Source organism: Narcine bancroftii, chromosome 11 (genome assembly GCF_036971445.1).
Source record: "Narcine bancroftii isolate sNarBan1 chromosome 11, sNarBan1.hap1, whole genome shotgun sequence".
Taxonomy (NCBI): Eukaryota; Metazoa; Chordata; class Chondrichthyes; order Torpediniformes; family Narcinidae; genus Narcine; species Narcine bancroftii.
The window spans coordinates 70,286,957-70,403,079 of NC_091479.1; the positions used below are offsets into that span (position 1 = coordinate 70,286,957).

Below are 116,123 nucleotides of genomic sequence, written 5' to 3' on the forward strand. Positions count from 1 at the left end.
TGGTGTGTCTCTGAGATCAGTGCTGGATCACTTGTTTGTCCTAGCAAAATCTTCGCTAGGATTCTACTAAATAGAATAATAACTAGTGTCGCCAAGAATATTCTCCCAGAATCACAGTGCGGCTTTCGCGCAAACAGAGGAACTACTGACATGGTCTTTGCCCTCAGACAGCTCCAAGAAAAATGCAGAGAACAAAACAAAGGACTCTACATCACCTTTGTTGAACTCACCAAAGCCTTCGACACCGTGAGCAGGAAAGGGCTTTGGCAAATACTAGAGCGCATCGGATGTCCCCCAAAGTTCCTCAACATGATTATCCAACTGCACGAAAACCAACAAGGTCGGGTCAGATACAGCAATGAGCTCTCTGAACCCTTCTCCATTAACAATGGCGTGAAGCAAGGCTGTGTTCTGGCACCAACCCTCTTTTCAATCTTCTTCAGCATGATGCTGAACCAAGCCATGAAAGACCCCAACAATGAAGACGCTGTTTACATCCGGTACCGCACGGATGGCAGTCTCTTCAATCTGAGGCGCCTGCAAGCTCACACCAAGACACAAGAGAAACTTGTCCGTGAACTACTCTTTGCAGACGATGCCGCTTTAGTTGCCCATTCAGAGCCAGCTCTTCAGCGCTTGACGTCCTGCTTTGCGGAAACTGCCAAAATGTTTGGCCTGGAAGTCAGCCTGAAGAAAACTGAGGTCCTCCATCAGCCAGCTCCCCACCATGATTACCAGCCCCCCCACATCTCCATCGGGCACACAAAACTCAAAACGGTCAACCAGTTTACCTATCTCGGCTGCACCATTTCATCAGATGCAAGGATCGACAATGAGATAGACAACAGACTCGCCAAGGCAAATAGCGCCTTTGGAAGACTACACAAAAGAGTCTGGAAAAACAACCAACTGAAAAACCTCACAAAGATAAGCGTATACAGAGCCGTTGTCATACCCACAGTCCTGTTTGGCTCCGAATCATGGGTCCTCTACCGGCACCACCTACGGCTCCTAGAACGCTTCCACCAGCGTTGTCTCTGCTCCATCCTCAACATCCATTGGAGCGCTTACATCCCTAACGTCGAAGTACTCGAGATGGCAGAGGTCGACAGCATCGAGTCCACGCTGCTGAAGATCCAGCTGCGCTGGATGGGTCACGTCTCCAGAATGGAGGACCATCGCCTTCCCAAGATCGTGTTATATGGCAAGCTCTCCACTGGCCACCGTGACAGAGGTGCACCAAAGAAAAGGTACAAGGACTGCCTAAAGAAATCTCTTGGTGCCTGCCACATTGACCACCGCCAGTGGGCTGATATCGCCTCAAACCGTGCATCTTGGCGCCTCACAGTTTGGCGGGCAGCAACCTCCTTCGAAGAAGACCGCAGAGCCTACCTCACTGACAAAAGGCAAAGGAGGAAAAACCCAACACCCAACCCCAACCAACCAATTTTCCCCTGCAACCGCTGCAATCGTGTCTGCCTGTCCCGCATCGGACTTGTCAGCCACAAACGAGCCTGCAGCTGACGTGGACTTTTTACCCCCTCCATAAATCTTCGTCCGCGAAGCCAAGCCAAAGAAGAAAAGCATTTTTCGTCTCCAGCGCATGACGTCCTGTTTTGCGGAAACTGCCAAAATATTTGGCCTAGAAGTCAGCCTGAAGAAAACTGAGGTCCTCCATCAGCCAGCTCCCCACCATGACCACAAGCCCCCCCACATCTCCATCGGGCACACTGAACTCAAAACGGTCAACCACTTTACCTACCTCGGCTGCACCATTTCATCTGATGCAAGAATCGACAAAGAGATAGACAACAGACTCGCCAAGGCTAATAGCGCCTTTGGAAGACTGCACAAAAGAATCTGGAAAACAACAACCTGAAAAAACACACAAAGATCAGCGTGCACAGAGCCGTTGTCATACCCACGCTCCTGTTCGGCTCCGAATCATGGGTCCTCTACCGGCATCACCTACGGCTCCTAGAATGCTTCCATCAGAGTTGTTTCTGGTCCATCCTCAACATTCATTGGAATGACTTAATCACCAACATCTAAGTACTCGAGCTGGCAGAGTCCGCAAGCATCGTATCCATGCTGCTGAAGACCCAACTGCACTGGGTGGGTCATGTCTCCAGAATGGAGAATCATCGCCTTCCCAAGATCGTGTTCTATGGCGAGCTCTCCACTGGCCACCGAGACAGAGGTGCACCAAAGAAGAGGTACAAGGACTGCTTAAAGAAATCTCTCGGTGCCTGCCACATTGACCACGGCCAGTGGGGTGGTATCGCCTCCAACCGTGCATCTTGGTGTCTCACAGTTCGGCGGGCAGCAAGCTCCTTTGAAGAAGACCGCAGAGCCCACCTCACTGACAAAAGACAAAGGAGGAAAAACCCAACACCCAACCCCAACCCACCAATTTTCCCTGGCAACCGCTGCAACTGTGCCTGCCTGTCCTGCATTGGACTTGTCAGTCACCAACGAGCCTGCAGCAGACTTGGATGTACCCCTCCATAAATCTTCGTCTGCGAAGCCAAGCCAAAGAAAAAGAAAAGAAAAGCATTTTTCATTGAGGTTGGATGAGACCAGAACATTAAAGGTCAAAGATAAAATGCTTAAGGGGAACTTCACTCAGGATAATGAGAGCGTGGAATGAGCTGCCAGCGAAACTGGTTAATGTGGGTTCAATTTCAACATTTGAGAGAAATTTGGACACTGATGTGGATGTGGTCCAGGTACAGGTTGATGAAAAGGTGGAAAAATAGTCTGGCATGGAATGGAGGGCCAGTTTCTGTGCTGTAGTGTTCTATGGTTCTGGTTTTAACACAGACAAATGGGCACTTCTAAAATTTATTTTACACTGACAACATCCTGTGAAACTTTTATTCTCAGAAGTGAGCACTTTTGGATGTAGATGTAAGAAAACAAAAGTCAACAGATGACTGAGTTTCTGAGCTCGTATAAAAGGGCAATCAGCAGGCAAATTCTCAGTACTTATAAAATGGACTGAACAATGCATACAAATGTTCACTGTTCTTAACGTTCTCAGAACAAATAATTCCCATTGTTACCACATTCCATTATTTGTTTTAAAAAAACATTGGCTCATTTATAATGAACAAACTCAACATGGTGACCATGGCAAAGATATAATGGGCTGTTTAAAAAAAAACCAGGGTAAACAATTCAGTCCAGTGTGAAAGATGTTTGCATTTGATGTCATCTCAAGGGAAGGCATGTGATAGTCTGTCGACATCAAATTTTAATGTATTGAGATTCCAAGATTTAAAAATTTTTTCATGGTGTATGCAAAGTGCTGTTTGGAGCATGGAGCAATATGTAATGTGGGAAAGCTGAAGAGCTACAAGGAATCCTATTTCAAGCTCTAAATTGCTGAGATTGAGTGTGGCTGCTTTGACTGAGGGCAGTAAAAACCAACAATTGCTGAATTTGGAGCATGTGCAAATTGTCCAGCAGTGACTCAAAAACCATTTCCTTCTATAAATAAAGCAATAACATTTTTTTACTTTCAAGTTCAGTGTTTTTAACCTGCAATTCTTAGATTTAAATTAGTAAGAATATAGAACCTTTTTATGATGCTTCAAACCTGTGCATTGTAACTGGAATAATTGTGATTTAGGGTGTGGCCATGCTAGGGACCTAGGCAGGCGTAGGTTGGAAGGGCTCCCTGTGAAGCTTGATTAAAAGTCATCAAAATGTTTTTGTGCCAAAAACAAAGGACATAAATGATGACTAAGAAGAACATGACCCTAGAAAAATAAAACTGAAGAAGTTCAAAAGTTGCCGAGATTGTCGACAGAAAGTCCACGAGGGAGTGGTGAAGAAGGTGCAGCCACGACGTCGGGACAAACCCAAAGAAAGTCGGGGATTGACACAGGATTTCCAAAAAGTGATAGGAATTATGGAAGTTGAGTGAACGATTCTCCCAGGTGGAAAATGTACTAAAAGAGGTGGCAGGAAAAGTAACAGCGATGGCAATTGAAGACCTGACTTCTCTGGTGGACCAGGTTGAAAACTACTTGATAACGACTCCAGAACAATTAAAAAAACCCTGGAGGTAAATGCAAAGAAGTGGAAATCAGATGAACAACTAATTGCTGTTGACAAAATCAACCAAATGGTAAACTTCAGCAGAAGAAATAATGTCAGAAATGTTGGGCTGAGAGAAGGGACCAAGGGGAAGGACCTGGTGAATTTCTTTGAAGAATGGATCCCACGTGTTAGGAGTGGGAAGATTTAAGGAAAAATTACTCATGAAGAGAGGCCATCGGCCCCTCAGCACCAGGAGAGTGGGTGGCTAAAGACCATGTTAAGATTTTTGAGTTACTGGGATCAGGAGGCAACATTGAGAGCAGCAATGGAGTCCGCCAGGGAAAATGGTGGCCCAGTCGAGAAAGGAGGAGGAATGGCGCTATTCTTTTAGGACCCAAGTGCTAGTTTAGTAAAACAAAAGAATTTGTCTATGTGAAAAGATGATTTAAAAACATGGAATATAAAAATACAATGCTGTACCCAGAGATGATCAGAATTGATGTAGCAGTGGGACCCCCGAAGATTCTATAAAGCAGTAAAGGAAGTAAAAAGATTTCTATAATATAAAGGAGACCAAAAATAGATGTCAGAAAGTAGAACAAGAACAAAGATAAAGTGAACTATAAATATTATAAATCGGATAAAAAGTAAAATGATAATTATATTTTTGAACAGTGGGAAGGTTTGGAATGGGACATATGTGCAGAATCCTGGACTCATGAATATTTATGGTCCAAATTTTGGTGATGAAATGTCGTCTTAAAAATTTACAAAATTTGAAAAAACTTAACTGCCTCCCACTGCTTGGAAAGATAGAGGAGGATGTACATAAATGGAAAGATTTGCCTATTACCTTAATTGGAAAGGTTAATTGTGTAAAAAATGAAAGAGATGCCAAGACTACAATACCTCTTTCAATCATTGCTGATTTCTTTGTCTAATAAATTTTAAAAAGATACTTAATTATCATATAAGACAACTTCTTTGGAATAATTAAGTACCTAGGATATCTGAAAAATTGAGTCCAAGTTCCGTTCTGATCGACTAGTTGTAGCTCAAATGGATGCAAGTTGGAAGTATATTATGACATGTCGAAGTCTTAAATCAAGACATTTTCAATTCCAAATTGAGTATCTTGGCTTTTTGCCAAATCTATTAGCATTGGAATGGGTTTTTCCTCTTGCTCGCCATCTTCTTTAATGTGCTTACCGAATGGCAACTGAGAGAAGTTCACTATCATATACATGCATCTGTTGTTTCTTTTGGTCGTATGTATGGATGTGTTGCATAGGTCATAAGTCGGGGGAGGCTGTACTTTATATAGCAAAAATAAAGATACATGACCAATGTTTCTGGCTTGGGCCCTTCAAGAATAAAATGGTGGGGGGAAGGGTGGGGGAAGAGCACAGGCAACTGGTAATAGGTGCATAAGGAAGGGAGGGCACGAGAAAATGGAAAGGGGTGGATAGCTGTGAATGGAAAGGGAAGGAAATGAAGAGCTGGAGGAAAGAAAACAAGAGAGGGAGAACAGGGAATCACTTGCACCCACACCTCCTCCCTCACCACCATTTGGGGCCCCAAACAGTCCTTCCAAGTAAAGTAAAGCAAGATCGTGAATCTGAGGAAGTATTCTGCATTTGGTGCTCCTGTTGTGGCTTCTCTACATTGGAGACTGGGAGATCACTGAGCACCTTTATTCTGTCGACATCAATGACGGGGATCTCCCAGCAGCCAAGCATTTTCATTCTGCGCCCCACACTCACGCTGACATGCCTGTCCTTGGCTTGCACACTACCAAACCTAGACCATCTGTAAATTGGAGGAGCAATACTTAATATTCTGCCTGCACACTCTCCAACTGGATGTCATTAATATCGACCACTTTTTTCTGTTGGACCACTCCCCATCCTCCCTATCCCTATGTTTCTTCCAGTTCTCCACTCCCTGCTCCATTAACAGAGCTATCTCCCCTTCCCCTATTTTCTCGTGTGCCCTCCTCCATTATCCACATTACCTGTGAGCCTGTGTTCCTCCCCTGCCTGCCCCATCCCCACCACCATTTTATCCAAATGTCTTGCTACATTTTGCAGATACCTTGATGAAGGCCCAAAGCCTGAAATGTTGGTTATGTATCTTTGCTGTATAAAGTACTGTACGCTGTTTGATCTGCGGAGTTTCTTCAGCATTCTGTTTTTACTAAGCTGTAATTTTGCTGCTTAGAAAATCCCCCAAGGCTCTGTCATTTGTGATGTCATCGGGCATGAACCATATTGGCAAAACAAAGCAATTCTTGGGTCTTGGGGGGGGGGGGGGAAGCCAAGATGAACGGATCACTCAGCACTTCTGGCTGAAAATAATTACAAAAGTCTCAGCCCAGTCTTTAGCACTCAGCTGCTGGGTTCTACCCTCACTGCAGCACAAAAACAGACCCTTCAGCCCATCTAATCTGTACCAAACTTATTTTGAATAATCCCAATGACCTGCACCTAAAAACCACAGCCCTCCACACTCCCCACCAATCCTGTCCAAATTTTTCTTAAATGTCAACATTGAACCTGCATTCAGCTGGAAGCTCATTCCACACTCTCACCACTCTCTGCATGAAGAAATTTCCCCCTTAACCCTTTTGCCCTTAACCCATGTCCTCTAGTTCTTGTCTCACATAACTTCAGTGGAAAAAAACCTGCTTGTACCCCTCATAATCTTAAATTTATTTATTAAATCTTCCATTCTACGCTCCAGAGAATAAAGTATTGGCCTGTTCAACCTTTCCTTTTAACTCAGCACCTTTAAGTCCTGACACCATCCTAGTAAATCTCTGCACTCTTTCAATTTTATTGATATCTTTCCTGCAGTTAGGTGACCAAAACTGCACGCAACACTCCACATTTGGTCTTATCAATGTCTTGTATAGTTCTTGAAGCTTCTATCTCCAACATTTACTGCTGATCCCTGAGATTTATATTTCACAATTCTTTGACTGTTTAGCACAGGTGTCATCCAGTATTTTGCACCATTACTGGATTGAGATCTTACCTTTTGGCATATCTGCTGCAGCTCTGAGCATTCCACTGGCACTCATTGAATCAGGGTTGATCCCTTGATGTGGTTATGATAGTAAAGTGAGGGGAGAGCTGGGCCATGAGATTACAGATTGTGGTGAATATTTCTCTTACTGCAGATGGTCCATAGTGCCTGGCCTTGAACAGCCAGGTTGTGGTGAATATTTCTCTTACTGCAGATGGTCCATAGTACCTGGCCTTAAACAGCCAGATTGTCTATCCACTTTGCACAATTTGAAGTGCCAAACCACAAAATGGAGGGTAAAATTAATGTGAAAAGTATCAGCAAAGCTGTGTTTAGATTTTTTATGGGTTTCTTGGTGAGTTCTGTATATTACAAATCCAGTGACTTGCATATACCTGTTAGTTTTTGGAGAAAGAATGGGACTAAAGTCAGTTTGGACTGTAAATCCAATATTGAAAATATTTAACATGGCATTGCAACAATTTCAAATGGAACCAATCAATAAATTAATTGAATAATCATAATTTTAAAGTAATTTATATTTTTCTGTTATCTTAAAGCATGAGAAGTGTGTAAAGTTGAATTTAAATGTTTACAGATATTACATGCAATACACTCCGATAAACACAAATAGGTAATTCAAAGCAAAGCTTATTCATTGCTATCTCAATCATTTGGGACCCCAGCCAGTCCTTCCAAGTGGAGCACCACTAGGGGACCTCTAATGCATCAAGTTCTCTCGTTGTGGCCCCCTTATATCAGTGAGACTGGGAAATCATTTCATTGAGCACCAGAACTCTTTATGCTGCAATAAAAAGGGAACCTCCGAGTGGTCAGCCATTTCATTTCCATGCCCCATTCCCACACTGATGTGCACTGCCAAACCGAGGCCACCTATAAATCTGGACTCCCCTCAGCCATATGGGATTAACATCAAATTCTCCAGTTTCTGTTTCTCTTTCTCTCTTTCCCTATTCCTCTAGCTACCCACCCCCTTGCTCTCCATTCAGAGAGCTACCCACTCCCCTGATCACCTCAGCTTTTTTCTCTTCTACAGTCCCATCCATATCCACCTATGACTTTTTGCCTGTTGTCTGTGCTCCTCCTAACCCCCACTCCTCAAACCTTTTTATTCAGACATGTGCCTGCTTTTTACTCATACCTTGATGAAGGGCTCAGGCCTGAAACGTTGTTTTAATACCTTTGCTTCCTATGGGCGCTGTGTGACCTGCTGAGTTTCTCCATCTCAACTGTATTCTGAATAATCGACCTCTTCTTGGGACATTGAGCTCTGGTTCTGGACACACCTACATCCCACTTTCAATCAGGACAAGCTCCAGGGTCAGCACCAGGGGAGGGGGCATCTGCAGGCATTTCCCCCCACAAATGAGGTAACCTCCTGCCCCCCCACCCTCCATCACTAGCATGCATCAAGCGTCACTAGCATCTAGCGTTACTAGCAAGCAGTGCGCTTGCTACTTTGAAGAGGCATCGACAACGTTACAGAGGAGGTTCAGGTAGGCACCCCCACTGAGTTTTCGACTGTCAGATTATGTCCCCGTTGTTGCCCTAATGCCTCCTGCTAAGAGTGGTTGTGGAGTCGACCATGCTATATATACTTCATGATAACTGGAGTGTTGTGTATCTGTTTTTCATCAACACTTTTGGCATGAAAGAGCTGGCAGTGCAGTTCTGATTTTACCATTTGCCCAGAGAATGATAACTCATCATGTTTGCATCAGCCTGAGAAAATACAAGGCTCCATCAATTGAGTTACTCATTCAAAAAGTGATGCTCTGGCTGGGTGACCAATTTTTATCCATCTTCTTAATGTGGAAAACTGTCTTTCAAAAACTGGGAAGGAGAGCTGTGACAGCATCCACCCACGTCTCCATTAAGTGAAATTATGGTAAGATGCAGCACTGTATGATAAACCTTCCATCTAATATCACAACATTAAAAACAATAAAGACTCTCCCACTCGCAACACAAATTTGAGTTTGTCTTGTTTGCCCAAGTACATTGACAAAGTTTGTTTTGCGTGCAATCCAGCGAGTCAACTCATACATAATACAGCAATTAAAAACACAATACAGAGTTCAGTCAGAGCAAAGGCAAATAAATTTTGCAAGTGTGAGGTTGGTTCAGTAGTCTGAAACTCCTTGAATCTGTTGGTGCATGATTTTATACTCATGAATCCTCTTTCTGATAGAAAGAGGGAGAAGAGTGTGGCTGGGGTGGGAGGAGTCTTACTGTTACTGCTTTAATAACAAGTAAAATATACTAATACGTACAATTAAGCAACTATGGGCCTTCAGAAGGAAACACCCTCTTGCTCTGCTGTCAGCATTGCCCATATATAGATTTTGTTGTGCTTTTGAGGCAATCTTTTAGCATGTTCTATTTACCTTTCAGCGGTATATCATACAAAGTTGTACAGTCAGTCAAAATCCACCCAGAAAACAAAATAGCCATCGCAGAAATGCTGAGACATTGAGGTTTCAGCATCCAACTGTGTTCAACATCAGTCAGCTGTGATAGATTGGGAAACTACATTAAAGCAAATAATGAGAGAAAACTCAGTTGGTCAGGTTAGCAAGTGTGTAAAGAGCAACAGTTGATGTTAACGGTTATCATTTCCTTTTGTCACCCACAATGTCAATGGCATTGAAGTGTGAATTATCCCAAGATGCTAAATAACAAAGCTTTGTTTATCCTTGATTGTTCTGGCAAGTCAAGACCCAGTGATTATAATTTGAGCATCTCTATTTGTATGCCTAGTCTCCATCTGGAATATAATAGGTGCCAGGAATTGGCAGGGATATTCACGATTCAAGATTTTTAAAATCATGTAACATAGACAGTGCAATATTACACGTAATTTGCTTTTGTCTGCCTGAAGTGCCTCTTACAGTCAGGGGAAAAGAAGCAAAAGAGAGTTCCCTCAGTCATCGAGTGTCCATGGATTCACCTCCAGCGCTCCTGCAGCCACGCACAGTCCAGTCCAAACCATCAGCATCTGAACCTGTGACATGATCAGGAAACCTTCAGCACCCTTGGCATCCTCTCACATCCCAGTTCTTCTTTAGCCAGTCTCCAGCAGTCCGCAGCCTGGTGTGAATCCCTCGACCGCAGTCACCAGGAGCCCAGAGCCAGCTTGGGTTCCTCGCCTTGACACCAAAGACCATCGCCTGTATTTTTCTTCACCACAGAACCTCTCCCGTGTTTCATCTCTGCTTCTTCTCAGATAGAAGGTGGTCTTCTCTGTGTTCTGCTTCCCTGGATTCTGCCACTCCTGATGTCTGCTGCCGATCAGGGGCTCTGCCATCTTGGGCACAGACCCTATGTTCACAGGCTTTATAAATAAAACCATCATCGGCTCCACTTGCAGGCTGTTTAAAGACTGGGCGGTTGGAGCCTGTGGGCGCGATGTATCTCCACTCCCTGCTCTTTGTGGGTCTGTACAAGCAGCAGCGCTGCTGTTAAATATCGTTCCATTTCCTTTCTTTCTGCCAGTTCTCTTTCTTCCTTCTGGATAGCCCAGGGTCATGCCTGTTTCAGTAACCCATAAATAGGGGTATACTTTTGGATTAAGATACAGATTTAAAATCCAATCTTAAACAAACAGCATTAAAAATATAGTTGCAGACTGTTCCTGAAACAAGTCATTCTTCAGCTTTAAATTTAGTGAGATCTGAAGCAGAATGTTTGGCATAACCTACAATCCATAGCTGTACCAATTATGCTGTTCAGTCTTCAACTGTATCGAACTTGGTGTGCCTAGATCAATCACTGCTTTTGGTAGAAGGGCAGAAGAAAACTAACCAGAGAATATCAATGTGATTTAATCATTTTAGTACTTAGAGAATCATGGGTCATCTACCGGCATCACCTACGGCTCCTAGAACGCTTCCATCAGCGCTGTCTCCGCTCCATCCTCAACATTCATTGGAATGGCTTCATCACCAACATCAAAGTACTCGAGCTGGCAGAGTCTGCAAGCATCGAATCCACGCTGCTGAAGACCAAACTGCACTGGGTAGGTCATGTCTCCAGAATGGAGGACCATCGCCTTCCCAAGATCGTGTTATATGGCGAGCTCTCCACTGGCCACCGAGACAGAGGTGCACCAAAGAAGAGGTACAAGGACTGCTTAAAGAAATCTCTTGGTGCCTGCCACATTGACCACCGCCAGTGGGCTGATAACGCCTCAAACCGTGCATCTTGGCGCCTCACAGTTTGGTGGGCTGCAACCTCCTTTGAAGAAGACCGCAGAGCCCACCTCACTGACAAAAGGCAAAGGAGGAAAAACCCAACACCCAACCCCAACCAACCAATTTTCCCTTGCAACCGCTGCAACCGTGCCTGCCTGTCCCGCATCGGACCTGTCAGTCACCAACGAGCAAGCCAAAGAAGAAGAAAGAAGAAACTTTAATTTGCATGCAAACTGCCCATGTTCGCTGAAACTTGTGTTGGTGACAGCATGTGTATTGACCAAAAACAAAAAAGATTTTTGAGTGATATTGATTGGTAAAAGAAAAAGGAAGATAAATAGAGAATATTTTTGGGATGTGAGTAGGGAAATGGCAATTCTGGATTGGATATTGTATAATAAACCAGCGTTGATAAGGGAGCCAAGGTAAGGGAACCCTTAGGGGGCAGTGATCATAATATGATTGAATTTTCCCTGCAGTTCGAGAGGGAGAAAGTAAAATTAGAGGTGTCAGTCTACCAGTGGAATAAGGGAGACCATGGAGGGATCAGAGAGAAACTGGCAAAAGTTCATTGGAAAGGCACACGAGCAGGGAGGGTGGCAATGGCTGGAGTTACTGCAAAAAATAAGGAAGGTGTGGGACAGATATATTCTGAAAAGAAAAATATATTTGTATGAAAGAAAAATGACACGACTGTCATAGCCAAAATGAAAGCAAAAGAAACTGCATACAAGGAAGCAAAAATTAGTGGGGAGATAGAGGACTGGGAAGATTTTAAAGGCATACAGAAGGAAAAAATGATCTTTGAAAGGAAGCTAGCAAAAGCTTTTTTGTATATTAAGAGTAAAAAAAAAGAGGACAGATAGAAAATTGTAATGGGAGATGAGATGGCAGAGGAACAGAGAGTACTTTGCATCACTGGAAAACTACTGGACTTTCAAGGGTGTCAAGGAAGAGAGATGAGTGCAGTCACAATCACCATAGAGAAGGTGTTTGGGAATGGGAAACTGAAAGGTCTAAAGTCTCCTGGACCAGATGGAATGCACCCTCAGATTCTGAAAGAAGTTGCTATTGAGATTGTGGAGTCACTAATAATGATCTTCCAGGAATCATTCGATTCTGGCATGGTTCTGCAAAGATCAGTCTGCTATTAAAAAGGGATGGAGGCAGCAGAAAGGAAATTTTAGACCAGTTAGCTTAACGTCAGTTGTTTGGAAGTTGTGGGAGTCGATTGTTAAGGATGAGGTTACGGAGTACCTGGAGGTACTTGACAAGATAGGCCAAAGCCAGCATGGTTTCCAGAAGAGAAAATCTTGCCTGTTAAATATACTGCAATTTTGTGAGGAAACCATAAAACAAAGGACACGCAGTGAATGCTGTATATTTGGACTTTCAAAAGGCCTTTGACAAGGTGCCGTACATGAGGCTAATTAACAAGATGAGAGCCCATGGAATTACAGGAAAGGGGTACATGGGTAGAGCACCTGCTGATTGGCAGGAAATAGAGAGTGGAGATAAAGGGATGTCATTCTGGTTGGCTATGGGTTACCAGTAGTGTACCGTAGGGATCAGTATTGGGGTAACTTCTTTTCATATTGTATGTTAATGATTTGGAATGCAGAATAAATCACTTTGTGGCTAAGTTTGCAGATGATACAAGGATAGGTGGAGGGGCAGGTAGTGACGAGGCTGCAGAGAGACTTCGATAGATTAGGAGAATGTATTTCATTTGCTATTTCTTTCACCAATGTTGTAAAGTGAATGACCATGCACTTTGGTAAAGGAATAAAAAGACAGGCTATTATTTAGATGAGGAAGAAAATTCAAAGTTCAGAGGTGCAAAGGGACTTGGGAGTCCTCGTGCAGAATACCCTAAGGTTAACCTCCAGGGTGAGTCGGTGAAGAAGGTGAATGCAATATTGACATTAATTTCTAGAGATAGAAGATCTGGGATGTGATGTTGAGGCTTTACAAGGCTCTGGTGAGGGTTCACTTGGAGTACGGGGTACAGTTTTGGGCTCCTTTTTTTAATAAATTGTGTTGGCATTGGAGAAGGTTCAAAGAAGATTCAAAGGGTTGGTTCTGAAAATGAAAGGATTAGCATATGAGGAACGTTTGACGTCTCTTGTACACTACACCTTGGAATTCAGAAGAATGAGGGGGGATCTCATTGGAAGCATTTAAAATGTTGAAAGGCCCGGACAGAATAGATATTGCAAAGTTATTTCCCATGGTGGGGTTGTCAAGGACAAGGTGGGACAACTTCAGGTTTGAAGGGTGCCCATTTAAAACAGACATACAGAGGCATTTATTTAGGCAGAGAGTGGTGAACCTCTAGGAATTGCTACCATGGGTAGCTGTGGAGGAATGGTCATTGGTGTTTTTAAGGCAGAAATGATAGGTATCTGAATAGTCAGGGCATTAAAGGTAATTGGGAGAAGGCCAGGAAGAGCTGAGTGGGAGAATAAACCAGCTCATGATAGAATGGCAGACCAGTCTAAACAGGCCGAATGGCCTACTTCTGCTTCTACATCTTATGGTCTTAGTGTATGTCCACAGGTTTTGTGGCTCATTACTGGAAATGCTAAGTGGTGATTCACATTAATTTTGAGTGCAGTCAGATCAACAATCTGACACTTTTTTTGTTTTGGGATGATTACAACTGTTGAAACTTTCATGGTTTTAACCACAAAGGAAGGCTAGAAATGTACGACCTGCTGAAGGAATGGTCGTGAGCAGAGAGTTACAATCATGCAGCAGAAAACAAAAAAAGTTATTCAGCTCAAGATGCCACTGCTGAGAATCATTCCCTCACACAATAGTGTCCCAGTGCTGCTCAAGGATGCCAAGTCTTTCAAGCTGAATAAAACACTTCAATGTTGGTATTTTCAACAGAGCCAATATTTTGCACAGTTAAAATATTCATAGTAGTCACGTTATTGCATGACTTAAACACCTCCTTGATTGACAGTGCCACACAATTTTGATTCTGTTGAATAATGTACTCCAGTGATCTGTATTGGGAAGTCTATTTCTCCCACTGCTAAGGGAAGGGGAGTGGAAGAGTAAAGGAGGGACACAGAGGGAATGTTGCCTTTGGAATGCTAAGTGCTTCACATTGATGCAATTATAAAGAAGGCTTGCCGGCAGCTATACTTTAAGAGGTGTCTGAGGAGGTGTGGTATGTCCCTGAAGACTCTTGAAAACTTCCACAGGTGTACTGCAGAGAGCATTCTGGCTGGTTGCATCACTGCCTGGTAGGGAGGTGCCAACTCTCAGGACAGGAATAAACTCCAGAGGGTTATTAACTCGGCCTGCGACATCACAGGCACTAGACGTCACTCCATTGAGGACATGTACCTGAGGTGGTGTATTAAAAAAGCAACCTCTATCCTCAAAGACCCCCACCAGGTCATGCCCTCTTCACTCTGCCACCAACAGGGAAAAGGTACAGGAGCCTTAAGATGAGCACTCAATGGCACACGGTCAGCTTCTTCCCTGCTCCCATCAGATCCCTGAATAATCAATGAACCAAAGACACTGCCTTACTTTTCATGCACTTGTATTGTTATTTTATTTTTCATATAGTAATATCGTAAGATGGCTACAATATGAATGTTTGCTCCTAATGGTGCCGCAAAACACTTAATTTCATGACTTGTTCCTGACAATAAATTCTGATTCTGAGTGGATAGAGAAGGATGTATGTGGTGGTGATCACCGACTCACCCTGGAGGTTAACCTTAGGGTATTCTGCACGAGGACTCCCAAGTCCCTTTGCACCTCTGAACTTTGAATTTTCTTCCTCATCTAAATAATAGCCTGTCTTTTTATTCCTTTACCAAAGTGCATGGTCATTCACTTTACAACATTGGTGAAAGAAATAGCAAATGAAATACATTCTCCTAATCTATCGAAGTCTCTCTGCAGCCTCCGTTTCCTCGTCACTACCTGCCCCTCCACCTATCCTTGTATCATCTGCAAACTTAGCCACAAAGTGATTTATTCTGCATTCCAAATCATTAACATACAATATGAAAAGAAGTTACCCCAATACTGATCCCTACAGATCTGTTGAATAATAATGCTGGTGGGTTGGAAGGTAAGGGTCAAGGCAAAGCTCTAGCCCATGTTATATCACCTTCATTAACTAGATGCAACTAGATATGTTGCTATTTGTGCAGCGGACCAAGATATCCTTCATCCCCTGGGTCTGTAGAACTGTTTCCTGCAGGTCAGTTCCACCAAGTAAACCAGTGAGAGGGGGAATTATTAATTCCCATTTATGCCATTGAATTCTCTCTGTGGGATTATGTGCATCCTACACTTTCTTTAACATGCAGCCTCTCATTACAGAACCGTGGTTAAAAGCAAACGTCTGTACTACCTGAAGCTCCTGCACCCCCGAGTGGTCTTTCCTGTAATGACAACTTATTTTTAAAAGTTTCAGTTTCAAAAGCATCTTTCGAACAGTATATGTAATATATTTTGGACAGATCGAGGAATAATGGAAAGTCCTAATACCAAAATTTTATGGGGTATGAACAATTTCAAAATAAAGACTGTATCCCAATCTATCATCTTATAATCCATGACATTTATTTGAATCACAATAACCACATGATATTTGTCTGCTATGAATACACTCCACTGTTTTATCTCTTTGAAAACAAGTATGCGAATATGCTACTCAGTTGTCTGCAGTCATTACAGGTTCAGCCTGATGACTGATTTCCCTAGTTTGACCTCCTCCAAGGAAGTCTCTGCAACTTTAATAAAACAGTTGTCTTTATTTAAAAGGAAAGAAGGGAAGTTGTTTCTTCTTTTCTTTGGCTTGGCTTCGCGGACGAAGATTTATGGAGGGGGTAAAAAAGTCCACGTCAGCTGCAGGCTCGTTTGTGGCTGACAAGTCCGATGCGGGACAGGCAGACACGATTGCAGCGGTTGCAGTGGAAAATTGGTTGGTTGGGGTTGGGTGTTAGGTTTTTCCTCCTTTGCCTTTTGTCAGTGAGGTGGGCTCTGCGGTCTTCTTCAAAGGAGGTTGCTGCCCGCCAAACTGTGAGGCGCCAAGATGCACGGTTTGAGGCGTTATCAGCCCACTGGCGGTGGTCAATGTGGCAGGCACCAAGAGATTTCTTTAGGCAGTCCTTGTACCTTTTCTTTGGTGCACCTCTGTCACGGTGGCCAGTGGAGAGCTCGCCATATAACACGATCTTGGGAAGGCGATGGTCCTCCATTCTGGAGACGTGACCCATCCAGCGCAGCTGGATCTTCAGCAGCGTGGACTCGATGCTGTCGACCTCTGCCATCTCGAGTACTTCGACGTTAGGGATGTAAGCGCTCCAATGGATGTTGAGGATGGAGCGGAGACAACGCTGGTGGAAGCGTTCTAGGAGCCGTAGGTGGTGCCGGTAGAGGACCCATGATTCGGAGCCGAACAGGAGTGTGGGTATGACAACGGCTCTGTATACGCTAATCTTTGTGAGGTTTTTCAGTTGGTTGTTTTTCCAGACTCTTTTGTGTAGTCTTCCAAAGGCGCTATTTGCCTTGGCGAGTCTGTTGTCTATCTCATTGTCGATCCTTGCATCTGATGAAATGGTGCAGCCGAGATAGGTAAACTGGTTAACCGTTTTGAGTTTTGTGTGCCGGATGGAGATGTGGGGGGGCTGGTAGTCATGGTGGGGAGCTGGCTGATGGAGGACCTCAGTTTTCTTCAGGCTGACTTCCAGGCCAAACATTTTGGCAGTTTCCGCAAAACAGGACGTCAAGCGCTGAAGAGCTGGCTCTGAATGGGCAACTAAAGCGGCATCGTCTGCAAAGAGTAGTTCACGGACAAGTTTCTCTTGTGTCTTGGTGTGAGCTTGCAGGCGCCTCAGATTGAAGAGACTGCCATCCGTGCGGTACCGGATGTAAACAGAGTACCAGAGTACCAGAGTAAAGGACATGCGTTTATTGAAAGGAGAATTTAAACTTGAAAAACAAAATATCCATGAAATAACCTTTTCAAATGAATTCATACCTGTTGGCCTTCACTGAATCATCAAAAGTGATGATGTATTTTAATTATAAAATGGAGAACATTGAATTCTGTGGTCACTAAACCATGTTTGTTGGCTCTTGGACTGTACAGAAGATTGAGGAGCAGGGGTGCATTGCTGCTGGAGCTCACTGGAGCACATTCCAGCACCTTATGGGGCTGCTACGGGGCTCCTCCAGCACCTCACCATTCCAAGCGGGGGCGGGGGGGAGCAGCTGCACTCCCCTCTCTCCCCCCCACCCCCCCAGCTGAGAGCTATTCTGGATGTACAAGGTACCGACCTGTTACTTCCATGACAGAATGTCTTTGTTCCTCGCACTACTGTTTGCTCTCAATTATACAACACCAAATACACATGGCAGCCACCAAGGCCAGGTCTCACACGATCTCCTTGTTGCCGCTTTTGGTGAGCTGCAGCAGCTAAAAAATTAGCACTGCCCCCCTGATGATGGGGAGGGAACCTCATAGAAGGCATTTTGAATGCTGAATTCCCTGGACTGAGTAGATGTGGCAAAGATGTTTCCCATGATAGGGGAGCCTAAGACAAGAGGGCACAACTTTAGGATAAAAAGCCCTAGAGGGATTAGCCTGTCCTCCACAGCAAAGAGAAAAACAGGGAGGGCTTAAATCAATTTATTTAGTCAGAGGGTTGTGAGTCTGTGGAACCTGTTACCTCAGGTGGCTGTGGAATTTAGGTCATTGGGTGTATTTAAGGCAGAGATTGACAGGTATTTGATTAGTCAGGGCATCAAGGGTTACGGGAAGAAATACAGGGAGTGGGGCTGAGTGGGTGAATGGCAGAGCAGACTCGATGGGCCAGTGAGCCTACTTCTGCTCCTATATCCTGTGATCTTGTAAAGACAGAAAGTGAGAGAATGAAGAAGACGGAGAGAGAATGAAGAAGAAAGACGAACTGCTCCATTTCTGTTGCTCATTCTTGAGAAGTTGGTGCAATGGTTTCTAGACTGGCAAGAATCTGAAACATTGTTGACTGAATTGCAGAATGGAGTGTCGTTTTCTAAATGGCGACCTTTCAAGATGTGATCAACTTGGTCTATAGTGGTCAGTGCTTGTGATGTGGCCTCCTGTCTATTTGCGACGCCAAGTGTAGACCAGATGACCATTTGGCAGGGCACCTGTGCTCTGTCCACAACAGGTATCTTGAGCTTATGGCTGCAACTTCCCTCATCTTCCCACTTCCACACTGCCATCTGCAATGCCATGGTGCGGCTAAATCCAAACCAGAAGAATAGCACCTCATATGGCACTTGAGCAATCCACAGCCCAATGATATAAAAATTGGATTTTCTAATTTCAGAAAACCCTCTCTCTGTGTTATGGAGTTATAGAATCACACAGATTGGAAACCAGCCCTTTGGCCCACTTCAGTCATCCCGATCCTGGCCCATTTGCTTGCATTTGGGTCATGTCCCTGTGAACCTATCCTATTCATGTATCTCTGCAAGCTTCTTTTAAATGTTGTAATTGTACCTGCCTCTCCCACCTCCTGTCTGGTACCTTGTACCACTTAAATTTTATTTTAATTTTTTTAAAGTTTATTTACAGCACGGTAGAAGCTGATTCTGGCCATTAAAACCAGTGCTGCCCAATTAATCTACCAGCCCCATATGTTTTAGGAGCACCTGGGGAAAACGTACAAATTCCTTACAGACAGCAGTAGTTTTGAGCCCATCTTGCAGGCGCTATAATATCACGCTAACCATGCCATCCTCAGTGTGGAAAAGATGCCCCTTGATCCCTCTTAAATCTTTGCCTTCTCACCTTAGACCTAGGCCCTGTAGTTGATGACGCTCCTAACCTGGGTAAAACACCGAGACCATCCACATTATCGAAGCCCTCATGATTTTCTAAACTACGAGGCCAATAATCCTTTCCTGCTCTTACCAGTCTAGGGACTCCCTCTCCATGTTCACCTTCAACCCCATCCGATGGTAATAACCCACCAAGTGCCCAATTTTACTCTAATCTGCCCCAACCCATATACCACCTCCCCCTCCCCCCAATCCAACCTCCAGATTCTACTCCTGCCTCCACACCGGAGATGGCAAATTAACCCACCAGCCAGGATATATGAAGAAGCCAGATAACCCAGGGGGTCTCCTTTGGATCACACACATTGGAGCTCGGGTTTGAATTTGAGTCATTGGAGATGCCGGACTCCTCTCTATGCATCACACAGTGCTGCCTCAGTACCAGCATGCTCATTCAGAACTTTTACCTAATAATGTGAAAACTCTTTGTAAGCTGATTGTTTTTTTCAGTCATAACTCCATTATAGCAACAGCATAATTACCAGGATTCTCAGCACATGGTTAAAATCTCTCAGCAAATCCTTTGATACCGACAGCCCTCTGATTTGTTAATATCTTGTTTTTTAAATATTGGAGTTTCACTTTCTTTCCATTTTGACCTGACTCTTTTCTCAGGTTCATTTTTCTATATTCCTATAATTTTGTCCTGGCACTATATGGCACTTTGCAATGAGATATGTGACATTGAGTGAAACACCAAAGTCTGCAGACGCTGTGATTGTCGTCAAATCACAGAAATGCTGAAGGAACTCCATGCAATTTCCATGGGAGATAAAGATCTGAGCCCTTTAGGATAGACCCGAGAGGTTGGTAATATATCCTTACCTCCTATGGACATTAGAAGACTTGCTGAGTTCACCAGCATTTCTATATACAGTACAACTCTGATTATCTGAAATCAGATTCTCCAAAATCCTCATTTATCCAAAATTTTTTTGGAGCTGAACTGACCTCATAGATTGAAAAAAAATTCACTCGACATGAAATTAGACGACGATTATCCTCGTTACTTGTAACTCCCTCCCCTTCCTCTTTCAATTTCTTCTTTACCTTCCCCTATTGACTTTTCTCTCCAACTCTCCCTCTCAAACTGCGTTCCTCGGTCTCTCAGCTGCAAGCGGCTGGAAGAATCCCTTGTTCTGGCATCATCAAGGAGAGTGGCCTCCCGAGCAGGAGCGAGACCTCAGATTCTGATGTTCTCTCCCCTTCCCTTCCTCCTCTCCCTGGTGTGCGTGTGTGGTAGGCTTAGGGGAAGATTCGGAGTCTGGGCTCAGGTGTCAGGAGGCTCCGGTAACTGGGGAGTCGGGAGCCCACGAACTCATCAGTAAGTGTTCCATCAGCCCAGGGAACCTCCCCAGGGATCAGCGGGGATTGGCGGTGGCGGTTGGGATATGTCGAGGATCGGTGACGGCCAGCATTTTCTTTGTTAAGAATTAAACATTATTTTAATGCTTTAAAAATCTTCCCTTGTTGTTTGTTGTTGTTTAAACCTTGATGTAACTGATTTTCTGTTGCTACTGGTCGGTTTTTAAAAAATGACTAGTTCTCCAAAAAAAAACATTTCTCTGACATAGGCCCGATCCTGACCATTTTGGAGTTGTACTGTATGTGACACTCCCTATTTACTGACTTAAAAATTTCTGACAAACTTCCGATTTGCATAATCTTCGGAATACGTTGATTAGACATGGACAATAAGTAAATTGCAACATATTGGTTTAATATTTGTTCTTTGGATTCATATTCCTTGCTTGTTTTTTTCATACAAGATTGCCACTTAAAAATAGCTTTGTACATGTTTTGAATTGAATTTCCTGGTGAAGACTCACCTATTGTTAAATTTGACTAACACTTCCTGCCTTATTTCCATGCATATAATTGCATGATACAAAACTGGTTTTAAAAGCAAGACTCACAAATTCCCCACTTGTAAAATTTGGAAGGTAATTCCTCTACTTATATCCATTCTAAGCTAAATGAAACAAAAACTGAAAATGCTGGAGGCTGTCCTCATGGGGAGAGAAATGGATTCATCATCTAAATGTTGCAAGTTTAATTTATCTCAATTTTTAACCATTCATTGGTTAAATATTTTCTTCATTATGGTGAGAATTCTTCTTTCATCACCAGTGAAATACCAGTCCTTTTGTGATTTCTGAGCTCATCTGTATGCTTCGTTCTTAATAATGGTCCAAACTGCTGATTTTGGTAAACCTTAGGTTTGGACCATGTCTCTTCCTCTTTTATTTTTGTTTTTCAGCCTCTTAAAGGCTTCTTTGACATTCTTTGACATAATTCTGGTTGTCATGGAAACTACAGAGTCCAAAGGTGATCAAAAGCTCTTTTATACTTTCACCAATGAAACAATTAAAAATACCTGAGTACACACAAACATCTGTGAAGCCAAATATCCCAAACATGATGAGGCCCTAAAATGGGAAGTATGTATAAAAAGCACTGTCATTTCTACCTGGTCAAACCAAAGTCTATACAAGTAACCTTGAATAAACTCTGGAGTGTGCACTTTAATTACATTTGAATTGTTTTTCTTTTAAACTTTATTTAAGATTTTATAACATGAATAACATATAGGATTACATTAAAAAAAATTAAGAATAAAATAATAAAATTACAATACAGTATCAGTCATCTAAATAAACTATACCCTCCCCAATAATTATTACACATTAATAACCCAACTCAAATTAGTACATTTGATTTGTTTGATTACAAATTTAAAACTGGAGCACAAGAGTGAATAACGGAAAACAGTGTCTTTGTCCCAAACACTATGTACTGCATAGATTCTCACGGTGGGGCGTGGGAATATTTTGGTGGGGCATGGGCCTTAAGAATGTTTTAGTGGGGCGTAGGAATACTTTGGGAAATAATTAAAAAGTTGGTTTGAAAAACTCATTATGTTGTGAAAATTGTGACTTGGAAACGCTGTCCGTGCATCACAATTTGTGGTAACTTACAAGTAAAATCACTTTGTTCTTTTTATTTTCATAACATGTGTTTTTGCTTTTCCAATGTTGTTTCTCCTTTGCTTCTCTTATTTTAACTGTTGTTATCCTTGTTTAACATTAAAATTATGTTTTTTTCTGACCGGTCTTATTATCATCCATTCCAAATTATCAAATTGGCGACGAGGATTCCAAATTATTTCAACAATCATGTCTCCGACAATACCCCTTTACTTTTTCAGTTCAGTAGTGAGTGAGACCTGTATCTGTATGTATCTTTGTGCACTAGTATACTGATGGAGGGGAGGGGGTCTGCCTCAGGCACCAGCCTGAGGGGGACTCCAAAATTGGGGAAAAAATAGCGATCCCAGAAAGTAAAGTATGAGGCTAGCGCAGTTTTGATCCACTCTCTGCAAGAAAAATTGTCAGAAACAGCACGAGTGTTTTTTCATGTTTTTTAAGGGTCAGTATTGCCAAGAAAGTTTTCCTGTTCTACACGAGATGCTGCATTCTGTGATCAAGTGTATGAATGCTATCAAAGCTAATGCCAAATGTGAACGTCTGTTTAAGCAGTTTTGTGTTGATAAAATTGCAGAACATGTGAGATTATTGCATCACATTGAGGTAAGGTGGTTGTCAAAGGGAAACTGCTTCAAAAGGTTTACGGAACTGTTTGATCTTCTCAGCGAGTTTTTGAAGGACAAACCTGAAAAGAAGCTCTTGCTAATAACAGATAGAAAAGCTTATGTGAGTTACGACGGACATTTTTGAACAAGTAACTCCAAGTAGCAAATATGATGCTCGTTGATGCAAAAACAGATATTTGGATTTATGACACTTCTAGAATTATGCCAAAGGAATATTTCTGCAAGAAATTTCAGTCAATTCTATTGGTTGAATAAGTGTGAGGTAATTAATGCTGCTATAAATGTCATTGTTAACCATTTGAAAATGTTGGTTACCAACTTCAGCGATGGATTTTGTGATTGAAAGACAATGGTCATTGCTGGTGGACTTATCTGAAGTTCCAGTGTAATACCAAGAGGTGTTATCAGAGTTGCAACTTGATGAATCTGTGAAAACTCTGTTCAAAGTGAAAGGAACCATTGTGTGGCTGTCTAACGAGATCAGAAAGAAATACCCAAACTTGACTACTTCAGCAAGGGAACTATTGATACATTTTCCATTGTCTTGTTTAGTAGAATGTGGCTTCAGTGCAGCTTGTGATTGGCTACAAGCTAAGAGAAACAGACAGGAAATTACAAAACGTGGAGATTTAAGGTTGAAACTAACAAAATTAGTCCCTCAAATTAAAAAAAAAATCTACAACCAGCGCCGTCAGGGGCTGATGCTGAAGTGACAACAATTGGTGAATGTGTGTTTGAGATGGTTGACATATTGAAGTAGTAGTTGAATATGAAATATGTGTTCCAGTGTATTCCTGACCTTAAATGCATTGAAATATACCTGCAGTAAATGATTTAATTAAAACTTCTTTTCAATATATAACTTATTTCTGCTAATGGGTGGGGCGTACATTTTTTGGAAAAATTAAAGTGATGCCTAAGCAAAAATAGTTGAGAACCACTGATGTACCGTATATTAAGGTCTGATTTATATTGTACAATTTGTTTGCAATATATTAAGGTTACTGAATTATAGCATAGTCACAGAAAGTTTATTTCTATTCCTAGAAATGCAGTCAGCTCCAGGGACATCCATTTTCATGCTGAGTAAGGTTTTCATAAATCAGAGATCCTCATGTGACAAGGTTCAGGTAGCATCGGGTAGATTCTTAGGAGGGGCCACAAGAGCACAGTGAAGAATGTTTGTCAGTGAGCTGGTTCATGTTAGGACAGGTGTCTACAACCTTAGTTTAAAGGGCCAGTAAAAGTGGGAGGTCAAGAAATCCATTAATCAGGAGATAATCATTCAACAAAATAGACAATTACTTTAAAAAGTACAGCTTTTAAATGTTCTCCATTTCAGTGTTGTTGTTGTTGCCTTGGCATTGAATACACAAGATATTTCATTCATGTGCTTTTCAGGGCTCATTGAAGAGTCAGATGAATTATGCAGATTTCATCAAAGCAGTGATTCACAAGATTAAGGCAGAATAATTTCTAGAGGCCATGGCTATTAATGAGTCTTCAGGGTTTTTTAGTCTCAATTTCAGTATCCTTATTTATGTTTTTAGTTTTTATGGATACAAATAGGTGCAGGAATAGGCCAATAAACCCTTGCACCATTCAATTCTATTTTCCAGCCTAATTCTTGTCACAATGTCAGCCCTGCATACTCTGCACCCACATCTCTCAGGAATACCAAATTCCAAAAATTCGTAGCCATCAAAGAAAAATTCCTCCCCATTTCAATTTTCAACATTAAACGGTATCTGGATGAGCACTCGAATGCCAGGATCTAGATGGCTACAGACCAAGGACTGGTAAATGGGATTAAGACTCCATGACGCCATGACTCTACGTTAAAAGGTTGATTCTTTATGCTGAAACTCAATTACAGTCTCGTTTATACAATACCCACTGGAGAAAGCACTTTCACAGAATCTTTTCTTGTCAAACCTCTCAAAACCTTTGTGCTTCAATGAATAGAATCATGTCTCAAGACCACTGCCATCTACACACTGAAGCAACTCCCACAGCTCCAAATCCTCTAACAAAACTAAATAATTTCTAAGTCCGTAGATGTCTGCAGTGGATGGGAGGTCAGAGCCTGTGATGGACCTGGTTACGCCTTCTGTGTTCATGTGCACTCAAATGGTGAAACCTAGGCTATGATACAACCAGTCAGTGTACTTTCCACTGTGCACCCGTAGAAGTGTGATAGAGTATCTTTCATGCCAAATCTCCTCTGACTTCTTAGAATGCATAAGTGACATATGAGAATTTGATCTAGAAACAAGAATGGCACAAGTGTACATGGGAGTCCGAAAATCTAGTGATAAATTGTCAAATGATCCAGAAAAACAAGTGTAACAAGAAATGCAAAATATAATTCAAGACTTGCAAAAATAATTCAAGACTTGGAATCGTTGCTATATATGTACATGGGGCATATTTTAATTGTCAAATGATCCAGAAAAGCAAGTGTAACAAGAAATGGATGTTGTTCATTACCTACAGTGGGTTTCAGTTGAAGAGTTGCAACATTGAAATTTAGCCTGATGCTGTTTGACCCGCTGAGTTCCTCCAGCAGATTATGTTTCGCATGAGATTTGTCTGACTTGCTCTTAAACATTAGTTGCCTGATCCTCTCAATTTCTAACTTCTGAAATATTTCTAACATTATTTCTGCTAAAAAAAACAAAGCTTGCTGAAGCCACAGATACAAGTTGAATAGAAAAGGAGAATTTTGCGTCCTTGACAAAGCTGTGACACCTTTCATTCTCATGATGTGACTACAATTTAGTTCCACAAGGCAAAGATAACTGTGAAAACAAATTTTTTCAAAAGGTTTGCTTCCTGTGTTACGAGCCCAGAGGACCCCAAAACCCAGCAACAATAGAAATTCACCAAGACAAATGGTTACTTAAACAAAAGTTGCTTTAAGCATGAAAATAGGATCATACTTTAATTATCACTATTAACTTAACTAACCTAACCTAACTCCTTTCTAATCCTAAGCGCATGTGTATGTTAATGTGTGTGTAAATTTAGAAAATGTCTTTGATTCACAGTCCAATCTCACTTCTCATTCCTCCAAGTTCCCTGGTTGCAGGCAATTCTTAGACTGTGCACAGAATTTAACATTTATGAAGTTCACCAGGCTTTGTTGCTTGAAAGGTAAATGGTTACTGCTCAGGAAGGTTCTTGTCTGTTTTCTGAGAGAGATTTGTTGTTCGCTTGACACCCACAACTAATTCCTTTTAATAAGTCACTTCAGTGTCTTGCCAAAGAAACTTGCCCCATCAGGGTTTTCCAGATGATAACCTCTTTCTTTTAAGGTCACTACAGAGTTCCTTTTTGTTTCTCTTATTTCAAGTGAAATATTAGGCAGCCAGTCCTCTCCTCTTGCATGAACCACAGGGGCTTTGACCAGGCTGAACTAAACTGCAGAACTGATCTCTCTCTCTCTTTCTCTCTGCTTGCAAAAAAAAAACACATGACCCTCTTAGAACAGAAAGCAGCAGTCCAAGACAGCCTGCGACTCTGAACCTACTCCTCCGAGTTCTTTCATCTGTTGCTTTTCAAAGCAACAATCCATTAGTGAAGTCCCTTGGGCACTCCCCAAAGTTTTTTCAAAGGTTTTTGGAGCTGCCCTGTCTTGCTCGTATGTGACCTACACTAAAAAATCTGCCCCAATTTATCTCCCAAAATTATATCTATAATCTGTCACACCTGAAAAAAAGATTGGGGATTATAATAAACAAATTCAAAATGAACACAAAAATAATTTCAGATTTGCTGCACCATGTAGGAAATTGGATAAATGAACTTTGATTGAATTTAGCAAGTTTAATCACATATTGATGCTAACACATTGCATTAGTTCAACTGACCTAAAAGTGTTTTGCCAGTGATTTTCATTTGTACTCAGCATCTGATGCCTTTTGTGTCAGTGCCCAGCATTAATGGATTCCAGTTGCCCTGATACTGCTTTTCCATGGTCACAATGTCCTGTTAAAAAATTTCATCATGTTTGTCACTGACGGCACCAAGATCAGCAGGGAAGAAGTCCAAGTGCAAATGCAGAAAATGAATTTTCATTGAATTTGTATGCTTGAAGTAGACTTAAAATGTCACTGGAATTCTAAAAAATAGGTTATATCTAACAAACGGTACATGATAGGAACATTTTAAGATGATTTTCATGATCAGCAGCTTAAAATCCATAAAATACACCCAAAAGAGTTGAGGAAGAAAAATCTTCATTGTCTAGTGAAGTAAGCAATTTATTTGCAAAATAATGGTATTTTTTTAATGTAGTTTCAGCACAATCTGAATATTAGCCAAAGAATTTTATGTTTGAGATGGTGCTGATATTTGCGGTGCAACTTTGGTCAGTTTCCCAAGTTTAGTCGGAGTTTTTGAAGAAACTGGTTCCTTTGGAACATTCAACTCCATGGCCCTTCTTCAAGTTGCCGTGAGGTGTAAAAGTCGTCTTGTTAATTTTGATGACATTGGGCTTACGCTTTTCATCTCCAGCATTCTCATAACTTTCCACAGGCAACTTTGTATCCTTCCAACGCCTGGCTCCAGAGTTTGTGTTATATTGATAAACATTGCCTGTGACTGGAACAGTAAGGAAAACAATTCAACAGGGGAAAATTTCTCAGAGGCCATGAGTTGGCATTTTTTGTGGGTGAAATATCAAATAGGCTTTCAAGTCGTTGTGAGTTGATCAGATGTGAGGATATTGCCCTCTGCAGGAGGTGGTGTGCCACCTTGAATTCAGTGTGGCCATTCAGAGGAAAGAAACTCTGTTAATGAGGGTGCCAAACACATCATTTTAATTAAATTTAATTTAGACATAAAGCATGGTAACAGGCCCTTCTGCTTCATGAGCCCATGCCACCCAAATACCCCAATTGGCCTACAACACCCCATATATTTTGAAGGGTGGGAGGAAACCAGAGCACCCAGAAGAAGCCCATGCAGACATGGGGAGAATGTACAAACTCCTTACAGACAGCACTGGATGTGAACCCGAGTCACCGGCGCTGAAATTGCATTCCTTCAACCACCACGCTAACCGCACTGCCCTTTTAACTTGAAACAATTAGTGATTTGAGGGCACCAGGATTAGCTTAATATTTTAAAAGGTGATTAAAGTGCTCTCTTAATTACGAGCAGCATAATGGTGCTTCATAGTCCTGATCTCGAAGGTGTTGGTGTGGGTTTGTATGTTCTTCTTATCACTGTGGTTTTCTTCCAGTGCCCTTCCACATCCTAAAAATGTTCCAGTGAGTTCAATGGTTGCTGGAAAATTACCTTCATTTGCAACAGTCAATTCGCTTGCCCGCACATACTTATGTTGGAAAATGCAGGAAATAATCAAAGAGCGTCATGTGGATGTGATTGAGAACAAGTTGCTGGAAAGTTGGGGGAGGGGGGTGGGTGGAAGGAAATAAAGTGAATGGGACTGATTTGTCATCTCTGCTGGGTTGCCCACGGGCCCAATGTCCTCTGTCTCCATCATAATAATGTTCGAACATCAGAGAATGCTTCAAATAACTCAAAGGTAAATGCTCATTTATTGCTAAAAGAGGGTGGAGTTTCTGTTTGAGGAATTTACCTGTTTCGATATTAAGTTTCTAAATTTGAATGTTATGGTTTCAAGATCAAATACCTGTTTAGAGCTATCAAATGAGGAAACACCGCAAACAAGAATGTTAAGTAGGGTGGTCATTCCAAAAGGAGGACATGGTCATAGGCTACCTTATCTATACAGTGTGTTTGCTTTTGTTGTGTTTGTAATACTGTTTAAGTTTAATTAATCAAATGTTGATCTTGATGAAAGTTAAGAGTTGGGTGGAATCGTATTTGGAGCTGCCCTTAAAGAGCTTCACCGATGGTTCTGTGTTTATATTTTGAATATTATTAGAAGCGTGTGAGGATTATTGGGCATGCAAGGGAAACAGTAAGGAATTGTCCCATATGTGACCATGTTGTTAGAAGGTATGTTGGGGAGTTGTCCAGCATGGACAATGGGCCAAATGGCCTTCTTTCATGTCATAAAGAAGTATGGATGTGCCTCAGAATAAAGAATCACTCAACTAAACAAAGGTCAAACTAAATAGTTCAAACATTCATCCATGAGAGCAGGAAATTTCAAAATAATTTACAAGATAACTGCAGCTGGATTTATTAAACATATCTTCAAGCCAAATGTTCAGAAATAAAGTGGTTATATTTTGCATTATAAAATACCAGGTATAAAATAAATAATTCCAAGTAAAAACCCTGGCAAATTAAGTGAACAAGATTCTTATCACATCTTTGTAGATTAGGTTAATAGGCATAATTCAGCCATGAAACTAGGAGTGAAATTAGAAGTTGGAGAGGGTATATGGTCCCATGTGAACACTGTGTACATCAGCCTCTTTCTCCCATGAACCGTAGTTCCCTGAAACTCCAAGAATTGATCCGTTGCCTTGAAAAGAAATGAGGCTGAGTTTTCCAAGGGAGTGTGGGTCAAAGGAAATTAAATCCAAGCTGAACTTTCATGTGGAGAATAGAATGAGGAAGAAAATTAAGAGGAAAGGGAAGGCTCAGTCAGAAGGAAAGCTTCATTGAGAAAAATACCAATGGCAAGGTGCCGGAAGATGATAAAAACCGCAAGTATTATGAAAACAAAGAACCTGCAGGAAAATGTAGGTTCTAGCACAAAAAATACAGGAAGCTGCCAGCAGAGTTGCACTTGAAAGGTGACTACATACATTTTTCACCCTGGAGGAGATATTAAAATTATTTATTTACCTGGATCAACAGCTTCTCCATTAAAGATTGCGTTGCATTTGATCACTTCCTGAAATGCAGAATATTCAGAAGTTTCACATTGTGGACCCTTGTATTGCCATCAGTAGTTGAGCGGCAATAGGAATTTTGCAGAAGAGGTCAAGGGCAAATTCTTTATTTATATTCAAAATATGGGAAATTATATTTTGCAGAGAAGTATTTGTGGTCAGACTTTTAAAATGTTTAGAGCAAGGACTACAGGTGATGTTCAAATGTATATAGATACATCTCCTGATCCATTTCCTTTATTTGCACGGAATTAATTTACGCTGAATCTTGGCTAAATTTCCAATAAAATATCAAAGGAGTTTTCACCTGTTGGAGAAGTTGATGTTAAACCCATTTCTACTCTCCAGTGAACAAACATAAAAGGACTTTGGACAATAATCAAGGAAGAGGAAGGTACACCCTCTGTAACTTGTATATTATTTATTAGCTAACAAACATAATTAAAGAGAAAGTATTTGGTCGTTAATATTTTGAAGAAACCTGCTATTCATAACTAAGCTGCTGTTTTATTGTAATGTACAGTTTTCTTTCCCCCAAAATACACTTCATTCACTAACAAACTCTGTAAAAGAAAACCATTTTGCATCCTTTGGGTCATATTCATACATTGCATTATCCTACATTGCATATTCTTTCTCTAATTTGCTATAAGGCTTTACTATGGTCCCTTGTAGATACTTCTCCCTCTGTTGTTTGAGGGTCTTCCCCTCCAGTCTCAGCCTCTCAATGTCTGGCAGCAGAAGGATCCAAGATTGTGGTCCTTCAGCATTTCCAGAGCCAAGCCTCAGTACATCCCTCAGCACGTACTCCTGCGGCTTGGAATGTGCCAGTCGGCAGCATTCCCTCACTGACACCTCCATGTTTCGGGGAAGGCGTCTTTCACCAGGATGATAATCTTCCAGCATCTCTGGATGTTTGACTGCATGCATCCCATACATCAGAGAGTCCTCTGTTACACTATGGCTGGGGATGAGCTGTAATAAGAACCCTTGCATCCTTCTCCACACACTCTTAGAAAATTCACAGTCTGCAGAGAGGTGAGCAACTGTCTCCACCGCAGTTGTTGTGCGACAAAGTGCATTGTGGGTGATGTTCCAGTTGTAAAGAAGGATCTAACCAGGGATGCTCCTCACACCAAGTCCTGGTGCATTACAACTGCAGTTAGAATGGTAACATTTTAAATTGGTCATAAATCACTCTGGGGCGCTGAAGAGTATAAAGGATGCTTTTCTTTCTCTAGCACCTTACATACAGTGAAGTATGATCACAGTATAGTTGTCGTAAGCAATTTGCACACAGACAATGATGTGATAGTGACCAGATAATCTACTTAGGACAAAGATATTGATTGTTGCTTTATCAAAGAGTTTGGAATTGTAAACTAGCCGAGAGATTCCCAGAAACATGCCTGAAAAGGAAAGTTTAAAATTTTTGATGAGCCACGTGCAAAATTCTTCAAATAATAGAAATACTTTGAGTTGGAAACAATGAGAAGCTAGTGGGACTTGACTGGTCAAACAGTCTCCATGGATGGTCCTTCCCTCTCCATTTCTCTGTGGATGCTGAGTAAAACATGAAAGTCTGCAGTTGCTGTGATAGTAGTAAAAACACACTGAAATACCGGAGGAACTCAGCTGGTCTTTACAGCGTCTGTAGGCAACAAAGATATATTGCCGATGTTTCGGGCCTGAGCCCTTCCTCAAGGATAAGCAGAAAAAGCCAGAAGCAGGAAATCTCAGAAAGTCTCAGAATTCAAACAATGGGGGAGGAATCCATACCATCAAAAAGTGTTAATTGGATGTGATAAGGGATGAGGTAAGAATTCACCATGTTTATGTGTAAGGAGATGGAATGGAGAGACAGCATCTGTGCATGCTGCCTGGCCAGTTGAGTTCCTCCAGCTATGCTCAAGGTTACAGCAGCTGCAGTTTCTTGTATCTCTATACTATGGTTACTTGTTTCAAAACTTACCACAATCACACTCTGCTGCTTCTTTGTCTTGGATTCTACGTGTACAAAGGATATGGTCAGATATTTCATTGAAATGAGAGAAAACCATTTGTTCTATTAACATTGCAAAACATTGAGAAAGTTTCAGGCCTCACCTAGTTCTTGCGTGCTGGAACAAGAAGGGAAAAGAAGATTAAAGTTCTTCCAGCATTTCTGTCTTTCTGCAGTTTTATTTCTTTACCATGTCAAACGGGTCTGACGTAGACATGGCCACAGAATCAAGCTTTATGAACAATGTGCCAAAGTCTTTCATCACAGTGCAGTCCCATGGGCAGGGCCTACCCACCAATACTCATTCCATGACATCTCATGGCATTCAACCAAACCTGAACAAGGAAGCCGCCTCCTGATGCTACCAGCTGCCATCCCTTTGCTAAAGAATGGGTGCACCCACATTTTGCAGTTGCACTGAAAGTACTCTCACTGATCTCAAAAGAATTGGGTGGAGTGCAAACTGCAGACTAAGTGGCTTTTTTACATGGTTTTTATTGGCTGCCCAATTGCAGCCCTGCATCGTTCAATATGACATGGGGAAATAAACTCAGAGAAGTGCAAATAATCAGAAAATACATTTTAAACCAATCACTGAAATATTGCGTGACTGGTACTTGCTAGGGTGGAGTGAACATTTGACTAATGCAACTTACAATGGCTTTTTCTTCATCTTTGATGACTTTGGTAAGGAGTGGATATATTTAGCCAAATGATGGAGCAAATATCCCAGCAGTCCAAGGAGCATCATGCAACCCAAGGTGATAACAAATGGTATGTACCAAGCATCTGCTTCATAAGTGTTTTGAGATACTCTGATGAAGGTTATATTTGGCTGTGAATAATTAGAAGAAGGCTGGTTAGAAAATGCCAGTGGTCATAATTAGATTGCTTGATCATTCTCAAGTCTCAAGCCAAGCCACCTTTATTTATCGTTCATCATATCTTTGGCTTGGCTTCGCGGACGAAGATTTATGGAGGGGGTAAAAAGTCCACGTCAGCTGCAGGCTCGTTTGTGGCTGACAAGTCCGATGCGGGACAGGCAGACACGGTTGCAGCGGTTGCAGGGGAAAATTGGTGGGTTGGGGTTGGGTGTTGGGTTTTTCCTCCTTTGCCTTTTGTCAGTGAGGTGGGCTCTGCGGTCTTCTTCAAAGGAGGTTGCTGCCCGCCAAACTGTGAGGCGCCAAGATGCACGGTTTGAGGCGTTATCAGCCCACTGGCGGTGGTCAATGGGGCAGGCACCAAGAGATTTCTTTAGGCAGTCCTTGTACCTTTTCTTTGGTGCACCTCTGTCACGGTGGCCAGTGGAGAGCTCGCCATATAACACGATCTTGGGAAGGCGATGGTCCTCCATTCTGGAGACGTGACCCATCCAGTGCAGCTGGATCTTCAGCAGCGTGGACTCGATGCTGTCGACCTCTGCCATCTCGAGTACTTCGACGTTAGGGATGAAAGCGCTCCAATGGATGTTGAGGATGGAGCGGAGACAACGCTGGTGGAAGCGTTCTAGGAGCCGTAGGTGGTGCCGGTAGAGGACCCATGATTCGGAGCCGAACAGGAGTGTGGGTATGACAACGGCTCTGTATAGGCTTATCTTTGTGAGATAAGCGTTCATCATATGCTCGCATGGTAAAGAGGCGATAGCTTTTCTCCGGGACCACAGAGCCGATTTACATAAATATAAGTTAGAATAGAAGTTAAACACATAAAATATAAAGACATATATAGTAAATGCCCATGGTACATTATCCATATATGTTCTGGGAGTTCAGGAGCTGGGGGAAAAAAAACTTGCCTCATCTGGATGCAAGGACCTGAGAGCTGATGGCAGAAGGGTGAACAGTTTACGTGAGGGGTGTGTGGAGACCTTCACAATGTTTATTGCCTTTCGCCTGCATCGAGTGTTGTAGATGCCCCTCATGGTAGGAAGAGAGCTCCCAATGATCTTTTCTGCTGACTTCTGCAGAGTCTTTCAGCTCGAGGTGGTGCAGCTACCAAACCAGGCAGTGATGCAGTTGCACAGGATGGTCTTAATACATCCTCTGTAGAATGTAGTGAGGATGGAAGGGGGGATATGGACTTTCCTCAGCCTTTGCAGGAAGTAGAGGCGCTGCTGGGATTTCTTGGCTATGGAGCCTGAGATAAGGGCCCAGGTGAGATTCTCCGCCAAGTGCACTCCAAGGAACTTGATTCTCTTGTCGACCTCAACGGTGGAGCCGTCCATGTCCCCCAGGCCCTCCTGAAGTCGACAACCATCTCTTTTGTTTTATTAACATTCAAATACAGGTGCACCTTATCTCTGTACGCCGACTCCTCATTCTTACTGATCAGGCCCATGGTCGTATTGTCAATGAACTTGATAATGTGGTTCAAGCTGTGTTTAGCTGAACAGTTGTGGGTCAACAGACTGAACAGCAGTGGACCAAGCACGCAGCCCTGGGGAGTGGGGCCCCGTGCATAGTGCGATTGTCTTGGAAGTGTTGTAACCGATCCAGACTGATTGAGGTCGCCCCGACAGTAAGTCAAGAATTCTATTGCAAAGGGTGGTGTTTAGACCCAGCAGGCTCAATTTCCTTATCAGATATTGATCTCTTTTGCATACTTTGAGTTTGAGATTGAAGCTGATAGCTACCAGGCAGCACGGAAGTTTCCCAAATAGTAGCTCAACAAAGGAATAGTGTTATAATTTATTTGTTGGCATCTGATCAATGAGCCTTACTTCGACCTTTCGTGCACTATTTTTATTTATTGTTGTAAGATGGTCTATAAAAATGTTTATACGAATGTTTGCACTATGACTGTTGCCGCAAAACCAATTAATTTCGTGACTTGTTCATGACAAATTCTGATTCTGATAAAAGAAAGGGGACACGTCTGTTTTATTGATGGTTTAAAGTTGCAGATAGTTTTGGGGTGTTATGGTCAGTCAAACATTTGTTTTACTTGTAAATTTCAGTGGTAAATTACAAAACTGTACATTGTATGTTTTAATTAGTCTATACCGGTGTTTTCCAAACTGGGTTCCACAGAAAGGCTCAAGATCCGTGAAAGAAATGGGTACTAATAACTACAACTTGTAAAAACTGTTTTTATTTAATTTAAATTTAAATTACTTTTTATTTATGTTTCTCAACAGCTGCCTCAACGCTAACAAAACAAAATAGTGTCTTGATGCCTGACGTCAGCAGCACAGACGTCACTGACATCAGGCCTCAGGATGCCATTTTCAACCAATGAGACGCAGACTTCTTTTGGCGCAAGGCTAGCCACATTTAAAAAATTTAAACTGCCTCCTCCCCCCCCACTTTGGTTACTCGCTCCCTCCCTCTCGCTTGCTCCTTAAGTGGGTGGTGGCGAGGGGTGGCGGTGGCAGTGTGGGCCACAGCGGGGAGAGAGGGATAGCAGGTTAGCTAGGCCTTTGGCGGGGAGCGAGGGTGCGGTTGTGGGGTAGGTGGGGGAGACCAGGCCTTACTAAAGCTCAGCCTAGGACCTGGGTGGGTTAATCTACTACTGGTGAGTTTATTTACTTTTTAAAAATGTTTGTATATGCTTTATATGCTCATGTATATACCAGGTCTTTTAAACTGTAAATGATGATTGGGGTTCCGCGATTTCCAAAAGGGTTCCGTGACTTCAAAAGTTTGGGAAGCCCTGGAATATACAACAGTTAAAAATATATAGTTTTTTTCTTCAGCTGGTTGGATTCACAGCTCTGTAGGAGGAAGCTTTACAATTGAACCATAGTTAAAATAGATGCATAGTGTAATTGAAAGTAGATTCTGAATTTTGAAGATGCTGTTCAATGAGATACAGTACTGAACTCAGACTATATTCTGAAGTCAAATGTTTCTCTTAATTAAAGCAAATTCAGAATGTGACTCAAACAAAACTGCATAGAATTATAAAAGCTTTTGTTCTGGTTTGTAATGATGTCAGTCAAAAGTTTGCCCAGCACCAGATATCCAGAAGTACTTACAGTTATGGTTGTTCCTTGAGTACTGGGTGTGGGGATAATAATTCTGATGTTGATCATTGCTTTCCCTGTCTGCACAATCTTTCTCTCTGTGCTTCCAGTCAAAAGGTTGTCATCAGTTATTTGAATAATAAGCTTATAATCAGTGACTTTATCAACACCATGGATGTAATCAAAAGGAACAGCAAGTATCAGCTTGGTGATATTGGATCCAACACTGGGAGAGAGTCTAAAGTGGTTGTTGATATTACCTGGCACAAAAAGTAATCTTGTTATTATAATGAGACTTCCACCACACCTGCAGAATCCTATTCCTGCCACTCTATCTAAAGCAAAACTGCTTCCCAGTATATCTCCTTCTGACTCCACCTTATCAATGCCTCTCATAATTTTATAAACTTCTCTCAGATTTACCTCAGCTTCCAGCCCTCCTGAGAAAGCAGCCCAATTTTCTCCAAACCTCCCTTCATTGCTCATATCTTCTAAACAGCATTCTCATAAATCTCCTCTGTACCTTTTTCAAAGCCTCTACATCCTTCTTATAATGGAACAACAAGAATTGAACACAGTAGTCCTAGAGTGGCCTAATCTTAGACAAGATTTTATTTCATCCGTGTTTCTGACACAATTTAAAGTCTTATGCAGAAGGGTCACCCATTGCCAAAAAAAAACATAAACATACCATGCTATTAAGAATTTATTGTCATAATCTAACTAAGATGGGATACTCTTGATAACTCTTAATTTTATTTAAAAAGGTGTGCTGGAACATTTGCATTTGATCTGAGGTTTTTGGAAATCAACCAAAATAATGTGTTTAAACCATGCGATCATTTGGATTAAATAAAAAAAAAATGAAAATGCTGGAATTAGTTAGCAAGTTAATGGGAGAGAAATAGAGTTCATCCTTCAGGACGTTGACCTTGCATTGGAGAACGTTAGAAATTGGTTCTGAAGTTGCAGAGGGGAAAGTAAAAGAAAAACCAGGGATAGTGTGCGAAAGGGCAGAGGCCTGAAGACACTGAATGTCACAAGTAGCCGTGTATCAGCAGAGTGGGTCAAAGATTTGATTGGAGGAGATGCAAGTCGGAGATGGCAAGTAAACCTGAAATATTGAATTGTTTATCATCGTATGTCCTGAGATAGAATGAAAAACTTGGTTTTGCATGATATCCATCAGGTATAGCTATACATAATGCAACAGGTGCTGCAAGAACAAAGAGAGAAGTGCAGAGGATAGTGTAGTAAAACAGATATGTATGTTATATGTCACTCCGGACACAACGTGCATGATATTGTGTGAAGAGAAAAGTATATTAAAGGGTGCAAGGTATCATCTTTTACCGATAGGTCCACTTATGAATTCAGATACTAGCTGGAGAGGAATTCTCCTTGAATCTGATTGATTTTAGACTCGTTTATCTTCTGGCTGACAGGAGGGAGAAGAGTGACCAGGGTGGGATGAGTCCTTTAATATGTATGCTGCTTCCCCAAGGCAGGAGAAGGGAAAATGGAAGAGAGAAGAGTGACCAGGGTGGGATGAGTCCTTTAATATGTATGCCGCTTCCCCAAGGCAGGAGAAGGGAAAATGGAAGGGAGGTTGGTTTACATTCACAAGTCTGGAGGACTGGAAGAGCAGAGGAAAAGGTAAACTGAATGCCGGAGATATAAAACTTAGTCAGCTTGTTTGATATTATGCTAAGTAGGGTGATGAGATACTGTTCCTCAAATCTGAACTTTTTGTGTAGCGAAGGAGACATCAGTGCTGGAGTGGGATGGAAGATTAGTTACGAACAGCTAAAAGTTAAGAGACACCCTTGTGGACTGAAATGTGGCATTTTACAATGGAGAAACAATGTGCATTAGGTCAGGTCATGAGTACAGTAAATTGAAAGAAATGGAAGAGAGAGAGAGGGAGGAGGAGAAGCAGAGGAAGAGAGAGGCAGTGGATGGGAGAAATGGAATTGGGGAAGGGAGCATAGTTAAGCTAGCTGTAGGAATGCCATGGTATTTGGTGGATTCTGCTCATCATCTTATCCCCTGAAATGGAGAACGGGAAGTGAAGAATCAGCGATCAGCAGTGTGGATGTGAGAGCAGGATGGAAATAGGCAGCAAATGTAGTGGAACTTCTGCAAGAGCAGGAAGCAGCAGCAATGGGCTGGAAAGAGAGATTGGGAAGGAAGCCTGGGGAGGTGAAGCCATGTCTGACAGAGGGCCAGGCTGAACCTGCATTGGTTCTTACAGCCACCTGTTTGATCTGGAGGACGTGAAAGCAGTACAGGAAGGTTATTCACAGGCAAAAGGAAGTGGTTGGTAGGGGTGGCACAATGAAGCCAAAAGCAAAGAAACCTCAAACGGTCCAGGTGAGGGGCAAAAGGGCAACCATTCTACAACTGAGCTGGATGAGAGCAGGGACACTGGAAGCTGTTGTCGGGGCAGAAGACACCAGAGCCATGGTTGAGGTGGAAAGTGATTAGATGAGATCTCGACCTTTCTAGCATCCTTAAACTCCTGACACCTCCAATGTGATGCCATTGCCAGCCTTGCCTTTCCTTTCCCTCCTCTATCAGTATTTTCTTCACAAAACAGCAGATGCTTGGGCAGAAGGAAATGGCAGTAATAGAAAGGTGAAGATGACACATCTGGAAGCTGGATGTGGCCGAACCTCAAGCAGCAGGCGAGGATGAGTCCGGCATTTGAACCAACACTTCAACCATCTGGTTGAGGCTCCATGGGCCAACTTTGTGAGATACAATTATGCATCTTAAAATAGTTATTGTTTATCCTTGAACATCCCTGCACATACGATGCCTTTTGTGTCACACCCTACAAATGTGAACATAATTATGACATCTGCCGTGCCCTGAAAATGAGTGCACCCGGCCTTTCTAAATATTTCCTGTGGTTTTGTAGGGATGGTCTTGTCTGCTCAATAATATGACATCTACATCCGCAGGAAATACTGAAACAAAGGTCTCATTGAATAAGAATCTCCCGACTTCTCAACTAAGATCAAGCAGAAGGCAGGCACGCAGTTTTCATGGATGCCAACCTGCTGTTGACCTAAGTTCTGGCCAACACCATAGAAGGGTGGACAGGTGAAGCCAGAAACAACATGGCAACTTGTTGATGGTAGATGTTCAAATCAAAGCAAAAAAACAGAAGTGGTTTCAGGAGGCTATAGAGTCATCAGGTTACACTTACAGTCATCAGCAATGAACAGATCTGGCTTTCTATTTAGTCCTATTTACCCAAGTTTTATCCATATCGTTCACACCCTTCCTATCCATTTATCTGTCCAAATGTCTTGAACTTTGCATCTATAGCTTCCTCTGGCAGCTTGATCCATAAATAGACTACCCCTTGAGTTAAAAATCTCACTCCTCTCACCTTTAATCTGAGCTCTCCGGTTCCAGAATAATCTACCTTGGGTAAAAGGCTGTGAGCATTCACTTTCTCCGTGCCCCCCATGAGCTTATAAACCTCTTTAAGGTCACCCTTCAGTCTCTGATTCTGCAGGAAGTAAAGACACAGCATATCCAGCTTCTTCCTTGATCTCAAGCCGGTAGCATCCTGTTGAATTTTGCCTGCAACCATTCCAAATTAGTGACAACCTTCCAAGAGCTGGGTGACGAGAACTGTACAGTCTACCTGAAGTTATGAAGTAACGGAAAGATTGAGGGCCAGAGTCCCGGTCTGTACAGAATAACTGGAAGCCTTGAACATTCGTTCCTACAGCTGTGTCATCAAGAATCGCCAGAGAATAAAACTTTGGCTGACAGTCAGGTGGTTCATCGTTGGTTGGAAGAATATTTACTGTGACCTAGAACACAACAACCTTTGATTAATAAGAAAGCTTCCTAGATTTTGGGGCGGCATGGTTAACACGGCGGTTAGCACTGCGCCTTTACATCGCCAGCAATCTGGACCGGGGTTCAAATCTTGTGCTGTCATTAAGGAGCTTGTATATTTTCCCTACTTCCTCCCACCATCTGAAACATACCAGGGCTGTAGGTTAATTGGGTGTAAATTGGGCGGCCCGGATTCATGGGCCAAAATGGCCTTTTACGATGCTGTATGTCTAAATTTAAATGTAAAATTTAATTACCTTGATTATCAATTTAATCTGTACCCCTCAAGTACTGGTTGGGATTTTGACCTGAGAGTCTCGAGGGAAATTGCTGGGATTCCATGGACTTCTGGGTGAACTCTGATTCAGAATCCTCTTCATTCAACAAATGGAAAGGATCTCTGCTGTTGAACAGGCCAGATAATGGGTACCATTCAGCTAGGACACCAAAGTTCAGGAGGGAGGATGGCAGTCGACCTCCTTCATGCTCTTTCCACGTGCTTGGTCAGTATGAAAACCAGTCATTATTAGACTTCCACCATCAATATAATCACAACTGAATACCATATTCCTGTCCTCTCTCCATGCACCTCGAGGCCGTTTGTGTAAAAAAAAAACTTAACAATCTCCTCCTTAATATATTCACGGACTTGGTCTCATTGTCAGGGAGAGAATTCTCCTGGTCCACTGCCACTGAGTGAGCACATTTCTTCTCAGCCTACACCCAATATCCTGGAGGTTGTAACCCCTCCTTTTACACCCATTTCATGCAACCAGTCCATTTTTAACAGCTTATGCATTGCCCTTGTAAGTGCATGCATTGTCTATAAATTAATATAATAAAATAATTTATGCTTCAATATATTGGGTCGTATCTGAATTCAGTTATTTCTATAAATCAGTTGAATGTAATGTTGCAAGTGTGGAGGTGGCTGGAAATGGTGGCCAATATTCATGCATTGGCGTTTTTAACCTTATTCACTCAACAAGTTCAGCACAGATCAGCAACATTTAAGGCTGGTTTACAGTTTATTACTGAATGCCTTTGAAAGGGGGTAGCTTGTTGATGACTAGAAATGCCACAGTCAGTGAGACTGGGAGTACTTCCATGATGTGTTGTGATTTTTGGTACCATCCACTAACTAAGATCAAGCTTACTGCGTGGATTTTGGCCTGGTCTTACTCACTTTATTTCGTCAACTTTGGAGAAGAAAGGGAACTTGCATTTATGTAGCCACTTGAAAAAATGTCAGGATGCTCCAAAGCCCCTTAAAGCCTACAAAATAGATTTTTAACGCAACCATTATTGTAAAGAATGCAGCAACCGATTTTTCTCCCACAAAGTGGAAAGAGTGAAGGACTTTGGTGTAGGAAAGTTGAAAATTACACTGAAAACAGAAGGGCTCTGAGATCAGGGAGGGGTGAAATATAACATGGCCATGTCACTCCTTTCTAGGTTAGTTGGAATTGAGTTTGTGGGAGCTGTTTTACTTAACTACTCTGGTCCCGTGCCATTTTAGCTCCGAGTATTTTATTATGGAGTCTGGCTGAGAGTTATGAATGTCAGCTGTGAATACTCCAAGCAACTTCATGAAGCATGAAAATCTCCAAGTACATGAATACTCCAAGTGCATGAAGCATCCACAATTATTATCTTTTCAGTCAATGTCACTAAGTCAGCTATTCAAAATGTAGAACCTAAATAAGTCTCCTGGGTACAAAAACTGAAAATAAATCACATGTGCTGAACATTTGAGCTTTGTTAATGTTCTCGTTCGATCAAGGCGAAAGAGAACAACACCCATTTAATATGGAACTCACTTTTAGCTTTCGAAAGCACTTACAGTTGTTGCAGCAGTTTTTGGATAACCAAGACCACCATCAGCAGCCTGTACAGTGAGCAGATACTGGGCAGTTGTCTCCGAGTCAGGTTGGGCCACAAGATGGATTTCCCCTGATGTTGGATTGATCCAAAACAACTGATTGTAGCCCAGTGTGTTTCCCCCTGCCACAAGTGAGTAAGTGAGTTGCTGGCTTGGAAAATCTTTGTCACGTGCAAAAACTTGTCCGACCTTTGTTCCTACTGGAAAGGGGCAAAGTCAGTTCCAAGATGACATTCTGCAACATCACGATTGTCCTGCACGCTGTTGCTCGTTTCGTTTTCAATTGTCAACCTTTTTGTAACCTCCTCCATCCTTCATTTCCTCATTGGAATCTATGGTTTATTTTCGCCCCTGCCCCCTTTCCATCCCCATCCCTCTCCCTCTCTCCCCAACCTTTCATCTAAATTCCAGAACTATCTCCTTGAATCTCTCACCTTGCTTTCTTTTAATTTGCCCTTTGAAATGCATAACTAGGTCTACGACTTTGGCCAATTGCTGCAAACTATTTCCCCACCTTGGGTGATGTTTGTTTTTGTCTTAAGCTCCCATGAAGTCTTATTTCATGTTTAGCAATACCAAAGGTCAAATATCTGTTCTCTGTTTTTGAGAATAATTAATGATGCCCATTGAAAATGAACAAAAGGCATGTTTTGTGACTTTTCGCCACCGAACCATAGAATGTTACAGCACAGAAACAGGCTCAGCCCATCTAGTGTCTCAAATATTATTATGCTGAGTCTCAATGACCTGCACCTGATTGGTCCTCCACACTGTTCCCATCTATGTACCTATCCAAATTTTCTTAAATATCAAAATGGAGCTCGTGTTCACCATTCTCACTATTCTCTGCATTGGAGTTCCTCCTAATGTTCACTTTAAACACTTCTCCTTTCACCCTTAATCCATATCCTCCAGTTCTTGACTCAACAGAGGAGATTTTCCAAACTTTTTAATTCCTCCTTGGTTCATTCGCCATTGAAGGGCAATCAAAGCAAGCATATGGATTTTGTTTACGAAGCATAATTAATGTCCTCAGAGGGCTTCGCAGGAACGTCAACGAATAAAATTGGACACAGTGCCAGATAGGACACCAAGCATCCTGACTCTTTTTGGACACTGACGTAATGGAACAAAAGTGAAAGGATAAGCAAGACAGACATTTTTTGTTGTTATGAAGGAGACAAAGTCCTTTACAGTTGAATGGAGAGTGAGCACCACCCAAGCCATTCCCGTAATCTGGAGGGAATAGCAAAGTGCAATCTATGACTGCTGCCGGGAGTGATCTAACTGAGATCTGTTGAGATTGTAGTTGAGGGTTGAAAAAAAAAATGTTACCACTCTATGTGCATCCTAGGCACCAGGAATTTTGTGCTCGATTTCTGGGGACAACTATGTTTCCACCATTTATGTACAACAATGTGAAAGTTCAGTTGCATGGCACTCAAAAATCCATTTGAAGCTCTAAATCCCTAATCCTTTATGAAAAGCATTGAAAAATAATAGTGTCTGTAGATGAGGTCAAATATGTCAACCAAATTACAAAGTACGTTTTGTCTCTAGTGAATGTATGTTAGTCTCGACTTTGTTGGATTTTACAAGTGATTCCAGAGGCAACTGTGTAAATCCTACCAAGTTCAGGTTTACATGCTTTGATTTTGCAAAACAATGAGGTCCCAAACTTGCAGACAAATTCATAATGGTGAATCTCTCTTTCTTCTTGGCTGTTAGACTCTGTGCAAAGTTCAGCTGTGGAACACATAATTGCTGAAAAATCAAGCTTTTGGACTGTGGAGCCAACTCCGATAAGGTTCTCTGGGCCAGGTTTGACTTTGAGCTCATTTATTTGAATGGAGATTTTATATCTGAGGAAAATGTTATTTTTAATTATTTCTGCTGAATTTCATTTTTCAATTATTCAAAATGGTTTTTTGTTTTTAATTTTCCATTTAAAAAAAATCAAATGTTTAATATTTAGCATTGAATTGAATTAAATTGTTCATTGTTGCATGTAAGAGAAAAACTGTTTTGTGCACTATCCAGGCAGGTCAGTCTCTATATGGTACAGCACGTGGTGCAAGAATAAAAACATAATTTTACAGTGAAATGTGAGACAAAGGTGCATGGTATAGTGTTAAAGAGAAAAGTAGGTTGAAACAGGTTAAGGCATTTGATGGGAGGTCCATTCAAGAGTCTGATAACAGCAGGAAAGAAACTGTCCTTGAGTATGGAGGTTTGGTGTTTTCAAACTCGTCAATATTCTTCCTGCCAGGAGGGGGAAGAAAGAGTGTGACCAGGATGGGATGGGCCCTTTAATATGTTGGCTGCTTTCCTGAGGCAGCGGGAGGTGAAGATTAAGTTGATGGTTGGGAAGCTCCTGAACGTTAGGGATATTTTTGTGATAAATTGAGAGTGATGCTTGTTAAAATCACTTTCTTAGGATGTGTGTATGATATCTGTGAGCAGTGAAGTAATTTAAAACTTTTGTGCTGTTGGATCAGTGTTGAAGATGTGACTAACTTGTAGGTTCAATACAAAAGGATCAGGGATGGTCAGATATGAAATGAGGAGATTGTCTTTTACTTGTTCATTGTGTTCTAATGACTTTTAGAAACACCTTGCAGACTGTAAATGGATGACAGTTGTCAGCAGGGATGATCGCTGGGTGTTCATCATGTCCATCCTGGCTTAGATCATTAATCCTACATTAATGCCATGTCAAAGTCCTGGAACCAAAACTCTTAGCATGAAGAAGGAAGCTCAATACTAACATGAAGAAAGAGATAATAAATGGCACCCATGACATTCATAACACAGGACTAGCAGTTCCTTTCTCTTGTAACAAGGTACCTAAAACAAGAAAGGTTATTTTGTTCTGCTTCCTCAGGATTTCATTCCGTTTATGCTCATCTTCTGCTTTTTTTTTAATGTGTTAATTTTCATCTTCAAACGATTCATGTCTTTAACCTTAGGCAGAAAAGCAAGTCTTGAACAACATTTTTTCTAAGCTTGGTTTCTCTCCGTGTTTACTTACTTCCACTGAATTCAGATATGTTGAAGGTATAAGATGTCTGGGAGAATGAAGGTTGAAATTCATTTACTGCTGTGACTGTAATGTAAACGGTCACTGTATCTAGGTGAGAAAAGTTACATTTTTAGAACAGGACCATTGAATTAGAAGTTTGCTTGAAAACATTTTGAATTGAGCTTGTAAACCTGCCTGTGCCTGAACAGAAGATGTTGCCTAGAGTTGGACCTCTTACTTTATATGCAGTTTCACAGATTCCAAAGCTAATTGTCCTCCAAGTTAATCTCATTTTGGAATAGTGTCCCCATTTTGGCAACATTTGGGTACAGCATTCAATTAAATAGCTAACATTCTTTATTCATATTGATTGAGCAAACAAAATATTCAGCTTAATTTTGGGAGTCATCGTGTTCTACAGCTCAAAAACAGACACCAGCCCATCTTGTCCTGGCCAAACAAGCTGACCCCCTAAGCCTTTCCTATCCATCTGCCTGTCTTTTGAACATTACAATTGTCCCTGCCTCTGTTTGTTCCATACACCCACCATCTTTATGTGTGGAAAAGACTATGATTATTTGCCATATTTATGCCCCTCATGATTTTATAAAAGCTCAAGAAGTTTTCCCTTAGCCTTGCTTGTATGGTCCAGGAAGGGAAGTCTCAGTCTATCTAGCCAAGCATTATTGTTCAAATCCATCAATCTGAGGAACGTCCTTGTGAATTTATTCTGCTCTCCTTCTAGCGGAATGATATATTTTCAATTGCTGGGTAACCATAACTGTGCACGTGGCTCCAAGTGTGATCTCATTGATGTCTTGTACAGTTGTAACATTGGAAACCCTGCACCAATAGTCAGTTCCCTGAATGATGAAGGCAGTAGTGCAAAAGCCTTTTCATCACCCTGTTTACCTATGTCACCACATTCATGGAACGACCCCCAGTCTTTCTATTCTTAAACACTTTACAGGGCCCTACCATATGCCATGTGGGTCCTGCTCTGATTTGACACCTTGTTCTTGACCGAGTTCAGTTCCATTTGCTATTCCTTGTCCCATTTTCCCAATTCACCTGGATCCTGTTGTAATCTTAGATAACCTTCTACTCAGTTCTCTATACTACCAACTTTGGGGGTTTGCTTATTTTGTCACATTATACCTAGCACAGTGAGAAGCAGACTGACAAATTATGTCTGAGATTTAAACAGCCATCTGCAAACTTACTAACCATGCATGCTAACTATATTGTTGGAAATGCTGGAGGAACTCAGCCGGTCTCGCAGCATCCATAGGAAGTAAAGATATGCAGGTATAGCCCACTTTCCACAAATTTGCTTTTACGAAGAAACCTGTGTTCACTATCCGAAAGAAATTTGAATGGGTTTTTGGTTTTACAAAAATAACCTTCAGTAGTAGTGAATGGGTCTTTGCTTTACGCCATTTCGGCTTACAAAAGGTTTCATAGGAACGCTGTAGTTTTGTAAAGCGGGGTGTGTCTGTATTACCGATGTTTCTGGCCTGAGCCCTTCTTCAAGGAATAAGCAAAGAACAGGAATGTGTCAGAATAAAGACTGAAGACTGGCCGGGGGAGGAGTCCAGACCAATAAAAGGTGGTGTTTGGATGTGATAAGAGGAGAGGTGAGAATTGATTTTGGCTCCGTGAAAGGAGTCAGAGAGAAAAAGGGAGACAGAGCTGGGGGAAAGGCAATCACAGTATCGGCAGTCTATTGCATTTCACTCCTAACTATATGGTCATCCTAGTTGTTAAGGGAGGTGATAAACCAAGTAAACCCAACACTGATCCCTGCAGCACACACTGTTCACAGGTGTCTAGTCCTCTACTGCCTCCTTCTACATCCTGCCATCAAGCAGGATAAAGGTGGTGCTGCCGGAGCTGCAGTAATGGCAGCACTGCCTCTGGTGCAGACCCGGGAAAACGGAGTTCAGAGACACAGTGCTGCTCCAAGGGGTTTACGGCCCGATCCTAATGCTGGCATCTCTGCACAGGCTTTAAACAGCCTGTTCAAAGATACAATGGTGTGTGTAAGTAATTGCAGACTCTGGGGAGCAGCGGACCAGCACAGGGCACCAGAAACGCAGAGAACACCCCCATTGAGAAGGAGACAACTCTACAGGACGTGCCCATGGTATTGAACCAGCGATGGGTTCATTGGCTGAAGGACCCTACAAGATGGTGACCATGGCAACAGATCAAGGGCTCAGGGGCTGAAGGGCCCACACAGGCTGCGAATGATGTGGTCGGAGAACAGGTGGCGGGCTGCTGGAGACCAGCTCATGGGAACTAGGTATTGGAGCTGGGATCTGAGAGGATGCCAAGGGCAAGAACAGCTTCGAAAGGGCCCTGGAAGCTGAAGGCTTCCTGATCGTGTCAGAAGTTTAGAACTGGAGCTCGGGTTGTCAATGAATCCAACAGGAATAGATGCAGCTGCAGAGGCTGCAGAAGCCCTGGAGGTGAATCCACAGACCCTCAATGACTCTGAAGGGATTCTGTAACCAATTGTCTAGCCCATTTTGGATTCCGTGTTACTTGACCTCTGGACCAGCCTATCATGAGGGACTTTGTAATGGTCAGAGTTAGCAGAAACTTTCAATCGTTACAAAAGGACAGGACAGGGGACGATTTTGTGTGTCCTGCTTTTGCCACAATGTTTTTTAAAGATGAGTGGAAAAGCCTGCAGAGCTTCAAGCTGTGCTAAGCACAACTTGTGTCTGAAGTTCTCCCATTACTCACACAACGTGATCCAATTATAGGGATAAAACTGTGTGGAATTACACAGTTTTGATCAGAAACTCCAGGTCATTGTTTCAGTACACTGGGTGAAATTAAGAATGCTTTATCCGTAATGAATTTGATAATGATGTATCAAGACAAATCAACCTGTAAATATAACTTAAAAAAACATGAAATAGCTTGGTTAGGATTTGGTGAACTCCTAATATTTTGACATTCTCAATATGTCAGATTATTAATGACGTGATCAGGTGAGGGCCCTGTTGAGAGATTATTGTCCAGAGTATTTGATTTGAGCACATTATATTGAAGTAATTTTATTTGGACCATCCTTCTAAACAGTGCAGCCCTGATCATTGTTGTAATGCTCAGAATTTCTCTTCTGGTTACTTTGCCAATCCTTCCACCATCAGTCTTTTTTCAGTAAAAACTCCTTTTCCCTATTTATATTAAGTTCGAAGCACTTTGCACAAAATCTCCTCTCAATCTTTTTGAAAGCGAATGATCCTAATGGCTCGAGTCTCTTCATACAAAGAAAAAAGCCATCCATGAAAAATTCTAAAGTATTACAGAAAACATCAAAGCTGCGGAGAGGATATTAAAATTAAATTAAATTACGTTATTGGAGTTTCCTGCCTAAAACTGGAATTTATAAGAACTCAAAGTGCTTTGATCTCTTCAGTTGGTCACTTGCCTTGGTAATGGGGTGGTGCCATGTCTGTCACCACCACTGACATCATGTAAACATGGTCATCTTCAAAATTAGTAACAGCTTCAAAGTCCAGGTCTCCAATAACCTACCAAAAGAAATTTAAGCAATGATTGGAATGGAGAGCCCAGAAATATTTTAACATTTAAATAAAAATGGCTGAACAATTGTACTTAAATTTCATTTTGAGAGATAAATGCAAAGTGAGGCCTGATGGACTTTAAGATCTATGATATTGCATTGAATGGGGATCCTTACGGAGACAGTGGAAGAAGTTAATACTGATTGATTCAAGTACTATCATTGTTTGAATTATCATTATCAGGCGTGAACAATTTGAGATGTAATTTAATGTAAGGTAACTCCGTACCCCAAATTCCAGAACCTTCCACCATTAGTATTTTCTTTGTCTCATCTCAGATTGTTCCATACTTTGTCGTGAATAATCAACCATTCTTTTGTTGTTCTCCTTCTTGGACAGTAGCAGGAAAAATTACTGAACTGTCTATCAGCTTATGAGAGGCATAGATAGGGTGGACAGCCAGCACCTGTTTCCCAGGGCAGGATCAGCAAACGCCAGAGGACATAAGTACAAAGTTAAGCGAGGGAAGTTTAGGGGAGACATCAGGGATTAGTTTTTTTACACAGAGAGTTGTGGGTGCCAGGGAAGGTGGTGAAAGCTGAAATATTGGGGGGCATTTAAGAAACTCTTAGACAGACACACAGATGAAAGAAAAATAGAGTTATGGGGTAGGGAGGATTTAGCACTTTATTTTAGGAAGGAATATATGGGTCGGCACAACATCGAAAGCCAAAGGGTCTGAACTGTGCTGTATTATTCTATGTTATCTTTAGTCATTCCAATACCATATGCAAGATGGATCAGTACCATAACTTTGACTTTCAGGAATGCCGGTGTGGTTCCTTAATGTGTTGGGACTGAGCCCAAAGATGGGTTATGGGTATCAGAAATCGACAATTGCCAACGGTCTTCTCAGTCCAGACAAAGAAGTAAAAAAAAAATGTCAAACACATCTTTGGGATGGCAAAGTGGTGAAGCAGGTAGAGTCTCTGCCTTACAACCCCAGAATGAAACACGGAAGTCTTCAGATGCTGAGATTGTAGCAAAAAACACACAGAAATGCTGGAGGAGCTCAGCCAGTCTCATAGCGTCCATAGGAGGTAAAGATATATTACCAAAGTTTTGGGCCTGATCAGGCCCCAGAGACAAGGTTTAAAAAGAAGGAACGACAAGCCAGGGTACTACAGGCCAGTGAAGTTGATATCAGCTATGGGTAAGTAACTGGAGGGGATTTTGAGAGACAGGATCCTCCAGCATTTGGACTGATTAGAGATAGCCAGCACAACTTGGTGCATGAGAAATCATCTCTCATGAATTTGAGTATTTTTGAAGAGGTAACCAAGATAATTGATGAGAGCACATGGTTAGATATTGTCTACATGGACCTCAGCAAGACCTTTGAGAAGGACTCAAGCAGACAGCTACTCTGGAAGGTCGGATTGCATGAGATCTAGGCTGAACTAACCAGATGAATACAGAATTGGCTTGATGCTAGGAGATAGAGGACAATTGTAGAGGTTTGTTATTGAGATTGGAGCCTGTGACTAGTGGTGTGCTGCAGGATTCAGTGCTGGGCCCACTGCTCTTTCTCATCTCTATTAACAACTTGGATGACATTGTAGATAGCATGCTTAGTAAGTCTGTGGATGACACCAAAATTTATGTTATATTGGACAGTGAAGAAGGTTATCTAAGATTACAGCAGGATCTAGGTGAACTGCAAGATGGATTAAAGAATAAAATTGGGATTTAACTCAGACAAGTGTGAGGTGTTGCACTTTGGTAGGTTAAACCAGGGTAGGTCTTGCATGGTAAATATTAGGTTGTAGAACAGAGAGACCTGAGGGTACAGGTTCACAATTCCACAAAAGTGGGACACAGGGAGACAGAGGGGCATTTGACATGCTTGCACCCATCTGTCAGGGGATTGAGTACTGGAACAGGGACGTCATGTTGAAACTGTCCAAGAGGAGATGGTATTTGGAGTATCTGGTTATCCAGCTCTACAAAAGATATAATTAAGCTGGAAAGGGTGCAGAAAAGACTCATAAGAATATTACCAGGACTGGAAGGCTTGAATTATAAGGAAAGGCTGGATAGGATGTAACTTTTCTCTCTGGAGCACAGGTGACTAAGGAGAGACCTCATAGAAATTTATAAGGCAGTGAAGAAGGTTATCTTTTTTTTCTCAGGGCAGAGAAATGTTGAACAAGAAGGCATAGATTTAAGGTGAGGGGGGGAAAGATTTAAAAGGGGCTTGAGAGGCACCGTCTTTATATAGAGGTTGGAGTGCATACAGAATGAACTGCAAGAGGAAGTGATACAAGTGGATAGAATTGCAACATTGAAAAGATATTTTGACATTTGGAAAGATTGGGGGATAGGGGTCAAATGCAGGCAAATGGGATTATCTTGGCTGGCATGGACATATTGGGCCAAAGGACCTGTTTCCATGTTATAAAACTCTATGGCTCTATCTCCCTGATGACACAAATCATACAAACAAAATCAGAGCAGAAGTGGCCACCTGGCTCCTAAACCTGCCCTGCCATTCAAGCTGATTATGGCAGGGCCACCCAAGGTCCCATCTCCTCTTCTGTGAGATCCCTAAGGTCCACGATTCTAAAAACCTTTAGCTCCACTAAGTCATTCTAATGATCTCACTGTCAACGCTCTCTGGGGCAGAGAACTCCAGGGATTTGCTACCCTCTGCAAGATGTCTAAACACATTGGTTTTCAAAGAAAGATTCCATACTTTGAAATTATGTTCTCTCGTTGAGATTCTCCACCCATGAAAATCACTGGATGTTGACCCTGGCATGCCATCTCTCATTCCAGGAATTAGCCTGGCGAATCTCCACTAGGTCTATTGCAGTACCATTACTTCACTCTTGATTGAAACTCCTCAACACCAGTCATGCCCAAATCTGTTCTGTAGACCACCTCAGCACCAAGGTTGTTTGTAGTTGTGAACTTTCACAAAAACTGCAAGATTGTATCAGAAAATTGTAAGAACTTTTTCCATATCCAAAAGGTTCATTTCTCCCCATGAAGGCATTGCCTCTGGAAAGAGCCAGGTGATCTGGCCTTTATCTAGCAGACATGCTGAAAAGGGAAACTGTCTTACCACAATAGTTGTACTATTCTTCTCATTCAAAGCAAATTTTCCACCAGTCCTGAGACCAGGCTGAAGTGAAGTCGTGAACTGGCTGTTTGCAAGATCCACATCATTATCTTTGCAGGATATGGTTACAATGGTTGTATCTTTTTCAGTGGTCTCTGGTACCTGAACACTAGACAAGGTCCAAAGTGAACAGTTATTTCTACTTCAGAACACCTTACATTTTTGCATGTCTAACTCTGGCATTGCTAAATTTGCATGACATTTCATGAATAGTGGATGTCAGACATGAAGGAACATGGACAGGAATTACTGTGATGCAGAAGGGCTGTGAGATTTCCCATAGTGGAATGAATTTCAGGTTCAAAAATAATGGTTAATTCAAAGTAAATGACTGAAAACTCAGGTGAAAGACCTTTCACCCTCAAATTGTGAGTGGAAAGAGGCCACAATCCTTTCAGTCTTCTCAATAAGATTGTGGCAGATTTGATTGTAACCAAAGTCCACAATCTTTAATTCCCTGTCCGCCTCCGCCATAAAATATTTTCAAAGATTCTGTTTCTGCTCCTTGGAGGAAGAGAATGCTTATGAGCTTCTGAGAAAAAGAAACTCCAGCAGATGGATATTAGGCTTGCCCATCCAAACTTTGTCAAAAGGCAACTCACTCATTCCAGGTTTTAGCGCAGTAAGCTTTCTGTGAACTATTTCAAATGAATCTAGCTCACAGTAATCCATATGTAGCTTCACCAATGCTCAATATCAATGGGGCATAACTTCTTTTGTTTTTCAAATACTCTAGCATTAAACTATAACATTTTGTGAGTTTTCCTCATTACCTGCTTCACCTACATACTAACCTTTTGTGAATCATGCATTAGGACTCGCAGGTTCCTCTGCATGTCAGAGCTCTGCAAACTCCTGTAATTTAGATGATATCCTTCTTTTCAATTTTTCCTATAAAAATATACAAATTTGCAATTTCCCACATTATACCTGATCTGCCAGATTGTTACTTACTTACCTTTTTATATCCTTCTGCGATCTTCTAATTTTCTCTCCATTACTTATATTAGTACCATCATCAATTTTCTGTCCCTAGATCTAAGTTACTCAACTAAATTGTAAAAACCTGAGACCCCAGCCCTGATCCCCATGACACTCATTACATGTTGCCAACCAAAGAAAGACCCATTTATGCCAGTGCTCTGTCTTTGGGCTATTTGGATGCCTCGGAAAAAAAACTTCACTGTGAACATTTAATGAAGGTGGCGTATGTGCTACTGTAGAAGATAATTATGATGCAACAATCTGAAGTTAACTCTAAAAATGGAGTTACAGAAAGGGCTGACAACTGGGCTGCCTCTCTTGAATCAGTGAATTATGTGGTACCTTTCAAGTGTGGTTTGGACAGCAGCTCTCATCCCATGCTCTTTCTGTTGGACCTCCCACTGGAGACTGAAGTCAACATCCACTGCAACATTAAGGGGTCATGGGATGAGTTGGCTCAAGCCATGATGCATTAGAAACATCATGAAATCTTTTTACGTTCCCCTGCTATTGCAGATGGATGAATGGTTGTCTCAGAGCAGAACTTGATTTTGCAACCATGGAAACTCACTGCAGGTGGTCAGAAAACTGATACCATTTGGACAAGGGCAATCAGAGCCTTTCAATGTTCCTAATTGTGCACGATTAAGGAGGAAATCTTCAGGTACCTTAATAATTGCCAAGGTATGTTCTTCCAAAACCAATTCCTTGAGCAAATGAATGGAAAGACCATGACCCTAAAATTACTCCCCTCTCCCGCTTACCCTCAAAGTCACAAGATGGCAGCTCCTCTGCATGGCAGTGGCCACGAGGTGTTGCAGCCTCTAAGGAGAAATGGACCAGCGCAGAAAATCAGAAAGGGTGAGAACACCCCCTTCCCTGGCACACAGCAGTTTATGTTCTTAACATGCTGGAGGTCAGCATCTTCCACTTGAAACTGCTTCTCTTTCCACTGATTTGGCCTCAATGTTCACAATTGTCAGGTTAGAGGCATAAATATACATGAATGTACACCAGTAGTGTGTCATATAGAGACTTCCCACAGGAGGGGCTTTAAGGCCTCACACGCGTCACTACTGGCACTGAGACTTGACTGATATTTTCTCTGTAATCTCAAAATAAAGCAGAGAAATGGAGCAAAGCAGTTGTCATCAAAACAAAAACAAAATAAGATTCAAGTTTTGGCTTTTTGACACCACAAATGTCTCTCTCCTGAATGATATGTAGATACTCCTTTTGAAAATACTGATCACAATTATTTTGTGCTATATTTGTTATTTCATGGTGTTATTGGCTCCCAAGATTGTGAACATATCCTCCTGTGTCGAACTACCCCTGGATATAGGACTGTCAAACTGTCTTGGATGCCTTTGAATGTAATTGACAACAATTTAAAGACTGCACCCAATCTGTAAGAGACACGGTGCTCACCGAATGATTGAATTTATAATCCCATTTGAGGTTCCAACCTCATAGGGCTTAGTATATTGCAATCACTGAGGTGGCAATAATATGGAGTTAATTTCAATAACTTTTGTGACCTTCATGAGCCTTAGACACAGCAGGCAGACAGCAATTCAGTACCACTTGCTATTATGTGAAGAGGGAGAACAAGCGTAAGTGCTCAATAATCCCATTGGGGTAAAGTCATATTGGCTTAGTCTGAGATCAGGTCAACGTGGATGTTATTTGGGCAAGGTAAGCCTAGGTGTTCTTCAATATTTTTGTCTGCGCCCCACATTATGGTCCTGGCAGAAATTACAGACGTCCAACACTATTCTGTTATATCTTTCTCCATATGGTCATTCCTTTCAATCATTTAACTGAAAATATACAGATCCTTTAAAAAAATCACTTCAGCTGAAAATACTCCCTTGTTTTCCACAGACGGCACACTGATCAATTCTCTCCTGTAATTGGCCAGCTCTTGTCACATAATGCGACCTATTTTTATCTTGTGGAACACTTCCAAATTACCTATGTTTGTAGTAACAAAGGAATGAATTCACCGAGTACCTGTGAGCATGCGGGAGACAGAAGGGTTGGTTATCGTTGACATCTTGTATGTTGACTATAATGGTCATCAAGCTTGTATGCCCTTGAGAAGGACTGTCTTTAACAGTGACTTCAATCTCTTGGATTGGAACATCTCTGAAAGGTTCATTATCTCGGTCAATTATTGCTGATACAATCAGCTCACCTGTAACTGAAATAGAAATGTACCATACTACACTTAAAATAATATTTTTCAAAGTAAATTCTAAATATTTTTCTGAATGGGCTGATAGATATGAGAAATCATTGGATTATTTTCCAAGGAAAGGATCATCCAATGTGTCTCTGTTCCTTTTTTCACCAGTCCGACAATTTCAAATGCCAATGGATTATAGAAGAGTTTTTGTTCCGCACAAAACCATAGGGTGTCAACCAGTCAAGAAAATGAAAATGAAGGAGAGAAGTATCTTTCATTTAAAGAATAAAATAATTGAGAAAAGCTGAATTAAAACCAATAGAACAGCAGTTCTTAAGAAATAGAATTCTCTTTTATAGTCATGGATAAAAATCTAGCAAGTTACTACCTGGACAATTAAAAGGAATTATTGCTAAAAACCAAATAAATAAGGTTCGTATGATGATGGTAATCTGACTTCAGATAATTTCAAAAGACCTTTAAAGAATTTGATGGTAACCTTTATACTTCTGAATTTAAGAATGATTATGTTTCAATATTGGAATTCTTGAATCGGTTGAATTTACTTTCTCAAGAGAAATGTGCAAGGTTCGCGAAATCTGTTTTGCAGGAGGATATAGCTGTGACTATTTGCTCACTACAGTCAGGAAAATCTCCAGGACCTGATGGATTTCCTGCAGAATTTCACAATTCTTTCTCCAAACAGCTTCTACCTCACTTATCTTTGGTAGTGGCTGATTCATTTAAAAAAGAGAAGCTACCTTTATCATTTAACGAGACTTGCATTTCGCTTATGCTAAAAAAAGTTAAAGAGCCAACAGAATGTACTTCTTGTAGACCTATATCGTTACTTTAAAAAATGTTTTTAAAAAATGAATAAAATAATCACTGGAAATGGTGCAATGGAAACGGAGGATGAGGCCAGAACTAAGAACCATCTCTCTATGATTAAACTGGTTGAAATTATTCTCTTGAGGGAAGAGGCTTGAGATCTTTCAAACTGTGAATGAATTGAACAGGATTAACATGGAGAACATAATGCAAAAGTTTATGGATAGCAATAAATCCACTTTGGCAATAAGATAAAACTTTGTTCGTTTATATCAGTGGTTTTCAAACTTTTTCTTTCCACTTACATACCACTTTAAATATTCCCTATGACATAGGTGCCCTGTGCTTAGTAAGGGATTACTTAAGGTGGTATGTGGGTGGAAAGAAAAAGCTTGAAAACCACTGTTTTAATCATACCTAATTGACTCGTTATGTGCATGGTTTCAAAACTCCAAAGGAAATGGGCCAATGACAATTTTTCTCAAGCAAAATATTTCAGTAACAATTGGGTCTAGAGCAGTGATTCTCAACATTCCCTTCCACTCATATACCACCCTTAGTAATCCCTTACTAATCACAGAGCACCAATGGCATAGGTGTTACTTAAGGTGGTATGTGCGTGGAAAGAAGAAGGTTGAAAACCATTGGTTTAAACAGAGGTTGAAATAGTTGCAGTGAAAAATATTGAGACAAAAAACTTTGGTAATGTAAGAAAAATGAAGAAACTGGACATTCATTGGAAGGAGACAAAAGAAAGTCATACTCAAAGATTGAGATGAGGCAAATGATATGTTCTGTGGTATATAAACGCCAACACAGTTATCGTTTCTATGCTGCATGTTCTTTGTATTTTGGCCATGATTTTTTTTAATGCTCATCTAGAGATTCACAACTCTCAACATGAAGAAATTTCTCATCATCTCATTGCTGAATGACCTATCCCTGATTCTGACATAAGGATGCAAGAAAATAGGGGAAGGAATAGGCCATTTGGCCCTTCAATCCTGTCCCACTGTTCAATGTAATCTATGGCTGATTTATGCTGGCCTCAACTCTTCTCTGCCAGCTCCCCATTACCCTCAATTCCTTGATCTTTCAAACATTTATATATCTCCATCTTTGATGTTTCCAATAATCTGGGCTGCATTACACACTGGGTCAGAGAATTCCAGAGCTTCACCATCCTTGGATTGCCATGTTCTTCAGTTTTAAATAGTCAGCCTCTTCTTTTGTGGCAACATGCTCTTGTTTGAGAATCTCCACCACTGATAACATCTGAACATTTACTCTGTCAAGTCCCCTTAAGATCTTTGTTGCATGTATATACTTTTATAGGTAAGGAGACCAAATGTCATCAATGTCTGATTTTATTGCAGCAAGAATCTTTATTTCTGTGATCATCACTCAGTCTGATCTGGCATAGTTATGGAAAATAACTCATAAAATTGGAGTAAAGTTTTAAAATTGAGATAAAGTCTGTTTTACTTGGTTGCAAAATGAGTTGGCACAAGTAGAAAGAGGGTGAAATGTTAGCAGGGATAGATTGCAGTGACAAGATCACCCATAATCTTATATAATGGTGGAGTCAGCTTGAGAAGCTGTGTGACCTACTTCTGCACTCAGTTCATTTGTCCCTGTGTCTATCTGAAGAGCCATGACCACACAGTTACGGATCAATGTGGAAATTGAGCTGAGGTTGGGTAGGTCTGGCACTCGTTCAAAGGGCCTCCTCGTGAGTAGAACATTGTTGATGATTTCCGTACCTGAGTTAATGGTGAAATATTGGTTTGGTGTGCCCATCGAATAAATCAAGCTAATTGAGGCACCATCGTCGTCAGGATCATAGGCCGTAACCTTTCCGATGACCGAATTTGGTCGGTTTTCTTCCAAAATATTAAACCTAGTTTCATTCCTGAAACAATACAAATGATATCATCCAGTAAAACCAATGAACATTTGCTGAGGTTGATCCAGTGGGTATCTGGAGTAATTTCACATGGAAAACATGAAAGTCGCATTCTGAATGTGTTTTTTTTGGTTATGTTTTTGGATTAATGAATTAGTGCTCGCATTCCACATGACAATATGATAATTTCAAGTAAATTGTTGAAAAAAATTGAAATTGGAAATGTAAAGCTGGTACAGTATTTGGCTGTCAGGTTATAATAACATTCATCACAATTCAATAGCACGAAAGAGGCTCGGTTATACCAAATGTGGTTGATTCCTCCGAAAGAGTCTATGTTGTGTAGTAAGTCACTGTGCCACATCAAAACATAACCAGAAAGAACTTCTGGACAATTGGATATGGGCATTAAATTCTCAACTCACATGCAATAGTTATATCTCAAAAGAATGGTTCTTCAAAACAAAATGGCAATTGATGAAAATATGACGCATGTGCCCAATCAATTCTCAGATCAAAGAAAGATTTGAACTGTTATCCTTCATTGGAACTCGTCCCTTCAGGACCACTTCGGCATTTAAAAAAAAAATCCTTGAATGCATTGTGAAGCTGATCATTTTCTTGTTCTGTCATTTATTGATCTTTCTTTTTTGTGTTCCCTTCTCCTAAACTGAATCCACTCTGACACAGGCCTTTGATGAGCGAGAGCATTCAGTAAGTAAACAGATGAGAAAAAACCCACAAGTACTTACGGTTTAAAAACTGGCCAGTTATCGTTCACGTTAACTAAACTGACCACAATAATCCCCGTGATACTATTACCTGTTGTATCCTCCACTCTCACTATCAAAGTGAAGCTGTGAAAATATAACATATTAATTCAACAACAGAGCAACTTGGAGTTAAATACAGGTACTCTCCGACTTGCGACCTATGCAACTTACATCCATCTGCACATACAACTGAATTTAAAAAAAAAAGGAAAATATAAGATTTACGCAGTTTATTTTGTATTGGGCAAACCATAACAGGGATATGGGGCCAAAATGTGCATACTTACTTCGTTAGTTGGCGTCCTGGGATCAGTTGGCGCAACTGACCTCCAATACATGAACCCAATGCGCACGTGCCAACCGAACTCCAAAACGCAAACCCTGCATGCACCAACCAAAGACTCGTGCCTGTGCGCAGGAATCGAGATGGCCGCACCCAGCCTATGAACCCAGGACGCCAACTAATTAAGTAAGTACGCACATTTTGGCTCTTACGTGCCCTGTATCCCTGTTATAGTTTGTCAAATACAACATTTGATTAAAAAGTTTGCTTTAAGACTTTGGTGCTCTACATGCGCAGACAAAATTCCGACTTAGGTTCATTTTGAGATAAGACCGATATTTAGGTCCCAATTAGGGTTGTAAGTTGGGGACTGCCTGCAGTGCCTTTAACAATATATCTCAGGAGTTTCCTATGTGGTTATCAAACAAACTTACATAAAGTACTTAAGGTAAGGTGACAAAATGTTTGATCGATCATAAAACTGGAGATTGAGGAATGTCTTAGCAAAATAAAGATGGAGATATGTGGGGGAGTTACAGTGCTCTTGGCCTTGACACCTGAAGGTGCACCTGGCAGGGGTGAATAACGATATTCTGAAGAGGACTGAATTGGAAGAATGTATATTTTGGCAGCTTGAAGGGGCTTGAGGGAATTGGTACTGAAATGACCATGGAGGGGAATTTGAAAATAGGAGGCAAGATAACAAATGAAGACAGAATGGGATGATGTTAACAGCTGAAGAGTTTAAGATGACCTTGAGTTCACCAACAATAGAATGAGAAGGTTGGCTAGGGATCCTCAGACTTAACAAGTCTCAAGGTAACTTCAACATGTCTAAAGGTCTCAGCAATAGATGGACAAGGATGGGTTGTTGTGGCTGTGAATTCATACGGCATGGAAACAGTCCCTTTTGCCCACCATGTCTGTGTTGATCAAATGCTCATTTAAACTAATCTTACATTTTATTCTCCTCACATTCCCCCAGATTCTGCCACTCACCTACACACTGGTGCAAGTTACAGTGGCTAAAAAACAATTCAACCTCCATGTGGTCACAGGACACCATGCAAACTCCACACAGACAGCTCCCAAGGTCAAGGTGGAACCCAAGTTACTGGAGTTATGAGGCTATGCCACTGCCTCAAAGTTACGAGAGTACCTGGCTCTACCACCCCTCGCCAAGTGTGTGACAGAATTTAAAAAAAACTGAGTGGAAACGATGTTGCCTCAAATCCTCTCTAGGTCTCCTACCCCTTACCTTAAACCTATGAACCTTAGCGAGGTTTCTTTGAGCCTTGTGTACTCCAAGGAAAACAAACCCAGCCTCTCTGATCTCTCCTCATAGCTGAGATGTTCCATCCCAAGCACTATCTCCTTTGCAATTAGGGTGGCACAATTAGTATAGCAGTTAGTGTAATGCTATTAAAATGCCAGAAACTTAGGTTTGAATCCCGTGCTGTTTGTAAGAAGTTTGTATGTTCATCCCATGTCTCTGGGTGATCCAGTTTCCTCCCATTTTTCAAAAATGTACAGGCCATGTAGGATAATTTGTGTATTTGGGCAGCATGGGCTTGTGGGCCAGAAGGGCCTGTTACCATGTTGTATGTGTAAATTTACATTTAAAATCCCGCTGGTGTAATCCCATCCTAAAGGAAGTGAAGGTTGGCTTTTTCAATGATATTGATAATTTGAAGCTCACTACCTCGTCGAATATCACACTTGGGTTGAGATCCGGCTTAGATTCAATTCTCTGAATTCTTATGTCATAAGAAAGTAGGAATGATAAGAAAAGTTGTGAAGAGCACAGTTAATTTCAGACAGATGGCAGAGATGGAAAGAGGCAGTCAACTTCTCGGCCCTGCAGGAGACGAGAAAGCTCAGCCAGTACATATTCTCAAGCATTTTCTGTGTAAAATGAAGTCAAAACATCAACTGATAAAGGGGAAGAGAAAGACTTGTTACCTGTGCAAATCTTTCTCATAATCAAATGATTTTGCTGCAAGAATTTCCCCATTTTTCCCATTGCTATTCATGATAACCAGTGACGAGTTGACTGAATACTGCAATGAGCCAAAAAAACTCAATTAATTTATGGATTGAATTAGCTCTATCTCCTAAAATTATAAGGGTGGATGGTGAGGAGAGGGGCTGTCCAGAGAGAGCTGTAATATCAACTGCACTGGTGATGAGGATCTGTCCTGGAGCTTCCACGTTGATGCAATTGCAAAGAAGGCTCACCAGTGGCTATATTCTGTGAGGTTTCTGAGGTGATTTGGTATGTCACCGAAGATTCTCAAAAACCTCCACAGGTGTACATGGAGAGCATTCTGGCTGGCTGCATCACTGTCGGGTATGGAGGCGCCAACCCTCAGGACAGGAAAAAAAAACTCCAGAAGGTTGTTAACTCGGCCAGTGACATCACAAGCACCAGACTTCACTCCGTTGAAGACATCTACAAGAAGTGGTGCCTTTAAAAAACAGTCTCTATTCTCAAAGACCTCCACCACCCAGGCCATGCCTTCTTCACTCTGCTACATCAGGAAAATGTACAAAGATGAGTTCTCAGCGGCATAAGGACAGCTTCATCCCCACTGCCATCAGATTCCCGAATAATCAATGAACCAAAGTCACTGTCTTACTCTTCGTGTATTTTATTTTTGTTTATTGATGTCAGGTAGGTTATCTGAATATTTTCACTTTGATGCTGCAGTAAAACACCAAATTTCATGACTTTCTCATGATAATAATTTCTGATTCTGATACTGTAGCGCTATCGATCAACCACTTTAGGCAGAGAGTTGTGATTAAGAGGCTTTAATCACCTTAAGACATATTGCTGGCCCATTTTCAAGGCAGGTACTGAGGGAGGAGTTTGGGTGTAACAGCCTTTATAGGGATTTCCGGGAGGGAGGAGTCAGCTCAGCCAATACAAACCATATAGTGTTCGCATCGTAGATACATATATTTAATCCCGGAATTGTGGCCTGCAACGGTTGGGAGTGTGGAGGGAGCGGTCCAGTGGTGGGGATGGGGTGTGTGGTTGTAGGAATCAGAGTTCCTCTTTATCTCCATCCATGAGAAAAGATGCTTGTTGGAAAATTCCACAAGGCCTGTGTTGTCCAGTTGGCATGGCTTTCCTTCCCCATTCCTCTACCTATACCCACAGTACAAGATGACAAAAGTTGTCGCAGACATGAGCCTGTATGTACTGATAATCTACATCTCAATTTGTGGCCACCAACTTCAATAAAGAAAAATGCGAGAGGAGATAGCGAGAAAGCAAGATTCTCTTTTTGGAATTTTCACCTACCTACTTTGGAAATGACTTACTGAGAGAATGTCATCGTCTTTGTCAGGATCAGTTGCATGAACTTCATATATCATTGCGCCAACTGCTAAATTCTCCAGAAAGTCAACGTACATGGCTGTGAAATTAAAATGGGGTGAATGAACATGCTGAAACAGTTTGGGAGCACATAATGCTTAATGCGCCTGCACCACCCAACACCAAGAGGTCGCTGCACTTGATAAAACCCTTTGCTTGCATCTCCCCAAGGGTAAATTCAGCGGAAGGCTTCACTACTGCAGCTACCCCCTGAGGTAGAATGGTCAGCAAGTGGGGCTCGGGTGGCAGATCAGACACCTAAAACAGTTCAAAATAATTTTTAAAAGTAACATTTCATTAAAACAAATGCATTTTGAAAACCTTAAACTATTATTGATTTATTATAAAGTCGGTATTAATTGAAATCAATAATGATTCTCTGACTATATTAATTAAATTAAAACAAAACACTTAGCTGCCACTTTCAATTTAGGTCGGCAACAAGTTCCACCCCTGTGGTGAGTCCTACAGGAAGTCAGAGGAGCTGTCATTTGACCTCCGTGGCATTTCTGATCTCTGCAGTTCCCTACAAGCATCAATAGAGGTTCAAAATGGCTTGCACATTGCTGTCTTCAGTGTTTGTCTGTGGAACTATCGATTGAAGACTATTACGAATATTTGCACTCATTTATCAATTAAAATAATCAGCGGACTTTTGTGCAAAACATATACTAAAAGCAAGAGAATAGATAATAGTTTGCTACTTGTCAATATCTGATGAGTTTAAATTTGATGCCAGATTTTGTTTTTTTGCAGCAGTTTATTTTGTTGGTGGCAAGTTAATTGCAGAAAAAGAACAAAATCTGAACTGAGATAAGAGTTGTTGAGATTGTTCCCTCAGTTCGGTTAAGGGCAGTTAAGAGAAGATTAAGCTTCTTCGATTTCATGATGTGCTGCTATTTTTGGATAATCTGTGTAATAATGGGTTGACTGACTATATGGCAAAAAATGGATAATGGCTGAAGGGATAGAAGGCAGAGAGAGATGAAGACAACGTTCTGTCAATACACGGCAGATACATGAATAAAAAGACAGAACTTGTGCTGAATTTCCAGTGCTCCTGCACCAGGAATCGACCACATGGATCAGAAACAAACCAGTCACTTGGAAACCAGGTATTTTTGAAAATATCCAAAGGATGCATGTCAGTGTCATCAGCCTGTCAACCCTAAGATTGATGATATAATTTGTACCCACACAATTTGAAAAATCGCATCAAAAACCATTTAGAAGGAACCCACCAAGCTGAGAATTGGGAGAACAGGATGCCATGGAAATTTGATGTGTGACAGGTGTTGTAACTGTGATAAAATATTCAAACTTGCAGACAAATAAATGTTTAAATATAAAGCCAAGATTTCTTGTTGGATAATTTTCACCAACCAATTATGCAGAGAAGCTTAAAAATATATATTTTTCGGAATCTGCTGAATCCTATGAAAGAATAAATTTAACAAATAATGCTTAAGAAAGGGTTAATGAATTAGCTGAGAAAATACAGTAGTTGCCTGTAAGATGGTAGGACTGAAATTGCCTTCTAAACATGACCTTCTCTGTGCTGTAGTGAGATAATAATTAACACCACAAGAATGTAAATATTCCTTGAGTAAAGGACACCCTGACATTTCACAGCCGTCTTGAGGTTATAAAAGATGTTTTGCAAATTCAGTATGTTCTCTCAGATTAAAATCTTCCCTTATATCTGTACTGCAGCATTCTTAAAAAGTGCTTGCGTAAAGAGTGCAAGTGTCTCTTTGCATGATCTCTGCATGTGCTCTTTGTTAAAATATTCACGTTCCTCCACTTACCTCCATTGGTGAGATTATCCACGAACCGTGGAGGCTCATTAACATCAACTAATAAAACTGTAAGTGTTTGAAAGTCTGTGTACCCCTTGTTATCTTTAATATAGATCAATAGGTCGTAATGAGATTGAGTTTCATAATCCAGTCCAAGGTTTTGTGAGACTGTCACCTGAAAAGAGCAGGAAAATGTGTTTTTTTTTACACAACACGTGCAGCTCATCAGGAATAAGTTGCATTAAATAGAAGAAGAAGCAATGACAGAGTTTGCACTTTGAATATGGTTCACTTACAATTTCAAGATAATTTTTATGTCATTTAGTGGATTAAGAATGCTGTATATCTTGATTAGCAAATGAAAGGTATAAAAAAGGAATAACAATGTCCAATTTCTGTGACTTTTTATGACAATTCCTTGAAATTTCCCAGCAGAGGTGAGCTGCTGAGTTCACTCCTGATCTGCAATATGTAGTAGGTACAAACTTGCCTATTCTAGATTGGCCAGGGTCCTTACCTTCTTCACTGAAGCATTGATGTGAAAGGGAAAGCCTTGCATTATCGCCATGTGACTGCAGTGCACTTGTGGATGGTGCACATCCAGTGTGTTCTTTTAGAAAAATAGATTTTATTTACAATAAATTATTTACAAACCAAAATCTGTTCAAAGTCTCTTCACACTCTTAGTTATGTATCGATACATTGTTACATTTCATTTCTATTTAGCAGCATGGCATCACTGTGGCAACGTTAGTACCAGCTCCCATGTTGTTTGAGGAGTTTCCCCCTCTGATTCAGCCCCTCAATGCCTGGTAATGGAAGGACTCTAGTCTGTGGTCCTTCCCCACTGCGCCCTTGGGTTGGCTGCACCAAACTTCAGTGTGTCCCTGAGACGTACTCCTGCACCCTGGAATGTGCCAGTCAGCAGCATTTCCACAACGAAATCTCCGTGTGCTGAGAGTCCCAACAGGTTTTGGACAGACCAAGTACATCTTTCACTGAGATGATGATCTTCCTGCAGTTCTGGATGTTGGAGTCTGGTGTGCATCCCCAGGAACTGATCATAAATCAGAGAGTCGTCACACTGCTGCTGTGGATGAACTGTGACAAGGACCCTTACATACTTCTACACACGCTCTTAGTGAAACTGCATTCTGCAAAGAGGTGGGGGACTGTCTCCACTCCATTGCAATCACCTCTGGGACAATGTGCGTAGTGGGTGATGTTCCAGTTGTACAGGAAGGATCTGATTGGGAGGGTTCCTATCACCACCTGCCAGGGCAATTCCTGGTGATTGTTCTTGAGCACTGACAATGAGCCATTCTGCCAGATCACCTGGACTCTCTGCTCAGGGAACCACCCGACTAGGTCTGTCGAGTTCTTGTCCCTCAGTATCTGCAAAACATTCCGTACTGACCACTACCTAATGGTGTTCCTCTTGAAAAACTTTTCCATGCAGGATAAATGATGTGCCAAAGTCCAGCTGACTGAGAACATTGCATGGCAACAGGGCCAGGCCCATTCTTTGCAACAGCTGGGAAAGGAAGAACCTCAGCTCATAGCAGTTCTTGGTGCCCTCACACTTTGGTTCAATGAATAGCATAATGCAGCCACAGACCCCAAAACCCAGCAGCAATAGATATTCACCAAGACAAATGGTTACTTAAACAAAAGTTGCTTTTAAGTATCCTTAAACATGAAAACAGAATCACACTTTAATTTAACACTATTGACAACTAACCTAACTTAACCCCCTTCTAATTCTAAGTGCACGTTTATGTAATGCATGTGTGTAAGTTCAGAAAAGTTCTTTGGTTCACAGTCCAATCTCACTTCTTATTCCTCTAAGTTCACTGGTTGCAGGCAATTCTTGGACTATTCACAGAATTTAACATTTATAAAGTTCATCAGACTTTGGTGCTTGAAAGATAAATGGTTACCAATCAAAAAGGTTCTTGTCGGTTTTCAGAGAGATTTGTTGTTCCAGGACACCCACAACTGATTTGCTTCCATCAGCCACTTCGGTGTCTTGCTGACGAAACTTGCCCCCTCAGGGTTCTCCAGATGATAACCTCTTTCAGGTCACCACAGAGTGCTTTTTTGTTTCTCTTATTCCAAGTGAAACATGAGACAGCCAGTCCTCTCCTCTTGCATGAACCACAAGGGCTTTAACCAGGCTGAACTAAGCAGTCACAACCTGTCTTCCAAAATGGGGTTTTCCACAAGTTTGCCAGCATGTCCTGTTCCAGTTCCAGTTGATGCTGCTGACTGTAGAACAGATCTCTGTCTCTCTATCAGAGAGAAAGCCTGTTTGATGCTCTCTGCTTGCAAAACCACCTGACCCTCCCAGAACAGCAAGTTCAACTCCAGACAGAATGCAGCTCTGACAAGCTCTTTCATCTGTTGCCTTTTTGTAAACGACAATCCATTCGTGAAGTCTCGGGCACTCTCCAAAGCTTTTGCAAAGGCTCTGAGGCCCTGACATGTCTAACAATAGCAGAGCTCTAGTATTTTAAATAAGATCTATTTTAAAGAGCTTGTATGTGACCTACACTAACAAACCTGCCCCAATTTATCTCCCAAAAACATATCTATATACTGTCACATTGGTCATCAGGAGGAGAGTCTTGTTGGGTATGCCCTTACACGCACCCCATTTTCTGGCGACTTGTAACTGTTGACCCATCTTGGATCCACAGGGTGGATGTGCAGGAGATAGACTATACCTGCATCACGTACAGCAATAGCAAGAGCACCTCACACCTGATGATCAGGTATTTCTCTGTTAGTGATAAGGATCGCCGCACCCACAGGACCCAATTTCTGGTGGACTTATGCGATCACTCCAACCAATTTTTGTTGCACATCTTGGCCCCTCCAATCCAGATCCCCAACACCTTCAGGTAGTCAGATTTGACTGTGAAGGGGATGGTGAACTGGTCAGATCAGTTATCAAAGAGCATTGGCTCAGCTGTTTTCTGGTATACCCTGTTGCCTGATGTGGACTCAAAATGGCCCAGATGCTGATCTATACAGAAGATGAAGGCTTTGACCTGAGTGGCTCCACTGCCTGGCAACATCACTCCGCTTACACCCTCGTCCTTTCTGATGGATTCAGTAAAGGAGTCTATGCAGCACACAAATAAGACTGGAGAGAGTGGGAAACCCTGCCCGACTCTAGACTTTGTGTGAAGCTATCTGTTTCGCACCCATTGATTTGGACTGCACTGGGTATGTCTGTGTAGACCAATTTAATCCAATATCTTGCTGTGGGAGGCAGCTGTAATCACCAAGGCTAAGGAGGGCATCTCCTCGTGGGGGACCTAATGTACTCCAACACCCCTCTCTGGCTGATCAATGTGTATTCCTCACCCATGCGGAGAAAGAGGCTGGCCATCTTCCAGCAGCTCCCACCTTTGGTGGTGACATCCATACCAGTTTATACCTCCCAAAGTCTATTTTTGAGGCCATCATGTATTTGTGTGATATCCAGTTGAAAGCCTTCTCCTTGTTTAAGCTGACAAGGCAAGGCATTCACCCCCCTGTCCAATCTGTTGGTGAGAGTATGTGAGTAACACAAGCCTGTTAGAGAATTTCCCACTCAGAACCTTGCAGATATGGTCTGTGTTGATCACCTGCCCCATGCAGATTTGATTCTGCCTGCTAGGAGTATAACCTTGTATGCTTCCTACTGGTCTGGGCCACAGAGCCTTATACAATTCAGCCAATAAGCCGTTGCTTCTGGGAGTTTTACTCAATCCAAAGGAAAGGATATAGTCTGACAGCCCCGCCAGGATAATTGGCTGGACCAGACTCTCTCACTGTTGTCTAAGACCTCCATGATGGTGGACAGGAAGATTTGGGAGGCCATCCTGTCTGTAACCTTAGTGCCGTACAGTTGAGTATAAAAGGATCTGCTGATCCTCTGAATGCCCATCTGTGAGGATGTGGCTTAGCCGTCCTCTTCCTTAAAGCTGTGGATGTATAGTTTTTAAGGATTGTCTTAAAGCAGGAAGGAGAGATATAGAGAATGAGGAGAGTTTTTGAGAGCAAAAGGCCACAGTTGGATGAGATATCAATGTGAAATGATGCATTCAGAGACAATACATTGACAAGGAAAGAAGAAGCAGAATGTCTTCACCTGCATATCAGCCTGGAGAAAAGGGCAAAATAGATGAGACTGTGAAACAAGGATGATAATTTTAAAATTGAGGCTGTTTAATAGGAGCTACTTTAATACAGGAATCACAGCGGAAACTGGTGAATACGACCTGAAGCAAGCCATGACATGAACAGCAGATTTTGGATAATGTCAGGGTTATGAAGGGTAGAATGAAGAAACTGGCCAGGAGTGCATGCGAATAGCACAAAAGGAACTGGAGAAACTTAGCAGGTCGAGCAGCACCACAAGGAAGTAAAGGGCAACCAATATTTTGAGTCTGAGCCTTTTGTCAAAGTATGCTGAAACATTAGTTGCCCTGTACTTCCTATAGATGTGATTCCCAAAGTGGGCACTACTGCCCCCCCTCCCCGGGGGGCGATGGGAAGATCCAAGGGGGTGGTGAGGAGAAAGGAAGTGGTGGGGAGAAAGGGGGTGGTCAGGAGGTGGTGAAGAAAAGGGGGCAGTGAATGTTTGTTTGTTTCTTGATGATGTGCTCTGGACAGGACACACACCCACATTCACATCTCCATGAGCCAAAGCTCCAGGTTTGTAAGAATTTCAAAGCCTGCCCATCAAGCTCCCAATGGCCTGATCGCAGATCCTCGCTGACCGCCCTCCCAACCAGCACCTGACAACTGATCCTCACCCTGACCACCCATTGAGCTCCTGCCTATCCAACACCCAATGGCTGATCCTCGCCCCGGCTGCCCATTCATCTAGTATCTGACAGCAGATCCTTATCCTGACCACCTGCCCATCCAGCACCTGACAGCTGATCCTCACAATGACCATGGCAAGAATCAGCCGTCAGGTGCTGGATGAATGGGCATCGAGCACCCAATGGCTGATCCTCACCCTGGTCACCCACCCAATCACCACCCGATGGCTGAACTTTGCTCCAGCCACCCAACCATCAAGTTCCCCACAGCCCAAAGACAATGTAGTTACAGTTGATAAAATTTACCCTTTCTTATTGCTAAATAAATTGGTTTGTGAAAAGCTTTTCCATGAAATACATATACTTGTATCTACTGTTAGATTAGTTGTTGTTGGAAATTTGTGGTAGGCCTAATATCAAGAAAGGGATGTGTGTTCGTTGTATGAGCGCTGGTTGTGGGGGGGGGGGGGGGGGTACTAGCAATGTGGCCTGGGAGCTGAGGGGGCGGCTGCCTGAAAAGGTTTGGGAACCACTGCTATAGATGCATGACATGCTGAATTCTCCAGCACATTTGTCTATTGCACCTCAATCACAGCATCTCAGACTTTCTTGTTTAACTCCACCGTGCCTGGAAATAGTCAGGTCTCAAAGTAGTAAGGGTGTTGATAAAGATGTAGCAGCAAATGGGTTGTGGAGGGCCAGTCAATCAATGTTACACTGGAGGAGTCAGCATGTTTTTTTCAATGCAGCACGTGTATGTGGACTGAAACTCAGTACAACACCAGTGTTGTGAATGGTCAAAATTACATTGTGATAGTTGTTGGGAGAGAGATTGAGCCCCTTTCAAATCCTCTGCTTTCAGTTCTGTCCATGTCAAGTGCAGGTAAACAGTGTAAAACCATCCTAATATATGACTCTGCACTTGTTCAGATTAAAGAACATTTGGTGGAATTTTGCCCAGAGTCTGTCTACAGAGAATTGTTCCTTCCCATTGTACTAACACCAGACAAATTGTACTCACCTCCCTAGCACCACAGTAACAAATAATGAGTTAAAAATAAGGTCATACATTTTACACAAGGGGCAATGCAACATTAGGAAGGGCAGATAACACTTCTTTACCAATTTACAACTCACTCCCAAGATTTTTATGGTAGTTTCTTTTGTAGAGATGCTATTTGAAAATGTTTCTTACCTCCAAGCTGAGACCAAGTGTTACAGAAATAGCAAAGAAGCTGTTGACTGGATTGCTATCTGCTATTTTAGCAGTTAATGCAATGTCTTCAATTGTTGAATTCACAGAAAAGTTGAAGATTGAAGCTCCTGCAGGAGTATCCTCTTTTATTTTTACAGTTGCAGGTAGCTGCAATATTTTGATAAATCCATTGGCACCTGACAGAAAAATGAGAAAAACATGTCACATTATTTTGCAAATTGGGAAAATTACCAATAGAAAAAATTAAACTATTTGTACATTGTAATTGTGCTCCTTTGATTCCTCCTGACATTCCCACACTTATTAAATGGTTCCCACTCACCTTCAACCTTTGCTCTCTAATTTTAACCATTCTACCCTGAGGCAAAAGGCTGTCATTATTCACTTTATATATGGCTGTGGTGATTTTATATACTGCTAAACTAATTCTTGCCCCCTTGGACTAATCCATTGTGTGCGTGCGTGAGCGCGCGTCATTTTCCCCAGGGAGAAAAGCTCCAGCTTCTCCTTGTAACTCATGCCCTCCAATCCTTGTAATGTCCTTCAATCTTTTCTGCATCCTCTCCAGCTGAATGCCATTTTTCCTCGAACAGGGATTTCAGAAGAGATGATGTGTACAACAGTAAAATGACAATGTTTCAGGTGTAGTTGCACGAATTGTTATGTACAACATTAAAATGACAACTCCACACCTGTGCACAATGAAGAATAAAATTGAGGAGTTAAGGGCAAGATTACTGTACCAGAGGGGCATGAGGAATTGCTGTGTGCTTCTCAGAGACCTGGCTTACCCCCAGCTCTCCAGACTTGGAACTTTAGCTTGAAGGTTGCATGGACCAGATGGCTTCCTTCAGTAGATGAAGTGGTGGTGGTGTCTGCTTCATGGTTAAATTTTTGTAATGGTCAGACTTTTCCATAGCTGCTCCCCTCATCTGGTGCTGAAGTTCTGACCTTTCTTCGTCATCCAATTACTGACTACCTCCCTCCACAGGCAGGTATTAAGCTAGCAATGGAGGATATACACACTGTGATCAACAATCATCTTGTGGAGTATTCCATTTCCTTCTCAGTCTTAGATGAGGACATTAATCAAACTAACTTAAACAAGGTCCTCCAAGGATCACCAGTGGATGGAACATTCTCAACCACAGCTACGCTGCCATCAAGAATGCCTGCCGCTCCGTTATATTCCAGCTCTTTGGAAAGTCTGACCACCTGGCTGCGCTCCACCGGTAGAGAAGTGTACAGAGATGACCTGGGGAGGCAGAAGAGTGGCTTTGTGAAAGCCTGGTGTCAGCAAATGGGTCAGTGTTCAAGGATTGGCCGGCAGAATGAATATGTCACAGTACTTACCAATTTTATCAAGAATGTGTGGACGAATCTGTTACTAATAAGCTGATTATGGTGTATCCTAACCAGAACCAAGAGATCAGCGAACTGTTGAAGTCCAGATCTGTGCGCTCAGATCAGATGATTCAGAAATACCAGGTAGAAATTCCAGAAGGCTGTCAACAACACAGACGATTCCACTCCAAGCTGGAGTTTCAGACAGGCATTTGGCAGCTGTGGTAGGGCTTGCCTGCCATAGGTTTGTAGAAGGCATGCTATAAATGGAATACATCTCTTCCAGACGAGCTCAATGCCTTCTGTGCTCACTTTGAAAGGGAAAGCAATAATGCACTTATGGTGACTGTGCTCCCAGTTTCTGAGGCTGGTGAAAAGAATTTTCAGGCAGGTGAATCCTTGGAAAGCATCCAGCCAGATGGTGTACCTGGCTGCATCCTTAAAACCCGCGCAAACCATCTAGCTGGAATATTTGCAGACATTTTCAGCGTCTCACTACTACACCCTGAGCACTGCACCTGGTTCAGAAGAACAAGAAGAGCAGATGCCATTTTGCTGGCCCTCCAATCTGCATTAAAATACCTGGACCATTAACTACAGATCGATCTTGAACCTTATCATACCAGCAAAGCGTGATCAAAAGAAGACACCTGGGACCTTCGTCCTTCTGCAACTGCATTCTCCACTTCCCATTGCAATCAGTGCAGATAGCCAATATCATTCTTCGATAACCATCAACATGGACACTCTACATATTCATGACTGCGAAGTCGAGTTGACTTAACATATCTATAAATTTGCTGACGATACACTTTTTGGCTGAATAACCAACAGGTGCTCTGTGGAAAGTATACTGACTGGTTACATCACAACCTAATTTTAATAACTTGAGTGCCCAGGAATGCAGAAGGCTACAGGAAGTAGCGAACGTGGCCAGGTCCATCACAGTCTTGAAGACATCGATATGAGGCAGCTACCTCAAGAAGGCAGTCAACGTCATAAAGGACCCATACCATCATGGTCACATTCCACCATGGTCACAAACCTCTTCTTGCTGCTACCTTTGGGAAGAAAGTACTGTGAAGCCTGAAGTCCAGCACTTCCAGGTTTGGGAACAATTTTTTTTCAACAGCTAACAAGCTCTTGAAGCTGCCTCTTCTACCCTACTCCAGGTTCACAAAAAGACTTGTCTGCACTATTAAAACTACTCTTTTGTTTCTTGCACTTACTGTTTTTCTCCTTTCATACTGGGGTAATTTAATATATTAGTGGAATTGGGTTTTAATTTAATCAAGAGTACCAATGTGATAGCCGCAAATAAGGTTTCCGTGCATTTATACATCATATCTCTTTCTTTGGCTTGGCTTCGCGGACGAAGATTTATGGAGGGGGTAAAAAGTCCACGTCAGCTGCAGGCTCGTTTGTGGCTGACAAGTCCGATGCGGGACAGGCAGACACGATTGCAGCGGTTGCAAGGGAAAATTGGTTGGTTGGGGTTGGGTGTTGGGTTTTTCCTCCTTTGCCTTTTGTCAGTGAGGTGGGCTCTGCGGTCTTCTTCAAAGGAGGTTGCTGCCCGCCAAACTGTGAGGCGCCAAGATGCACGGTTTGAGGCGTTATCAGCCCACTGGCGGTGGTCAATGTGGCAGGCACCAAGAGATTTCTTTAGGCAGTCCTTGTACCTTTTCTTTGGTGCACCTCTGTCACAGTGGCCAGTGGAGAGCTCGCCATATAACACGATCTTGGGAAGGCGATGGTCCTCCATTCTGGAGACGTGACCCATCCAGCGCAGCTGGATCTTCAGCAGCGTGGACTCGATGCTGTCGACCTCTGCCATCTCGAGTACTTCGACGTTAGGGGTGTAAGCGCTCCAATGGATGTTGAGGATGGAGCGGAGACAACGCTGGTGGAAGCGTTCTAGGAGCCGTAGGTGGTGCCGGTAGAGGACCCATGATTCGGAGCCGAACAGGAGTGTGCGTATGACAACGGCTCTGTATACGCTTATCTTTGTGAGGTTTTTCAGTTGGTTGTTTTTCCAGACTCTTTTGTGTAGTCTTCCAAAGGCGCTATTTGCCTTGGCGAGTCTGTTGTCTATCTCATTGTCGATCCTTGCATCTGATGAAATGGTGCAGCCGAGATAGGTAAACTGGTTGACCGTTTTGAGTTTTGTGTGCCCGATGGAGATGTGGGGGGGCTGGTAGTCATGGTGGGGAGCTGGCTGATGGAGGACCTCAGTTTTCTTCAGGCTGACTTCCAGGCCAAACATTTTGGCAGTTTCCGCAAAGCAGGACGTCAAGCGCTGAAGAGCTGGCTCTGAATGGGCAACTAAAGCGGCATCGTCTGCAAAGAGTAGTTCACGGACAAGTTTCTCTTGTGTCTTGGTGTGAGCTTGCAGGCGCCTCAGATTGAAGAGACTGCCATCCGTGCGGTACCGGATGTAAACAGCGTCTTCATTGTTGGGGTCTTTCATGGCTTGGTTCAGCATCATGCTGAAGAAGATTGAAAAGAGGGTTGGTGCGAGAACACAGCCTTGCTTCACGCCATTGTTAATGGAGAAGGGTTCAGAGAGCTCATTTCTGTATCTGACCCGACCTTGTTGGTTTTCGTGCAGTTGGATAATCATGTTGAGGAACTTTGGGGGACATCCGATGCGCTCTAGTATTTGCCAAAGCCCTTTCCTGCTCACGGTGTCGAAGGCTTTGGTGAGGTCAACAAAGGTGATGTAGAGTCCTTTGTTTTGTTCTCTGCACTTTTCTTGGAGCTGTCTGAGGGCAAAGACCATTGAAACCCTCTGGGATCAGTTGAAGACTACCATACTGCAATCCACTGAAGAGGTACTGGGCTTCTCCTCCAGGAAAAACAAGGACTGGTTTGACGAAAACAGCCAGGAAATCCAGGAGCTGCTGGCAAAGAAGTGAGCTGCCCACCAGGCTCACCTTACAAAGCCGTCCTGTCCAGAGAAGAAACAAGCCTTCCGTCGCGCATGCAGCCATCTTCAGCGCAAACTCCGGGAGATCCAAAATGAGTGGTGGACTAGCCTCGCCAAACGAACCCAGCTCAGCGCGGACATTGGCGACTTCAGGGGTTTCTACGAGGCACTAAAGGCTGTGTACGGCCCCTCACCCCAAGTCCAAAGCCTGCTGCGCAGCTCAGATGGCAAAGTCCTCCTCAGCGACAAGATCTCCATCCTCAACCGATGGTCAGAACACTTCCAATCTCTTTTCAGTGCCAACCGCTCAGTCCAAGATTCCGCCCTGCTCCAGCTCCCTCAACAGCCCCTAAGGCTAGAGCTGGATGAGGTTCCCACCCTGGATGAGACATATAAGGCAATCGAACAACTGAAAAGTGGCAAAGCAGCAGGTATGGATGGAATCCCCCCAGAAGTCTGGAAGGCTGGCGGCAAAACTCTGCATGCCAAACTGCATGAGTTTTTCAAGCTTTGTTGGGACCAAGGTAAACTGCCTCAGGATCTTCGTGATGCCACCATCATCACCCTGTACAAAAACAAAGGCGAGAAATCAGACTGCTCAAACTACAGGGGAATCACGTTGCTCTCCATTGCAGGCAAAATCTTCGCTAGGATTCTACTAAATAGAATAATACCTAGTGTCGCCGAGAAAATGGTTTACTGTTACAGCTTACCTATAAATATATAGAGTACAATTGGGGAAAAGTTTTGTATATATACTAGTTATTTTATAACCTATTTTTTCCTTTTTATTACTGGTTCCCTATATTATTACATGAAGTTTGACAATCTCTTCAAAACAATGTGTGATGCTTTTTAAGATATTAAATAACAAAATAGGGTTAGTGCTCTGTACTGGGTGTCAGATGTGGGAACAAAATGGCCACATCTGCACCAGGTGTACCAAATTGCAGTTACTAAGGGACCAAATTAGGGATATGAAGTTGCAGATTGATGACCTGCGGCTTGTAAGGGAGAGTGAGGAGTTAATCGACTCAACTTTCAGGGCAATAAATACTCCAAAACCCATGTCAGGTAAGTGGGAAACCGTCAGGGGAGGAAAGAAAAAAGCGAGAAAAACGGAGAGCACACCAGTGATTATCCCACTCAGCAACAGTAATGTGGTGTTGGATTCTGTTGAGGAAGATGACCGGACAGAAGATGGTCACGGGCACCAGGTCAATGGCAATGAGCCTGGCAGAGTGGTGCAAAAGAAAAGGAAAAGGAGAAATGCAGTAGTTATTGGGGACTCCATTGTCAGGGGTACAGACAGGAGGTTCTGTGAGCCAGATAAGTAGATCCGCATGGTGTGCTGCCTCCCTGGTGCAAAGGTACGAGATATCACAAATTGGATCCAAAATATTCTGAGAGGAGAGGGAGAGCAGCCTGATGTCTTGGTACATGTGGGTACAAACGACATTGACAAGAAAAGTGAGGAGATAATGAAAAGGGATTACAGTGAGCTGGGACAAAAGCTGAAAGACAGGAACGCTAGGGTGGTGATCTCGGGATTACTACCTGTTCCAAATGCAAATGATGAAAAGAATGTAAGGATAAGGAAAATGAATGTGTGGCTGAGGGGCTGGTGTACAGGGCAAGGATTTGGCTTCTTGGATCATTGGGATCTCTTTTGGGGAAGGCATGATCTTTACAAGAAGGACGGGTTGCACCTAAATCCAAAAGGTGTCAACATTTTGGCAAGTATGTTTGGTACAGCAGTGGGGCAAGGTTTGAACTAATTTGGCAGGGGATGGGAACCTGAGTGATAGGGTAAAGGGTAGGGAAGATAAAGAAATGGCCAGGAAAAGTAATGTTGGGAGGAGAAAGTAAAAAATCAGATGGTGCAGTGAGTTTTCAGGTCAATGATAGTGTTAAGAAAATTATAAAGAAAAATAGTGGGCAGAAAAATCAAAAGAAAAGGTTACAGAAGTCACTAGATATTAAAAGGACAAAGAGCATAAGGGCACTTTATCTGAATGCCCGCAGTATTAGAAATAAGGTTAGTGAACTTGAGGCGCAAATCGGTACCCATGCCTATGATTTGGTAGCCATCACGGAAACATGGGTACAAGGTGACCCTAAATGGGAATTAAATTTTCAAGGGTATCAGGTGGTGCAAAGAGATAGACAGGATGGTAAGGGAGGTGGAGTTGCACTCTTAATCAAAGATGAGCTCCAGGCAGTAGTGAGGGATGATATAAGATCTAAAGAGCATAATGTTGAGTCCATTTGGGTAGAGATAAAGAATAACAAAGGGAAAAAATTATTGGTGTGTGTTATCTATCGCCCACCAAATAACCATAGTATAGTGGCACAGGAAATAAATAGAGGGATAAGTGAGGCATGTAATAATGATACGGCAGTAGTCATGGGGGACTTTAACTTCCATAAAGATTGGGAAAATCAAGTTGGTCGTGGGAGTCTGGAAGAGGACTTCATAGAATGCATCTGCGATAGCTTTCTTGAGCAGCAAGTTAAGGAACCCACAAGAGAAAATGCTCTCCTGGATCTCGTGTTGTGCAATGAGATAGGTAGAGTAAATGATGTAATAGTCAGAGACCATCTGGGAAATAGCGATCCTAGTATGATTGAATTTCTCATTCAGATGGAAGGGGAAATAGTTAGATCTAAAACTAATATATTATGCTTAAACAGGGGTGACTACCATAGGATGAGGGAGGAATTGGGCAGAGTGGACTGGGAGCATAGGCTAATTGATGAAACAGTTGAGGAACAGTGGAAGATTTTCAAAGAAATATTTTGTAATGCTCAACAAAAATATATTCCGGTCAGGAAAAAGGGCAGCAAGGGAGGGAAAAATCCCTCCTTAACAAAGAAAATAAAGGAGAATACAAAATTGAAGGCGCAGGTGTATAAAGCTGCAAAGAGCAGTGGGAAACTGGAAGATTGGGATAACTTTAAGAGACAACAAGGGGTTACGAAGCGGGTAATAAGAAATGGGAAAAAGGATTATGAAAGTAAATTGGCACAAAATATAAAAACAGAAAGCAAAAAATTTTATAAATATGTAAAACGGAAGAGGGTGGCCAGAGTTAACATAGGACCCTTGGAGGATGAGAAAGGAAAACTGGTTGCAAAAAATAAGGAAATGGCTGAGGCATTGAACAAATATTTTGTGTCAGTCTTCACGGTGGAAGACACGTCCACCATGCCCAAGTGCAGAGTTAAGGATGCGAATGTTGGGGAGGGCCTTGATAAAATAGTTGTTACAAAGGAAGTAGTGATGGAGAAACTAATGGGACTAAAGCCAGACAAATCACCTGGTCCTGATGATATGCATCCAAGGGTTCTGAAGGAAATGGCAGAAGTTATAGTTGATGCATTGGTGGTCATATACCAAAATTCCTTGGATTCTGGGCAGGTCCTGGCAGACTGGAAGAGAGCAAATGTCATACCACTTTTTAAGAAGGGATGTAGGCAGAAGACTGGAAATTATCGGCCAATTAGCTTGACGTCTGTAGTTGTAAAAATGCTTGAAGCCGTCATTAAAGATGAAATAGTGAAACTTTTGGAATGTAAGGGTTCAATCAGGCAGACGCAGCATGGTTTTAGAAAGGGAAGATCTTGTTTGACAAGCTTGTTAGGATTCTTTGAGAATTGGTTGTCTGACAGGAGGCAGAGAGTCGGGATAAGTGGGAATTTTTCAGGTTGGCAGAGAGTGGTAAATGGGGTGCCGCAGGGGTCGGTGCTAGGCCCACAACTGTTCATCATTTACATTGATGACTTGGAGGAGGGGACAAAATGTGGTGTAGCCAAGTTTGCGGATGACACCAAATTGAGTGGAAGAGCAAATTGTAATGAGGATGTGGAGAGTCTGCAGAGGGATATTAACCTGGATGAGTGGGCAAAGGTCTGGCAGATAGAGTACAATGTTAGTAAGTGTGAGGTTATCCACTTTGGCAAGAAAAATAAAAATGAATATTATTTAAAGGGCGAAAAGCTACAGCATGCTGTTGTTCAGAGGGACTTGGGAGTGCTTGTGCACGAATCGCAAAAAGTTAGGTTGCAGGTGCAGCAGGTTATTAAGAAGGCAAATGGAATGTTGGCCTTCATCGCTAGAGGAATTGAATTCAGGAGTAGGGAGGTAATGTTGCAATTGTATAAGGTACTGGTGAGACTGCACCTGGAGTACTGTGTCCAGTTCTGGTCTGCATATTTGAGGAAGGATATACTGGCTTTGGAGACGGTCCAGAGGAGGTTTACTAGGTTGATCCCTGGGATGAAGGGGTTGACTTATGATGAAAGATTAAATCATCTAGGATTGTATTCGCTCGAGTTCAGAAGAATGAGAGGAGATCTTATAGAAACATATAGGATTATGAAGGGTATGGATAGGATAGATGTAGGAAGGTTTTTTGAGCTGGCCAGGGAAACTAAAATGAGAGGACACAGTCTCAAGATTCAGGGGAGTAGATTTAGGACAGGGATGAGGAAAAATAGTTTTTCCCAGAGAGTAGTGAATGTTTGGAATTCTCTATCCAGGGAAGTGGTTGAAGCTGCTTCATTAAACATATTTAAAATATGTTTTAAATAAATTTAGATAAATTTTTACGATAGAGGAATTAGGGGATATGGGAAGAAGGCAGGTAGGTGGAGTTAGGTCATAAATTAGATCAGCCATGATCTTATTGAATGGCGGAGCAGGCTCGATGGGCCATTTTTGGCCTACTCCTGTTCCTACTTCCTATGTTCTTATTATTAATAAAGCACTTTTTTTTTTGTATTGCAAAATACCCCAAAGCAGAACGTTTAGTCTGAGACACAGGAGCAAATATTTGGATCAGATATTTGAACCTTGGAACGCTTTAAGGAGTGCCTGAAAGGAGAGGTAAGTGGTGGAGAAGGAGAAAAGTTTTGTGAGCATTTGCTGACCTTACCTGTTGATGAACTGATAGGATGGTGGACTGCCAAATCTAATCTCATTTTCACTGCATTAATTATGCTGGCATCAGCAGACATCAAGTTTGCATTCTAGCTCTAACGGGTCACTTCAAAAGGTTCTCATCTGAAGTTTAGTGATTGCTGTAAGGAAGTCCGCTTATTCTCACTCTCACTTCACATTGTCAACAGACAGCGAGGACAGATTCTAAAAAGACACCACTGCACCTGTACCATTCTTATCATCTTTGGAGATGCAGACTTCCTATAGAAATTTCTCCTTTCCTCTATGGAGAGAAGAGCACTGATTTCTGACAACAATCCTCAGGACATTCTGCAGTTTCCCCACGTGTGTGTTCACTGCATTGTTTATATGTTGAGTGACCATTCAGGCTTCCTCTTTTATAAGAGTGTGTCAAATGTTAAACTGATTTACAATCCCATTCCCTTTTAAATTTGTGGCTGGAATTTTGGTGGAACCATGGGAAGTTGCTCTTTTATTCAGTTCAGCAATGCTCAAAAGTCCCAAAGACTTGGCCTTTTGGCAAAGATCAAGTGTAGATCATCTACTGTCAGTTGATGAATTGGATTGTGAGAAGCTGTGGCATCAAGAAGGAAGAGGAAAGGGGGTGGGGAGGGGGAAAGAACAGAATAAATTGTTGGGTGTGAACTGGCCTTCTGATGCATGGGTGGATCCATGCTGATTGGGAGAGCCTTAAGCCCACTTCCACCAGTCTCATGAGGATGGCTGCGGCAGTAAACTCTTCGGGAGGACAAAGAATCTGGAATGCTGTCGGGGTGGTAGTGAAGGACCTGAGCAAAAGTTCCCCATTTTTCTAGGACCTCTTCATCCGGAAGGTCTTAGTGGAATCCTGCAAATTTGAGGCAAAGGACATTCAAGCCACTGGCGGGATGGAAGAAGGTGCTCGGGGAGCTCCAGAAGAAGCGGAAGGTGACCCCATTTGCGCTATTCAAGGCACAGCCACTCTTCACCTTTCCAAATACAGAAGGAAGGAGTGATAACAGTGCAAAGTTCAACCCTCAGCTTTCTGGGCCGTTATGTCAAGGGAACCTACATGGATGTCAAAGCCAATTTTGAAATCTGGATCTGCAAATACCAAGTGAAAGTGAAGCTGAGAGAGGACAGCAAAGGTCTATTATCCACCCCACTCCCCCCCCCACCCCACCCACCCCACCCTTCAGTGTTCACCAATGGAGGGTGTGATGATACGCTGCGGTACATCACTCAGCCAACAGGTAGCCTAGAGACTTGGCACCCGGCCTAATGACGTCCAAGCACCAGGTGGGCCCACAGGGCCCATGGTATAAAGCCGAGGTCCCGACTACGTGCACCCTCTCTCTCCCCAGGATCACTGCTGCAAGCAGCTAGCAGCCAACTAGATCTTTATGTGAGTGGAATAAAGTTGGGTTGCCCCAAACAGCATTGTGCCTGTGTTTTCCTTTGGTGCAGCCTGCCATAGAGGGAACTATGGGTTCTTGGTCTATGCTGGACAGCCCAGGGTGAGCATGAATTGCAACAAACTTGGACCTATTGGCAGTCCAATGCAGTGCAGACATCAGTAAGAACTGCAAGCTGGAAGGTCACTAGACCAAGGATTGTGCACAGAGCAAGTGCTGAAACATGTGTGGGGAAGCAGGCCACCATCAGAGCCTGCCCAAAACATGGAGCCATTTATGCACAGGCAATTAGAGGGCAAACAGCCAACATCACCACACTCAGCAAGGTCAACACCCCCTCAACTTCGACTGTGACATAGAGACTGGGAGAGCGAAGAGACCCAATGTACATCCACATCCAACACTCAAACCCCAGTCACATGTCCGGAGTCAGAGTTGATGGAGGAGGGAGGAGTGGAGGAAAAATAGCCGACAGTGAAGAAACAAAAGAAAACCCAAAAGGCCCCATGAAAGAAACTGGCAGCTGACACCGCAAGCAGTGAAGAGAAAAGGGTCAGGGTGCAAAGAGAAGCCAGAAACCTCTCATCACCCGAGGAAGAAGGCAGCATCAGCGCCTGGGAGGCAAGGTTAAGGAGGTGGTTGGGGGTGGCTCCTAGTGGTGGCTCTAACCTACTGAGACACCCTGCTCTGGGCTGATCAATGTGTCTGCCTCACCTATACAGAAGGAGAGGCTAGCCGTCTTCCAGCTGCTTCCATCATTGTTGGTGACGCCCAGGCTGGTTGTTCTGACTGGTGACTTCAACTGCATCATCTATGCAGCTGGATGACTGACAGTGCTGGCAGCAGAATGAACAGCTCCTCCTGATGGAGACAGTAAAGGATGCACAGCTGTGTGATGTCTTCAGCAACCCTGTAGGTGGAGCACAGCCACAGCCCACCTGTTCAACCTTGCATGGCTCAACCCGGTCTCGGATAGACTGTCTTAGCTGTTACGCTGATGTTCTCTTCTGACCACTGCCTTCTTTGTGCCTCCTGTTACCTTCAGGAGGACCAGAAGGCAGGCAAGGGAACGTGGAAGCTGAACATGAAGTTGCTGACCTTGGAAAATGTCGAGGAACTAAAGGAATATGCTGGTTGGAGAACTGTGAGACCCTTCTTTGACTCCCCAGTGACCTAGTGGGAAGTGACCAAGGAGAACATCAAGAGGTTCTTCATCTACAAGGATTTTTGGAGAGCAAGACAGAGGCAGAAGGAACTGAGCCAACTCCAGACTGACCTGCAGCAGCTCCTCCTTCTTTAGTCAGGAGGGGTGGACATGAGGGAGGAACTCTGAGAGTTGGCAAGTTGCTGGCAAGTTGCAATATTCACCTCAGAGTCCTCCATGATCATCTTCAGATCCAGAGACCGCAGAATGGAGTAGGATGAGACGTTCTCACGCTTCTTTTTCCACAAGGTTCACAGAGGGAGCTCTGTGAACCACGACCTTAAGGAAGAGGACAACTCAGCCACATCCTCACAGATAGGCATACTGATGATCTGCATATCCTTTTATGCCAAATTGTATAACATGAAGGCCACGGACAGAATGGGCACCCAGAACTTCCTGTCCTCTATCACGGAGGTCTTAGACAACAGCAAGTGGGAAAGTCTGGGCCAGGCAATTACCCTGGGGGAGCTGATGGACTCGATCCATTCCTTTGGGTTGAGTAAGACTCCTGGAAGCAACAGCTTACTGGCTTAATTGTACACAGCTCTGTAGGACTGGGTGGGCCAAGACCTGGTGATAGCATGTCAAAAACCATGAGGAAGGGTCTCATTGCCCTCATCTTCAAACAGAAGGGGGAGAAGGAGGATATCAGGAATTGTTAAATGTTGACTGCAAAATCCTGTCCAAGGCCATCACCATCGAGTCAAGTCTGCCCTGGAGTGAGCGATCCAAAAAGACCAAACCTGAATGATTCCCGTCAGGAAAATCTCTGACAGTCTTGTGATGTTCAAATATATGTACGCAAAATGGGCTTTGAGGAAGGAATCCAGAATTGGATTAAAACTGCTCTCCATGGACATTTGTAGTGCAGTCCAGATCAATGGGTGGGAAACAAATAACTTGCCCATCACGTCTGGAGTCAGGCAGGGTTGCCTCTTCTCTCCAGTCTTGTTTGTGTACTGCACAGAACTCTTGGTTGAATTTATCAGGAATGACGAGGATATTAGAGGTGTGACATCCTCAGGCAATGGAAGCACTTAGGTCAAAGGCTCCCTGTACATGGATGATGTCACCATCTTCTGCTCAGATTCACAACTGGTCTGCAAATTGATCAGTATCCATGGCAAATTTGAGTCTGGACTGGGCTCCATGGTAAACCAGAAGGTAATGCTCTTCAGTAACGGGTCTGACTGGTCCATTATCCCCTTCACAGTCAGAACTGACTACTGAAGGTGTTGAAAATCTGGTTTGGAGGGGCTGAGGTGTACAACAAGAATTGGTTGGAGCGAATCTCAAAGGTTCACTGGAAATTGGGTCTATTGGCATGGCGCTCCCTCCCAATGAGAGGAACTTCCTTGGTGTTCACTTAACTAGTGACCTATTGAGGAAACTCAACATCTCCTCACTTATCTAGATGGTGCAACAGCGACTGCACTTCCTCAGAAGACTAAAGTGGGCAAGGTTTCCGGCCACCATTGTATCAACCTTCTATAGGAGCTTTATTGAGAGCATCCTGGCTGGCTACATCACAGTGTGGTACGGTTGCTGCAGAGAAATGGATCAGAGGTCAATCCGCAGGACCATAAGAAAGGATCACTCCCCACCATCGACATGTCTACCGGGATTGTTGTCTGAAGAGGGCACCCAGAATCATTGAGGAACCCTTCGACCTCTCATACAGCATCTTTCAGCTGTTCCCATCAGGGAAGAGATGAAGGAGTATCTGAGCCACCACCACTAGGCTGAGGAACAGCTTCTTCCCACAGGCAGTGAGAATGCTGAATGACCAAAGGGACTGCTCACACTAACCATCCGAGACTCTTATATTTATGAAGCAATATTTATTTACTTATTTGTATGGATGAATACTTGTCCTGCATATGTATTCTTGTATGTGTGTTATGTCTGGTTATGTGTCTGTGTATTTTGGACTAGGACCAGAGAACACTCTTTTATTGTACTTGTGCAATCTGACGACAATAGACTTGACCTGAGAACCTGGCCATCATGTGCGAGGTGCTCTCGATACTGCTCCATATAGTGCAGGTGTGGTCCATCCACTGCACTTCTGCTTGGGTAGTCACCAGAGCAATTTTCCAGTTCATATGGGGATCCAAGATGGAAAGGGTCCAAAAGATTGCCATGTACAAGTTGTCAGACAATGGGGACAAGGTGAAAATCAATGTGGCCTTCACCCTGATGACCATCTTTGTGTGTGGCTGCATCAGGCTGTTCATGGAACCAAAGTATGAGGGCTCCACGTGCTGCTATGCCCCAGGTATTGAGAAGGATGGGCCCGGCCCATTGCCACACATGTCCCAGACAACTGGACTTTGGCCACAAGGCCATCAGGCAGTGGTCAGGATAGAATGTCTTTCAGACACTGAGAGACAAGGAGTCGATTGACCCTGGTGGGGTGGTTCTCTGAGCAGGTAGTGGAGTGCCTCATCGCCCACCCTCACGAACGAGCATCAGGATTTGAACTGGATGGCAGTGAGATAATCCTTCCTATACAACTGGGACATCATCCACAATGCGCGTTGTCCCCGAGATGACTGCGGTAGAAAGGAAACCGTTGCTCACCTCTTTGCAACATGCAGATTTGCTAACAGTGTGTGGAGAAAAATGAAAGGGTCCTTGTCACGGTTTATCCCCAGCAGCAGTGTGATGGAGGACTCTGATTTATGGGATGTTTCTGAGGACATCCAGAACTGCTGGAAGACCACCAACTCAGTGAAAGATGCACTTTAGTCTGCCCAAAACCTGTTGGTCTTTCAGCACACGGAGATGTCAATGGGGGAATGCTGCTGACTGGCACATTGCAGGCTCCAGGAGTACCTGCTGAGGGACACACTCTAGCTTTATATTCAGTTTTTCTAACTCTCCCTTGAATATGGGCCGAACACGAAAACATATCAATCCTTGAGTATGTTTTATGCCTACTCGAATAATATGAGTATTCCTTCTCCTTTGGGTGCTGCCTCCTCCATATATCCATAAGTTTCATTTCCTGCATTGATTTAACCATAAATTTGGCCACTTTATTCTTTTTGCTAGTCTCTTGTCGAGTTTTATCCAACAATGGATCCAAATTAAGGTTAAAATCCCCTCCTATCAATATATTCCCCTGCGTATCTACAATCTTCAAAAAAATATCTTGCATATACTTTTGATCCTCTTTATCAGGTGCATATATATTGATCAAATTCCAGAATTCTGAATATATCTGACACTGGATATATCCCTGCTGGATCTATTATTTCCTCCTCTATTTTGATTGGTACATTTTTATTAATTAATATAGCTCCACCTCTGGCTTTTGAATTATATGATGCTGCCACTACGTGCCCTACCCAGTCTCTCCTTAATTATTATGTTCCACTTCAGTTAGATGTGTTTCCTGCACAAATGCTATATCTATTTTTTCTTTTTTCAGGTAATTTGTTTAAATTTGTTTTTTTTGTTTAATTTGGTTATGTATTCCATTAATATTTATAGTCATATAGTTCAACATGGCCATCTCATATTCTGTTTACACCTCATTTCTGCTTCCTCACCACCACCTTCCCCTTTTTCCCCATTTTCATCTCAGTTTTCCCTTTTTGAACTCAATGTACGACAACACTTTTAAAACATAAAATACTTCAACAACTCCCACATCTAAAATCTCCTTAACCTCAAATGTCCCCCCCTCTCTGAGTTTCCCCTTGTCCCTTGTCGGGCAACCACAACTCCCCTCTCCATTTGGATTGCGAACCCGCTCGCAAGTGTCAACTGATTTCGCAGTGACTCTCCCACCCAACCCTCTCCAGAAAAGACTTTTATCTTCACATATAACAAAGCTCACCCTCTTTTTTTCCCCCTTACTTCCTTTCTTCCCTTTTCTTTCCCTTCTTTAGTTGTTACTTATACATTATTTTTACATCTTTATATGTATTTTGTCGTTGTTCTTTGTTTTTGTTACATCTCTTAATCTCTCCTTCTGTCTTGCAGGCGTTCTGCAAATTCTCATGCTTCCTCCATATCCGAGAACAGTCTGTTTTGCTCCCCTGGGATAAATATTTTAAACACTGCTGGATATCTTAACATAAATTTGTAGCCTTTTTTCCATAGGATCGATTTTGCTACGTTAAACTCCTTCTTCTTCTTTAAGAGTTCAAAACTTATGTCTGGGTAAAAAAATATTTTTTGACCCTTGTATTCCAATGGTTTTTCGTCTTCTCTAATTTTATTCCTTGTCCTCTCCAGTATATTTTCTCTTGTGTATCTCAGAAATTTTACTAAAACGGATCTTGGTTTTTGCTGTGTCTGTGGTTTCGGGGCTAATGTTCTGTGTGCCCTTTCTATTTCCATTCCTTCCTGTATTTTTGGCATTCCCAGGACTTTTGGGATCCATTCTTTTATAAATTCTTTCATATTTTTGCCTTCTTCATCTTCCTTTAGGCCCACTATCTTTATGTTATTTCGCCTACTATAGTTTTCCATTATATCCATCTTGTGAGCTAAAAACTCCTGTGATTCTTTCTTTTTTATCACTTTCTTCCAATTTTATTCTTGTCATTCACTTCCATTTCTACAGCCATTTCTCATTCTTCCACATTTTCTAATCTTTTCCCTATTTCTGTCATGACCAGCTCTAATCTATTCACTTTTTCTTCTGTACTTTTCATTTTTCTTTTAATTTCACTAAATTCTAATGTCAACCATTCTTTTAATGCTCTCATTTGTTCTTGAAATTTTTAAAAATCTATATACTGTCCATCTATTTTACCTTCTATTTCTCTGTGCAGAGCTAGGTCTTCTTCTTCTTCTTCTTCTTCTTCTATGTCTGCACCTGTGTTTGTGTCTTCTACTTCTTTTCTTTGTATCTGTGTCTCTTCTGACTTTCTGACTTCCCTTTCCTGTCGCTTTCCTCTTCCAGCTGAGAGCCCTGGTGTCGGGCATCCCTCAGCTGGTCGCACTGTGTTTGCTCACTCCTCAGCTGGGTCCCCCTCCCGTCGGTGTTCTCTTTTTCCTTAGCATGCGCAGTTGCGTGCTTTTATTTGGCTCAGAGAGCCATTTTTGCAGTCCAGTGGTCGGGAGGTCGCGACTCTGTGGGGTTGTCACCAACCTTGGGGAGCGGGCTCTTTTCTCCATGACGACTCCCTGTTCTTCCGGCGTCTTTTCTTCTTTTTTTCCCGTTGTTTTTACTTTTTCCTTCTTGGGTGCCATTTTCTTTCTTTTCTCCACAACTTTATCTTTTATTTGTTATGTTTTGTGTTTCTTGAACTTTGTATTTTCTTCACTTTATTTCTTCTTTTCTGGAGAGGGCTGGTATTCTCCTACCGGCCACTACTTCATCACGTGACTCCTCCCTGAGGGACACACTGAGGCATGGTGCAGCTAATGCAAGGGCACTGTGGGGAAGGACCACAGTCCTCCCATTACCGGGCATTGACGGACTGAAACCAAGGAGAAGCCCCTTAAACAACAGAGGGGGGGTGGGGGGGAAGTATCAACAAGGTACCACAGTGGTGGCAATGGTGTAAATAGAAATGAATGTAACAATGTACAGTGATGGAAACAAAACTGAAGGTGAGAACGGTTTTCCTTTTGTAAATAATTTATTGTGAATGAAGTATATTTTTTGATTTAAAAAATCTTTACGTCTTATGGACACTGCAAGACCTGCTTCGTTCCTCCAACATTTTTTGCCTTTTAACTGGAATATATATAAAGATCAATTGATTCCAACCACAGCTGTGATCTCCCATGCTACTCACTGCAACTGGCCTGTCCTGGCTGTTTCTGACCTTATAAAAGTTGTTAAATGTGCCCTATAGGAAATGCAAGTGGTATGCATACATTTTGTGGACTAGGTATATTTTATTACAAATTTTGTGGAGCTGGTGAATTCTGGTTTTTCTTTTAGAATTGTGGGCAAAAAAATTGATTGCAAGTTACATTAAGGGATGCAGCATGAATAAACAAAACCTTGGACAAAGAACTAGTTATCGAGCTCATGGAAGAGACTGTGAGCAAGTGGAGAGATTGAAAAACAAAACTTATGACAAAGGCACAATAGCTCCAAAGCAATTCAGAATCAGGGAGGGATGAGAGAAAAGTCCGCAATTAGAATAGCGGATCTTCGAAATTCTAGAGCTGAATAAATAAAGTTACTAATGTAAACAAGTCCATGGAAGGACCTAAACTCAAAAATTAGAGTGATAAAATCAGGTTGTTAACGTGAGTCAGTGTGAGCAATGGTGACGTATTGAATTCAAGCAACTGGCAGCCTCAAGCAATGGGCAAAAAAAAAATTGTGGAAAATATATACTGTTTAAAATTGGTGGAGCTCACCGTTAGTTCACTAATCACACAACACACAATCTCACGTAACCAGAAAATTCACTTATCTGGTATCTACCAATCCCATAGGTGCCGGATTCCAGAGATTTTATTATCATAATAACAGGGCTACAGTCAGCATAGATTTGGATGAAACATTTATGTAAGCTGGTCTTTGAATCTGATCCAGAAAACCACTGGGATAGCCTTGTTCAATGACTATGAAGTACACTCACCATATCATGTATCCAGCCGTCACCTTTAGTGAAGTTACAACATGAAGTAACTATTTAGTTTCATTGCAATCTAATCACAATTCAGGCATGAACCAGACAATGCATGCATGTCTTTGAATGATATTAATAGTCTCATATTTTTAGTCTACTGGTAATTTTGTTACTTTATACATTTCACAAAATAAATATAGTTTGCAACTAATATCTTTTGAAAGCAAGTCTGAAGCTATTTAAAATTTGGTAATGTATTTATAGGTTGATAATAATAAACAATAAATTCATCAATTTGGGCAAGATCTTTAATTAAAATAAGCAGGTGCAGAGCTCTTTAAAGAACTTACCAGGTATTTTTCCTCCATAGCAGTTAACAAAGAGGAACAATTTAAAGAAATTAACCACCATGGTTTATATTCCTCAAGTCTCCGGACTTCTTCTGCCTTGCGTCTGTATTGGAAATGGTTACTCTTTACTGGGGTCAGCCCAGTTGTATGCGATTTGTCTTGACTACTTGGCCGGTTTATTTGATCTCAATTACATAATAGTAAAGTTCAGTGAACCACATCACATCATGAGTGAGTCAGTCCTCCACGTCCCTGGCCACTTTTCAATTTCTTTGTGTTAGATTTACCTTGTCGATCACACTTGCTTTGTTCATCAGTTGTAACTACAACAGCTCTTAAAAGTAAAATATTCTAAATTTGTGATGTGAAGAACAGGTTCGGCGGGTCCAAGAAGCAACAGGTCTAAACACAAGTTGATCACAGCAAAGATCTGTATTCACCCGTGGGGGAAAGTCACAACAGGAATCGCATGTGTTAGGCCTGGCAGAGGTACCAGTGCACCCAAAATAGGTCAGGTGATGTATTCTTTCAAAGGGGCCATTGGCAAAGTGTGTGCTCACATTGTGTGCTCTTGATCTGGATAGGCAGATGTAATAGCTTTTAACCAGGCTCCCGCTGGAAGGAAGGCATCACATTAAAATGATCAGAAGCAGCGCCTGATGGCCTGAGCACTTCCATCTGCTGTTCACCCTTGCAGTGAAAACGATTTCCAGTCTTGAATCATCCAGCTGATACGTATATGATTCCAGTTTTAACACCATAAATACCTTTTCAACAGCAGCCTAACCTACCTGTTAAATCACCAACCTGGCAATTTAAAGGGATCCCACCCCTGTGATGACGTGATAAGTGTCCCCTTTCTGTTTGAAGTTCCAGAGTAACCAGGTGAGCCATTTCCCCTTTCAAATAGGTGGAGGAGGATGCCCGGGTCAGTTTTACTGGGTTCCCTAACCACCTCCGAGGTAGATTTTGAGCAGGCTTGCCCAGTTCAGCCCTTTCAAATTGTACTGACAATAACCACGCTAGCAGTGCGAGTATAAGACACCTTTAATAAACTAATATGTACACTGAGAGGTCTTGTCTCTCTGCAAGACGAACCTGGAAGGCTAGACTGTAGCTCTGGACTGCTTTATATACAAGGTTACTGGGATGACCCCTGGAGACCTAGTGGTGTAATTACATATCACCACACAAATAGCCCTGTCTGTACCCGGGTCTTCAACCTAGTAAATTGCCCAAATAACCCCATTTTACAAGGCAATTTGAAAGGGGGAATTTTTATGTAACAGGATACTGCTGTTTAGATAATATTCTGACAACAGATCTCAGACCTGCCCCTGCATGTTCTGGCCTGGTAAAGTTCCAGAATCAGCCACCTGGGTACATTGTGTATGGATGTATCAGAAAGATTGATTGTCACCATTTGTTCTTTGAGCTTAAAATGGTAAACTTTCTATATACTGTGCCAATATTTGGAGAGTGATCTATTCAGGAAAAATAATTACTATAGCAGCAAGCCAGTATCTGCAAGGTAGTGAATAAGTGGCCTTTTATGGATCATTCACCATTGTCATTTATATAAAAATGGAGAGGATTTAAATGGGGTAAAACACAATGCTGGTGGAGGAACTCAGCAGGGTACTTTATAAAGTGAAGATAAAGATGCATTACCAATGTTTCGGGCTTGAGCCCTTCATCAAGATTAAAATGAGCAACTTTCTGTTTTACCCTTTGACACACGCCCAGAGGCCACATATGAGCCGCTGATAACCAGCGTCCAGTTGCCAGCTAGCCTGTGACCAGCTTCTCCCCGCTATTTATGGGTAGTGGTCTTCTCCCAAGTAACTTGGCCACTGATGGAGTGAAGCTGAGCTCCCCAACACCCTCGGTGTGGGAGCTCCCGTGGCAGCCACGCCACTCTCTGTGCTTCTATTCCTGCCAAATGCAGGCACCAACAGGATCTGGAATAACAGTTCATGCTAATGAGCCCGGCATCTGCTATCTCTCGTGTTTCACCAATGGCATCTGCGTGGACCCTGCTTTTTTTCATGTCTCCAGCGAGCACATTTTTTCACAAACTTCCCTCCTGAATTCATCCCACCCCTCTGTCCTTATAAAGTTCCCCTATCTACTATCTGATTAAGTAGCCTTCAGCGCCCTGACCTCATACCTCCCTTTGAATCTGAATATTATATCTTGTACGGTAATGCCAGGGCCCTGGGTGTATTTTTTATCTTAAAGTTACTAACGTCTGTATTTAGAAATGATCTTCCTTGTGGATAACAACTTTGTGCTCGCTGTTTTGTAGTTTGGGAACTAATCACCGTTGTCATTTCCTGACCGCATTAGCTGTAATATCATGAGTAAACAAACAGCGAGATGCATGTGTGGGTGGATGGGTGAGTGTGTGTGGGTGGGGGTGTGTGTGTGGGTGGGTGGGTAATTGTGTGTGGGTGGGTGAGTGGGTATGTGTATGTGTGTGTGGGTGTGTGTGTGAGTGGGAGGGTGGGTGTGCATGTGTGGGTGGGTGAGTGAGTGTGAATGGGTGGGTGTGAGTGGGTGTGTGTGAATGGGTGTGTGTGTTTAGAGAAACAATCCGCTCAAAGACTGTCTGTAACCCGTTCTCATTCCTCCGGCAGAGCATCATTGTCTATGAGTGGATTGTTTCTCTAAACCTACTGAACCTACAGGTACAGCAGAGGTAAGGGGGTGTCCCGCCTCTGCGCTCCCCCCGCCATGGCTGGTGTACGGACTCCGACTGCTGGCCGCTCCCACAGCATTGATTTCTGAAGCAGAGGTTCAGATCCCCACCCCGATCATCCAATGTGGGCGGGGTCTGCACCGATATAATATTGCGGCTTGACCTTATAATGGTCTGGGCGAAAACAAAATGCACAATGGAGGCGGCAAAGTCCATCGCTCCTCAAAACATTCAACAGACTAAGTTGTCCAAAACTCCCAGCCACTTAAAGAACCTCCACCACCTTGCTCACAGCCTCCTCTCACTGCTGTCTTCAGGTGGAAGGTACAGGAACCTGGGCCACGTTACAGTGCCTTACCACAAAAAGGACTGTGGTATCTGTGAATATTTCAGATTCATTGTCAGAATTCTTTGGCTTGGCTTCACGGACGAAGATTTATGGAGGGGTATGTCCACGTCTGCTGTAGGCTCATTGGTGACTGACAAGTCCGATGTGGGACAGGCAGGCACGGTTGCAGCGGTTGCGAGGTAAAATTGGTGGGTTGGGGTTGGGTGTTGGGTTTTTCCTCCTTTGTCTTTTGTCAGTGAGGTGGGCTCTGTGGTCTTCTTCAAAGGAGGTTGCTGCCCGCCAAACTGTGAGGCACCAAGATGCACGGTTGGAGGCGATATCAGCCCACTGGCGGTGGTCAATGTGGCAGGCACCAAGAATACATACATGACATCACTTACAACCCTGAGATTCTTTTTCCTGCAGGCGAGGCAGAATCACCACCTACTGGTAGTGCAAAAAAACCTACTTAATGTAGACATGAACAAATAAATGTAAACAATACAGAGAGAAAAAAAATCAATAAAGTGTAAAAGTAAGAGCCCTTAAATGAGTCCCTGATTGAATTTGTTGTAGCTGGTTCCTGAACCTGGTGCGAGTTTTGCGGCATCGATATCTCTTTCCTGATGGTAGCAGTGAGAACAGAGCGCATGCTGGCTGGTGTGGATCCTTGATGATCGCTGCTGCTCTCTGATGCCAGCATTCCCTGTAGGTGTTCTCGATTCAAAGGCTTTGCCTGTGATGTCCTGGACTGTGTCCACTACCCTTTTCAGGGCTTTACACTCCAGAATATTGACCAGCTGGTCAACACACTTTCCATCTCACATCTGTTGAAATTTACCAGGGTTCCTGATGTCGTATCACACCTCTGCAAACTCCTGTTATCTTTGTTATACTTGTTATCTTTCTATCCTTTGTATTTGTTTTCTCTTTTTAGTTTAACATATGTTATTGCAGGGTTTATTTTATAAAGGACCTGTTCAGCTGCAGAAAGTAAGAACATTATCAAAGTCAAATCAAAGCTCAAATTTGTTGCCAGAGTACATACATGATATTGATATCATATACAACAGTGGGATAATTTTTCCTTCAGGCCATGCACCCACCCACTCACACAAACACACACCCACCCACCCACACACCCACCCATCTACATATCGGTAATTGTAAACTGTATTCAAGAAGATATATATACAAAGAGAGAAATGTAAACAAAGAAAAAATGTAAACAAACTGACTGTGCAAATACAGTAATAAGGGAATTCTGAAGGAGTATGAAATGGAGTAGATGTCCTTATCATAGCTCCACATAATTTTTCCCATTTACTTTATTTGAAACTTTTGAATTGGTGTTGAATTGCATATTCTTTATTTGAAATGGATACAAGAGCTGGAAGATACTAAAAGTGGAAAAAACTCCACATATTCCACTGGCAAATCTGACTGCTGAGGCTTCTCCAGTTAAATGATTTATTGATGCAAGATTTAAATGTCAAGATGAAAGACTTTTGGCACTGGCAAATCAATTTGCACAGATCTGTCTTTCTATAGAAGAACAAGGTGAGTGTTTGTATTTAGCAGAATCTACTTTAAAGGAAATGAACGACTGGGTCAGCCACATGGAAGATGATAATGAGAGTAATGTTTAGAATTATTGATATGGAAAGTCAAAGTAGACGGCAGAATCTGCTCATTGGAGGCTTATCTAAAGGTATTGAGACTGGTGTGCTTACTACATTTTTCTCTAATTTGTTGCAATGGTGTTTGGAGTTATGTTACTTCCGACACCACCAGAACTTGATGGAGCACACTGATCATTATTGCCTAAGCCTAAATCAGGGCAAAAACCACATTCTGTGGTTATACACCCTCATCATTATCAAACAAAGGAACTACTGATTTGTGAAGCCTGCTGTAAAGGTACCTTGCAATACCAAGGCAAAAAATTTAGAATCATGGAAGATTATTCTCCTGAAGTTATGAAAATCGGGTTGTCTACAGGAAAGTTATGTCGGAGTTATATCAGCATGGGTGGAAGACTTCTCTGCTCTCTCTCTCTCTCTCTCTCTCTCTCTCTCTCTCTCTCTCTCTCTCTCTCTCTCTCTCTCTCTCTCTCTCCAACAAGAATAAGAAATGGTTTGGTTCAGTAGAAGACGCTTGGGAGTTAATTCCCACTCCGACTCCTGAATGATATTCTTTCTTTCTTTCTTTTTCTGTTGAATGACTGCTTTGAACCAAGGATTGAATTTTAATATGTTAAAGGTTCATTCATTTGTTTTTAGAGTTTCTACAGAGAAACCATTGTTATTGCGAGTTGAATTAATCTGGAGTGGTTGGGAGAAAAATTCTACATATTTCAATTGTATTTACGGTTAAATCTATTAAAACGGGATAAAATCTATTTTATATGACCTGTAGCAAATTTTTAAAAAATTCTTATGAGAAATATTTAATTTTTTTGATGTTTATTATATTGAGACAAAACATGGCTTTGGCTTGTTCTGAACATCTGCAGGGGAATTTTATTATTTTGCTTCTGAGTAAGAACATTTAATCTACACTGGGAGATAGTGAGTTCTTAGAATTAATTAGCACATTGTCAGTCTTTCCATCAGCCTTAGGGGGTGGGTCTGGAGAAGAATCGGGGGTGGGATCAAGGGTATTTTTCATTGTCATGGTGCTTAATTGTTTAGATCTTTCTGGTTCCTTCTTATGGAATTGTACGCTATGGTTTAATAAGGCCAACTGCAGGTCAGAGGTCATTGTGATGCTGCATGAACTCGGCTTTGCACATGTGTATTGGGATTTCTGAAATTAGATTTATTTTTAGTGTATATTTTCTATAATTGAGTGATTATGGCTAATCATGAGTTGGAATGTGAGAGGCTTAAATCATCCAGTAAAATGAAGGCAAGTGGGTTCACATTTAAAACAACTTAAAGATAGATTATATTTTTACAGGAGACACATGAGCATGGCAGTGATGTTTCATGCCTGATGTCGTAGTAGAAAGGGCAGTAATATCATTCCTCCTTTCAAGCTAAATCTTGAGGTGTATCAATCCTGATTAATCAGAATATTCCTTTTAGTATACATAACGTTTTGGATTCTAACAGTCATTTTGTTATTGTTTCATGGAAATTACGTCATAAATTGGTGGTTTTTGCAAATGTTTATACTCCCAATGTTGATGATCTGAGGTTTTTGAAAAGACTTTTTACTTCTTTGCTAGATTTGTTTATATTCGCTTATTCTAGGTGGGGATTTCAACCGTTGGTTGGACCCAATCCTGGATCATTCATCTTCTAACCCAGCAACATCAAACAAAACTGCCCTGTCTTTTCTATTGGATTGTGGCAGTTCAGATGTTTGCCATTTATTTTATCCTACCAATAGAGAGTATTCTTTTTTTATCCCTGTTCATCACACTTAATCACGTATTGAATATTTAAAAATTGATAATAATTTAATTTCATTAACTTATTCTTGTGAATACCACAGTATTGTAATATCTGAACACGCCCCTGTAACAATGTCACTGACTCTTCCTAACTTTCCTCAAGATAGAAGACACTGGCACATTAATTCAGTCTTATTATCAGATAAGGTCTTAATGACATTTATGGAAGAACAGATAGTTTTCTTTTCTGATACTAATCTCTCTGTGGAGACACCTAGTTTAGTTATATGGGATACCTTGAAGGCTTTTATATGGAAAATGATTGCATTTCGTGAATGCAAGGACATCTTGGAGATATGGCAAAAAGGGATTGAACATAAGGTCTCTCATTATGCAGATGATCTCTTACTTTACATTTCGAATCCAGTCACCTTCCTCACCATTTGATGTCATTGCTTTCACAATTTAGTCAATTAATGTGCATAAAAGTGAACTTCTTCCATTGAATTTTTCGGCAGCAGTGTGATAATTCTCCTTTTAAAGTTGCTAAAAACCAGTTTACCTACCTTGGTAATACAAATACAAAGAATCATAAACATCTTTTTAAGGAGAATTATCTTACTATAAATAAGTGAAACATTCCCTGACCCATTGCTTACTTTTGTCTACAACTCTAGATGGCCGTATAAATTCTATTAATATAAATATTTTGCCTAAATGTTTATATCTTTTTCAATTTGTTCCTAAATCATTTTTTTTTTAAATTTACTTGATTTGGTCATATATGGATGGGTAAGTATCCTGCCTTAATAAAGTTCTTCTTCAGAGATCCAAAAAGATGTTGGAAGGGCTCCTCCTAACTTTAGATTCTGTTATTGGGCACTCAATATGCAAAGTCTTATGTTTTGGTCCTTCTTTCATAATCATTCTAACCACCCATTATGGGTATCAATAGAGCTGAATTCTGCCCCCCCCCCCCAAATTTCTAATTCAGCGCTTCTGGATCTTCACTTCCATTCTCAACTAAGTTAATTATAAAGTAAGATAGAGAGTCATAAGTGACCCCCATAATTTCTGGAATCCTATATCTGAATTATTATTTGAATAAGAGATCTTATCCATATTCAAACAGGACATGATGTCACACAACCACTGATCATGAGTAGGTGGGGCAGCATCCTTCCATTTCAATAAAATCACATGATAATCCAGTTGTTAAATATTCTATGAAAATTTGGGCACAATTTAGAAAATATTTTGCATTTCATAATTTTTCTCTCAAATTCTTTTGTATCCAATTACTATGATATTTTTCAGAGATGGGGATATGAAGCTTTAAGGATCTGTCCATTGATGGATATTTTACATCATTTGAATTTAACTTGCCCAAATCTCATTATTTCAGATATTTGCATGTCTGGCATTTACTTGAATCACAAGAATCTAATTTTCCAAGAAAGTCTGAATCAAATTTTGTAAATTAGTTTTTTAGTTTAATGCCTTCTCATAAAGGTTTAATATCTATTCTTTAGAGAAATTGTTATGTTTAAATCAGAGTTTGTTAGTTAAAATCAAAAATGAGTGGGAACAGGATTTAAATTTGACTATATCGGATGTAGATTGGGACAGAATTCTTAAGTTGGTTAATAGCTCTTCGTTATGTTTATTACATTTCAAAGTGGTACATTGAGTCCATTTGTCTAAGCCTAAATTGTCTCACTTTTATTCCGATATGACTCCCTGGTGTGACAGGTGTAAGAGATGTGAAGCATCATTAATTCATATGTTCTGGATGAGAAAAATACTGGAGAGAGGTTTTCATACTTCATCAAAAATTTTCAATATAGATTTTTTAACACCAAATCCTTTAGTGGCCCACTTCAGAACAATGGGAGGGAATGATTCTTCTCTGTCTCTCATTCAGAGTCATGCTATCTCTTTTGCCTCGGCGTGTGATTTTATTGAAATGGAAGGATGCTGCCCCACCTACTCATGATCAGTGGTTGTGTGACATCATGTCCTGTTTGAATATGGAAAAGATCTCTTATTCAATTAATAATTCAGATATAGGATTCTAGAAGTTATGGGGATCACTTATGACTCAATATCTTACTTTATAATTTTACTTCATTGTAATTAAATAGTCCGACTTGCATCTTTTCAACATTCTTTATATTTCTTTTCTACCTTTGTTTTTCTTTTAAGATATACTAATCATATATAGCAACTGGCAGCATGCTTGGGTAAGGGGTTTGAGTTTTTCTCCTCTACTATTTTCTTACCTTTTTTCATTATTAGAGTTTGGTTTTCTTAAAGAAATATATATTTTCGACTATAAATTATGGATATGATTTACAATATATGTATGTTAGTGATATGCAGAATGTCTTATTTAGTTTGTGTAACTGTCCATATCATCTTATTGAATTGCACCCTTTTTGTTTGTATTAGTTATTTATTAAAATCAATAAAAATATTTTTAAAAGAAAGAATATTCAGTAATAAATAATGTACAAAGTAAGAGTCCTTAAATGAGTCTCTGGTTCAAGATTTAAGATTCTTTTATTGTCATGTAATAGTTCAGAACATGCAATATTACATGAAACTGCATTCTGCCTGATGTAAGGCAGGCCAAGAGTCACCATTAGTGTCACCTGGTACCCTTTATAGTATAAGAGAAAGAATCAAAAGAGAGAGCCCCTTCAGATTGAGTGTCCATGGATTCACTTCGAACTCCCGCAGGCTCTACAGCCACACAGCCCGTTCGAACCATCGGCACCCCGAGCTCCAGATACAAAGCTCCAACGTGATCAGAAAGCCTTCAGTGCACAAGGCAATGGGAGCCCTTCTTGCCCTCAGCACCCTCTTGAATCCTGGCTCTGATACCTGGCTCCCATGAGCAAGTCTCCAGCAGCCCATAGCCCATGTGAGCCTCCCATCTGTTCGTCACCCGCAGCCTGTGTGGGTCCCTTAGCCACTGAACCCCTCACTGGTTTGTTGCCTTGGTCAACTTCCCTGTAGGGTCATCTCTTTGGCTGTTACTGGTGCCCTGCACCGGTCCGCTACTCCCTGGGTACTGTAACCCCTCTCAGCTGCTGCCAAGCACGGGCTCCGCCATCGTGGGCACAGATCCCACAATTGCAGGATTTCAGTTTTAAAATACCATTGACTCCTTTAACAGGCTGTTTAACACCGTAACGAAGTTCCCGGCATTAGGACCATGTGGCTGAGCCTTTCAGAGCAGCGCTGTGTCTCTGCTCTCCTGGGTCCACCGCACAGCAGCTCCAGCAGCACTGCCATTTTTTTTAGTCTGTTGTTTGGGAGTCTGATAGTTGAGGGATAGTAATTGTTCCTGAATCTGGTGGTGAGTCCTGATAATGTACAATTTATATTACAACAAATCATTATTATTGTTTACTCGCTGACCTCCATTTCTTCACATTTATAATCTTGCTTATTTACAAACTACACTGTGGCCTCACTAAACTCCTTCTCTGCAGTCTATCTGCCCTCTTTTGCTGGATCATGGCATTTAATCCTTTGCCCAGCAACCTCGACTCCATGGTTCCAGAGATTGCGACTATTTTGGACAATTCCTTCACAAGCTTTCTTCCCTTATTACCTTCAGAAACGTTAGGAAAATCTATATCTTTTTGTTTCCAACCTTTCTGACTGCTGTGTCCTTTTTCTCCTTTTGATATGTTTTGAGGCATCTTACTAAGAGTTCCTCAGCGGTAATTCATCAAATAAAACTGGGGTTTAATTTGAGAAGTAGAATGGGAATAAATAAATGACGGTGTTAGAAATGTCAGTTTCCATCAAGTATCATGTCACGTCTCAATTACTTCGGCAGATGTGCAGTGCTTTATCCCTTTGCTGTTGAGTTTAAAGTGACTCAGGGTGGAAAGTGACTCCTCATTCAATTTACTGTGCACAGCAGTCAAATATACTGGATATTGCAACGTATATTTATGTTGCCTTTGGACAATGAAGTGAAAACACTGTTAAATTAATCTACATTGTGTTGTGCAATAGAAAATGGCAAAGTATGTTACTCATCTCTGTTAATGGGTTTAGCTCAGGTTGGGAATCCCTAAAATAACAGCACCAATGTTTCCAATTAAAAGTTTTGTGTATTTATGCTCCAGCAAAGTGTTAGCCTTAATTTGATTAGAAGAAATAACAAGATTTCTCCACCCAGTTACCAAAACTTTCCTTGTTTTCTTTTGCTCTCTCTTTATGTCTCAATAGCCCTTTTTCCACTGGCACTCTGTCCCAGGAAGACTGTGCTAAAGCTGGCATCAAATGATGTCATTTCACGCCAGGGATTAACTGCCTCTGCCCCTACTCATATCCCCGGCGTTTGCTGTTACAGGCGTGCTGATAAAACCAGTGGAAAAGGGACAGCAGAAAGTCACCCACTTCCAGTTGAAGGTAGAACACTCCGATCCCCGGGGATGAGTGGTGTTCAGTAGAAAAGCAATCAGTGTCCCAGTTAAGGGTGGCCCAGTGGAAATGGCACAAATGGCTTCTTATCCTGGGTCACTGCACGGCCAATTAACTGGGATGTCAGTGGAAAAGGGGTTATTTATTACTGAGTCTGTAACCATGAAATTGTGCTACGCAATCCCTTTTCTCCTAGATTACAAGTTTGAATGCAAACCCATAGGGACACATTTTTAGCACAAGTTGCATTTTGGCTAATTGGGAAGTTTGGTGGTGTGTATATTGTGCCCACTTGTCAGAAATATGCTGAGTCAATTGTTGATGTAAATCTACTACCATTGTTGATTTAATGCCAGCTCTGACAAACTGGTTGTCGATGATCTTGCTAATAATAACAGGAAGGCACGTACCAGCCACTCTGAAGGGAAAAGTCGGGGTGGATATTGGATGTTTGCTGGAAGAGATGTAAAATTTTCCAAAAGAAAATGGCATTGCCAGAGGGATTCCTAGCTCACGGTGGAGTTAGGGGGAAGAAGTGGTGGGCGGGGGGTGGGGGGGGGGGGTCAACGAATTCTACTCCTTCGCAGCTTATATACCAAGACCATTAAATATCAGAATGTCTGTCCTTACCCATGTTCTGCCAGTAAGTGGCACAGGTCTTCAACATGTGTGAGGTCACAAGATGAAATGTGTATGTCAACTACACTGGGTCATTCGGATGTAGGATGTGCATTGACTGGCAGCATCCAATTTAGCACTCAGGAACATTAATCTGCATCTGACATTTTAGTGTATTATACCTTGGTATCCCACATATTTTTATGAGTGTAGCCAACACCAATTGAAGCTTCAAGTTCACAAAATTAGAGGGAAGGAGTTGTGATGATAATTGATAATAATTGCATGAGGCTCTGAGCTTAGTGGTTTGAGCACTGGTAAACCAGGGGTCGTGAGTTCGTTCCTCACTGGGGCCTCATTTCTGTGAGGGTCACATGGCAAAGTGGTGATTCTCTATCTTCCTTACGGTAGGCAGTTAAAGAATTTCATGTATGTTACATTCTAAATGTAGTATTATGTAACAATAATGGAACCTATACCTTTATGAAGGTGAGATTTTTCATCGACAGATAATTAAGAAATTCCAAATCCTATATTCTTTTTACCATCTTTAGAGAAATGAGCTTTAATTACATTATATTATTTAAACAATGAAACTTACACAATTTGTAAAACTGAAGTCTTGAATTAGAAAACTTTGTGGCCAGGTTAAAGAACTAATAGATACAAAATAGAGTATTGTAGAAACATTAAAAAAAATTCAAATTGGAATTAGAAAAGTAATTTGCGGGGGGGGGGGGTTGCGTGGCAAGATGGCGTAAGGAATAGACGTGCCTTCCAGTCCTCTTCTGACTCTTTGTTATTGTTTTGTCTATAAGTGCCCGTTGAAACTTTCTAAAATGTTTATAAATAGTTAGAGGTGCTGAACTAGCTTCTAATGGTACAATTGCAAAAAAAAAGTAAAAGAAAACGGCAACAGATTGCTAAGAAATTACATTTCCCGAAGTTATCTGAGCCTACCTGTTTACAAGAAGCTAGGACTCAGCGTGGAATGGATCCAAGAGGAGAAGTGCAGGATTCGGCAATGGAGCTCCGCTCTGTACCGGTAGGGCTCTTTAAAGATGGCGCCCGGCAGCCTTTGGAACAAAGGGCTAGCCGGCCGCGTGTATTTCAATCAACGCCCGCTATGAGCACTGTTACTGAACCTTTGACAGTTGGAACAGCTGGGACACCGCCAGCTGAAGACCCGACTTTAAAGAGACGTCCACCGATTGATGTAGCGGTGGCGCTGCGAAATGCACCACCAGTTGTGAAGACTTCAATGGATCTTGATGTAATGAAGGCTTTTGATGTAATATGGGTTAAGGATAACCCTGACTATCAGTCTTCTGATACTGCTGAGGAGGTTGTGGCAGGGGTTTCTACACATAGTCATACTGCAAGAAAAGCAGTTAAACTAAGAAACAGCAGTTGACTCAGAAACAGCAGGATCCTATTTTCCCTGAATCTATTCCAGTTGATATGCTTATTAAGAATCTTGAATTTAAGTTATCTTCTTCAATCAAAGAGATAGGTAAATTTTTGGTTCAAATTAATACTAAGCTTAATACCTTGGTGGATATTAATACTCAACAGATGGTTGATTATGGAGCTTTTAAGCTTGAAACAGTCAGAAAGGTTGGAAACAAAAAGATATAGATTTTCCTAACGTTTCTGAAGGTAATAAGGGAAGAAAGCTTGTGAAGGAATTGTCCAAAATAGTCGCAATCTCTGGAACCATGGAAGACTTGATGTTTGTGACCAAGGTATAGTTGAGGTACAAGATCAAATACAAGATGTAAATAAAACAATTGAGACTTTACAAATCCAGAATAAAAATTTAGCGAAAAAGGTTGATTATTTGGAGAATCAATCCAGATGGAACAATGTAAAAATTATTGGCTTGCCAGAATATATAGAAGGACCAGATCCAAGAAAATTTTTTACTGATTGGATTCCACGAGTGTTAGGACAAGATAAGTTCCCGGAAGGTTTAATACTGGAATGTGCTCACCGAGCTCTGAGAAGAAAGCCTCTTCCAGGTCAGAATCCAAGACCTGTTCTGGTTCGTTGTTTAAACTATTATGATAGAGAGACAATTTTGCGTGAGGCTATTAGAAATGCGCAACAAAGTAGATCTCCTTTGATGGTCCAGAACAATCGTGTTTTTTTTTAATCCGGATTTGAGTCAAGAAGTTATGTCTCAACGACGTGAATTTAATTTTGTGAAAGAAGTGCTATGGAAAAAAGGATACAAAGCAACATTTAGATACCCTGCAGTATTGAAGATTTTCCAGGATGGATGTCAACCAAAATTTTTTGATAACCCTAAAGAAACTATGGACTTTGCTCAACTGTTACCAATCACGCAATTCCAGGAATGACGTAGTCCTCCACGGTCTCCAAAGAGAGTGGAGACGCAAGATGGGAATCGAATTTCAAGAAGAAATGGAAGCAATGGTGGTCGGAGTGACAAAGCTGATTAAAAAAAAGAAATTTTTTTTTCCGAGAAGATTTAGATAATGATGATAGTTTAATGTGAAATGGGAGTTAGGAGAGGGGACTGGGTGGGCATTATTTTCCAGAAGTTGTCAGCTACGTGTGAGTTATCTCACACCCAATATTTTACCACCTTGTGCGGTTCAGACAGGAGGAGGTAGTTGTAACCTCTTACCTGTTTTTTTAAATTATTTTTTTGGATTAAGGAGTGAAGTTTCTTTTTATTATTTTTTTTTAAATAATTTTCTTTTTTTTTGTTGTAGTTTTAAGAGGGGATAAGGGGAGGGTTTTTTTTCTTGTTTTTTTTTCTCTTTTTTTTTCTCTTTTTTTTTCTTGTGTTGTTGTAAGAAAGGTCTAAATTAAAGTTTGCTTCTCTTAATGTCCAGGGTTTAAATAATTCTATTAAACGTAAGAAAGTATTTGTTTACTTAAAAAAACTAAAAGTTGATGTGGCTTTTTTGCAGGAAACTTATTTAACAGATAAGGAACATTTGAAATTTAAACATGAATGGGTTGGACAAGTTTTTTTTAATTCTTCATTTAATTTAAAGGTAAAAGGAGTGGCAATTTTGGTTACAGAATGAAGAGAAAAATGGTGGAAGATTATTAAAACTGAATTGTACAATTTTTAACGAGGCTTGGACTTTGTTTGATGTTTATGCTCCAAATGCTGAAGATACAGCTTTTGTTGTGGATATGTTTTTATTACTTGGACAAGTAAATTCTAATGTGATGGTTGGGGGAGATTTAAATGTGGTATTGGAGCCTTTATTGGACAAGTATCCAAGAGTAATTAAGCCATTATATAATAATCAACTTGTTCCTTTTACATATACTGTTTGGTTTTGTGATCGATTGCAACAGTTTTGGAAAGGTATTCAATCTATTTTTAATAGTCTATATAATATCTATGTTGTATTAGATCCTGATATATTTTTATTAGGGAATATGCAATCATTAATTGACTTAGGCTTAATTGATTATTAGATTTCTTTTATTTATTTAGCCTTAGCGGTGGTCAAGAAATGTATAGCGCTTACTTGGAAAGATAGAAATATATTAACCTTAGATAGGTGGTATTTAGAGATGAAGTCCTGTTTAATTATGGAAAAGATATCTTTTTCAATTCAAGATAGGATGTCTTTTTATAAGCTGAAGTGGACTCCATTTGTTAAGTACATGCAATTAAGTTTGATTTAAATATGTTTTATGTGTGATATTTTAGATTTGATAACTTTTTTTATTAGTATTTTTACCTGGTTTTTTTGTTTGTATGTGAGTTTTTTTTATATATATAATATTATTAACTTTATTAATTCTTCACTCTTTATTTTTGAGGGGGGGATGGGTTGGGTTATTTTTTAATATATAGATTTTTTTTAGTGGCCGTATATATGGGGGGGGGGGTTAGACTAATTTAAGTTAGGACATTAATGCTGTGTTGTAATAATTACTTTATTTTTATTTTTATTTAAATGTAATTTTTTTTTTGTTTTATTCATGTGATAAAATCTTTAAATAAAGTTTAAAAAAAAAGAAAAGTAATTTGCTCTGTTTTTTTCCTGCCTTTTGTTCTTTCAGTCTCTTCTTGTCTTTCTGGGTATTTATCACAACTGCAGGAATAATTATTCACTTAAACTGTGTCATTTGTTTTAATTTCTCTAAAAAAATATATCAAATTAGGTAGATAAATTTTAACTAATTTTATTTTGTTTAAAATACCATTTCAATGCTGGAAATTTCAAACACAGAAAACAAAACTATTGACAAAAAATTGAACAAGTAGCTTATGTAATACAGCGCATCTTAAAGTCAGGATCAGTAATTACCTTTTCAAGTTGACATACAAAATAAGTGAAGACTGGGTCTTGACTATAGTGAATTCATAATGTGAAAAAGAGAGCTCAGAGAATAATTATTTTTCTGAGGTAGTGTATATTCTACATAAAATATATATTTTTTATTTCTTTTGTACGCGTGGATATTACCGTGGTGGAAAGTAAAAGAGCAAGCAAATTTAGATTCCAATTACCCAGAAAAGAAATCCTAAAGATAAGATAATATTAAGCATTGCCCAAATTAATTACAGAAGTACATTATAATAACATTTTTTCATCAAAATCTTGTCCTGCATTTTACTCTTCAGAAGAACTGCGTGTCTCAGAGGTTCTGTAAATGATGTATTCAAAATGTCAGTAGTTAAAAGTTCTTTCACAACATCTGTGCTGATGGTTGTATCATATAACATTTGTTTCATTGTTAGGCTGGGCTGAAACTGCAATTTTCTTACTCTCAAAGAGATTAAAATGATCGTCACCCATTCGAAAACTCAGGTTAACACTGTGCTGGGGTTTGCTCAAGTTTTACTGGAAGTAGAGTGTTTAATTTTAAGTGGATGCCTCCAAATATTTCATAACAGCAGCATGAAAATTAGCATTAATCTTGTAAAGAAACCAACGTTTTCACCTCTTTATGCCATATGTTAGATATGGCTTTTAAATACAGGTACTCCCCAACTTATGACCTACTCAACCTATGTCCATCCACACATGTGAATGATTTAAAAAAAAAATCAATAGAAAAAAATTTATATAAGAAAAAATATAAAATTTACATGGTTTATGTTGTATTTGATGAACTATAACAGGGATACTGGGCCTGTAAGAGTCAAAATGTGGGTACTTACCTCATTAGTTGGTGTCCTATAGTCCATAGGTTGGGTGCAGCCATCTTGATTCTTGTGTGCATACATGAGTTTTCGGTTGGTGCATGCAGAGTGGGCTTACATTTTGGAGTTTGGATGGCTCATATGCGAGAGCTAAGCACCCTGATGCAATTGAATTAGCTCCCTTAACGCTGCAGGCGCCATCCGAACTCCAAAATGCGAATCCACTGTGCATGCACCAACTGAAGACTCATGTATGCACACAGGAATCAAGATGGCTTTGCCCAACCTATGAACCCCGAAACACTGACTAACAAGGTAAGAATGTACATATTGGCTCTTAGATGCCCTGTATCCTTGTCAAATTCAACAAAAATCGATGATGAAAAGAAGATTTGATTAAAAAGTTTGCTTTAAGACTTTGGCACTCCACGTGGGCAGGCAAAGTTCCAACTTATGTCCATTCCGGGATACGACTGATCCTTTAGTCCCAATGATGGTCGTAAGTCGGGGACTACCTGTACAGCAATGTACTTCCCTTAAATGCACTTTTATATTTGATTAACCATTGCAATTCCATTCTTGCACCTCTAAATAAACTTGATGCTTATGGATGGTGTTCTTGCAATAAAATATTTAGTTGTGTGAAAATGAGAATAGGCATGTGGGAGCACTGCTGCTGCAGTTACTCTTTCAAATCAGAGCAACTGTCTTGATAAATTGTTCAGACCTATAACATTGATTTGCTATTTCTCCCTATGTGGATGTTGTCTGACCTGTTAAGTTCCTCCAGCAATTTCTTGTCTGCTCAAGATTTCAGCATCTGCAGCTTTTGAGTTTCTCAAAATAAATATTCCTTCACTGCTACAGGGTGTGAATCCAAGATCTCCCAATGTAACAGCACTGCGTGAGTTCCTTGCTGGAAGGACTGAATAGGCTCAAGGTGCCTCATTCCTCCCTGTCAGGATTAAAATGTAAGTTATTAGCAGATTCTGCCAGCAGTCTTTGTAGAAGTTGTTTACATTCTTTAAGTATCTCCATAGACACGTATTCTTAGCCAAGGTGTCTCTCTCTGCAAGTTTTAAGATAAACGGGCAGTTTTTGATTCCCTCTGTACTGCAAAGATGGAGGGGCTTGAAATGGTCTGAGAACCTTTAGTGACTGTTTTAAGTATAATTTTAAGCATCATGTAATCATAGTTTTAGTACCATAAAACAAAGTTATAATAATGTAGTAAGCTATATAGGTTTAATAAACTATGGAAAACTCAACTCAACTTTGCTACAGATCTCTTTTGAATGAGTCATAAACAACAATGTCATTCTAGTCTCTCCAGGTGATTATAAAGGAAGATAGTCATGACATTCCCCTTTCAAGGATGATTACTGATGTTCCTCTACTTATAATAGTTCAACTTACAATTTTTAGATGTTACAATGGTACAAAAGCATGACTGTTGTTATTTATTTTTATGTAATACGTTGGTGCCTGCCACATTGACCACCGCCAGTGGGCTGATATCACCTCAATCCGTGCATCTTGGCGCCTCACAGTTTGGCGGGCAGCAACCTCCTTTGAAGAAGACCGCAGAGCCCACCTCACTGACAAAAGGCAAAGGAGGAAAAACCCAACACCCAACCCCAACCAACCAATTTTCCCCTGCAGCCGCTGCAACCATGTCTGCCTGTCCCGCATCGGACTTGTCAGCCACAAACGAGCCTGCAGCAGACGTGGACTTTTACCCCCTCCATAAATCTTCGTCCGCGAAGCCAAGCCAAAGAAAAAAAGAATACGTTAAAAAAGTAATGTACTCACAAGCATCATTGATTTTTCCAATAAACATTTATAATTCCTCTAAGATGAATTCTTTGTAGCCTTCTTGGTTACAGAAAGCTTGCAGGGACTAATGCAGTGCTGTCAGGCGAGATCAGTGTGGGGTTTGATATGTGCTATCATTGTTATACAAGGTATACCTTGATTCTTTTTTGACTTACAATGGATCTATTGGAACACAACTCCATTGTAAGTAGAAGAGTAGCTGTAGTTATGGACAATGAATGGTGGTTTTACCAGATGCCCAAATTCCAGAAAATGAATAAATCAAGAAATTGTTTCAGTTTTATGAATTTATTCCATTGAAAGTAACCTTTTCTTGTATATAAAGTAGAGTAACTGATCTGTTGAAAAGTGATTATGTTAAATTATGTTGAAAGAATATCCATGCAGTACAAGTGGTAGAGACATGTGATTTATTTTCTTCTGATGCTTTGTGTGTTTATTCTAAGCTACAATATTTATTGTTAAGTTTTATGAATGAGTGTCTGAACTGTTCAAAATTATGTGAAGATTTATCTCTACATTTAACTATTTTTCAATCCCCATTTTGTGGGATATATTTTTGGTTTTTGATGGTATTAGTTGCCTGGAAAAATAAGAACTTTTATTCCTGACTCCAAATATGTCTATTTCCAGTGCAATATAATATGGTCTCAGAAATTAAAATAAACAGATTTTAACCTTTATCAATCAATTGTGGAAATATATATTTTTACATATACTGTTTTTTGAAGTTCCGTAAGTTCAGATAGGAAATGTCACGTCCAGTTAGAATTGTCAGCAGTCTGGATTAAAAAAATTTTTTATCTCAGGAAATGTCATGCTTGATGTGAACAATGAATAAAACCTTTTTCTCTTCTGCTGTCAGGTTCCAAACCTGTTTCATCATCGTCACCCTGCCCCAGGGCTGAAAAACGAGCATTTTTGCATGAGTGGACCACCCATAGTTGTGGTAGGCTCCCACCTCATCAGCCAAGCACAGTGGTGTAGCAGTATAACTGCTGCCCCAGTGACATGGGCTCTGTTCAACCTCCAGCGCACTTTGTGTGGAGTTTGCTGTCTTTCCATGATTGTGTGAATTTCCTCCAGATGCTCTAGTTTCATCCCACATTCCAAAGATGTACAGATTGATGGATCACTATAAACTGGCCACTACATGTTGTCACAAGTGGAGGTTGGTGGAATCAGGAGTTAATGGCAATGTGGGAGTACAGGAAAATTAATATGGGTCAGGAGAGAAAAAGAGATTGTTTTGTGAAATGGCATAACTTTGATGATTCTTTTAAGGATATACTTTCTGAGATTTAATAAGGAAACTGAAGACATGTTAAATAAAAATAAAGTGGAATGATCATCATAACAACTGAAAAGGGATAAAAACACAGCAAGAGCAATCAATATGTAGCAAAATGATTCAGAAGTCATCAGTGTTAAGTTTAAGGTTAAAATGTGGCATTTTATGTTTATATTAATAGTTATTTTTGCAGAACAGAAACACCCTGAAGTTGTTATTTTTAATGTAGGTATTACAGATGTAGGTAATTCAGATCTGTTAAAACCTAGTGCTATAAGGATGTGAACAAATTCATTTTTACAGACAGCTTGATTCTGGCTGTTTTTATTCATTATTTTCTTACAGCAACAGTCTGAAGCATGGAGCAGGAGGAAAATTAATTTATATTTGTTTTTAATTTAGTGATGCAACATGATAACAGGCGCCTCCAGTCCTCAAGCTTGTACCACCCAAATACCTGCAAACCCATATGTCGTTGGAATGTGAGAGGAAACCAGAGCACCTGGAGGAAACCCAGGCAGTTACACTGAGAATGTGCAAACTCCTTACAACGCCGGATTTGAACCCCGGTCACCGGGGCTGTAATAGCATTTCCAAATCCGCTACGCTAATCTTGCTGCCCCATGATGCTGTGAACAACCGAGGCAATGTTCAGCATTCACACGCCTCACCTGGACAGATTGACTGGGTTCTGGCCTTAATATGTGTACTCCTTTTTAATATTTAACTGTTATTTTTACATAACACTTCAATGCTTCAATGCACACTCTTACATCGTTTAAGTACTGTTTGACCTGAATCCTGCAATCAATGTATTGACAGGACATTCATAAACATATGAATTATGATTAGGCTCTGGAAGAGAAATATAATTTACACTGGTATGGTATAACATTACTAACATTGGATTTATGATAGTAAATTATAGATAAATATAGTTATTGAGAGGATATGGAGGATGTTGATTTAAGATTGCAATTCAAAGCTTGAAAAAGTGTGGCACATTATTTAATATTCTTATACATATATACACATGTGCGCACGCGCGCGCACACACACACACACACACACACACACACACACACACACACACACACACACACACACACACACACACACACACACACACACACACACACACACACACCTATATTGTATTATTTTTTAAATGCCACAAATATGCTATTTGATTTATTTTCTTTCTCCTGTATCACGTTCTCCCTTTATCACTCAACGAGAAACTTATCCGTGTGTTGAATGCCCAATTTAAAAGCAGAATTCAGTGGAACCAAATTTTGCCAAGGGAACACAACTCTCAAGTTCAAGTTTATGGTCATGTGTACCAAGATACAGTGAGAACATTTATTTTGTGAGCAATTCGGCAAGGCAACCCATTGACAGTACAGCAATTAAAAACACAGTGCAGAGTGACAGAGAGAGAGAGAGAGAGAGAGAGAGAGAGAGAGAGAGAGAGAGAGAGAGAGAGAGAGAGAGAGGGAGGGAGGGAGGGCATTTAAACAGAGCAAAGGGAGTATTTATGAGTGCAGTTTGTTCCGGAGTCTGATAATGGTGGGAAAGAAACTGTCCTTGAATCTAGTGATTTTACATTCATGAATCTTCCTCGCAATGGGAAGAGGGGGAAGAGATTGTGGCCAGGGTGGAATGTCTTTTAATACATTGCTTTTCTGAGACAGCAGGAAGTGTGGATGGGGAAACTGTTTGTATGAGATGGACTGAGTTGTGCTCACTGCAGTGATGCCTCCTGACAGGATGTTTTAGATGGGTTCCTGGAAGTTGCTGAGGGGCTCGGGTGACATGCCAACTATGCTCAGGCTTCTGAGAAAGTAGAGGTGCTGATGCATGTTCTTGCCATCACCTCTATGTGGTTAGGCCAGGACAACTAATTGGTGATGTTTACTCCCAAGAACTCTCTTCCATTATATCTCTTTCTATTTTGCAGTTTATCACTCTCTCCCACATTCATATTATCGCTCTCATTTGCATTATCTCTGTCGCACTTATATTCTTTCTCTGGCACGCATGTTCTCTACTTCTCACTCTTCCTTTCTCTAATTGCTCACTACATGCCAAGTGTGCCCATAGGGCGATCATCTTCATTTGGATTGGATGATGAAGGTTGCAGTTAACTCTCCATTCAGTGAAAAGAGAGGATATGGATGTAAAAGATGATTGGCAGAGAGGAAATTAGGAACTTTCTTTTTCAATGTAGCAAGTCTGGAGATGAATTAATCACTCTTTCTCAATAGATATCTGGTAAGACCATAAGACACAGGAGCATGAATAGGCTATTCAGCCCTGCCATTTAATCATCAGCTGATCCATTTCCCCACTAAGCCCCAGGTTATGGACCTGCTCTCCATAACCTTTGATACCCTGGCTCTATTTTAAATACACCCAATAACTGCCTGTGGCAACACATTCTGTGGAATTACCACCCTCTGGATGAAGAAATTCCTACACATCTCTGTTCTAAGCAGACATCCTTTGAACCTGAAGCTGTGCCCTCTTGTCTGAGACTCTCCAACCATGGGAAACAACATCTACTCTGTCTTTGCCTTTCAACATTCAAAATGTTTTAATGAGATCTCCCCTCCTTCTCCTAACTTCCAATGAATACAGGCCAAGAGCAGTTCTCATATGATAACCCTTTCATTCTCAGTATCATCTAAGTGAACCTCCTTTGAACCCTTTCCAATGTCAGCACAGCTTTTCTTAAATGAGGAGTCCAGAACTGCTCACAATACTCCAAGTGAGGTCTCACCATTGAGAAAGTGGTCTGGAAATTCCACTATATAACCCTCTCTTTTCAACACTGCTGATCGTCAATGTGCATAATTTTAAATGTGATCATTCCATACATGTTGATTAATTAATTAGTTAATTGCTCATGCCCATTCAAGGAAGGGGTGAGGTTAAATGACCACGCACCTGCCTTCACTGACAGGACAGAGGTGGAGAGTACCTTCAAGTTCCTGAGTTCACATAACAGAGGACTTTTCCTGCCACCGGCATATCAAGGCAACCATGAAGACAAGTCCACATCTCTACTTTCCAAGAAGTCTGAGGAGATTTGGCATATCAGTGAACATTCTATCAAACATCTAAAGGGGTACAGTACAGTGGAAAGTGTACTGACTGCATCATGGTCAGGTTTGGCAATTTGAGTGGCCAGGAAAGCAGAAGGCTGCAGAAAGTGACAAACCCAGCCAAGTTCAGTGCACCCCAATGCAGACATCTATGTGAGATGCTGCCTCAAGAAGGCAGCCAGATTGGACCAGGATAGAGCTAGATAAAATAGGGGAGAAGGTACCAGAACATATACTTTATAAGTGAGATGAAAAACTGGTGCATTATAGAAGTTCACCAGTACTGCACCATCTGCTCAACATTTGGAAGAAGATTCACGTAGAAAGGAAAAAAACAAATTACCAACTACCAAAATTATTATTGATGCAAAATCAACTAATCCCTTTCACAATAGATAACCTTTCCTTTAGAGAATGGGAGAGAAAAGGGATTAAAAGAATAGAAAATTGTCTTTTTATTATCATTTGAACAAATGAAGTACAAATATGGAATAACTCATGGTACAATGTTTGCATCCCACCAACTGAAAACCTACTTGAAGGACAAATTGGGAAGCAGACTGAGGTTACCAGAAGGAAGCAGCTTTGAATATGTGATTAAAGACACAATGATAATTAAAAGATTTATAACAAACATGTACATCAAGCTGCAAGAGAAAGAAAATGATGAAATAAGCTATAAACCCAAACAAAAGTGGGAACAAGATCTAAACATAAAGATAACAAATGAAATATGGGAAAAGCTATGCTCCGGAACTATGAGAAATACAATAAACATGATACAATATAATAGGTTACACAGGCCCCAAAAGTTAAATAAATGGGACCCAACAGTATCAGATAGATGTTTTTGGTGTAAGAAGGAAACGGGAACAACAGTACATGCAATTTGGGCATGTGAGAAAGTGAAAATGTTTTGGTAAGATCTAAACCAGGTATTAAATAAAATCACAAAAAGCAACATACCAAAAAGTCCAGAGATCTAAGTAATATAGAAGTAAAGAATTAGGCCTCAAACTGAATGAAGCGCAAAAAAGATTTATTATGATAGCCTTAGCTGTAGCAAAAAAATGTATAATGTCAACCTTGAAATCAGAAGAGAGCCTGAGAGTACAGCAATGGTACATAGAAATGAATAAATGTATTCCATTGGAAAAAAAAACATATAATTAAAAAAATAAAGTCACATTATTTGAACAAATTTGGGAACCGTACATGGAACACAACAGAGAGGGCCTACTGCAGACCTCCACCCCCTAAAATGATAGAATGAGAAGAAGACAAAATGAACTGACCCAGTGAGTAAAAGTAGATGACACAATTTTCTTGTTTATTTTCACTGTGTGATGACATTGTTTAATGCGTTTAATGTATTGTATATGTTGAACATTGGAGGGGGGTGGGAGGAGGGAGGGGGAAAAAAGGGGAGAAAATGACACTGTGTATATTCAAGAGGGAAATGTTTGTGTGTATTTTGATTAATATGGTTCATAGTGTGAAAAATAAAAAAAATTAAAAAAAAGGCAGCCAACATCATAAAAGGCCCCCGTGAGCCTCATCACAATCTCTTCTCACTAATATCTTGAGACAGAAGGTATAGAAGCCTGAAAACCAGGACCCCAGATTCAAGAACAGTGTCCCTCCCCCCCCAAAGAAAAAGCCATCAAGCATCAAACTTCACTCACCCTGACCATAAAGCTACTCTGGGGGCCAGCAAAAGATCTGCCGTTGAAATATCAGTTTTTTTTTCCTTGCAACTATATTTATTTACCCATCCTTTTATATTTATCTCTTTTTCTGTCTTGGAATGTTGTCATAATTTATTGTTATTGGTGTATCTTATATACCTTTGTAGTAGCAGCAAGAATGTCAGTGCATTTGTACATTGTACTTTTGCATATGAGAATAAATTCTCATCATCTTTATCTCCTGTCATCCTATTTTTTATTCTTGGTTCTCATTCTTTCCTTAAAAAACAACACTGAGTGAGAGGAAAGTGATATATTTTACGAATGGATGAAAGTGGAGTTTTTGTTGATTTTTGGTATTAGAAATAGAAGCCTCTTGTGCTTGCTCCACAATTTAGTAAGATTATGTCTGTTTTTTTAACCTTTGCATCACTTTCCATATCAGGTCACATGATTATTTTGCGGAAGCCTTACAGTGCAAATATTGCCATAAATTACATTTCAAAAATAAATAAATTGTGCCAAGGTGAGGTAGTGTCTGGGAGTTCATTGTCCATTCAGGACTCTGATGGCAGAGGGGAAGAAGCTGTCCCTGTGCTGCTGGGTGCTTGTCTTTAGGCTCCTGTACCTTTTTCCCCATGGTGGTAGTGTGAAGAGGGCATGGCCTGGGTGATGAGGGTTTTTGAGGAGAAAGGCTGCTTTCTTAAGACACCACCACTTGTTGATGCCCTCGATGGAGTGAAGACCAGTGCCCGTAATGTCGCAGGCCAAGTTAATAACTCTTTGGTGTTTTTCCCTGCCCTGTGCATTGGCACCTTCATAACAGACAGTGATGCAGACAGACAGAGGGTTCTCCACAGCACACTTGTAGAATATTTTTACTTCTGGTTGGCTGCAGCATGGTGTAGCAGCAGCAGTCAGATACTCCTGCCTACTTTATACTTCTTCCATCTATTTGGTTCTTTATTTTACTTTTCTTTTTAATATATTTTTATTGAGTTTAACATAATAAGCAAACATAATAAATGATAATTACATAACGAATCAATAGTGTACAAGCAAATACATACCAAAGGGAAAGAAAAAAATGATTAAGTAATAAAATATGCAGCTCTACATTAACAGTTACTTATAATAACTCCATCTAGTAATGAACATAATGAATGCAACCATGTCAGACCCATTATTCGAATGTTATATTAAAATAATAAGGATTAAAAAAAAGAAAAAACCTAATGGACTAAAACTAAACTAATCTAATCCTCTCCCTCTAATCGTTACCTTTTTTGTTCTTTACAACCAAAGTATTTCATATTTTACACCTTTCCTTTCTTTTTATCTATAATTACTTTAAAATGACTACAAGAAGTGGTAAATTATAAGAACTTCTGATGAGAAAAGGAAGAACCTAATAACAAAAAAAAACTCCATTATGATATGATTCAGATCTATAGAACAAAAAAATTAATAAATCTCTGTAATGTATAATTTACTTCCAAAGAATGCCCCTAAAATAGGGACGCATGTCGAGATTAAGATGGGAAGTGGATTTAAATAGACAAATAGATGTGAAAGACTGGATGGAATTATGTGGAGATAATATGAGAAAAATTATTAATGTTAGATATAGGTTGGTTCAATGCATTTTTTTTGCTTCAGCTATATTTAACCCCTCAAAAATTTTTAAAAATCAATTCTATGGAGGCTATTTCTGAGCTACTGGATCAGCACAGACAGTCATTAGCCAACACTTTTTTTTAATATTTTTTATTTTTCACATTATAAACCACATTGATCAAGATACATACATTTTTCTTTTCAAATATATACAGTGTCGTTTTCTCCCCTCCCCTCTTCCCATCCCACCCTCCCTACCTCCCCTCCCATTCATTTAAAGTACAGAATCTAAGATACATTAAACCCGTCAAACAATGTTGTCACTCAATAAAAATAAACAAGAAATTCCACTGAGTCAATTCTTTTCATTTCCTTCTCCTTCTGTCATTTTAGGTGGTAGATGTCCCCGGTAGGTTTTCTCTATTGTGTTTCATGTATGGCTCCCATATTTGTTCAAATATTGTAATATTATTTCTTAAATTATATGTTATTATTTCTAATGGAATACATTTATTCATTTCTATATACCATTGTTGTATTCTCAAGTTATCTTCTAATTTCCAGGTTGACATAATACATTTTTTTGCTACAGCTAAGGCTATCCTAACAAATCTTTTTTGTGCACCATCCAAATCAAGTCCAAATTCTTTGTTTTTTATATTACTTAGGAGGAAGATCTCTGGGTTTTTTGGTATATTGCTTTCTGTGATTTTATTTAATATCTTATATTTAGATCTTCCCAAAATTTTTTCAATTTCTCACACGTCCAGATTGCATGAATTGTTGTTCCCATTTCCTTTTTACAATGAAAACATCTGTCAGATACTGTTGGATCCCATTTATTTAACTTTTGAGGTGTAATATATAGCCTGTGTATCCAGTTATATTGTATCATATGTAACCTCGTGTTTATTGTATTTCTCATAGTTCCAGAGCATAACTTCTCCTATGTTTCCTTCTTTATCTTGTTCCCATTTTTGTTTAGTTTTACCAATTGTTTCCTTATTCTCCTTTTCTTGCAGTTTAATATACATATTTGTTATAAATTTTTTGATTATCATTGTGTCTGTAATCACATATTCAAAATTACTTCCCTCTGGTAACCTCAGACTGCTTCCCAATTTGTCCTTCAAGTAGGATTTCAGTTGGTAGTATGCCAACACTGTATCTTGAGTTATATTATATTTATCCTTCATTTGTTCAAAGGATAGTAATTTATTTCCTGAAAAGCAATTTTCTATTCTTTTGATCCATTTTTTCTCCCATTCTATAAAGGAAAGGTTATCTATTGTAAAAGGGATTAGTTGATTTTGCGTCAGTATTAGTTTTGGTAATTGGTAATTTGTTTTATTCCTTTCTACATGAAACTTCTTCCAAATATTGAGCAGATGATGTAATACTGGTGAATTCCTACGTTGTACCAATTTTTCATCCCATTTGTATAATATATGTTCAGGTATCTTCTCCCCTATTTTATCTAGTTCTAACCTAGTCCAATCTGGCTTTTCCCTTGTTTGATAAGAATCTGATAGGTATCTTAATTGTGTGGCTCTATAATAATTTTTAAAGTTTGGCAGTTGTAAGACTCCTTGTTTATACCATTCTGTTAATTTATCTAGTGCTATCCTCAGTTTCCCCCCTTTCCATAAAAATTTCCTTATTATTTTCTTTAACTCCTTGAAGAATTTCTCCGTCAAGTGTATTGGCAATGCCTGAAATAGGTATTGTATCCTTGGGAAAATGTTCATTTTCATACAGTTTATCCTTCCTATTAGTGTTAATGGTAAGTCTTTCCAATGCTCTAAGTCACACATGTCAAACTCTGGCCCGCGGGCCAAATTTCAAAAATGTATTAGAGGTGGCCCGCTGGCCGCCGCGCCAGTATAGCGCATGCACAGTAATACAACAAATTCCAGAAAGCATTGGTGTCAGCCCGCTAATCGCCCCCACCTC

The 116,123-nt window shown here is 41.1% G+C and overlaps 1 protein-coding gene and 1 long non-coding RNA gene across 3 annotated transcripts; one reads left to right on the top strand and one right to left on the bottom strand.

Annotated features, from left to right (window-relative positions):
* Nucleotides 1-26,966: 26,966 nt before the first annotated feature.
* On the bottom strand, nt 26,967-88,151 carry LOC138745876 (cadherin-related family member 3-like). The gene is made up of 17 exons (XM_069903327.1): nt 87,993-88,151; nt 69,234-69,430; nt 63,228-63,393; nt 61,365-61,459; nt 59,997-60,094; nt 56,836-56,984; nt 54,067-54,256; nt 51,010-51,175; nt 47,786-47,888; nt 44,350-44,448; nt 41,280-41,518; nt 39,237-39,408; nt 35,588-35,835; nt 32,268-32,446; nt 31,582-31,616; nt 29,563-29,611; nt 26,967-27,375 (listed from the first exon to the last, which is right to left on the bottom strand). Exons 1-16 carry the CDS (start codon nt 88,051-88,053, stop codon nt 29,583-29,585), a joined length of 2,226 nt encoding a protein of 741 aa, XP_069759428.1. The 5' UTR covers nt 88,054-88,151; the 3' UTR covers nt 26,967-27,375; nt 29,563-29,582.
* Nucleotides 43,053-108,713, top strand: LOC138745877 (uncharacterized). Of its 2 annotated transcripts, none has more exons than XR_011346559.1 (3): nt 43,053-43,139; nt 105,499-105,602; nt 108,161-108,713. It is a non-coding gene; the product is annotated as an uncharacterized lncRNA (long non-coding RNA). The 2 variants fall into 2 exon arrangements; XR_011346558.1 differs by lacking the exon at nt 43,053-43,139 and adding an exon at nt 100,047-100,132.
* The last annotated feature ends 7,410 nt before the right edge of the window (nt 108,714-116,123 follow it).

Excerpts from the sequence above, each read along its gene's own strand:
- LOC138745876 (XM_069903327.1), bottom strand. The coding sequence starts at position 88,053 with ATGGTGGTTAATTTCTTTAAATTGTTCCTCTTTGTTAACTGCTATGGA. Across the intron at positions 61,460-63,227 it reads GGATAATCTCACCAATGGAG|CCATGTACGTTGACTTTCTG; the intron begins GTAAGTGGAGGA and ends TTAATTTCACAG. Across the intron at positions 41,519-44,349 it reads CATATCTGAATTCAGTGGAA|TAGGAACAAAGGTCGGACAA; the intron begins GTAAGTAAACAC and ends GCCCCTTTCCAG.